This window comes from Strongylocentrotus purpuratus, unplaced genomic scaffold, assembly GCF_000002235.5.
Source record: "Strongylocentrotus purpuratus isolate Spur 01 unplaced genomic scaffold, Spur_5.0 spur5_scaffold_15, whole genome shotgun sequence".
Classification (NCBI taxonomy): domain Eukaryota; kingdom Metazoa; phylum Echinodermata; class Echinoidea; order Camarodonta; family Strongylocentrotidae; genus Strongylocentrotus; species Strongylocentrotus purpuratus.
Window position 1 is genome coordinate 32,836,825 of NW_022145600.1, and position 144,179 is coordinate 32,981,003.

The window sequence follows — 144,179 nt, forward strand, 5'->3', positions numbered from 1 at the left end:
AAGATACAATTTTTCAAACCGGAGTGAAAATCATCCAAAATCAAAGGAGACTTTTATGTCATTCTTGATTGTAAAGAACTTATCACTTTTGGTGGTTGTGCGCTGAACGTGGACACCTCAGGTCAATTTCAGAAAATGATGAATATCGTCATTTTTTTGCCATCAGCGAGACTCGCGGCATGCAGTATCAAATACTACGTGTGACTTAAAGGCATTAAATGTATTTCAAAACAGTACAGTGATGTTTGATGTGGGTTCCAAGGCCATGTATGACAAAGAGTTGATACATATCAATCGCAACTTATTTACGATTGATATCAATCACAACCATGTACATAAGAGATAGGAGATTGCAAACTTGCGATTGATTGGAGGACTTGCGATTGATTTAGATCAATCGCATCTATTTGTAAGATGGGGCCCAGAAGGATGATGTCTAGTACAGAGATCGCATTTGGATTTTAACAAGGGACTTGTCCAGTATGTTACGATGAAGTAGAGGTGATTGAAGAAAGAACATGAAAGCTTAAAGTCCATCCATGTGATCAGTCCGTTCGGTCAACATAGTAGAGGCGCTCGAGCGCCATGATCACGATGTCTATATTAATGTCCTGAAGCCGTTTAAAAATAGAATCTCTTGCCAAGCTTTAATCCTGTATTTCAAATTTGTAATACATTTATATTTCGGTAATTTGATAATACTGCATTGACAACATGAAATATCAGAGTCAGATTGTATTGTACGGTCATTTCATCCTGTAATTAAATTTACGAATGAAATGTTCATTATAATCTAAGTCGCGCGATAACAACAGAATGCCAGTCTCTTAAATCAGTCTCCCAATTGAATGTTTGTACGTCTGAGCAAAACCGCATCTTAAGTCATATACCGTTAGGCTGTAAGGTGTAACATTTTCATCACTCGGCAAGTCCGGTCGCTGCCATCAGTTCGTCTGTTCGGAGTATTTACTTCCGTTTTCGCTAGGGAATATTTGATGTTTAGTCAATATTGTAGGGTGGGCCAAGACAAATCTTATCCAGACAATGGTAACATTTTGAGTCTAAATTTGCAATTTCTCAAATTATGGAGTATTTTCTAATTACTTCGTAAAATCTCATATCCACATGATATTGGTAAAAAACGTCCCAAAACATTATATTTTTTTAAAAACTAAAATTGTTTAAATTGAAAAAGTTTGAAAACGTAAATGCCAGTCTTAAGTCTTTGGTATAGGTGAGGAATTCGTTTACATGGTTACAACTCAAAATTAATCATTGATTTCAGGCAACCTGAGTACAATCACAATACAATCAAAGCCATGTTTCGGCTTTTTACTGTTTAAGTTGCAGTTTAACTGAGATATACCATGTTTACATTTCATTTCAGCTACAAAATTTGTGACCGTGAATTTCATTGGTATCGCCATCTGTAGCATATTCTTAGCCTAATATATGAACCTAACATAGCAACATGAATGGGCGTTAACAGCACCCTGAGGCGAAAGATGACATGGACGATCGAAAATAGCTTACATATTAGAACTCGGCATAGATTTCTAAAGAGATTGGTAAAACACAATGACTTTATTTTAAGGAGAATGTTTCATGGATTATAAACTGCATATGGGGGATACTAAAACTGACACATATAAAATGGACAATTTTTGTTAAATGAAGGGCCCCGGCAAAATGGCCAAGCCTTAACAGTTTCTGGCTTAAAATACGCTTTTCAAACGTTTAAGCGTTTCAGGGTCAATTTTTAAACTTTTAATTACATTTGACATCCCGGACAATTCTAGAGGCTGAAAGACTTTTTGACGCTAAATAGGACAACAATCTTAAATGAACGTAATTTTTAAACGATATTTCATGAATGTCTTAGGCTTGATCGGAACGTTGGCGTTTCGTTGTTGCGGAAAGAATGGCGACGCTTCTTGCTACAACATATTATTCTGATGAATGCTCTCCTATATTCTTTGTTAAAGCACGTGTATATACAAGGGTTAAACGCCGAGGACACGTAACCCAGCCACGTAAAGGCGATGAAGAGTTCGTCAGGTATCTGGCAAGTTGTGCAGAAACCATTGGCGAGATGCATGACAAAGAAAGGCAGCCAGAGAATTATAAAACACGCGAAGACTACCACAAGAGTCTTGGCCGCCCTCTTTTCACGTTTGTTCGATAGCATTTTCTGCCGCGTATCCGGAACGGCTTCCACCACGGTGCTTCCGTACCCAAGTTTTTGTCCTGACTTACGATTCATATGGAAGCTGATTCGAAGCGGACGTCTGCGATAGTCGTTCCCCGGCGAAGGGGGCGCTCCATTACCCTGCACCGTAAGGTACGTCTTGTCCGGTGATGGCGGTGGTGGTGGAGTGGAAGATCGTGATCGTGAGACACACTCGCGCGTCGGTGACGGCTGTGGTGGCGGCGTCTGTCCCACAGAACGTTGTGCCGCTAAACCTTTGCGTCTGCGTAATTTGCGCACAGCGCGAACGTCCACAACGATCATCACCGCCAAAGGCACATAGAAGGAACCCATCGAGGAATAGATGATGAATGTCTTATCGAAGAAACCGCAAGCCTGGCCATCCTCGCTTAATGTCTTCTCAGGGTTGATGAATCCCTGGATGAATAGAGGTGCACAGATTGCTATGGATACCACCCAGACGGGGATGATGGTGCCCAAGATTCGCTTCTGGGAGTTGACGCGCTCACGGGAGTACATCAACGGGAAGGTAACGGCAAGGTAACGGTTGACTGCGATGGCGCAGAGGTGGAGAATGGAAGCCGTACATAGAAGAACATCGAGAGATAGGTGTGTGACACAGAGAGCAAGGCCGAATCCCCAACCTCCTCGAACCTGAAAATTACAAAGAGAAAGACAAGAAAGGGACAATTAGAATATGTATATTACCTGTAAAATAGGTACTTCTTCAATAAAAGATGCTATTTAACGCTAGTTTTAAAGAGACAGGCTTTTCTTCCCCACAATTAGAATAATTTTATTTAGGTCTTTCATTTCCGTTTTAAAGTTGCGTTACATCACAACTTTCTAAGCAAGATGCACGCACGATCAGACTTAAAACGCGGTGTGATAAAAAAAAAAAACGATAAAAATTGAACTTTGAACACCTTGCGAAAGTCTATAATAAAGCATTTGAGCACAAAAATGTTAAGACGAAATCTTTATAGATACAAGTATTTATAACCTTTGTAAATTACGAAAACGATAGAGACATAACAAATAATAAGGAGCCTATTAACCTTGTGCTTTAAGTTTTAAAGAAAATTGCATTCTCTTGTTGGCTGGTAGCACAGCCTACAAACCTTCAACATACCCATCAACAATCAGTATCCTATTTTTACAACTAATGGAGTGATTATAAATCGTCATCACAAGCGCAAGTGGCGTATATAATGTCATGATTGATTTGGTGACACGTGTGCAAATAGACTAGGAGGAGACCACTGAGACGCTGATGTAGCTGAAGTTACAGACCATCGTACATGTATTCAATAGGTATGGTGGTCTTGAACAAACAACCAGTAAATGTCTTGTAAATCTTGCACAAACACCATGCTTGCGCAGTATATGATTTGGGGTTTTCAGAATGATGAATAAGAAGAAGATTGCGAAATGGTTTCAAAATCTTTATTGGCTTGCAATAATTCACATCTAATAATAGAAGTATGGGCGATAACAGTTAAGTAGGTCATGTTCTGCGTCTGTTGGGTACCATGTTACAGAATGATTCAGAATGGTTTTTGAATATAGATATGAGTTTTTATGATACACCATTTAATAAATTATCAAATTATTTCGTTGATATTGATTTAGGAACAGATTGTTAAAGTTTCTGTGGACTCGATCGAGAGGAATAAATTGTTGTCGGAACATTTTCAAAAAGTTACAGGAAGATGATGGACCGCGATTTAATTTGAGTAAGAGATTGGTGTATGATGTTCCAGGATGGATAGATGACTCTTCACGTATCCAAGTAGAACGTGGCAGACCAAGAAAACTACAAAAGTCTTTGGCTATATGAATGGAATAACAGAGACTTGAAAATGAAACCGATACGGAAAAGTTCATTCCATTTCAAGATATAGTTTCAGGTGACCAGACACATAGTCCTTCGTTAATCTATTCTGGTAGGTATTACTGACTCTAAGGCGACCCATCTCGGGCAGCGTACTTTCACAAGTCAACTCAGAGGTTCTCCAAACGCTCGTTCCCATGCCCAAAATGATGTTTCATTCCAGCATCGCGTACTTACATCATTCATGTGTCTGAGTATCAGATGTGAGCGGAAAGGGATGTACAGCACGCAAGGGATAAACTTCTGCTTACATGATAACACGTAGGTGGGACTGTGGGAATATTCCTGTCTGGACTTTTTTTTCGCATGGCTAACTTGTAAGGATCAGCTTATTTAGAATGTGGTCTAATCATCATGAACTAATCGTATATCTCACTCTCCGCTGTTGGTTCAGCTGCAAAGTCCTATGAAATTGAATGCATCGAATTGCATTGGGCAGGGCTCCCGGCAAGATTCATTCACTCCGCCACTTTAACTAATCTAACCAAGTTGAAAAATTAAGCAAACATCGAGAGAGGGAGGGATGGAAGGAGGGAAAGAGATCCGGTGGAGCGCATGGTCTAAAAGAAGACGCCGATGGAGTCATAGAACTTGAAGAAGCACCACCGCGGAAATGTTTAAAGGGCAGGGTATCAAACGCCATCTATATTCGTCCTTCACCACATTTTCGAAGCATATGGAAAACCTCAAGCTGGTGTATTTTACTCAATAAAATGACTTCCTGATGATCTCTTCATTCCCATGCCTTTGTTTTTTAAAAGAGCAGAGAGTCTGTTTTTCTCAAGCGATGATCTTCGTGTCACCTTGGAACGTCAGACATGATCTTAACATTCAATCTCAGGCTAGACGAAGCTTGGAGCGGTTTCCTTTGAAACCAAAACTTTGTATAGCTTTTTCTGTTTTCCCGCTTGCGAAAGATGAAGTTATATATTTATATGATAAACATTAAGAGACAGAGAGAGAGAGAGAGAGAGAGAGAGAAAGATGGAGAGAGCGACAGATGCAGACATAAAAACAAGAGACAATACATGAACAGAGACAGAGACCGACGGACATTACGGAAAGAGCGAGACAGATAAATAGACAAATAGGGGCAGAGAGAGAGAGAGAGAGAGTGAGAGAAAGAAAGAAAGACAGACACAAACACTCAAACACACACACACATACACGCGCGCACAGATAGTCAGACAGACGATGAGAAAAGAGACGGAGAGAGAGAGAGACAGACAGAGGTAGGCAGGCAGACGGACAAGGGACAAGACATGGACAGAGACAGTCGACCAGACAGACGATAAGAGAAAGAGGCAGGCAGACAGACAAGGGACAAGACATGGACAGAGACAGTCGACCAGACAGACGATAAGAGAAGGAGGCAGACAGAAAGACAAGGGACAAGACATACAGAGAGAGAGAGAGAGAGAGAGACCGACTTATAGTACGGAAAGAGCGAAAAAGATAAATAAACGGATGGAGGCAGAAAGAAAGATGGATTGGAAGACGGATGAGGGAGAGACAAAGAGTGTGTGCATTACTTACTAGGTATAGATCACTTATGTCTTTAATTTGAAAAGCAATTACGGAGAAGATGAAGAAAACTTCGTGATAGATCACTAATGTCTTTAATTTGAAAAACAATTACGGAGAAGATAAAGAAAACTTTGTCTTGAACAATAATTGAGAGGTAATTAATATATTTACAATAATGTGTAATTTAGAAATTAAGCCTTGCACATCATTGAACTAATAAGGCATGTCATGTAAATTAGCACTTGATTGAAAACAATTAATTAATCTAGACAGAATACAAGGAGCTATGTCGATTGTCATTTACGTTTTGTTTTCATGGCCATTCTATCAGAAACAACATCTCTTCAAACACGTTCATATCTACAGGAGATATACTATTATAGATAGATTGAAAGAATACCGCTCAAAATACACACACGCACCCATACACGCACACGCGCACACATACGCACAATCATACCCACACACACAAACACATATATTTATATATATGAATATACCTAAAATGTATATATATAATTATGTGAGGATGAGCACATTAATTATGAGCCATGAACATAAACGTTGGGGGAATATTCTCTGCGACTAGAGGATGAAAAAGAAAAAAACTCTTGCTATTTCTGGAAGCAGTTTAAATGCCCCGGTAATCTTGAGGTGTAAGTAATGTCAAATAAATCCGTTATTGAACTAAGAATGACGTCACGACATACCTGGATTCTATACACCATGTACTCAAATTGGCAACATATGGTCGGTTTGGCAGCAGTTTTAAAAAGCCAGAGCAGAAAACCAGGGTAGGGAATATTAAGACAATGCAATAATACTAATGACTATTTTCATCTATATCTTCCATCTATATGCCAACTCTTCATCCCATTTAAACGGGTAGAGAGGGAAGGAGAGAGAGAGAGAGAGAGAGAGAGAGAGAGAGGGAGAGAGAGAAAGAGGAAGTTAAAGAGAGGGAAAGAGAAAGAAAAGGAAGAGGAATAGAGAAATATATAGAGGGAGAGAGACAGAGACAGAGAGGGAGATAGAGAGAGAGAGAGAGAAGGAGAGCACACGAAGGGCGGTGGAAGGGAGAAGCAAACTTGTTCACCACAATTACCCAAGCGGTCGTCAAACAAAACACATAACCACTGCGTGCTGATGGATGACAAAGTAATTCCAAAAGTAAACCCGGGACGTATATAGGTGGGGTAACCGAGCAAGGCATTCGAGGTACGCAATACACTCTACCATCCATCTAAATCTATTATTTGAGCATTCACTGATGTTGTCCAGGGCGGTGATTGATTAGTTACAAGCATCTGGCCTGAGCTGTGCAAGTCAACATTACGATCGCCCTATAGAGCTGTCATTTCAACCAATCAGGGACCATCGTCAGCGTTGCTTCTTATCACGTGACATCAAACGAGATTGGGCGGAGTACACGTAAGGAATAGCGTGTGGTGGTAGAACGTAGTAACCAGCCATCATTCCCAAAACGAATATGTGTATTCAAAGAGTCATGTAAAAATATTGATCATTCAAGAGACAAACGTTCACTCTACATACAAATAGATTATTCTGTTAAAGATATGTTATGCTGGTCTTTTCCTTGCATAATTAACGTTCTTTTGCTAGAAGAAGACTAAAGGAAACAGAACAAAATATCGGGAAATAAATAAAAGAGAGAGTGAACGATTTATATAATTATATAGACAAATACATAAACAGAGAGAAAGAAAGAGAGAGGGGGAGGGAGAGAGGGTGGGATGTGGGAGGGAGGGGTGTAACCAGGGGCGTACGCAGGGGGGGGGGGGGGGGGGTTGGGGGTTCAAACCCCCCCCCCTTTGGTATTTTTATGTGTGTAAACCCCCCTAAAAAAAACTAAAACCCCCCCCTTTGTTTTTTTTTTTTTTTTTTTTTTAAATTAAAAAAAAAAAAAAAAAATTATGCCCACGGCTAACGTTAAGTGACCTTACCCCCCCCCCCCCCCCAAAAAAAGTCAAATTTTCAAATTTCGAGACCAAAAAAAAAAAGTGTCCGCTTACCCCCCCCCCCACTGAGCGACTTTTCGGCCGGCGCGATTTTCAAATTTTCGGGAGCAAAATATTTGGGCCAGATTTTAAAAACCCCCCTTGAAAAAGTCCTGCGTTCGCCCCTGGGTGTAACACATGTATACGAGTAGCGTATAAGTTGAGATTACTTAAATAGCTTAAATACGTTAATAATGTATTCTGACTGTCGAGAACTTTATAAGAAGAAGTTGAGTGGTTTATTAATAGTCACTTACATCACACTCAATACGCCATTCTCCCAATTCGCCCCTCCCTCACTTCAAACGCTCTTGCGTACACATCGATCCATGCTAGCAGGCAATATAGGCTTTCAGTATAAACGTCTGTAAGTAGAACGTTGGTATTGTATAATTTAGTTTGTAAAGTTAGGTGTCAAAATGTTTTCATCCTCTACCTCAAATGTAGTTGTGAGGAGGTCGGGAGGGCTATTATATTCCATGTGGATACTTCTGCCTGACATGTCTCTGGCAGAATCTTAATCTCAAGGATATTTTTTTATTTTTGTTTTTGTTGAGCTTGTGCTCGGACTTTCCTCACCTTTTTCAAAATTTTCCCCTTGAAATATTCTCCTCTTTCAAAAGGGATCAGTGACACCCATGCCCTCTAATATTTATGGAGACACACCCAAACGCATTGAGAGTATTACCTTACTGGAACAAGATAACAAAAAACTGATCCTTACACACCGGATAACGAACATGGAAAAACATTTGATAAATATTCCTTCCAATTATAAGGATCATCCACAAGAAATCCCATTCGCAATTCCCGCTAGGATATAAATACTAAAAAGGTTAAAAAATGTTCTGTATGTAAAGTTCTTAAGCTGTCACAAAGCCTCCAGGAGACAAGTTAGAATATACAATGCTTCTGCAAACCTATATTTTTGAACTTTCCTTATTTTCTAGATGCAATCCAGGTGTCATAAGTTTCCTGCAGAGATATTGGAACATTCAATTTTCCTGCCACACTTTTTACCAAAGGTCTCTATTACATGCGTTATTCTTTCTGCATATTAATATATTATAACTAGTATTTGCTTTCGAGTATTTTGTTTTTCTAGAAGCACGGTATCATGGAATAACTGAGATACTGGTATTATTGGTATGTCCGAATTGAAGGGACATTTCTCTATACTGTTGGAATCATTTGAAATGATTTGCGCCTAGTACTATACAATTATTAATATATTATACATTTTCACCACAAAAATAACATGCTGCAAACAGTTGATATTTGACACTACAATAATAAACAGTATTAAACTACAGTATTTCCATCGAACGTTCATAATGGCTCGGTTGCCTATCTTCTACAGAAAAAAAGCTTTAAAGGGCTATGAAAAGATAAATATTTTCATGAGATCATTTCGTCACATTATTTATTTGGGTACTCTAGTTAACAGATGAAATCAATAAAGTTGTGAGATCACGGAATCAGGTTAAAGTCCTGATCCATGTCACTCTTTTATGCCCTGTATTATGTATATACCTTCATAATATGTACTAAAAAATATGAATTCCAACCACTATACGACTTCTTAATGCTCGTGTTATCATATGTGGCATTCTGTCCATTATGACGTCAGAATTCGTCTCGAACGCTTTAACGCTCCGTCTTTACACACGACCCTCGTTTCCGCTGAAGGCATGACGATAGGGTAGTATACTTTAGCAGAAATGTCATGAAAACATATGTATGTTTATACAAAGCAGAGACGAGGTACAGGTCGAGACGGAATATTTGAGAATCCTCCTTTTTTTATGTTTGTGTCGCATATTTGATCTCTAACTCCTTGCCCTCATTTGTTTTTCGTTTTTCGCATGCAATAACTGCCCTCTTTTAACTCGTGAGGTATGATTGATTTCATACTATCTGAATTACTAGAGAATAGGAAAACTGTAGTATTATTGTAGAAGATAAATGAAGTGAGTCTAAGAAAAGAGAGATAGAGAGAGGGAGATGGAGAAATTGAAATATTTGGAAACAATAGAGGGAAATTAAGATTTTAAAAGGAAATGCAAATGATGAAGGATTGTGAACAAATATATAAACAGACAAAATGGTCGTTACAGTGAAAAAGCTGGGTAATGAAAAGAAGAAGAGAATTGGAGATGAAGCAAGACCCAAAGTATTCTATGCAAAGAATTATGATATGAATGAAAAGAAATAGATTGAGAAAGAAAGGAAGAAAGAAAGAAAGAGGGAAAGAGAGAGAGAGAGAGAGAGAGAAGGAAGATAAATAAGAGGATAAATAATTGCTATTTTATAAAAAATAAATATTACAGTATAAAGGAATTAATAGAAGGACAATGTAAAAGACAAGAAAATTTATGAAATACAGAAGGAACAATATATGATATGATGTTATTATATGAGATAATATTGAAAGAAAATAAAGGGGTTGAGGATATGTCTGAGTTTCTAAGATAAACACCTTCTCATGCCAATATTGCCTAGGAATGACTTACTGATATTAAATTTTCTCTTTTCCCGTAATAAAGAGGAAAGAGTAATATAAACGTGTAATAGAAAACAATAATCTTTCGCTCATGATTTCTTGCCGTGATGTTGCTTGAGGTACAATAAATTCGTGATACCCTACAGGCTTCTGCTAATGAAATCAAATAATATCATCACCGCACCGCTATTTTTCTTTCATATGAAACCAATAAAACGCCAATTTGTGTTGCCCTCCATATTTATCGGGACAATAAACAATAATGCTGGGATGTTGATACGTATATTGATGGCATGGTGCGCAGTAGACGTATAACATTAAGACTATAACCAACTATTCTACCTTTATAACTTGTGATTAAGTTATTATGGATTATTTCAATAACGATTAGAAAGTGGTGTTTGAAACATTAGCGGATCCAAGGGAATCGGGGGCACGTATGATCCCGAGACAAAGATCAATCTGGCATTACTAAAGTACACATTAAGTACATAAAAATGTGCCCCTACTTACATCTGAAAGCGTGTCGCCACCTAAGCAATACCTTCCCTTTTCTAATCACATTTACCTATGAAACTAAATCCTCCATGCTAAAAGTTAACCCAGGCTCACTATAAGTATCGGTAACAGCCCTACCAGGTTTTGTCGACCTTCGATACGCCCTAGAGAATATTTAGTGGTTTTAGTACCTAACTTTTCGTCGGCCAACATCAGTTGTATCGGCTATTCTAATTCCAATCAAGAATCGATAGGTACTGTCGAATTAAACATTCAGGGGAACAGAGACTTCCTTTCCAGTGTTAATAATTGATCAGCATAGCCAGTGGCTTTAATCTCAATCGCTTTTATTAGTTTAACGTGTCTTTCATTGTAAACTCTTTGCAAAGCCTGCTAAAAAGTAGAGACGATATAAAACGTCTCCACTTTCTTTCTTTCCCAAAGCCGGTTTGGCTTCTTTTCTGGGTCAACCTACATGCTAGAGGTACGAGTCTAAACTTTCATCTGAAAATCCTTGCACACAATTCTTTTTTTTTGTTGAATACTTAGAATATTGGCAATCTTCGTGAAAACTGACGGTGATCATCGTGTTAAAAGAGGAAAACTTCAATTTGGAACGCTTAATATACGTTTCTAAGCGTATCTATTGTTGAAAATGCTCCACTCTGTTGCTTTTCACACACGTTGGGTTGAGTCCGTGTTCCCTTTTGTTGGGGGGGGGGGGGAGTTGTGCCTATATCCCTAGTATTTAATAAGAAGTATATTCGATTAAATTTTCTTCCTGCTATCTACTGAGAGCCAGAAGGTCGTAGCTCGTTACCATTTGGGCTTTCAGCAGACGATCTATCTATGTCATAGTGAAGGCTGATGCATTCACAGGCAGGCATTACTGAACACCTCTTCATTTTACGACTTTAGAGTTTGGAAGTGGAAACAGGAATCGAATTCTGAAACACTAACCGTCTTGACTTTCCAAGTCATCGATATTGGGACCATTGAGGGACAGGTGTACGAGCAATCCGAGTCGAATCTCTTTCTTTTCTTTCTCACATTCTCTCCGCCTCTGTCTCTCTGTCAGTCCCTTTCTGTCTACTTTTCTCTCCCTCTCTCTCTCTCTCTCTCTCTCTCTCTCTCTATCTATCTCCCTCTTACTCACTCATTTCTCTTTCGCTGTCTGCCTGTCTGTTTCTTTCTTTTTCTCTCTCTCTTGCTGCGCCTCATCCATTATCTCGTTCTGTTCCTACTTCTATATGTTCCAAAGTATACCTATGATCAATATATGTCTATGTCTCTGTTTCTCCTCCTTTCGCTGTCTTTAAATACTCTCTTTTCTCCCTCTCTCTCTCTCTCTCTCTCTCTCTCTCTCTCTCTCTCTCATTCCTTCTCTCATTATTTTTCTAAAATAATTGCTCTCGCATTACTGGCTCTCTAATCTCATTTACACCTTATGATTGTTAATTGTTAAGTCCCGCGAGTCATTCAACAGATTAAATTAATCCTTTCGTTTTAAGATTGTTTCTGCTTATTAATGTAGTAGAAAGTCCGACATTGTGAGCTTGGTAATAATCATCCTGTATGAAAAACATGGTCTAAAATATTCCCTATCATTTTACACGACCTTAAGAAATATGACTTTTAACGAATAATAATTTGATCAACGAGGACTTATCATTAATGTTACGCTACATGGAGCAACATACGCTACATAAAGCGACGGGATGGATCCATAAAAAAAAGAAAAAAAGAATAATTCCAACCTCAGATTTTATTGTATGCAGCCAGAAAATGGTCTGCTGGTATCCAAAACGGTATAATTCATTACGATATATGTTTTAATGTTGATATTTTTCTTCTAGTCACAATATATAACAGTAATGACTACTTTGCTCCATGGAGCATAAATGATAGTTCCACATAAACCCTGCCATTTTAGCCATCTCTCGTGTTTACGGCATTCGAAAGGGCGGGGTATTATTTCTGAAAGCTGCTCAACTAAGCAGTGGAAATACCAACGAGACGGAAGGGTACAAAAACAAACAAATAAGGAAAAAATATAGATTTTTAATCCCACATGCTCTAAAAAAAAAAGAGACCGGTTTGAGAACGCTCATGACATTTGCGGGCTAAATGAGCCGTGGGTTGTTTGCTTGCAGTCAGAAATCTTGGCCCAAATCCTCCAGTCAAAATATCCTCAATCCCATTCGCATCCAAATCCACTTATCATGTCTGGACTTATTTTTTTCTCTCTCCCTTCATCCTTCCTTCCTTCCTTCTTATCTTTCTTTCCTGCTTTTCGAGGTCACGGGGTGCACTATGCCATAATAGTGAAGGACATATTGGTTGGTGGAATCCCATAAAACAAAAATAGCGCCACTTACTTGAGGCCGATTGAGGAGGCGCGATAGCTCAGTCGGTAGAGCAGTGGTCTCGTAATCCGGTGACCCGGGTTCGAAACCAAGGCGATGCGCTAATGCCCTTTGGTAAGGCATTAATTCTCATTACCAGGTCCCTCGGAGAGGACCTAAAGCCGTCGGCCGTCTGGTTGCTTACTTACAAGCATTAATGCTTTCTTAGCAGTCAGGTAAAATAACCACCACCATTCCAATGTTGAGGTTTCTTATTTGCTTTGTCCACCAAAAATAGGGAAAGATGGTTTTGTATTACGGTGTTGATATGAAACAGAGCAAAAGGGGACAGAAATCGAATGAAAGAGAAATAGGGAGGGAGGGAGAGAAATAGAGAGAGAGAGAGAGAGAGAGAGAGAGATCACGCAAGAAATAGAATGATGGAAAGATTGGACAGATTAATGATGATATTTCGGCAGTGTTCTTAAACTTCTTATGTGTGTCAGCAGGAAAATTCCCACTAGGTTCCCACTTACTGCACCTGAGTCGAGAGTGGCAAACGTAGATCCATTTCCTGCCAAACCAGGTTAATGCATTGGTAGGGACATGGAGTCCGGTGGCTCAACCTACTAAACCACAACACTTCCACAATTGGATTTGGTTATTGTCAGACTGTCAGTCGTAAAATCAAAGTTCTTAGCCATGATGGTTGAACGAAATTTTGATGCGTTCATCCTTGTAGAAGTTCATTTTAATCAAAATAGGTTTCACTGTTGATTCCTACATCTCGGAAAAGCAAACTCTAACGAACTGCAAGGTGGAAATATAGGGCACTGATTTGGTTACCCTAGAATGTTTCCCAATCTGATTCGATCAAATCACATCGTGTGACTAATGTCATATATAAACCATATACCGTGAAATTAGGACCAGAACGGAAAGCTCCAAATGTGTCTGGACTTGCACATCGAGAAATTGGCTTTCTGGAGAATGATTGCACGCCCTTTGCACGTCATGTCTGCAACAAACTTTGATGAATCGTTTATTATCTAGCAATCAGGGTAGATGCAAGCCGTTCTTTGATTGGCGTGTCTGACAAAATGTGACAAGTTAGCTAAAAAAAGGGCAAACAAGCAAACTAGAGAGAGAGAGAGAGAGAGAGAGAGAGGATTGAAAGAGAGAAATGAAAGGGGAAAAAAGAGCCTCAGCATTTCATATTTACAAACACTGGTTATTTCAAATTTGTCGACAGACAGAGGGATGTTTGATTCCCCCACGCTTTCCTTTAGTGACGCCCTGATGTGAAATTCCATGCTTTCAGCACATGGGAAGGGAATGAGTGATAGCTGGAAGTGTATACTAGAAAGCTAGACAGATGGATACAATAAAATACAGCGTGGTAGTTGATGTATTATCATAATTCACGCTTTATCCAAGATGAATTTGAGACTACGAAAACGAGATCCCTCCATCAGGAACAAGCACCGTATCACATATTTAAGGTCAAAAGGCACTTTGACAGATATAGAAGCCTGGGTAATGGGACGATTCAGCCATAAAAAATAATCATAAAATGTATCGCCGTGACGCCAACATGAGACATGAAACATATCAGGAAAGCATGAATCGATTTGAAAAAAACAAATAACTTTTATGCACGTCCTTGCAACGAAATGTTATTTGTAAAAATTTGAGAAATGAAGACGATGACATACGCCCTGACCTTTATTTGTTTTGGTTTCCCAAAAAATATTACAACTTGCATAGATGACAATTATTGACGCATATTTTCATATTGCTGCCCGCAAAGACAGTACTTGCAGCAAAATGAAAATATAACATCTTGATTTAGGGTCAGTACCTGGCAATGGCGTACCCAAACAACTTTTTGCACGATATTGCACGTCATGGTCCTCAAGAACATTTTGAAGTGTTTTACTTATTGTAGTATTAGAACAAGTATAGGTATTAGTATAAGTATATTAAAGTATAAGTATAAGTATAAGTATAAGTATAAGTATAAGTATTAGTATAAGTATAAGTATATTAAAGTATAAGTAAAGTATAAGTATTAGTATAAGAAAAGTATAGTATAAGTATAAGTATAAGTATGGGTAAAAGTAAAAGTAAAAGTAAAAGTAAAAATGAAAGTATAAGTATAAGTATGATTAATAGTGTAAGCATAAGTTTCATAAGCATAGGTATAAGTACAAGTATAGGCATAGTTATAAGAGTTGGTATATACTGGTGCTACACTATACGCTAGTGTCTTAGAATCAAACCCTACTTAAATACATGACGTTGTACAAGGCGAGAACATGAGGGGTGAACAAGTCATTCTTAATCGATGTTTTGATGGCATCCAAGCGTGTTTAATGCATTGCACCGGGGGCGAATGCAACGTCATTATAAGTGGGCCAAATAGAATGTTTTATTTTCCGCTCAAGAAAATATCTAACCACGCTGCATGCGCTAATGTTAGACTGGTTCTTTTGAGTCCTTTGCGTTACCGAAAGAGTCCGGATGCTGGGGGTCGGTAGTAAGATTTAGAAGGGCGTTAACTTTTATTGATTCAGATATAATTACTGCCAGTGGCGTACCTGGGGTACTCCGTCAGGGGGGGCAAGCGACCGAAACAAACAAAAAAGGCGGTGCTAATTTTCACTTCTGGCGAGCGAGCGAGCGAGCGAGCAAAAAAAAATCTTTAAGTAACGTTTGGTATATAAACTGGTATTGTTGCAAGTTGGGGGTGGGAACATTCACTTGTTAGCGACGTTAATTTCATTTTTTTGCAAACTAGTGTAGCGAGCAAGAAAAAAAATCACTTCTTTTTTAATAATTGCCACTTAAACTTGGTTCAATTGTCCCATGCAGGGCGCGGGAACAATATTGTGTTTAGGGTGATTTTATACCCATTTTAGCTAGCGAGCGAAAATACATCTTTCTCTCAATGAATTGCTATATAAAATTTGTTTCATTGTTGCAGGTAGGGGGCGGGCACAATCGTGTTTAAGGCAATGTCAATCCCATTTTGGCGGGCAGGCAACCCCCTACATTTCTCTTTTTAATGATATTGTAGCAGGTTAGTGGTGGGCACATAATTCCACGAGCTAGCGAGCGTAGCGAGCGAAAAAAAAAATCACTTTTCTTTTATAGGGAAAATATGGTACATAAAACTTGGGTTCATTGTTCCATGTCAGGGACGTGATTATTAAAAGCGGTGTTAATTCTATTTTGGCGAGCGAGCGTAGCGAGCGAGCAAAAAAAAAATCACTTCTCTTTATAGGGAAAATATGGTATATAAACTTGGTTTAATTGTTCCATGTCAGGGACGTGATTATTAGAAGCGGTGTTATTTTTATTTTGGCGAGCGAGCGTAGCGAGCGAGCAAAATTTTTGTAATGATAATTGGTTCATAAATTTCAGATTTTTTTGTTGCAGGGCAGGGCTTACACAATCATGTCTAAGGTGATGTTAATTCCGTTTTGGCGAGCACGAGCACACCAAAACTTCTTTGAATAACGTTTCGTTCATAATTATTAACTGGTTGTTGCAGGTTTGGGCGGGCACGTTAGCGGTGTCAATTCCATTTTGGCGAGCGAGCATAGCGAGCAAGCAAAAAAAAAAAATTCTCTTTTAATAGAAATTAATAAATAAACTTGTTTTTATTGGTGCAGGTCAGGATGGACGCAATCGCGTTTAACGCGATTCAATTCCTTTTTGGCGAGAGGGCGAAAAAACTCTTCCATTTTTAATGATATTGTTGCAGGTCAAGGGTGGGCACAATTGTTTCCAAAGCAATGTCTATTCATTTTATTCGCGAGCGAGTGTAGCGAGCGAGAAAAATGAATTAGTCTCTTTTAGTAACATTTGGTACATATATTGTGTGTTATTGTTGCCATGGTTGCAGGTCGGGGCCCGTCGGGGCAGGCACAATTGTATTCTAGGCAATACTAATCCTTTTCTTTTTTCAGGGGGACGAGGAAGTGAAAACATTTAATACAAAATAGGCTAGCAAGCAGTTCGCGCCAGCGAAGAGTTTCAAATTTGTTATATCACTTATATTTTCCTATTTTCATTTGTTTTAATTTTTCAGGGCCGTATGCGGAATATTTTTCTGATGGGAGAAGGGGGAAAGATGCGTTAAAAGTTTTCGAAGAATCTCAAACGCAAAAGGAGTGAAGGGAGTTCGAGCGACCGAACTGGTCATGAGGGTACTTTTGCATTTTCAAAAGTAGAATTGAAGGATTTGGTATAGGCCTACACTACATTTTCAGGAAAAAAACTGTACGATTTCAAAATATCTGGGGTCAACTGCCCCCCCCCCCCCCCTGGTGCTTACGGCCATGTTCTTTATTTTTTTTCCTGAAAATGTAGTGTAGGCCTATACCAAATCCTTCAATTCTACTTTTGAAAATGCAAAAGTACCCTCATGACCAGTTCGGTCGCTCGAACTCCCTTCACTCCTTTTGCTTTTGAGATTCTTCGAAAACTTTTAACGCATCTTTCCCCCTTCCCCCATCAGAAAAATATTCCGCATACGGCCCTGAAAAATTAAAACAAATGAAAATAGGAAAATATAAGTGATATAACAAATTTGAAACTCTTCGCTGGCGCGAACTGCTTGCTAGCCTATTTTGTATTAAATGTTTTCACTTCCTCGTCCCCCTGAAATTCCTTTCCTTTTCTTTTCCCTTTTTCTTCCTTTTCTCTTCTTCTTCCTTTTTTCTTTCCTTTTTTTCCTTTTTTCTCTTTCTTTCCTTTTTTCTTTCCTTTTCCTTTTTTCTTTTTCTTTCCTTTCCCTTTCTTTTCTTTTCTTTCCCCTTTTTCTTTTTTTCCCCTGGAGCCCGTCAGGGGGGGCACTCTGCCCCCCCTGCCCCCCCCATAGGTACGCCAGTGATTACTGCCCTTTTGGCTCTCAGCAGACGTTTATGATGTTTGACAGGCCTAATAGCCCGGCATCGATAAAAATGACATCACGGCTCTCTCTCCAGGGGGTCTGAAATCGGAAGCTAAATTTATCTGGAGGCCACGTGGATGTCTCCCCTTGAAATCATGATGTGATAGTGTGTTCACATATTTCAGAGTATATTTCATACCCCAGTCATATTGTCAAACCGACCACTATGCGACGGATTCTGTAGGTCTACCATGTTTTCCCCCATGTATTGGTTTTTGAGTCGCTATTGATGCTGTGACAGGAGTATTGCATTTTAATGTTTGTATAAATGTTGAGCATGTACCTTTCTTGCAAAAGATTTTCTGCGGCGAAGGACACATTTGATTTTAGAACCATACTGCAATTAAAATCTTGTGCCAGGACATTTGGTTCGGCAACAACAGCTCTGGGCTTTATTCGTGAAAAATACAGTTTTGGATTTAGGATTGCAGTTGGGTTTCAAAGTTAAGGTTATTGTACAGTTTGATCCAGAGTTGAATTTAGTATTCGGTTGGTGTAGGATATTGACGCAGCATTGACGCATGAGCATGCGTCGTACAACCAATGTCTAGGCACAGACGCAACTTCTATAGGGAGCTTAAGCGCGAGGTTCGGATTGGTTCGAAAAACGACGATCATGATGGAACGTTGTCATTGCAATTATATCAAAAACGTTCTTTATGATGTTGGCGGATATTCGGTTAAAAAAGTATTTTGATTATAATTTCTTTTGGACCAACAAACCCTCTGTCTAGAGTACATTCAATCTATCGCTGACATTATAACTTCAACAGCTCTATATCAACCTTCAGTTGTCACGGCGTGTTTGAGCAATCAATGTTTGTTTGATATTAAAGTGGAGAGTTTGAGTCGAGAGATCATGATGAGAGCTAGCAGACGACACTATTACCTCACATCTTCCCGCCTAAATACATTCCATGATGGTTAATTATAAATCAACACGTAGAGAACAGCATGAGTTTCATGTCATCCAAACAAAAGTATCCATCAATAAGGTCATTCCCTATTCTCGTCAATCGAACACGACAAAAAAGTACGAGGGTGAAAGGGAGGGAGAAGGATAGAGGGATATAGAAGTGAGAGGTCATATAGATAGATCGAAAGAGAGAGAGAGAGGGGGGGGGGGAGAGACGGACATACGGAGAGGAATACAAAAAAGGAAGTGTCGAAACAAACAAAAGCAGTAAAAAAGACATCTCTTATATTGTCTGAAATACATGTTGAAACTAGGATCCAAATTCGAGTTCATTTGTTACAACTCAGCATTTTGATTCATGAATTATCCATGTCATTCTTCTAATGCTTTCATTTTAGAGAGATCGAATAATCTATTTGGGTACCACCTTCGGTTATATTTGTTGCTATTTATTCCAATATGGCAAACGAGGAAAAACAATCTCTACAAAACGTTGGCCATCAATATGGCCAACTATGCATCCATTAAATATAAATCCCCTAAATTGTATCAAATGTTAATGGCATTGGCATTAATATGAATTTAATGAATTTTCAATGAGAAAAGACCTTGATCCTCAAACATTGTCGATGAGAAGACTTCCTTGCCAATTAACTTGGATTTTTCCGAGTTATTTACCAAGATGCAGAGTGCAGAGGAACCCCAATATTTGGAATTCAATGTCAGATAGCGAAGGCTATCCGAGCTATTCTTTCTCGGCGATATGGAGTGAAATGGAAAACTCAACGAATAAGTCCACTGTCAATGAAATGTTTATGTCTTCATGAAAATAAGGATCTAGATATTAATATTGATTAAAAAATAGTTGCATTTATATAACGTAGCTAAAGTACAAAATTAAGAAAGTTGTTTTAGATCATATTATTATTTGTATTACCGCGGAATTAGCTGAGCTACCATTATAAGGCGTTCTGACATTCTGTGTACCCTTCCCCTGGGTGGAGAATACCAAATACAGATTAATGCCTAGTGATCCAATTTGAAGACTTAACCATCAGACCACGGCAGCTTCTATACTGCATTTCGTAGAACTATACACTAACAACTGGCAGGACTGATGCAATATTCCAAAGTCCTATTTGGAATTCCTCTGCGTTTAATCTTCTTATGTCCTCAATTTTCAATATGATATTGATTACAGAAGCAAGGCCATATGACTTTCTTTTATCATCACATGAATATCACTTTCTTTATTCGCTACATGAAAAAGGTGATAGAATGTGCCCCGAGAAGTATGGAGTCTCACAAGTATCGTATATCATTGAAAACAGGAAAACCCTGAAACGATGAACCAAAGAGAGACGACAGTGCAATAATGGAAAAAGACAAATGTAACGTATGAAGGAGGCTATAAAATGTTGGTGAGGAATTTCACTATTTGAACGAGTCTAGTAATAGTAATATGCATAGCTTAAAGAGAAAGTCACAGTGAGAAAATAGTTGCAGGACTCTGATTATGCATTCATAATCATGGGAGAGAGAGAGAGAGAGAGATAGAGAGAGATAGGGAGAGAGAGAGAAAAAGAGAGAGAGAGAGAGAGAGAGAGAGAGAGAGAAAGATGGATGTGATTATGACGATGTAGAAAGAAAGGGATATAATATAGGAATGTACACATTAATTTTATGCGTAAAAAAAATAAAGATGGATAGTTATTGCGAGAGAGTGAGACAGAGAGAGACAGAGAGACAGACAGACAAAGTGATAGATAGAGAGAGAGAGAGAGAGAGTAATATCCTACCTGTCTATTCAATATTACTATATTCATGACAATAAATAGAGAATAGGTATAGGCGACTCTTATAGAAAGAAAATATGAAGAGATCTACACACACACACACACACACACACACATACACACTGTAGTCGGGAAGTATTATAGTGTCCATCGCGATCCTATTACCCCATTATTATGAATGGTATTGAAATGACTATAGAGGTTGACGATGATTAGATTGTACAGTCAAAACAATCTTGAAATTAAGCTTCACTTAACCCCATCATTATTCAGAGTAAGGGCACAATCGTCTTGCGCCGTTCACAGCAGGCATGAAGATGAATATTGAGTCAGCGATATTTCATTGGCTATCCTACGTGGGAGAAAATAAGGAAAACATATTCTCTATAAAGACCTTTTAAAATTCAAGCATTGTAAGAAACAGAGTAAGATTATTTAATGAGGTCACTGACCTAGTTCTTAAAGGTACAGAATACATTTTTTAAACATTTGATGGACAAAATGTACAAAATTATTACCACCTTGACTTTGGAGTGTTCCTTGGGTATGACTAAGCGATTATAACCTTTGAGTATTCATACATCATCAGAGCATTAGTATCATCTGACCTGATGAATGTTCTGCATTTAATGTGAGTTACCCCATTTAATATTTTGTATTTTTCCCCCTTATTTTTAGGCGCTTTGGTACTTTTAGCGCCCGTAAATGTCGATATCATTGAATTATGAATCGATGAGAACTTTACGTCAATATTTACCAACTTAAATCATGGCCGACATGACATGTCATTATCATGTAGTATCAGGTCTGTTACAGATATCGGCGGCCATGGTCCTCCCATTACTTTCTATTATTGAAAAGCTATTCTTAAATTGCTGGTATAGCTGATTTCATTTGTAAATTACTATTTGTTCAGGCTTTGGTAAATATTTAAGGCGTTGCTTTCCTCGGCTTCTGTTGTAAATAATCTTCCATGCTAATGTTTCTTTTTTCCCGATTCAGATCATGTATACCTCCATTTTTGCTCATGTGATTCGTCCACATTCGAACACCCCTCTCTATCTTGCATCATCGCAACTGAAGCTTCGCGACATAAACCAGCATGTGTGAACGTACCCTACAAATGATTGAAAGTAGGATGAGATGGGACCCCCTTCCTCTACACCCACACGCTTATTCGTTCAAGGACAGGAGGAACCCTAAAGGTCAGGGGGAAAAGAGAATGGAGATGCGTTTATCTGTTTATCTTGGTAATGACCATAATATACTTCATGATGGGGGTTCCAAAGTCATTTGTTTTAAGGGTGTGTGCAAGATTGCAGATAATGCTATCCTGCTATTAGGATGGTTAGAGTGATGGAAGTAGTATAGTGTTATGTCTTGTCTGGACTTGTACATTATGCTTGTGTCCGTAATCGATCATTTAATTTATTCGATTTAGTTGTAAAAGCAGTGTAATTATCATTTTCAAAAGAGATTTTCCTTCTTCCTACGGTGTTAACATTGTAAGCGCTACGTTACTTTTCGTGTATAACGCAGTATAGAATAAGAAGAAGGAAGAAAGTAACGTTAGTAGAAGTTGCATCAATTGTATTAAAAGCAGCAGTAGGAGTAGTAGTAGTAGTAGTAGTAGTAGTAGTAGTAGGTAGTAGTAATAGTAGTATTAGTAGCAGTAACAGTAGTAGTAGTAGTAGGTAGTACGTAGTAGTAGTAGCTGTGGTAGTAGAAGTAGTAGTAGTAGTCGTAGTCGTAGTAGTAGTCGTAGTAGTAATAGTGGTAGTAGTGGATGAACACTATATGCCCTAGTTTTACAAGTGTTAATGATATACCTCATGTAAGAAGTAGAACTTTTTTTTTAAAATAGTATGTTAACATCTACTGTAGATCGCATACACTTTCCACTTTATATTTGATTCTTTGAAATAAAAGTCATTGCTACTTGTTTTTCTGGTTCAGTTCTGCTTTCGGTGAATTATGTTACTTCTCGCCATGTCTTAACAGATTATGCCAGTTCTTATTTTCTTTGCGTTGTGCCCAAACCCTTTTGTCTTCTGCGCCAACAAAATGCGGTATGTTATAAAGTGTTCAGCCTGCGTGCTTGGATGAAATGAGAGTGTGAACACTCTTAACAACGCAAGATTTTATTGCACGAGTATCGCGCTGTGTGAACATAACTCTTAACTCTAAGCATTTCCGTATGTTTTGAAAACCGAGACACTTGTGGGTAAGGGCCAAGGGGTGTATTGACGATTTTGTAAAACCGACCACTAAGTGATTAGCACTTGTTTTCTTCTTAAATCGTTAGCACTTGATTGTAACAAACTAAATAAAGAGAAATAAAACACCTCGGTCACGGCCACGGTCATTCACATTCTTTGTCTCCGTAAACAAAAATTCTACAGTTTGTTTAAGAATTCAACATATTGATTTGTTATTTTCGAACAAAAAACATAAAAAGTGCAATTTGTTGATCGAATTAAAATGACATCTCATATCGGCCCTCATTCAATGTAACTGTGACAATATTGTACTGTAAAATACACAGAGGAAACATTGGATTGTTATTACACGATGTGACTGTCCAGAGACGGACACTCCCTAGTTAAATAGGTTTATACGAATTAATAACAAATAGAGTATACCTGGGAGAAATTTGAGACAGAAGGATGAAGCGAGAGGGGTGGAGATTGAGTCAAAAGAAAGAAAGAGTAAGAGTAAATATGAACATGCAACAGAAAGGATAGAAAGAATGATAGAAACATCGAGAGCGAAAGAGACGGGGAGGAGTAAAAACGAAGACTGACGTATCAAACCGGAAGAGAGAGACAGAGAACATTATGATAAAAATTCTAGACAAAAAAAGAGAGAGAAAGAGAGAGAGAGAGAGAGAGAGAGAGAGAGATGCAGAGGTATAAAGAAAGAGAAGAGATTTAGAACCAATATCCACAGAGTCAAACGAACAGAGAAAGAGAGATAAATATACGAGGGAGGGGGACTCCGCGACTACAAACAAATACCGCCTTCAGGGCATTTTTTCCAACAGTATCAAGACAAGGCGGAAGAAAACAGAGCCGACGGTTTCCATTTCGACTCCCTCTTCATTTCCTAACCTAATATCTGCGAGGCGAACACGAACGCTCTCTTTCTCTTTCTCATCAGCTCCATTTCAAAACGCAGTTGTCTTTATTTCTCTTGGTTTGTCTCTTACTCCGAGCCCGAATAAGAAAATTCCCAATATAATTTGGGAAGATAAGAAGAGGATAATGGTTGTTGCTTTTGAATGACTGATTTATCTTCTTGGTGTAGAACTGGTTTCATGGGATGGTATTAGAAATAGTGTTATAATAACGCGGTATCACTGGTGCGCCATCGTTCTGATTGAAAACTTCATCAACCCTTTATTTTGCCAATTAACATCAATGAGAGTGCGTTAAAGTAGACTTAAGTATTAATTATTTAAAAAATACAATATTATTGTATAACGATCGATTCTTATCGTCTTATATCATATTCTATCATATTCCTATGATATAAGAATCACAATTTTGATGAAAAACAAATCAGCAAACGATGTAAAGAGACGCTGATGATCAAAATCCAAAAACATTTCTATTTCAATTACTCTTTTATCACAACGATCATCCATTTCCCTGCTATTCTCATAGAATAATGGCATCATATGCCAAAGCCCTGTTTGGCCCATTTCGTAAAACAGTTTCATAGTTAATGACACAGATATATCATTTTGCAGAAGAACACATTTATTTAATGCATTTACCATTACTGTTTTTATTGTCCTGTTACTGCCAGTAGAGGAAGTAGCAAACGTAAGAGAAAATATGAAGATGCTATTAAACCGGATAAGATTTATTTTGTTGAGAAATCAATTTTGAAAACATGACAGAATGATAGAATGACACGGAGAGAGAGAGAGAGAGAGAGAGAGAGATAGGGAGAGAAAAGAGCACTCATTTGTCATAGTTTTTAACTACTTTATCATCTTCATCTTCTTACAATCAATAAATGGGCTTCAATTTGATGCGATGGGTATAAAATGACATTTTTGAGGCAAGAGCAAGAGGTTGTTGACTCTTAAAAGCTGCAAGATTCTTGGATAATATACCATGGGGGCAAAACTGTCAACAATACATGAAGACAAAGAGCAAGAGAAAATCAAGGAGGGGGCTATGAGGGGTGATGCATATAGATATAACAAATAATGCAGATAAAGTTACAGTCAAGGAGAAAAGGAAAAAGAAAATTTGAAAATTTGAAAGACAAGGCGTGGATTTCATCACCTTCTAATCCTCTTCACGAATTGACAAATCCGAAACCTTAGACAGTCGAATAAAAAGCTTGTGAAAAAATGGGGTTTCAGTTTACACCTCCGTAGGTTAAATATCGTTTACTGAGCATCTTAAGAAAGGGACAGTAGGCATTTTTTAGCACATCACTTTTTAAGCAACGACTGATGATTGGAATACGATATGATGTTCCTTGGTGAGGGAATGATTTACCGACAAGGTAGATATTAAGCAAGAGACATTGAGATCACGGTAGAGGAGAATGACCGCTCCTTGCTAAAGGGAGGGTTATTAGGTTACATCTCTAAAAACAAGCATATTTTCATCTTTCTTAAGCCAAACGTGAACGTTCAAATCATGTATTTAATATCATGGCGTTTTATATTGAACAGATTGTGACCTTGAAGTAGCACACATTAAATACAATTCATTAATCGCTTGAACGTTCGGTAGAATACGAGTTACAGAGCTATAAACTATAACAGAAAAAAGGTCCTCTAAACATTCATTAATACATAAAAAATATACAACAGAACTATAAAAATGCATGAAACAATCGTATCTTTATCTCATCGAAATTCGATTAGAAGAAGAAAAATAGCAGACTAACGTTTTTTTTTCCCTTTATTCGATTTTCACACAATATCAGGTTTTATAGTAATAGTGAAAATGGTAGATCTGATTCAGATAGTGTGATTCGAATCGTGAAATATTCTGAATAATGAATTACCATCTCTCCTATGATCATCCATATCAGACACTGTATTATATTCCCGGGTTTAGTTGAAATCCAAGAAGTTCAATGACTCTGTGTCTGTCACTGTCTCTCTCCCTTCTCTCCCTTCTCTCTCTCTCTCTCTCTCTCTCTCTCTCTCTCTCTCTCTTTCTCTCTCAAACACACACATCTCTTCTCTCTCTGAAATGATCTCGATATGAGTAATGTTCTCGATATGTTTTGTGCGGAGAAGCTACAATACTGTCTCATATACATGTATCTGATATGCCTAGTGTACACTTAGTAAAATAAGACGAAGAACGTGAAATTCAAAGTTTCTGCAACATTTCGTTTCACATTGAAGCAATGTGAAAGTATCATTTCAAAATATGTAAATCGAAAAATAAAGATCTTAGTCGAGAAACGAGGAAGAATCATCAACGTGAGTCAACTAAATAATGGTTAAGAGGAGAGCTAAAATACACGGGAGAGTAATAAAGAGATATAGTGTTAGGATTTACGATCCGTCCATGTAAATTAAACATCATTATGATCATAGCCTAAAGGGTACATTAGTTTTTACACATCCGTTCTGGGGCGTATCCAGACCTTTTATCAGGAGGGGGGGGGGGGGAACATTGTAGCTTACTGTGACCCATAATATATTTCAGCAAGGAAACCATTATTTAAGTGGCATGGTCTGCATTACGGAAGGGTGAAGGGGGGGGGGGAGTGTCATCCAAAATATATTTCGGAAAGTAAAGGTAAACATTTGATTGAATGAATTGAAAGCGTCAATCCCTTTACAACATTTTATTTCATGCGAGCGAGCAAAACGAGAGATAGTTTGTGACATTTCGTTTTAAGCGGGCCTTTTAAGCAGCTTCCCGTGGTTAAACAAAAATCTACTCAAACATGTGCCTGTAAACAATTATTGATTTGATAGTTTGCTATATCTTCCCATTTGATTTTGATTCTTAATAGCCGACAGTCACTCAATATAGCATTGTTTTATTGATTCATATATATATATATATATACATGAATCAAGAGCCTCAAAATTCCCAGTTGTCCTTAACGTTCAAATATAGGATAAAAACCTTTTTTCATTACTTTCCGATCTAACGAAGCGACCGAGCAGTTGGTCTCTTGAGAATTAATTTGTGCGTTTCCCAGAGAATCTTATAAGTATTGACTCATTAACGAATCTATAGCCTGATAACTACTTGTATATACAGTGTACCAATGTGACTGCTCCTTTTCTTTTCTTGGTCGGAAATCTCTCCCCTCGCGCCTACCCTCAAATACGCTTTTGTATTGTATACATAGTATGTTGCCTTTGCATATTTTAGTTGAGATTCAGGTTGCTATCTATCATCTAAATTGAAGAGTATAATAACGAGATCGTATCGAGAGTAATCGTGTTTCACTAAGCATGCATCGCCTTTATTTTGATCGGCTTGATTTATCCCGAATTACAACCCAGGGAATCTATTGAACATATTTATCCAAGCAATCACTTTTATCCAGGGAATATATTTTTGATACTCTTGGGTATAAAGAACTGGTTCATGAGCAAAATGTAATAAGCTCGACTACTTGTTTTTTTGAGGAATCTCTTCAGTTGCAATCACATGACAAAATGTGTAATTTTCTCTTTAGTAAAGACAAGTGATAGTGAAAATGATTTATTTCAAAGAAATTCAGAAACTGAACAACCAGACCAGGCGATCTATTGGCTTTGGCTTATATCATGCGCAATGTACAATAATAATAATCTTTTAAATTCCACTCCAAATTTTATTAAGTTAAACCGAAAATTGAAATTCTTTTTGTCCAATTGATCGTGAGCCCGGCAGCCACTGAGCAGCGTCAGATCGATGTTGCTCTATCCCTTATTGTTGAACGCCAAACAAGGTAGCAGCAACTCCCGTCTTTTAACGTCTTAATGTCTCCAATTGTGATAAATGAGCAGTATTATAGATGATACAATAAGGAATGAGACCCAATATAGTGATTCTGTCATACGAGTTGCACACGAGGCGTCATTCTCTGACGTAGGACTGTGTCATTCTCTGACGTAGCACTGCGTCAGCGACTGGCGCAGTCTTTGACGCACCATACGAGAGTGACAACGTACACAAAGTGAATGCAAAATTTGCAAAGTGAACAATTCTTTGAATTACTTGCGTAGGGGCTAATATCTTGAACAGGCTTGATTAGCGCAAGTACTGACGCAACAGGCGTTGCATCAGCCGACTCCCGACCGTCAAAAGACCCAAAACACACTCAATACTGTAGTTAAGTAGACCTTTATACGACTTCATTGTTTGGTATTATCGAGAAGCTGGGGGAAGTATGAGAAGTGACAATGCTAAAGCTGGTCACCCTGGCCACTACAGTTCTGTTGATTTGTAACATGAATGTCTTTGACATATCTAGGGATGTAGACGGGTTTGATATGTGCAGGACAAGAGACAATATTATTTGGGTGTGTAGATTTTGATCAGGGTCCAGTTTTGGCATTTCTGAGTTCAGTGTACCGCTCTGCCACTCTTGGTAGGCTTTTCTCCAACTTTCTTGCTCCTTCTCTCTCTCTCTCTCTCTCTCTCTCTCTCTATATATATATACTTTCTCACTGTATTCCCACATGTTTTTTCTCCTTTCTTTTTTCTATCTGTATTCTCTCTGCCCCCTTCTCTCTCTATTCTTTCCCTCTATCCCCTCTTTGTTTCACCTTCCCCTTTTGTCTCCTTTTCACGCTCCATCTCTTCTAGTTTCCTCTACTTCCATGTTTCTCTCATCTCCTCTTGTATGTTTGCACTTAAACCTATTAAATGTACGTTAAAGCTTAACGTGCACTTATAAATGCATTAAAAAAATTCACCCAGTAAGAGCGACGCCCCTTCCTATTTTGCCAGCGCCCCCCTCAAGGTATGGACCCATGTTGCGCCATACCCTCACCTTAAACATGGGACAACTTTCCGCCCAAAGCATTATTGAGAAAACATTGTCAGTGGAAGCACGAGTTGTAGTGATAACAGGCTTGTATTGACACTCTTCCACATCGGCATTACCAGCGCTACTAATTTTGATCTCAACTTCAAGCTATCGAAGTAACCATTGGACGCCTTCATTTCGCTGAGGGGCTGTAGATCAATCAGCAACTCGCAGGCGCTGGCAACAAGGATTATCTTTTCATGTACTCGGGTAAACAACTCCAATTTTCAGGGGGGAAACTAGACAAAAGCACTGGCAATACAGACACAGCCCTCGAGACGATTATATCTACTTTCAAGCTTATTAAGACGATCTAGTTTCAACAATTGCTATTGATACACAAAAGTAGACCAATTAATTAGCATGTCAGTCTAGCTTTCATTATCGCCTCAGTGCACGGTAGCGATCATTGCGCGGAGCGGGGAGCGGGTCGGGGAAGGATAACCGCCCACGCGATGAAAATAATTCGGTGCAATTTTTGCTGCTTCATGAAAGACAAATAGTTGTGGACTATTCGAATGACATTTTCACAAGGCATTTGTTCCACTAATGATTAATCATTAGCTTTCATGTCGGACTGTGTAGTGATTCAATCGTATGAGGGAGAAAGGAGGGTAGCAACGAAATTGTGGCATTAAGAATTTAGCATTTAGGAAGTTTCATGCTCCTTCGTTGTACTGCTAAGAAAAAAACCACCCGGCGCCTCACAATTTATTTTGTGCTGATGCATCATCAGTACACATTAAGATTTTTGCTTTCAGGTTGAATCGAGTTACTACGCATGTCAATGACCCTTCAATTTCACAGCTTAATTGTACCAATTTAAATGACATGGGTGAAATTCACGTTTTAAATTGGGTAGTGTAATGTTAGTTAATTGATTAATTTGAAAAAATGAGATATCATTGATGTGGATGTCAGTGCACCAGAGTTGATAAATCCCAGCGTTTTTGCACTTTATTTTTTTGTTTACTACTTCATCTAAATTCCCTACTTTTGCCATGTTTACAGACCAAATATTCTATATCAAAATGTTTTGATACAATTTTTGCTCGGACATATGCTGCCTTAATCAAACTGTAAACAAAATAATGGTTTCCACATCGTATAATCATGTGTGTACAATTTTGTTTTCAGAATAACTAATAATATTTAAGATCGGAATTTAGTCAGCACAGAGAGAGAGAGAGAGAGATGAGAAAGCAAAATTATTTTTGGCCCTTTTCTTGTCACTTTTGATTAAAAAGAATTACTTTATGTTGTTCCTTCTTAAAAAAATAACTTTATTTGCACTTGGCTTTTTGGCGTGTTTTTTGCATCAACATCCGGTATTGACAACCAGCAAATGTACAAGGGAAAGCCAATCTCCTTTCAAAATATAATGAAATTCTTTCATTCTTTATAACGTATTTCTGTTAAGCTTTTATTCCAAATGCTGGAGTGAAAATAAATGGGTTAAAACTCCTTTTTAAACAAAAGGAGCAATTATCTCGACTCTCTCGGTTACGAGGAGAGAACCACTTAACATCCTCACATCCCATTAAATATCAATCTGATGATCATCGAGATAGTTCGAAGGGAATAAATATTCTCTACCTTACTCGCTTTCATTCTGTCTATATCCCTCCCTCCCTCTCATTCTCTTGCTCCTAATATCTCTATCCCACATCTCACCGCCTCTCTATTTATGAACCCCTTTTCTTCGTTTCTCATAATTACGTTTGCATTCTTCCTGTTCCAATTGCTCCTTTGCTCTTAATGTTAATGTCCTCTGAGTCCCCTCTATCCTTTTTTCTCTCTCTCTCTTCGTTCCTCTATCTCAGTAACTTTGTCACTGTCTTCCCGTTTTCCCCTCTCTCCCCCATCTATTTCCCCTCTCTTTCTCCCACCCCATATCTCTCTCTCGAATTCTCTCGAATTCTCTCCCATCCCCAAGTCTCTCTTACATTTCTCCCTTCTTCTCTCTCTCTCTCTCTCTCTCTCTCTCTCTCTTAGATTCTTTACCATCTCCACTTTTTCCCACCTCTCTCTCTCCCACTCTCTTTTTACTTTTCCCATCTATATATCTCCATCTCTTCCTTCCCTCTACTTCAATCTCTCTCCCTTGTTATCCATATCGCTCTCTTGTTCTCATATCCTACCCTTATCTCGCTACACGTTTCCTCTCAGTACTCATTTACCATTTACCTTGCTGAATGCCTTCTAGATGGGCTGAATTCAAGCCCGTGTTGTTTGATAAATGGGTCAATAACTTAAAAGATTTTCATCGGAGAATGAGACAAATTTAGAGCAATCGTTTCAGATATACAGGTCAAGCACAATCGGGAGACGGGCCTGACAAGTCATGTTTACACGCATAAGTATGACGTGGTCTTTAGGCATGTCTGTTCTACGACAATTGCTATGATGATGATTGGAGACAATTCAGGAGACAATTAACACTAAAAGAATTCTCAACTGTAACCCTGGACCCAACACTACGCCTAATCCTAAACCTAAACCTAGCCCCAAGCCTAATCGCAACCCTAACCATATATGTTGAAGCCCTGCGCAATTGTCGTTGAAGCAAAATGTAGGATCATCTATATGTTGAGTCCAAGTAGACATCCTGAATAAAACTGTTCTGTATTAACTAGCTGCATTTGGTATTGAATTCATGAATTATATATTACTATATGATAAATCCCGTTCTGTATTGTCTCACGCGCCAATTATTCAGTGAAATGAACCGAGTGATGATGTCGGACAGGCCAACCTGTCCACACTTCAACGGAACATCGCCTCAAACATTGCCTTTTTGCTGTACCCACTCCTAAATATGTTTACGCCTTGTTGTGCCATGCTTGTCATTCACCGGTCATTTGCTATTTATTGCGGTACAATAACCCGGCCTTATAAAGCAATGTCCCAATTTGTTATCGAAATAGGCCAGAAGAAAAGCGTAAGTATCAAGTGACAATATTTATGCGAAGAGATGGCAGCGAAAATTAACATCACTGCAAATAACAGAAAAAGTTTAATATTGAATTATTCCTTGCATGTTTTTTCCCCATAACATTTTGGTCGGGGACAATATTAATGTATTTAATGCTATGCATGTTGGGATTCAGCACTGAAATATATAGGTCAGTTTATTTATTATAACATTATCACTATTTAAGAAACTGGAAAGTCAGTTACTAGAGAAAAAATATAAACCAACGATGTTGATTTTCTTAATTCGTGCCTCTTGGTTTCTGGAAAGATGGTAAATAAACAATAAAACAAAGTACAGCAACAACGACGGCAAAAAAAATATCTTGGTAAAAGAGAATAGACGTAGTGTGGTTGTTTCTAGATTCAATCCATGGAACTACTAGATGAATTATTCAAGAAAACAACTTTACCATAGTGCCTCCATATAACATGGTAAGGACTGGTTTTCTTTCTAGGGAATAGAGAACTACAGATTGAGAGAGGGGGGGGGAAAGAAAATCTAAAATTAAATCTGTGTTTCCAACGTAAGTTTTTTTTAAACGAAAAGCAGCATCACTATCATGGCTTTGCATACGCGTACAATACACGATCTTTTCGGCCACAGGAGACAGTCCAGTACTAAAACAAAAGAAACGCGTAGGCGATCGCCTCGAACAGAAATAAACCACTTATATTCATGGTATTACATCAAGTTACGGGATTGGTTGGGGCTAGTATGATCTTTCTGGCGGACATCGTTCTGGTTGCGTAATTACGAGCCCTTCGTCATGACAGATTTCACGTCGCGCAGTAATTTGACAATCAAATCTACAGGTCGTTCATCAAGACTGAATGTGAAAAGGGTATTCCTGTCCGGAAACCCCAGATATCTGCTGCCCTCGTGTTTTTTCTCCTGTATTCCCTTATGCTTTAGAAGCAGGTTGTGATAGATGGCTCGTCGAGCTGGCTATTACCGGTCATGTTGCCTCGGCAGAGCCCTGGGCATTCCCAGGCCTCGTGATACGCATCTAGATCACAACGATCAAAGATACATGGACGCGCTTGGCTCAAATGAAACTTCCCTTGTTTTGGAAAGTAGGGAAGAGTCATGATGGGACTTTCCCAGAATTTTTAATAGCTGGGAGGCAAACTTTTCAAATAATTTCGTTTATGCCGAAAGGGACCGTTATACGATAATCATCGAATCCCTTGTTTTGAAGATTTTTTATTCTTATCGAAATTTGGTAATTCTACATAGGAGATAATTATACCACCTGCGGCTACGTTCAGCGCCACATGCCCAATGGCTCGCTGGACAGGCCTAAGGCGGTTTTCAACCATGTTGACAACAATCCTGGATTCACCTCCATTAATCCACCATTTTGATCTGATATACGATAACAACCGATTTCGAAGAAATAACAGTTATATTGGTTACGGAAATCTTAGCAAACACCATCTTCCTGATTTAGGTTCTAAATCATAAGAATACAAAAAAAAATGAATATGTAACAACACACTCCTTCATGTCCCAATAATGAACCTGATCATCAGGAAACGGGATAGAAGATAATTTTGATTCTGGAAATGGTGGGGATGATCAGGTGATTAAAAAAAACCTATAGATTTTTGTTCAAATCAAACATTCAGCGATTGAACATTGTGAGGGCGAAAAAGGAATTTAGATCGAGAACAACGAGTCGCCTCCCTCAAACGAGTACAATCACTAGTTCTTGTGGATTTCAACCATTCGGTGTACATTCTTCAATAAGAAAATTGTCAGAAAATAACTGTTTTGTTGTTTCAATACTTCCAAGATAAGCCCCATTCCTTTCCGAGAATGCATTCATTTCAATAAATTATCACTGAGAAAACATTATCCACGCATTTAGAAAGAAAACAAATAATGTCGTTTTTTGGCGGGAGAGAATAGGCCAGTTTCGTAATGTAACCAAATTTAATGCATACGTCTTTGTGAAGTGCCTCAATACAAATTACTTCATTCACCTGATAGGAATAATAGTGTTTCAATAGTCAGAATGCAACGGCATATATTAAGTGTTGCTAGGTAGGTCAAGCCATAATGTTTGTCCAACCTGGCAACAACTAATGTATGCAGTTCGGATTCTGTCTATTGAAATACTATTATTCTTATCAGGTGAATAAAATAATTTGTATTGAGGCACTCTACAAAGACTTATGCATTATATTTGGTTACATTACGAAAATGGCCTATTCGACAGAGGAATACAGTGATGGAATTCCAAAAGGTCCTGAACCTTCCACATGGCGGATTCCGCTCCGCAGACGACGGAGCACGAAAGCCGTAACGCCGACAGCACAAATGAATTCCGACAATATAAGAATTTATGTAAATCTCAATCGCCTGTTTCTCCTATTTCAAAGCTTTCGCACCTCTTCGAGGGGTGCGAGTTTAACGGGTGATTTCCGCGACACATCTCTAGGATTACCTCACTGCAACCCCTCTCTGGTTTCAGGCCGGACCTGTCAGATATTGGAAATGGGATCAATAGTCGATGTGGCGAGGATTACCTGACCAAGCCCAAAGCTACAGTCAAGGTCACACATGCCCTCTATCACATATTAAAGTGTAGTGAACCTTTGAAAGCATACCATCAAAGAATGATATCGTGATGGGGATATAGAGAATAAGAGCGAAAGCATAATCGGATGTGGTACTGTCATCACTGTGTCACCGAGATTACAAGCATGACTGTATCACCAGTATAGGATGTCATGAAACACTTCAATGATTACAATTGAAGACAAAGAGAAACATATTAGCATGGCTTTATAAAATAAGATAATGCAGTTTATGCTATAAGTTAACATGATACATTCACGTTAGACAAATTTATACAGAGACATCTGAATTAAGTTTCCAATCAATCATTTGAGTTCTAGTTCTCCGAAGTTTTGTAAAAATGAAAAACTACAACAACTTTTACAATTCCATATCTGCCTTTACGATTTCCTCGAAATATCGGCTCTCTTTGAGATCGTTAAGTCTGCGGTTGTGTCTAAACACATTTTGATATTAGCCTCCAATTTCAAAATGAGTCATAACGTCTTTTAAAGATAGCAAGAAACCTTAACGAGACATTTAGAATATACACTATATATACACAATTGAAGCAAGATGCTTCAATATATATATACAAGAAACCTCCTATATAAGCTTCTTACAACACTTCGGAGAAAGGAAAATGATGAGGTATCAAAATGACCCACTAAATTCTACCTTACGAGGGGTTTCCATGAAATCGTGTGGGTTGGTGACTGATTAAGGGTACTTTTGGAACAACATTGGAATGAGCAGCCTCAACAAATCCGAATTCTCATCTCATCCTCCGCTTCAAGGCTAAAAAATAAAACCACTGTCGGCTACGTTTTATCGTTCAATCTGACTTTGTTTTAGTGAAACAAAGAGAATGCTGACCGCAAATCTTGGTAACAGTTGTTTCATATCTAAGTTTGATCGCTAATGCTCGTCTCGAATTACAAGTACAACTTGCATTGCGTTTAAAGTGTAGCAAATAAATAGAATCATTTATGCAACGCTAGAATGTATAAGATCAACCTTCCCATTCTATGGGACCACAGATAAGGAGTATGAAGAAGAAAAAAAAATAATGACACATACTGTATTTCAGACATTGGTTCCGTGCGAGCTGTATTTAACGAGAGCGCATACGGGTGCGTCACGTAATCTCTTTACAATTCGAATTTGTGTTGGTCAATTTGGAGTGAATAAAACTTGCAGTATCTCTTTAAAAAAAAGTATTTAAAGCTCAAATTATATATATAGCCAAATTGAACACTTTACATTCAGAGCATTTTTTTTGTAGGGGAAGGGGGGGGGGATTGGTTCAGTTTAAAGCTAGCGTATGGATTATACCGTCCAGCGCTTTACACGAACTCTTGAATATATAATTAACATCTATTGCTTATTCAAGAGTAAATGGTCTGGAATAAAGATGGCATGGTCGATTTGCAATATGACAAATGGCGCGTGTGACCTGCATACATGTCCATCTTTAAATCTGAGCTGACGTGGGTCACGTGACATGCTGTGAAGTGGGCAAGCTGAATTCAATGCATAACGATTGTAGTGGTCTATTACCTAGAGTAGGTTTTAACTTTCAGAGAGATTGTTTTGAGGCCCGGGAAAGTGGAGGAGAAATTGGCGGGAAGCATACACAAGTAGCCGCCAAGAGCACGTACGAAGTGGCGGGAGATGACATGTTTGTTTTTCTGGACAGACGACCTGTGGAAAGTGGTTTTCTGTGATTTATTTTCATCTCATCCTCACAACTCTCATAACAATATTCATTTATTCATTCTTTCATTAGGTAATTCAGTTCAAGAAATTACATCGTATTTGTATTATCGATACAGTAACATTAACTACACGATGATATATTATATTAATGTGTTATACATGATATAAATAAATTGTTATGAAATGTAAATTCGCTCGTAAGAGACAACATAATGAACTTCTGACGCTTTTACAAATATACGAGTACATTTTCATGGTGTCATTTTCTTGTATTGCCTGCTTATTAATTTCGTTTCTATTATTTCATAATTAATCTCATTTATCAAATTGTTTGTATTTCTTAATGAATATAATCAACCATACAAATGAGAACTGATGCCTGACCAAGCTCAATCAGATGCATATTATGTTTATTACTAATATTTGATGAGTAGAATATCGACATTTACGACGAATTAGAATAGAATTGCCATGCCTACACTAATTTATTAAAGGATTACCACTAGCATTCAATTTCTCACATTATGTCTTTCTTTGATTAACGGTAGATGCATTCTTTCATCCAGTCTAACCAGATTATCTTGGTAATTCCTTTTAAATGAGGGCATTCAGAGACCCGTATTCAGTAATAGAAAGAATAACTCTGGTTTCGGTGAGAAAATATTGTTACTGTGGGCTGCAGCTATGGAATTAGTCGTGCGTATTATTAAAGCCGAAACCATATGAAACCGACTTCATGCATAAAACAATCATAGTCTTAATGACCGATAATGTAAGTGCAATGACCTGTTATTTTTGTAAAGTAGAATAATGTTAATGTACGTAATACAAAAAAAGAAACACGGAAAGAAGAAAAGGACAAGGGACAAGGAGGGAATTTTTATATATTGAAATGCCATACGACTACAAATATATATTACTTAAATTAGTGCCAATGTTGTTATATTTTTGTCTTCATTCAAGTATAAATGGGGCAAATAAAGGTGCGTCAGGTCATCTGGCATTAGCAACAGCAATGACCTTTGACTTAGATCAGAAAATAATCGTTAGTAATGTTTAAGAGGAATTTTAATCAACAAGTGGAAAAATGCAAAATGCTCCATGAACTATCGACGTGCACCTCTCACCCGTAACGATATCAGGCAGTGTTCAAATTCAAGATACAATTGACAGCACTTAGGAGAAGGGCACAGCTATCTACTAAGATCTCTTCACAGCTAAATATAAGAAAGAGGGTGGAGGGAAGACGATGGAAAAGAGGTTGGTGACAACTATGAGAGAGAGAGAGAGAGACTAAAGTGGTAGCTGTTAAAACAGAGAAAAAGAGAGGGAGAGAATGAGAAAAGAGATAAGAAAGAGGGAGAGAGAGAAAGAGAAGAGAACGGGAGAAGAGAGAAAGAGAGAAAGGTAGAAAGATAGAAAGAGAGAAGAGAAAATAGATATGAAAGAATGAATAGAGAAAGAAAGAGGAGAGAAATAGTAATATAAATATAAATAGAGAAAGAGAGAGAGAGAGAGAGAGAGCGCGCGCAACTACGTGACAACTATGAGAAAAGGAAAAATACAGAAAAAGGGAACAAGAGATAGAGAGAGAGAGAGAGAGAGAGAGTTAAGGACGGAGGGAAAGAGAGAGAGAGAGAGAGAGAGAGAGAGAGAGGAAGAGAGTGAGACAGGTGAAGGAGCGAAGCCATTAAAGGTGAAGAAGAGTAGATAAGTATCTCTCAAGGAGTATTCTCGTGTTTCAATGGTCGGGGTGACTGAACGATCTTACACCTTTGGTTACAGGGACAGGTTCCTGATAAGAAAAGGGATATCTGCCTTCAGCCGCGAGGTTGAGATGAAGTTCAAGGGAATAAAACGACACGCAGATGCTGATGTATTGATGGTGGTGGTGGTGGGGTTGTAGGTGTGGCGGGGATGATGATGATGACGGTGATGATGATGATGATGATGGTGGTGGTGATGGTAAAGGGATATCTTCCTTCAGCGGGGTCAAGATGTATTTCAAGGGAGAAGATGACGATAGTGATGTAATGATGGTGGAGGTGGGTGTGGTGGGGGTGATGATGATGATGGTGATGATGATGATGATGATGATGATGATGGTGGTGGTGATGGTATAGGGATATCTTCCTTCAGCGGGGTCAAGATGTATTTCAAGGGAGAAGATGACGATAGTGATGTAATGGTGGTGGTGGTGGGTGTGGTGGTGATGATGATGTGAAATGCACTTGTCCGAAAAAAACAATTTCATCATAACTGTAATTAAATCATCATCTTCAATGATAAGATAACAAACAATTACCTTGTAAGTGCTGTAATGTGGTGAATGAAACCTTTCGGAGCCAATGACAAAGACCTTATTGGAACTGTACGATGTTATATATTCATAAAAAGAGAACTGTTATTGAACCAGGAGCTCTGTCGTGGCATGTGCATGGGCAGAACGGCAAGAATCCCCACTTGAAAAGAAAAGAAAATAAAAGAAGAGAGAGAGAGAGACAAAAAGAGAGAGAGAGAGACAAACAGAGAGAAAGAGAGAGAGAGAGATAAAGAAATGGAGAGTTGCGAGTCAACGTGAAAAATTAAACGACCCTCAACACTAAACACAGTTACATACATTCCTTCTACTCTATATTCTCTCGCATTTCACCCATTTAGTAAGACAATTTGCCCCTTTGAAACCATTGACCTCCCCCCCCCCCCCCCCAATACATCATGGGTTAGCTACATATCATTTTTAAATGACTTCCGTGTACCGAAATGAGTCGCTCAAATCGTCACCGAAGCCAAATTCTATTCAAGGAGAGGGTATTGATGGCGCTGACAATGACTATTGTGGTAATGGTTACGTTGTAACAACTCAAGCGAACTAAACAACAATTACTGTGATGCATACAGGATACGAAGAAAATTCTCTTTGTGGATTGTCTTCGTGACAACGACAGTCGGGTTGAGACATAATGTCAACGGCGGTTTAATTACTGAATGCTAACATAGATCAAGGTTGCCTGCTTCTAAAGGTTTCTCATTTGCCTCATAATTATGTGTATTTAATAATACATTAAACTAATATTACGTCGGAGATGATAGCCGTTGTAACATTTTAGTGAATTTGATTAGTGTGTTGTTCATATCGAATACAAAAGGGTTACAGTGATGTACATAGCGTATAGTAAAGTTCAATTTAAATAGAGCATAAACGCTTTCAATATCGAATAGATCCACAACATATTACATGTAGATCGATCACTGTGAATGACATTCAAATCGCGTAAAACCGGAGGCTCATTATAAATGACGTGAAAAGATATCCCCGTTTTTTAATAGTATGATGTTTAGGGTATACAGTTTTTTAGATTTTTTAAAAAACGGTGATAAAAACTTCAAGTTAAATAGTAGTGCAATTTTTCTTCAAATACCTTAAGACAATATAACACGTTGGTGATGAATGTTTGCTTTTACCCAAATATTACAGTGAGTTGTCCATCCCCAACGATGAAAAAAGAAAAGTAGCACATTTGAAATAAAAAGGCTAACACTTATTTTATTCAATGAGAGCTAAATTTGGTAAACTTTCAAATAAGCAGAATAAATAAAACAGTGCAAAAAATATTCCTTTTATAACATAAAGCACTGTCAATGCATGGTTATTCAACTATCAATAAGCTATTAAAATTTGTCTCCGATCAGTCTGGTTTGATCTCGAATAAGATCTTTAGATCGAACAGTTATGAATTACTTGACTGCCTCGAAAGAAATACTGGCATCAAGATTTTCTTTTGTATGATAGCACGAGATTCCATCTTGATGAATACGAATCTAAATGTATGTTGACAACTGTGAGTGGAGAACTGGGCAAATAGCCAAACATTTCTCCTCTGTTTCACCCCCTTACTTGATACATTATGATGAAAGCTCGAGATAATGGCAGCCAAGTTTAAAGCCCCACTGTCCTACTTGTAGCTACTTGCACCCTCTATATAGAAAACTTCCCCAATCGGTGCCTGTTGGTCCCCCATGATCCTCTTTTTCTTATGTTAGTTGAGAGCTGAGTTAATGAGATAGCCACCTGTCAGTGACCTCGCTGTGTGGTCTAATCCCTTCTGGCCTAGTAGTATTGACGGTCTTTAAAGCTCAGGCAAAAATGCAAAAATGCAAAAATATTCGAGACAGAACGAAATTTAAAGCCTTGTTCCTACAATTCATGACAAAGTCTGTTTCTCTTTAAAAAGCATTTTCTTTATTTGGGTGATTTATGCTATGGCTCTGCGTATTAAAAAATATATCTTGATATAGCTTTTGGCGCTAATTTCCCGCAAGCATGATAGTAAAACCATGGTAAAATCAAATTTGCTCGTAGTTCATGGTCTCACTAAACAAGCTTTACCTCGCAAAAATCTATCATATTCATTCTCGTTTTCAAGATAAAATCAACGCTACACGGATTGAGAGGTAAAGAGATGGAGGGAGGACAGATGGAGAGGAATAGAGAGAGAGAGAGAGAGAGAGAGAGAGAGAGAGAGAGGGTTTAAGGGAAGGAGGTGACATACAAGTCTGCTGATGGATCACCCATTCCAGGGGTATACGATTACTATTATGATGCCATGTATACAGCCATTAGTATCGGTGCTTTTCATTGTGGAACGCACGAGCGTGAAGATGGAGTAGATGATGAGAAACGATTCAGCTCTGATCTAGATCCTCCTACTCGTCTTAAGCCACCATCTCGTGTGTCTTCTAAGCGATGGAAGCATCCATTAATGGCTTAATGGTATGGGTGCTTACTACAGATTATATAGTGGGATGTAAAGACCATCCCTATTTTTAGTATGAAATCGTTAAGCTGTTCGTGTGAAATGACAAATACAGCTTTATACAGAAAAATGCTCGCATGTTGCACGTTTGGCTATAAAAGGGAATTTTCGAAGGCGGTTTCACTAAACTTATTCCATGCGTCTCTATTAAGTAGTGGATAAACCATACAGCTTTGTAACGCTTGTTGCATGTATAATACATGATGCGTCATTGCTACTGCGTTATTAGATGCGCTTATCAAGACCGAGATGGCAATTAGCCCATGCGTCAATATTAAACACAGTGTTAGCACTGCTGGCTTTGGATTTGCATTCACTTTTAGTACGATTTCCCTCATCAAGGACCGAGTCAGTCATTAGGGACTTTTAGATTTGCACGACGAGAACGTGGACTGCCACGTGTGACATCCTTTTAAGGCAATGTGACGTCATTTTATAGCACTGGCAGTGCCTTAAAAGGACGTCACACATAGCAGTCCACATTCTCGTCGTGCAAATCTAAAAGTCCCTATTGGCGCAGTGCTGACGGTTCGTGTACAACAGAAGATGAGACTAAGCGGGTTCCATAAAGACGAACCATTTTCTTTCAACCTCTGGTGTATCCTGATCCAAAGAAAGACAAGGGAGTTTAATGCAGTTATCCTAATTATTCTGCAACATTAGACATTGAATCGAATATAACAAGAAAAATTGGAGTGATTAAAGCAAGAGAAATGCGCGTATAGGAATAGCGAGGAATGCAATTGCTTTCAACAATCATCAAAATAATTGAAAGTAACATCCTTGCACAACAGTTCCTGTCTTAATATTATTACCATAATTCTCAATGCATGCTTGAATTCACAGACAAACAAGTAATGGAAGTACAGCATAGAAATGTAGATATTAAGTCGCAAATCATTTCATGGTTTACAGCACTCTTTTAGTATTTTACACGACCCTTGACGTAAATCTATCCAACCAAATAAATAACGTACATAAGTTGTTTTTACTGTACAAAGTAGACATAAGGAACAACTGCTAGTTACGCTTGAATGGAAAAAGCAAGAGCACATTACTGACGTCAATACACGTGTTTGTTTTGCTTACATTACAGAGGGAAGAAGGTGAGAGGGGTGAAAAGGTGAGGGGCCATTTTGTTCATCAGCGCCTTTAGATTTCATCCAAAATAGGAACATGAAAACGCAAAAGATTTAGAGAATCTCATTCGGAAATACCGCCAAGTCCAGTACTATTGGCGTTTTGTTGGTGACAGCAGTAGTTTGCAAGCACAAATCCTTTCAGGCGTAGTGCATACTTGCTCCAAAATGTATTTAAAAAAAGGATTAAAATAAAAATAGTCATGAAAGGCCCGACGAAAATATCCAGATAATTTTGTAAACAGAGTTAAAACAAAGTGGGGGGGAGCGAACCTTCGCTCATGCTAGGCCTTCATTATGGAATACTCTCCCTCAATGGATTAAGAATAGCAGTTCTGCTGAAGTGTTAAAAAACAATTTTAAGAAATATCTGTTTAATTTAGCTTATAATTGATTACCATAACCTTTCATGTCTGTACCTTTCCTATCGCACTTTGTATAAATGTATCATGTACGTATTTCATCTCTTGCACAAGCTGCGCCTTGAGCATTTGACTGTCAAGTGGATTTGGCGCCTTATAAATCATATGTATTATTATTATTAATATTAATGTGAAATGGCTTGTCATTTAGCTTTTTCTCACGAGTTTCTGTAAACTAAGTTATTCTGGGCAGTGGTACAGGTCGAAGAATAAAAAAAAAAGAAAGATTTTATGCGTGATATAGGTTACATGTATATCCCATTCCATTGGACTATTGATTTATAGTTAACACATGATTTATTAAAGCATTCACAATCCCAGAAACATGCAGAAGATGTGGTCTTCGGAGATCTAAAGCGGATCATGGTTGCAGGTGCAAGATCGCTATCTTAAAGAGAAGGTTGAGTTTTGGTAAAAGCTGCGAATTAATTTGTGAGCTTTCTCGTCCGATTTCAATTTTGAAGAATATCATAGTAGAAATGTCAATTGTAAACAGGTGGTAAAGAATTTATCTTCGAATACGCCTATAACTTACAATGTGGTGAGAAGACGGTGACTGAAAAAAAAACTTTAATGCCACTGGTTTGTAAATGTGTAGTCCCATATACCAATTGCATACCAGTGCATGCGATTTTAAGCATACCATGATGATCATCTAACAGTACACGTACTTCATAATAACCTTTCCCAAGTACTTCTACTTCATTTTTTTTCCACTGCGTGACCAGTATGACTCTATATTTACTTTCTTATTTCACTTTACCTTTAAAACCAGACTGTATACTTTGCACTCTTTCTGCGGATGATGTGGTTAGAGCTAGATACCCCTCTCCTATCGGCCCATTGAACCTCTAGATGCATAATACATCCGTAATAATGCGAGGCATCAGTAAGCGCATTAGAAACCCAAGTCACACCGACAAGACCGAGACCGAAATAATGTCCGAGAACAGACCGAACAACAATCGTAATATTTGTCTGTTTAGACGGATTAGGAATAGGTGAGGTAGCGTGACTGATACACCACGCAAACGAACCATACCGAAACGAAAAACCGCGCGCACACATGACACACACAAGGCACACCCACGCTCACGCACACACATACGCACACAATTATTATTACCGGGAATCGCTCAGCTTTTGTGGATATTGGTCGGTTTGGAGTCGGTTGGCGGTTTGACAGAGGTCTCAGTAAGCACACTATACCTCAGTAAAAACCGATTAGTCAGACACTAGTTAGCCAACAGACCGAACATCAATATCATTACCGCAAAAGGCTAAGAATTTTGTTCGTCATTGGTCGGTTCAGGATTGATGTGTTAGTGTGGCTGAGGTAATCCATGTCTATCCACAATCGAGCAAAATAAGCCGCGACTGCTTCGGCAGGTTTTCCATGTTAGGATAGGAAACAATACGTCGTCTATTTAAGGTTGTATACATAAATCTAGGCTATTTATTCACATCTTTTAAAAGGAAGAGATAGAGTCATGCGTACTTCCCACTTATGTTACGTGAAACCTAGGGTAGAATGATTAGGGAGGAAGGCAGAACAACAACTATACAAAAACAAACAAGAGAGAGAGGGAGAGAGAGAGAGGCTTAATGCATGAACTATACATATCACGAATGGTTCATTGACATACTTGATATAAAATGCGATTTCTTCCAACACAACATAACGTTAAAAAATAATGTATTTGTTTGTTTTCGTTAATTGGATAGTGATTATCATAGAACAAAGGAAACGGCCTTCATAGGTTTATTTTGGAACTCTTCGCTTCGCCTTCCGCGATTGTATAGGTCCCCATAGACAACATATACACTCTTGCTCGCGTCTTCTCGACACGATTTTCTGAATATGATCATCACAAATGCAATTTCCACTGTGATAATATGATGATGATGAAATAAAACTATTTCCGTTTGTAAAGATATCTATGAAACCTAACGTACCGTGATTCTGGTGAGCGTTTCGTTTTATGCAGGAACTTGTTCATTCTTGAAATGTCTTTCGATGTTTTGTTTTGCCGAATCTTGTGCAAAAAATACACCTTTTATTGATGTTCTCTCACGCTCTATCAGCGTTGTCATAGCAACACTTGGCGCTTGACTTGAAGATGCGAAGGTCGAGGGTTCGAATCCCGACACGGCACTAATATCCTTTGGCAAGATATTAACCTGCACTTGCTACTCTCAGGTGTTAAATGGGTACCCCGTAAGATGCGACCGTCATTGTTGGTCAAACAGTATTGTTTTTGAGCGTCATGTAACGCCTGGCTGGAATGATCCCCAGGGAGTGGAGATTGTGCACACATTGTGTGCGGGCAAGCACTGAATCCAATGACCGGGGTAATAGTAAATTTGTAAAGCGCTTAGAGACATTTTGTTTTAAGCGCGATATAAAAATTAAATATTATTATTATTATTAACACAAATATCCACCTACCCGATCACTGAGTTATCAGTAAGATCATGCATCATCTCTACAAGCCCTTAACGCAAACATGGCGGCCAACAAGTGGCCAATTTGCAGAAGTGATACAATTTCGTCATTGGTGGGACGATTTCTTCGTCTTCATCATCGGAAATCAGACCACAGGGATGATGAATTGGATGGTGGATGGTGGAATGAGGAAGAGGATGCGATCCGTTATGTTTGGGGATGAAACATGAGCCTGTAGCTTGAGCAAATAGCGATTACTATGCTTCCGTTTAAACTGGATCAAGTGTATAATGATAACCTGACTCGTGATTATAGAGGATGTGGAATTGATTAGACACAAGAAACCGCAGTCAAAATGGATGGCGGCGTGGGAGATTTAAAGTTTACCAATCATCAAATCATATCATATTTTGTTTTGTATGCTAGGGAGTCCATTCTGGTGTACTCTATTAAAAAATATGAGCTTTATAAATAAGAATCCATAAAACCCATTGCAAGTTTAAATACTTTCTCAACTAACATTAAAACGACCTGTCACTAAATTACTCGACGCACGCTTACGTGCTCTCATAGAATAAGACGTTGTGTTTTTCATACTCCGTATCCGTTAACCCTTAGAATGTCAGATTTTGTTGTTGGTTGACCGTATACACTCGACCTGTAAATACAATTATTTGTTAGGTGGTTGGTGTACTTGTTTTAAAGTCATAGCCAAACAGATGGTGTAATAGTATGAAACATTTTTTCCTTGTTTTTAGAAATTAAGAGGCCGACATTCATAAAGTGGACTCACTGCAGATTAGGTTTAATGTGTTTAAATGAAAGATTCTCAGAATTCTAACATTTTCATTTACACAATTTACCAATCTAAGAGGTTTGTTTGCGTACAAATGTAACATGTTTGAAGGAAGCGGTCGAGATTGATTCCTATAAATTGCTTGTATTTCTTACCTCGAGTGTAATCACTCACCATTTACGAACAGGAAAGTTTTCATTACAGGGGCAAGTGGTCGTTGAGCGGGAGATTGAAATGAACGTGGATGAATGAGGGGATGGGACGGAGTGTGTGTGTGTGTGTGAGAGAGAGAGAGAGAGAGAGAGAGAGAGAGAGAATGAAAGAGAGAGAGAAAGAGAGAGTGAATGAGAGAGAAAGAGGGAGAGAGAGAGAGATAAAGAGAGAGAGAGAGATACAAAGGGGTGGAGGCAGGATGCTGAGATTGCCTATTTAAAACCAATATTAACAGAAAGACGGTTAGAAGAGACACGAAGATGCCTCTCTGAACACTTGTTATACCTCTTTAAAGATTGGAGGTAGCAGAATTAAAATAACTAGAGAAAGATGAAGGAGTACTTAACGACAGAAACATGAAGGCACATAAAAACACGATTGTGGTTTTAAGGAAAGAGGGAAAAGGGATATATACATGCTAGATAATGTGAGAGATAGGGAAAGCTAAGGGAGATAAATGGGAGGGGGCGGGGAAAGAGGGAGAATGAGGCAGAAAATACTTAGATAAAGACAGAATTTCCGTGTCCGCTGTATGAGGAGGGGAAGAGGCAGAATCGAGTCAAGGAGAAGAGCGAATCACAGGAAAGGGAGAAAGGAGATAAAGGAGGGGACGGGTATGACACAATGAATTTGCTCCCTCCAAATTAGATTGATTGTTATTGTACGGATGACGACAAGCCAAGTGACGTTTATTGGACCGCGCTACAAACAAGCAATAAACACACCTTGTCGATTGAGTGTACTAGACGACGCCATCTTGTTTCATGATCAATCTTAGGAGCTTTCGAGGGGGTAACGTCCTCTAATTCGCACTGTAATGGATGTATATGATGGTTACCTGTAATTTTATACTAATCCTATACAGGACGCTTTCCTCTCCGAGCTCATTGTCGAATGAGTTTGGCAGATTTGTAGGTAAAGCTTACAGAATTACACCATGTCATTTTTTTTAATACAAGACGCTTTCCTCTCGGAGCCCATTGTAGAACGAGTTTGACAAATTAGTAGGTAAAGCTTACAGAATTACACAGTGTAATTCCTTCAAAGGAATTATAAACCTGAAACCAGCTGGTGGGCTCCGCTGAGAAATCTTGGTTTCTCGTCGTTTCGATCAGTGTGCTCTGATCGTCTTCCAGGGAATGAATGGAGATTTTGAAAGAAATACCTATCGATATCATAATTATAGTTGGAAAGCCCTGGAAGCCAGAGTAAGTTAAAGAATGTAGCTGGCACTCGAGGCTGGGTATACACGGCTTGGGCAATTCCAATTGAACTATGCGTTTCATAACAATTAAGGAACATCTAAAAGAGCAGAAACTGCATCGATTTTTTAATGTTTAGCACGCATCTGTCAAGACTTCTGTTTCATAACTACATGATGAATGATATAAGATAACAAGTTCAAATTCATGAATAAAGAATTTTAGATAAAATATTCAATAGGTTCATGAAAAGGGCGTCATTGCTCAACCCTTTATTAGTACGCGTATTTAGGTATTAAACGTTCTCACTATTAAAACGAAAACAAATTTAAACACAAGGCCTTGAGGGTATTCTGTTGACTGAACACATACTCATTTCACTTCCTGGTAATCAAATAATGCATCGATCAAAAACTTTTTTTTTCTTCGTGTCTAAATATCCACAGGGCCTTGCTTTTTATACGCGTCAACAAGGTTTTAATTCGATCACCATTTTTCTATTTCTGTCATTTTTTTATTAAACATGTATCATAAATAATATAAACGCTTAATGGAGAATGAAAAGTATATCATAAACTTTCCAAACGTACTGGGTAAGACTTAAATGTGTTTTCTTCCTAGATGATGTCTTTAAAAATTTATAATGATTTATTTGAGCATATAAAATTAATCTTTTATGAAAGTAACATTATTTTGCATTGCCCGTTGTTCCAAAATCCTTATGAGGATGTACGAAAAGGGGGTGATTTATGTCTTTGTTGAGTATAGTTTAATGGGACAGATTATTGTTTGGATTTTGTAAATAGCTTAGTCATTACCAATGTAAGTATATCATATTTTGGTAAGTTTAATTTCTTAGAGCGTCGGTACTCTTTTAAATGCTTTCTACGTATGGCTGCGTATTTCCGTTTCCCATCTCGGGTTTCATAGAACATTCGACTAATGTATTCTCATTTTGAAGATAATTTTTTTGAACAGAACTTTCTCGGAAGCCCTACAGATTATTGGCTTACATAGCACCATGTATATGGCAGGAGGATTCGCACTGTACTCAATCAGAAGATATATATTTCTTTTTACAACGCACGAGTATTCATCTATTTTATTCAAGGCAGCTTCTAACAATTATGACATCTATAAGAAATTTAACAAATCATAATAAACATACCCATCTTTAACATTGTAAATAACATTTTCAGATGATAGATCACCGTGAATAACTATAAAAAAACAAATAAAGAAGAAGCTGAAAAAAGAAAAAGAAGGAGAAAAAGAAGAAGGGAAGCAAAGAAAAAAAAGAAAAGAAAAAGAAGAAAAGAAAAAGAAGAAAAGAATAAGTAAGACAGGAAGAAACTATAACGTACAAAAGGGAGTTAAAGAATAGTATGAGCTTGAGACCACAATTAGTGCCTCTCTCCTTCATTTATAATACTGAGTAAATGCTTCATTCTTGTTTACTGCTGGGTTGAGAAGTTGAAATTGCATTTCGTATTCCTTTTAGAAAAGATGCATCTATATACGTTTGTTTTCTACGTTCTTATTCTTCAAGGGCACTTATTTTCATTATCTCAACCCCAAATCTTTCCATCAGTCTATTGGCCCTTCATCGGACCATCTATATTTCTAGAACCTCCAATAGTCGGCGAGTCACCTCATATATTGCACTCACTATTCAAAATTAATTTGACTGACCTCTTTTTCCTGCCATAATTGAAAGATAGTCACTTTCCTTTCCCAGTTTCTACATTGAGAAGTAGGATAGCATATAAATGACGTCATGATGCCGTCACGCTTCCATGGAAATTGGCTTTTTTACAGCCATGAAACCGAGGGTATACAATTAGGTGACATTTTATTGAAAGTGGATTTGTAAAGAGGATGGTGCATATCCGGAATTTGATTGTATCATGCCATTTAAAAGAAAGAATAAGAAGCCTAATGATAAAGTTCTTGAGATATATGGTAAAACTGTCGTTTTCTTTGGCGAAACAACGGTTGTTATCTCAACAATATTTTGTTATTCATGTGATTATTTATGAGAATGGGTAGATGGAGAGAACATTGTATCCGACAGGAAAAGCTTCTTCTATTAAATGTTGAATACATTTCCTTCATGGAAGAGCAATATGCAGGAAGAGGTATACCAGAAAAATTAAAATGTGAGCATTTAAAGCTCGAGTTAGAGAAAAGGATTCTCTTGCGGAAAGCGTATCGTTGACAGAATTTTCCCGTTGTGAACCCAAGTTTCTTGAAACATATTCAAAGGTAAAATTATGCATGTACACTCAATAAAAGAGACCTTCAAACTGTTTTTAAGACAGTTCAGCAAGGTTCGCAAGTATCTGTTTAAAACACAGGTCGATTCAATGGCACTTTATATCACAGGGAATCTTTATTTGGCATTTCCAACGAGAGGACCTTCGCAATAACATTTACCAAGAGACGGATACTCATTGCCTTGTGTTATTTCAGTAGCTAAGAGTGGTAGTCTCTGGAGAGAATGGGGCAAAGGCCACTACCGCTTGACATACTTTTCAAAGAGCTACACCATTTCATCAACTGTCTGTTTTGTCAGGGAAACTGCACGTTGACCATTTAGAGAAGAATTGCTTGAGGATTTGTTTTTAAAACACAGCTAAGTTGAGCATAAACGAGTCAAAGGGTATAAGGCACGCTGTATTGGAATGCTTATTGTAATTCGAGGTCAGGTTTACTACTTTTTGGTTTTTCCTAAATAGAATCACCTAAAACTTTAGTTTAATCTATAACCTGTAGCAACTCGAAGAAAAGTATATTCGGAGGTGACCTGATGTTTTTTATGTACAGAAAATGCGTGTTCCACTAATATTTCTGACGATAAGCCTATAGGTAATGACGAAGTAGGACAATTCAATTTTAAAGGGTGTTGTCCGATCAGACCTAATCCAAGAAATGTTATTTCTTTTATGATTTAATGCTTCAAATAGCATTATGTTTGATATATATCATTTAAAAAGATCAAATGTAATGCATTTTCTTTTTTTTTTAATAAATAGCATAGCAAATAGATTGGGAAGTCATCTAGAAACAACCCTCAGAAAATACATACACAAACAAATAAACAAGCTACAACACGCAAACAATTTGGACATGACAGAGAAAACTACATAATGTCCCTTCGAAACTATTTCCTGTATCCTTCAAGTAATAGATATATAGTTACAATTCGAGTTTAAGTACAGAAACTGCAGTCAAAACAATTGCCCAGCCATTTGTCTGGCGCTGCCGTAATCCGTCAATCTTGAAATCACTGCAAGGTAGTTCGTCTCAATACGTGTACATAAAAGAGTCTTTTAGACAACAACTAAATGAACACTTAGACTTGCCGTAATAGTTTTACGCAAGAAAACCAAATTGGATTGGCTTTCCTCTCGAAACGAGTTCAATCACCGAACTTGTTCTCGTTTATACGGCCATTGCACTTTCTTCCCGTAGCGTTCAATTTTAGGATATAATTCACGCTTTCCAAGTCTTTAAACACCACCGGCATTGAGAATTAGATTTGTAAACAGCAGTAGTGTTACTAAATGTAGATTGTGTTGTACACCATGGAATTTCCTTGTCTTACATTAACTGAGTAGTCAAAATGAAATTAGCTGGTGACGACTGCATGATTCATGAAATGCCATTTGATACATAGGCCTAAACCCCGCTCTACAAGCATGTGTCTATGTGACCCATAGAAACCGTACAACCACCAACCAATAACGCTATCAATGGTGACTGTAGATGTATGATAAACGCATTAAGCTTTCTTAAAGGTATAAACCAGTTTTGGAAACGCCCCCCTCTCAAAAAATGAAATGGAAGCTCTTATTGCCAATCATGTGAAAGAATATGTTTTGACTAATACGTGATGATACAAATCCGGACTGGATAGATATCGCGTAGTCACATATACATCTGCCTGTGTACAGTGCCCGTAACTTTACCAAGACTGGGCCAAATTTCTTATCATTTTGATGATTCCAGAACCTTGCAGTACACACCAATACTAATAGGCCTATGCTAGATGATCAACCTTTTCTGATCGATTCCACAATGTTTCTTTCACAATGCAATCGCATGACCAGAACTGGTCTATACCTTTAACGACATTATTAAAAACAAGAAATCGACAATCAAAGTATGTAGTTATTCTCTCTTCTCATCGGTATTATACATTAAATTATTGTTAACATTAGAATCCTAAAATGGTGTATGTTTGTAATTAAGTAAAGGGAAACGGGTGTCACACGTAAGCGGTAAAACGGCGACAAAACAGCGGCAACGCAGTGTTATTAATACTAAGAGGGTTCAAAATAGATTCCCCCATCTTACTATCTTATTCTTGCATACGCCTTTGAGGGTTGAACTCAGCACTGAAAAGTAAATGCTGAAACGCCTGCATTACCCCCAAATCACATGTCGTTAATTACATGTCTCGAACTGATTTCAAGATTTATCTATAATCAATAAATATCCGGTCTTACGAACTCTTCAGCTCATAAACATAAAATGGTATATAAATCTTAGAATTTACAGAGTAGCTTTTCTCGTTAACCCTAACACTAACCCTACAGAGCCAAGGAGTGATATGAAGAGGTGATTATATGCCCAAAGATAGGCCTACTGTGACCCTTAATCCACATGATTCATGTGTTAAATATTATCCGTCGACATTGAAGCAATCAAAACTCAATTATTTCGGCTGACTCTACTGCCAAGGCTAATAATAATATCTGCATTTATTAATCCCTTATTTTTCTTCCACTAGTATTCATCTAACCGATACAGTCAATTTATTAGACGATAATGCGGGGAATTCAACCGAAAATTGATTAAAAAGGGGAAGTAATTTGGCTGGATTTGTGTTTGTGTAGCAACCAGACCGTGCACTATTGCCATACATCGCTTAAAATAGGATAAGTACTTACACACATTTGACTTTAGGATTTATTACCGATGAAGGTTATGGGTTTAATATACCAATTAACTGGTTATTACGGTAATTATGATCATTATACCTCCGTGTTGATGCAAGGTCTCATAAATTTATCTCTCTTGAAGGTCGGCTGGTATGAAACAAACTTGTCGCAGGTCGAGAAGTGGAATGGATGTGATTTTATGAAATAACAAACAGAATGTTGATTGGATGATTATCTGATCTTTGACATGAGTTGAGAGACGACCATGAAAACGATTGGGGTGAAGGCAGTCTTTACAAATTGAGGAGCTCTTGTGCAGACCTCATTCCCAGTGGAGATGAATACGGTAAAAGGAATATTGTTGGTACTCATTAAAACACTACAAAAGTGTATTTGCTACTTTCGGCTAATATGTTCGGTGCATAATGCTGAATATGATGGTGCAGAAAAATACAATTCCTCAGCTTGCAAAAGGAAAATATTTGGATAATGTGACATAATTATTTGTAATTCAATTGCTGATTTCCTTTAAATATTCATGATTTCATGGCCAAACGTGTCTCATGTTTCCGTGGTGTATAATTCTTATTCCGTTTACATTATGTAACAATATCCCTACTTTTAAAGCAATAGACTAAGCGTTCAATTAGGCGTGTAATACCTGATTTGCTTTCATTACATGTCATACCTATCATTCTTCTCTGTGCATGAGACTTGTTAGTAGGACAGTAGCAGGACATTGCGTCGCGTGTAAACGCACTGGCCTCTCAAAATGGTTTTTAGAGTAACTATCTACAGGCATAATTTCCGTGCAAATGCCGCTGATGAGAGCAGATCGCCTGATCAAATATTATTGTTTGAAATGCTTGTAAACTGCGAAAGTTGTTGCTAGCTGACCTGAAATTGTGCTCTTTTGGCTGGATGGCGAGCTACCCAGCGGCGAACCAGGCAGTGAGCGGTAATAAGAACCCGATTTCCCCCGGTTCGTAGGGGGCGATCGATGGTGATATACCGTTGATAATCAACTTAACAGCACCGAGCCTCGGGGTCATGGTGAGATACAAGAGCGAGGGGAGAGAGAAGAAAATAGCAGAAAACTAAGAAAGAGAAAGAGTGTAAGAGAGAGATAGAGAGATATATAGATAGATAGAGAGAGATAGAAAGAGAGAGAGAGAGAGGGGGTGAAATAGAGAGGAGAAAGAGACAGAGACAGACGGAGGAGGAGATGAGAGAGAGAGAGAGAGAGAGGAAGAGAAAGAGAGAGAAAAGGGGAGGTGGTCAGGTAGATTAAGAGATAGAAAGTCAACAGAGGAAAATCGAAAGATAAATGGAAATAGAGAGAGAGAGAGAGAGAGAGAGATAGAGCCAGACAGAGAAACAGAGGAAAGTGCATTCACATTTAATTGTTATCTACCTTAGATGTTAAAACATTTCAAAATAATAATGATGAAACTTCAAAGCAAGCTATGGTTGCCACAAATGAGTCAAGGTGGGGAAATTGAAATGAAAGAGGAGGAATATTCTTTTTTAAATCAACTACAAAATGAAATTTAATACCGCATGTTTTTAAATATAACTCTAAACCCATCGTCAAATAACACAAGTTTCCATGCAGTGTCATGTAACGAAATCTCAAGGTAGGAAATAAGTGCTAAAAGGCAGGAAATAAGTGCTAATCGGTGCAAGGTAGATTTTTTCTTTCTTTTTTCTTTAATTTTTTACTACAACAATGACGCATGTAATTTTCTCATTTGTGTTGTAAACTAGGTGTTATGCTGCAATGTTTTATTGGGGAACCTTTAGAGGGAATGAATAACTTCATGCTCTCATGTTCATTGAAAATTTGTATATTGGATCCAAACTCCTTAGGGTGTGATCATGAAATTCCCCCGTCTCCAGTCTACCCAGTATCTTCAGAATGTTGATCCTGTCTTCTAAAAAGTCTCCCACTGGCTCTGTGGAAGCTTTTGAAATGAATGGGAAAAGATTACCCAAACATTGGCTGTCGGCAGCTAGTACTGTGCCGATTGACATTACTGTGTCATTTGTTCCAGTGGGGCGTGATCCTCTGGAGGTATGAGGGAAACAGGGGGAGTGACGAAAAGACATTTAACAAAATACCTCGGCGTTTGCAAATGCTATTGATACACTCTTCTGAGAAATAGACGCCAGGCTTATGATGGAGTACTGTACGCTTAAACAAGTAAAATGGACTTTAAATGAAATGAGAAAAATGTGGCATTAGATTATAGAACTAAAAATGGATGATGTGCCGAGCTATGTGGGGATGTGCACCAGTGTGGTTGAGCATGTGGGTGGCGAGCGTGTGTGTATGAAGAGAGGGAGCCTTTAAGGGTCTTTTTCTTGATAAAAATTACACCTTTTAAAATCTGAGGTTTGCTTCAATTTATAACTTTAAGGGTGATTTAACAATTTAGTTGAACAAAAACCCTGTCTGGACAGTTGATAACTAAGCCTTACTGCCATCAAAGTTACTTAATGTTTCATTTTAACAGTTCAGTATGATTTGTAGAAATGAGAACAATTACAACAATAAAGCAAGTAATACATTTCATCCAAAAATGCAATTCATTGTACTTTGTGCGATTTATCTCCTGATGATTCTTGAATGTCATTGCAGTATTTGAAACGAAGAGTAGTCCTCTAGGGGCAAACCAAAGAAGTAGAACAAAAGAATTGTAAGTAAATTTCCCTGGAGGGAAGGTTACATATTAATATATTCAAATATTTGAAGCACTAGAGAAAAGATGGGTTTGATAACTCTTAAGAGGAATTGAAGGAGATAGGAAAAGGGCCATTAACGTCAATCAGATTACGATATAGAAAAAAACCTTTCCACCACAGGATTTTACAGTTGGATGAAGTCTTCTGTTTTTGACAGAGTGATTTCCATGAGTTAAAGTGTATTATCAAATTACGGTTGGCCTTTGGTCTTTCATAATAGCCTTCTTGAAAGATCAGAAGAGCATTGAGTATCAAGTGTTATTTAAAGTTCTTTCGAGAATATGGAAAATCTTGAATTCATTTCACTCAGTAGTTTTACATCAAGATCCAAAATGTTATCAACAAAATTACTTTTTAGCATACCTAAATCTATTTAACGATTAGAATGCCATAAAGATTTACTCGGTTTCTTGGTCCTATTTGTTGTATTTTTAGGTAAAATGCAGATTTTTGTTGGGACAGCGTTTTTAAATTATCTCATTGATTATTGGCGTATATTTAGAAATCCTAAATATGGAATTTAAGACGGACAGAAACTATTTATTGACATCTATATCGATAATTCAGTAACGTTTAATAGCAAATTGGTGCATTAAAAAGATACTTCATTCAAAATAATTCGATCATAATGTTTTTGTGATTTATAAAAAAGTAAGAACAATTGTGCTTAATACATCCTCAAACTTTATTTCTTTTAAATTCACCCAAAAAGTTTACTTATTCACTCTCAAAACGCAGCAAACAAGGTCATTTGGATAAAGTAAAAGGGAATACACATATTATTACTCGTACTTATGTATTTTAGCAAATTGCTCTTCTCAAATTTTACATGTGTTAAGATTACTCTAAAAAGTTATTTTCAGGTACTTAAGCAGAATAAACGCACCTTAATACTTCTAAAGCCCCTCTTATAAAACTGTCGAAGACTGAATAATTTTTGAGCTGCTGAAAGGATTAGGCAAACTCTAAAGCCACCATTATGTTTAAAGTAAGAGGTACTTAATATTCAATCCTAAGGCAGGTCTTTCCGAATCACTGAATTGAAATGGTTTGAATAGTAATCATCCTTCATTTGAGATTAAACAAAGGGATACATTCAAGGATGTAAGGCCTAAGAATAGACCTGCCTATCTCATTGATAATGGAGCAAAAAGCTGGAATTTATATTAACATGTGACAGGTGTTGTGAAGGAACAAAATAATCTGATTTACATGACACCAGATATTTTTCAACTTTTATTTTGAAATCCTTTTCTCCAAGATTTATTGGCCGATTTGCGTATTTCCACTAACATTGTTGTATTTGGAGCTTCTCCATGTTTTCACATTGACGATTTAAACACACCTTAGGCTCGTAACGACCTTGAGGCATCCGTCTTCATGCCTCACTCTCTGTCACGACTAACATGCATCAAAACACTTCACCAAAACACATTGCTGTTCAATGTTGTCCTTGAACTTGATTATAAAACATTCCCTACGAACGTAAGCAAGAGTATCACTCTCTTCACCATGTACCAACATGACTATAACACCTGTCAATGTGCTCACTCCAGAGTTTCTTCTCAACCACTTTTGACGTTTTCACAGCAAAGAGCCACAATGCTTACTTTCGAAACATGTGCCTTGATAAACATTAGCCTGTCAGCTTCGAAATAACTTGATATTGAAGAGAAATAGAATCCAGGGGGGTGTTTCACAAAAATCCTAAGTAGAACTTAACACTAAGTTGGACTTAAACATTATGGACAGCCTTTGGAGCCTTTAAATAAAATATATTCAAAAGCAAAAATTCAAGTATTTTAGACTTTTTTTTTATAAATTCAACATCAAGAACATGAAATCTCCTTGATGATAGAAAATATGAATGATTTGAATTAACATTTTATGCCTTTCAAAATAACTTTTACAAAATATTTTCAAAGATGCTAATGGCTTTCCATAAATTTTAAGTCCAACTTAGAGATAAGTTCAACTTCGAATCTTTGTGAAACACCCCCAAGATGTCCTACTTAAAGTTTTGTGGTGAATCAGTAACCCTCCTGCAAATCAGGATTAGAGTAAGGAAAATGACACGCGACCATGGCGTAACTAATTCCTTCCTTTTTAAGGTAATGACCATTATTCTTCGACTGAAGGCATTTAGCTAGAGTACTGGGATACATCAGAAGGTCACCTTGAGAAGAAGAGCATTAGGTAAATCTATAAGTGGTGTCCCGTTACCTGTTTACAGGTGTAAGATGTTGCGGAAGTAAGGTGAACTTGAAGCTCAAATCCTTAGTCAAGATTCGATTAATTTTTGCAGATGAATCGTTCTGAATGAATGTAAGTCAACTAAATATTTTGGGTCAAAATTCGTTCCGAAAACGCATAGGCTACAAAAAAAGTCTATAAAAAATATTATGTCATTCATCTTTTAATGACTTCTTTTGAAAGTTTTGAACTAATGGTGTTCCATTGAATGTGAAAGAATGGCAAAGTTACAGGTCATTGGGATATATTTATTTATCATTAAAGTAATTATATCAGAATTATTACAACTTAAACAAATGGGTGGTTGAGAGCAGCAAAGCAGGGATTGTTAATAGCTATTAATAAATTCTAACACAATGTTCGAATTCTAATCGCTGTAACTCTCTTGTTTAAATGTTTTAACGGCTTTAAATTCACCAACATGAACAACATCAGCTAAGAACACCCCGGACAAAACTTAATTCTTCAAAGTCGATGAGCTGATTAGTCCTCTCACCTATATCCGGACCCTAACCTCGCACTACAAAAGAAGGAACACACCGATGTCGTCAGCCAGATGCCAAAGATGGAAACCCAACTCATGAAGTATTCAGGAAAGCAGACACCAATATGTCATGCTGAAATGCGGGTAATAGCAGGCCATGCTGATCAATATTTAAAGGTAATGTGACCTCCATGGTACATCGTGATTTCCTTCATGTTTTAATGGTAGGCGGTGTGATCTTACCCCATGATGCCGTCACAGGGGAACCAGTAAGTTTACGAATTCGTTGATACAATTTCCGCGTAATGAAAGATGCCGTCCCCGGGGCACGGTGTAACACAGGTTTTCAGAATACTAGCCAAATATAATCAAATGACTTCTAAATTTACACATGTTTTGAGGGTAACAGACGGGAGGCCAACAGAGGAGCCCAGAAGGTAAAATCTTTCGGGGTCAATAGTTTAGTGGAACAAAATTATACAATTTGTGAAGAAATCACTTGAATTATTTGTACCTCTACTTCTTGGTGTGAAAATGCCGTGTAATTGATGTTTGAACAAGTAAAATGAACAATCTCTATATTGATTTGAAAAAAATATAGGTTTTTCCTGATACATATCTGTCAATCAGCATCAAATTTGCTTTACAGCAAAAACATATATAAAGTTTGCTTCATATAGATGAGGTGCCTTTTATTTATTGCATTCACAGGAATTTTTTCTCACTTCCTTAAAGTTGACAAAATTATGGTGTCTTTTTTTGTTACATACCGAACTGCAGTTGATCAATTCAATTCCATGAAATAATCATGTATGCAGGGATAATACCCCCAATGATTTTATATTTTGTATCTTTAAAATGTCAGCTTCATAGTTTTACCTTTTAAAATGTATATTATAAAAAGATAGAAATCTCGTTCTAGATGTGTCATATATAAGGAACTAGCGTTGCCTTCTGTGACACTAATTGAGGAACGTTCTGCACACCATCGTACCTAATTTTGGTTTATCATCCACAATTGCACGCTGGATTAGGCGCCACTTAAGAATGTATTTGGTAGCCATCAGCATCTGTTTTTCTTTCGTTCAGATCTACTTATTCCGAGATTAAATGGTAATGGCAGATCGTTGCCAGAAAACATCATGTAAGTGGTCCGATAAACGTTAACTTTAGTTGAGGGAAAGCTTATTGGTATTCTAGCCAAGCAGAGATTTTATGAATTATTCTTTGTAGCCTCCACATCCACTTTGTTTGAAATGGCTGTACCAGGCCATCTGCTACCAAACCATTTTGTTTGCATATATGTTTATTTTTAAATTTCAAAATCCTTTTTTATGTTTACACCAACAAATAAATCTTGATTTCGTAATCGTAGAATTCGTTCTAATTAACTCTTACAATTACATACACTTTTTCCATAATGCAGAATGAGCGATCCTTTTAAAATTAATCTTTAATTATTTTCAAAGATGAACATTATCAGAAAATAGGAACAAACATCAAATCCGAAGGAATGACAGCTATTCATTTTCAAAATAAACCTGAAATGAGCCATTCATAAAAATGTCATGGCCCCTCCTTAAAAGAATATGAAGAAAGAAACTACCATTTTGTTTACAGATTTCATCTTCACTGAACTTTTGAGAGTGAAATTGTTTCTAGTTCTAACTTCCTTTGTCTGCCCTCCTTCTGGTGCTCATATTTTGGATAATTTCCAGATCATTATACTGCTATCTTTTAATTCCAAGTTCGTGGGATGATGAGACCTTACTGGAAGTCACAAGGAATCAATCTCGTGAGACATGAAGGATGCAATCGAAAGTCCAAAATCCTCATTATTTCAACCCTCCTTCTTCCAACAGTTTCAATGGGTGTCTGAGTGAAAATAAAATAGACTCTGTCAGTGAAAAGGGGGGTTATGTACAATCCGTCTGTTTGAGGAATGGCTTCACGTCGTCTGGGCTTGTTCGATCAGTATTCATCGTGTGAAGTGGTATGCTAGAACCTTCTTCATGTATTACCATACTTAGTTTTCCGTTCTGTGAAACAGTGACTATGTAGAACACAATATCATAGTCCTGGGGCTCCATCAAATGGCGGCGTACACCAAACCACAGTGGAAAAGGTTTGAAAACTAAAGAAAATCATGTCTTCTGCTCGTAAAATCGGCTACTGGCAACATTTAGACATTTATTTAACTAACAAAGATCACATGATGTTGATCTTGGCAAATTTAGATGGACAGAGCACTCGTAATCCTCTACATTTTTACAAAAACTGGATTTGCTCCCTTCTGGTCGTGAGCTTACGCTGTATTGATCGGTGTCGTAAGAGAAGTAGAAAGGCAATCACAGAAGCACCTGTCGTTTCTTTGCCTCATCTTGCTTCTGACGAAAGAAGAAAAAAGAAGAAGAAACACTTATGAAGTGAGTGTCGGGCTGAATGTGAGACATATCAATTAATAGAGTTATGGGGATATGAGTTATTGGTGAACGTAATGCGTACGAGACGAAGTCATGAAATGCACCGTATATACATCATGTTAACGGTTCACATATTCTCATGAAAAAGGAACCTAAGAACAGGATGATGATTTCTAAGTGTTGCAGACAGGCATCATTATAATGGAAAAACAGTCATCAAAAAGCAAGTGAAGGCAATATTGTCATGGAGATAAAATGTAACATCGCGGAAGTCATTACTGGTAAATGGAAGATGGAATTTATCATACCACTATCCAAAATTACCTACAGAGTATTGGAGTAAACAAGAACGAGAGATAAAGAATTCGAAAATAGAGATGTTTAAATCTCGAAACAACTGAATGATGAGAAAAATTGTTTACTTGTGAGGGTTTTTCATACATGAATATGTAATTGATTAGGTTTTCGACTTTGATTTCAAAAATAATCTGCATAAGCTTGATAAGTGAATTCGAACCATGAGTGTGTAATACAGACTAAGGAAGAATCAAGTAAATGTAACATTAAAATTGAGACAAATAGATGTAATGTTAGACGATGGGAAACTTGAAAACCAATAAGGAAACTGCGCAGTGATCTACGACCACGCCGCGAATGAAACCACCATGCCGTATCCTGTATCGCAGCCAAGCTTCACCATACCTTGAATGTGCACGGGTGGTGTCGCCTGCGGGAACTGAAAACCTGAGAAGTATCGGGTGTCCATCTTAGAGACGTGGGCATAGTGCGGGGATAGTACGTATTCTGCGATCACTTACCCCAAACTTATCAATTCTAATACTTTCTAGTCTAGACAGAAGAGCCCTTCCATTTTGTTTCAGCTTTCTTTTCTAAAACCCTGTATTACATCAAACAAAATCATAATAAATCATTGGCTTGATTATATTAATCACCACGCCAAGTAGAAATATTATTTTTATTTCATGAATCACGAGGAATCTGTAATTTTGTGTCTTCCTTCGTTCATTGCAGGGTCTTTCGGGTGAAACTGTCGTCTTTTCTTTACCAATTCATTTCAATTTCAATTTCAACTGCAATTAGTCCATTTTTGTTGCGTCTATGCTTTTAACACAGATTGATGCAAACGAACGTCTCAAATGAACGTTTGTTTTAAAGCGTAGAATGGACTTTTCTCAATGGAATACTCTTTCAGTCTACTCAAGCACAGGTATGTAATCTTCATCGTCAAAACCTGTTGAGTACATGTCCATTGTTATCCACAGCGTAAGGATTACAGAAGTTCTTCAGGTTTCTCGAACCGTAAGAGCGCTAAACGTTAGGGTAATTTAATCAAGATGAAACTTACACCCCTTTGACAAAATTTGGTTCACGAAGAAAAGGCCACGACGAGCTTGTCTTTTCAAACCACCTCTTCTCCTTTCATCCTTTGAAACTGAGAACCCTCTTCGCATAATTCCAGGCCCGTTTCCACAGTGCGTTGTTGCATGGGTCTCAAGAAATTTCGCTATACCTGGTCAAATGCACGATTCTTATCATAACATTCGACGATACCACTTAAGTTAAAAATCACGACATAATTTACAGTGTGGCTGAAATGATTCACCCGACTGTCCTTTTGTTGTCTTTACGGCATCTCTTCCTCGACCTAGTTAAGCACTTTTTCAATTTATCTTTCAATAAGCCTTCCCTGGAGCTGGGTTTTCTTCCTCCAGTGTCACTACAGTTCACGGACAAGGAGATCTTCTGTGACTGTACATACGTACTGTGTGACCATCCGCATGTCTCGTACGGAACTTCATCAAATCGCTTACAAACCATGAACATCCCGATTTTTGAACTCCTTCTCAGCTTATCTCTTTGCCCCCACACCAAACATGGACAGATTCAAGAAAGATTTCAATACGTTATATTTAATTTTCTTTTTTTAATCAAACTGAAATGAAAAGGAACATTGCTCTTCAATAGCTTTGATGGCAACATCAGGTCCTGCAATCTATTGTTTAAAAAAAGCTTTGCCAATGAAATTCGGTACTCCGAGCCTATAATCTTAATTGTGAACCTTTGGTCAGCGGGGAAGTCCGCAGATGTCTTTTTTTTCATGAAAACAACTTCCGATCGACGATGTAAACAGGTTATTCTTGACATCTAAATCTCTGGCAAATAAAGTTTAATTAAAAACAAGAGAAGGTGTAAGAAGAAAAGCGCACGTACCCAGCATGTGACCGTGCCGTTTTGAAGAGCGCAATTTGCTCGCAACTTTTATGGTTTCGAACTGGTAAATGTGCACTTCTGGCGTGCAGACGGTAGACCAGAGAAGGTTCGTCGAGATACAGGCGCAATGTGTATACACCCTCGTGGTTGAAGAATTTGATGTCATCTGACAGGAAAGCCATATAACGATCACCACGGCGAGACATTTATTGCTTTCAAAGGCAGACTCCAAAATAGGTCGTGCCACTATGATTTACGGGTAATGGATACACCCGACATTTTCAAGGTAGGTACCGTCCTTTACATGACGGACAATAGTTGACATTCAATTTGAACCTCGTAAAATGAAGGAAGAAGAGAGAAATGAGAAACGGAACAAAACGACAAAGACAGGCGTAACCGCCAAAAGAGAATTACATACTTCAGGTACAGTGTAACAACCGTGCGAGGGTCGAGATATCTTGGGTTTTGAAATACATTTTTAGGAGCTGTTGACATAAAACGGTTTCAGATATGAAAATGAGCAATATTCAAATTATATCCGCCTGTCTTCAAAAGATTTAAATGTCTGAATCGAAATCCTGTTAATAAATAAAAGAAATGAAAATCGAATGTCATGTGCAGCAGCGACTTGACGCTTGATGCTGTCAGGGGAATCTTCTCCCCCACAAAACCTCGCTTCACTCCCGTGTGTACTCTACAGATTATAAGGCTATTTTATTCGATTATCTAAAGTTTGAGTCACAACGGACTTGGCTTAACCTTTACCATGATCCTGCACTTTCCTCCTGACGAGTCTTGTCTACTGTCTTGGAGTGAGAGGGATGCAAATTTACTTACAGAGGTGCTAGCCCATTCTTCACACCTTCTTGTTTGACGCGAATTCTGTCTGGCCTTTCATTCGTGCGATCAGGATTAGAGACATGCTGTTCCCACAACCACGGTATCAGAATCAATTTAAAGTGCACAGCCTCTAGTTGAACACAAGACAGCATACACATGTACAAACGCCTGCCAATGAGAACGTAAGGTTGGAAGAAGACTCCAAATCGGACGACTTTTAACACTTGGGAATATCATACGCTTTAACAAGCTCCACACAGCGTATCACGATGAAGGAGGTTGTTAAAGTTAATACGAAAAAAACGAGCAACTTTGCAACTATGATCAAAACTTTAAAGTAGAGTGTCTCCTACTTGCGTGAAGATCAAATTGACTTCACGCCTCTACTTGGGGATTACCATTAAAAAATTAATCAGCTGAAATATCTGTAACCGCCACCTGATGATCGGATCTTTGCAGTGATTTAGAGTGGGTATTCATTGAGCCGAATACAAACGACCAGCATTTTTTCTAGGGCTTTTGCTTCAATTTTCCTATACTTTCAGTATATATACAGTATGCATGTTAAGATCGCCCTGTTATGGCCCCAGTGTCTTCATACTCGAATAATGATAACAACATTCTCATGCAAAATTCAAGAGTCTTTATTCTATACTACTCAGATCGTGCCCAAAGATTGAATGATTTTCAGATCGTCGGAGGCTCATCGCTTTGCCCTGCGACATAGATACTAATCACTGTATAAAGTTCAATATCTTTCAATGATTAAGACATCGTTTTGTAATGATGGTTCTCCAGAGACTCGCTATAAAATCTCGTTATCGGTACCGATTACAAAACGATTTACCGAAACATCAACCTATCTTGTCGATATTATGCCTACCGTCTGCAGAGGTTCATCATGTTGAGTTGCTTGGTGACATTAACGTTATTGGTTTGCCATGCCAGCAAAAACGATTTCATCAGGACACGATATTGATGTCATGATAGTGTGCATTTAATGTATACAACAGGCGAAATGACCTTAATACTTCATAGAATACCCTTAAGAAGACACTTTATTTATTTATTTATTTCTGATCTTTTGACAGGGTAGCCCATTCACCAGCAAGTAGTGGTCTTCCATGGGGCCCTGAATGAACATATTTACATCGTTTATAACATTTATACAGAACAGTTACAAAAATAATACTCGTTTGCAAAATTAACATATATCATTAACCTAGTAAGCAGTAATGTCAATAGGAAAATATTAATTAAGTCGCAATTATGTGAATAAGACATGTAAATATTACAGAACATGCACGTAGTGTATGTACGGCTGAGCCATTCACAAATTACAACTTTGTTTAAACAATCTCTTAAATGAATTGACAGAGGAAGCCGTTCTCAACGAATTATCTAGCTTATTCCATTCAAATATGGAAGAAACAATTGGGCTACACTTATAACAATCAGTGTGAAATCTAGGCACACGTAAACATCCACTGTCTATTTGCCTTGTATGATGCTCATGTACATCATTAGGATTGATTAAGCCTACCTGAAGGTAAGAGGGTGCTAAGTTATGAACGCATTTATATCATCATAACGCGACTTAACTCAAACCGCTTGTCTAGTGTCATCCATTTAAGACTTGTGAACAAATCAGCCGACGGTGTGTCATATGTCTTGTTCAATATTATTCTTGCGGCCCTCTTTTGAATTTTTTGCAGCTTAGTTGTATGAGAATGAAATCGGTTCGACCATACAACAGAGCAGTAATCTAATCGTGGCAACACTAGACTGTTATGTCATGCATTGCAATGATTATATCGTAGATCAGTTAAGGTTGTAGTAAACAAAGGGTAACACATAAATATTCCATACGTAGTAAGAATGACTTTAATGTAAATTACTTTGACACTGCTTTGGTACCAATGTTGGGAGTGACTATAAAACAAGTATTCAGTATAAGGAAAAGGAGGCATTAACGCTTAAAGTGTAATTGGATTTAATGATTTAACAAAAAGTCGTTCAGATACCCAAAGCATGTCCACATTAATACCTCAGTCACATCGAATTACTGACTCCAAACCTATCGATTCTTGGCCATTAGGGGTAAATGTTCGGTATGTGGTCGGTGTAGTGTCGGTCTCATTGGTGTTCCAGGGGTATAACCGAGCCCCATCCCCAAAGTCCTTAGCTTTCAAGACATCCAAACGCTTGCAGAATAGCATCCGCAAGTTTTATGGTAAATAGGTACCACAAGCACGTCCTCTCCCGAAGACTCAACCACCCCGAAGGCAGATTTCAGTTTTGCGCGTCGTTAAGAGGCATTCTAATATCTTTATTCTGCTCGATAATCTAGTTAAGATGCGTTGCAGTGTCATCTCCCCGCTCGACCCAATTAAAAAAGATGTTTGCGAGGCGGGAGAGATGGCTCCGAGATATGAATTGCTAAGATGGCTTCTTAAGTTATACCCTGTTCTTCAAAGAGCCCTTTTAAAGAGCTCCCAACTGTCAATCTCTCCAATGGCCTGAGAATGACCGTTATCAAGTTGTCTTTTATCCTGAAATTGTTAATCTCTCTATCGGTCATTGCCACTTGGAAAGTTGATTTTAAAAGACAAACGATATCATTTGAAGAAAAAAAAGTGGAAAGAGAAAAATACCAAACAGTAAAATTTATGCAAACTTAAAAAACAAATTAAATGTATCAAGGTACTGAATTTTATGTTACATATGGAAATATAAGTGTGACAAATTATCAGCTCTTCTTTGAGCATCAACGCAAGACAAGACATAACATTTTTAATAATCAAATATGGTGAGGAATAAAACCATTAGTTTTTTCTAAACTGCAAATTCATTCACGAAACTTGAATTAAGAATTCCAAACAAATGGTTCTTAGAAGTTCAGCTAGACGATCAATGTTGCATAAATATGTAATGATAAGCCAAAACTAGAATCAATCAAACGACAGTTAACTGATCACCTTCCAGTTTCATGTGATTTTTTTTCGAATTGGTCATCCATCAAAGGTGTAACACAAGCCTAAAAGCAAAGTGGAGAGTATTCTACATATATCGAAAGGAAAAAGAAGAAGAGGAGGAGGAAGAAGTAGACGATGAAAGAAGAAGAAGAAGAAGGAGAAGAGGATAAAAGAACAAGAAGAAAGAACGAGACTAACTTCACATCTACCGAAGACAGAACAAGAAGGTGAAAATTGAAATAAACATATAAATGTATGGACTAAATGGATAATTTTAATAAATGCATTAGTGGATTAACTCATAAAAGAGATATGGCCCATATTAACATAATGGCTTTTTATAAAGCGCATGTTATATAACCAATTGGGCAAATACAGGTTCGAAAGCTAGTGCAGTCACAAGATATTGGATACAACCTAAGCTTTTTCAAACAGAAATCAAATCGTTGATGACCTATTCCGTCCCATCATTAAGTCATCTGATTAATAAAATATAACTTGTATATCAATAACAATGTCTGCAAAGTATTCAGTACATGCTCCCAATGAGGACATCGAAACACAATCGTACTCCAAATGGCATGAATAGATAAATGGCCGGTGTATAAAGACGCTCCCACTCTGTAAATACTCCGCATATATACATCAATCTCTCTTGTACCGCGCTTTAAACCCGAACGGATGCTATATATTTGTCCAGCTTGTTTGCCGTAAGTCACAACAAGATATAGGTTAATTTGAAATGGGTAATGATTTATTTATATCCGATTATGGAACCTAACTCGATGGCCAGGGGGGATGGAGTACTTGACACCGAGAAGAACAATCTAATTAGCTGATGAGAGGTGTTAATGAATTCGTAATCATCACCTAACACCAGTATTCATATGTATTCGATTTTCGGTTAGCGTAGGAGAGTTTCTAGCTTCTACGGTGTCTGATTATACACCATTCATTTCTGGAAGGGGATTGGGTGTACGTGTCCTCGAATTGAAACTCAATACCCTCATGATATCAAAAGCGCCGCTGTCGAGAAATTGAGACGCCATATTTTCAGTGGTGACCATAACCTCTACTGGCCGCAGAGATTAATTTTTTGGATGATTATTTAAAATCATACAAACATATAACCTTGTTTGAGAAGACGTTTCTTAGTGGGAATGAATAAAACTGGAGTTTTATTTTTAATGTATAACAGCGCCAATAAATAAAAGTGAAATAAAGATCACTGTTTGTATATATGTCTTACCAATTAGCATCCAATGTGTACTCTTCCCCTTTTCTCTGTTTTAAGAACCTATTCGTTTTGTTCACTATAAATTCCAGACTTTCCTATAACTTTTAGCCGTTTAAGGAGAAGATATACGGTAGATTACACATAATGTGCTGCCACTTTTTATATAAGACATTATTGTTGAACTTCCGTAATAATCATGTCGTGGTGCAGTAGGGGGGGGGGGCACGGGCTCTGATCTCTGATGGAGACCGGTGGTCCCAATAATGACAGCACCCCCTATAACTTGGCCCATGCTAAACCACTGTGGTTAGAACGCTCTTACCAATATTACCCCATTGAAAATGATCAAATATCAATGTAATTCAATGATATTGAATATAATATTTAAAACATTGTAAATAATTGTAATTCATTTTTAAACGAAATGTGAGGATCTAGGTTGAGCTCTGAAAATATTCTTTCAATTTCACAAAGAATTCTATTTTTGTTCCATCCGCTTTCTTGACGTCAATGTAACAGCCACTTACGAAGCGTTATCAGATCAAATCCAATGTAATTCATTTACACAACAAACTTTCTTGCTTTCCGGTTTGGAAAAAAAAAATCGTCCAATTCCCTATTGCCGAAAGGTCGCTGCATCCAAACCCGAAATGCTTGAAGATCAGCAAAAGCGATCAGATTTTCTTTGAATGTCCAAATCAAATTAACAGTTAGCCTCTTTCTTCATCTTCGGATAACGCTGTTGCAATCGAGGGAAATCCCGCAGCAAAAAATGGTGAAAGAACAACGACAATGTGAAATGCGTGTATTTGATTAGCAGTAAAGCTTTTAGACATCGTTCCTGATGTTAAAAGGGTTGTAAAAAAGAGCAAAAATGGATGTCCAGGGTATGACCATAATATTTGACAGGGATAATGCTGTTAACGAGCTTCCTGACTAAAATTAAATAAATCAATTTAATCTGGAATGAGTACCATACCTTCATTGGTCAGATATCCTTGAGTACTGACGCAATAAACATACGAGTGTATGAGCACTCCGCCTAAAATAACTCTTTTTCAAATTTTCGATTTATATCTTCAGAAATTTTCAAGATGCACTTCAGGTGTTTTCTAGATCGCGTAACAGCCGTCTAGTATGCAAATTAAGTGGATGGTTTCAAATAGCATTTCATTTCTTGAATATTTTAATGTAGACTCTCGAAAATGATGGAGACAAGTACATGAAGGTCGCCAGGGAAAAGTGCTTCAGGATCATTTACCAATCTATTATGTTTGCTCGCCACGTTCTTAAAGAAAAAAATTAATTTAAAGTTTGAGCTTTTATGCAACATCTCCAATACACACATTTTTGTGTACAGTACAGTGTGACTTTTTGCAAGACTGGGCCAATTTCTAATCATTTTGATAATTCCAAACCCGCAAGTGTACACCAATATGTATGTGCTATATACGAATAACCTTTTTTCCATTTCTTCCACATAGTTTCGTACACACTGCAATCGCATGACCAGAACTTATGTTTAAGGCAAAACCGATTCCTGTGGTATGTGTTATATGAGGCGTCATACGAGTGGGTTGTAAAAGGCAAGGCAAATGTAATCCCATCATCTTTCCCGATACTGTTTGTTCGGTAGATATTGATTCTATGTGACAGCAGCATGTGTTTATTCTGTGAATGTTACAAGTAATCAATAATACGTGGTGAATAGTGCCATTTTTTATTGCCTTTACTATATATAGAATAAATTCAGGATACACACATTAACTTTGTACAAATATTACAAGTGAAATTGACAGTTGAATTAATACCTTTAAAGTGGAAGTAGTTGCTAAGATTTACTTGCGTAACGCTGTTTAAGATAAACTTTAGTCTTACTAGAAAAAAAAAGAACTTGGTGTTTCTTTGGTAGGTGTGTTATTGTGACAGTTTAAAATGGAGACCATATTTCATACTCACAAACAACATCATTTTTTTCCATTCCCCGATATTTTTAAAGAGAGAAGGGGGTCCAAGTTTCATTACTTAATCGACCATTGTTTACCCATCCCATTTAACACAAATTATATTGGGCTTTATTTTTTCCTTTTATACACTTTATTAGAATATGGTTTATTACTCGATTCATTTTTAATCTCTGAAAGTCAAACATGATAATTGAGTGAAAATGAGATAAGTGAGAGAGTAAATAAGCTAAATTCAAGCTCACGGACGAGTCAACATAGATCAAATAAAATATGAAGCCGCAAGGGGGTCAATTCACTGATAATGAATTAATGAAACGTGCTCTGAAATCAAATATTTATAGCTCTGAAATTATTCGCCTGACATTTTCCTTTCTTATAAAAGGAAACCATGTCGCTTCCTGCCACCAAAGTAAGCATTATTATCAAGGACATAGGCTTCGATTTTACATAAAGGAGCCAGTCCGTGGTAGCTAGCTTCTATTGGTAAGATCAGGTCATGTAATTAGGTGCTTTTCCGTTGAATATTGATAGCAGTCCTCGCATTGGTTGTTTACGGGAAAGGAGAAAAAGATTAAAAGAGTGGCCCGCAGTATACCGCGAAAATGACAAGGGTATAGGGAAGGAGTAAGTGGGAGGTAGTCAATATTAAGGAGAAAAGAGAAGGAGAGAGAGAAAGAGAGAGATGGAGGAGGGGGAGGAGAGAATCAATAAGAAAATGAAGAAAGATTTAAATGAAAATTAAGATGACTATTTATAGATTTAACCTTAGTTCAGAATGTTTTTGTTTTTCTATTCCCTTGCCTTTTTTGTAATAAGTTTGAATCTTATTTAATTTTTATTTAATTAAGTTTGAATCTTATTTAATTTTTCCCTGCTTGAATGTAGGAAGGCAACGGATCAACCCAAAATCCAAGAAGTGGTAAATGATCTTGAGAAATGGACCAAAGACAATAGCATGAAACTGAACCCTAGCAAATGTGTCGTCATGAACATTCAGTTCATGAGAAACCAGGCAACCGTCCCAAAACTAAAAATTGGTGACCTGGAAATAAGTGAAGTACAACTAGTTAAGCTTTTGGGTGTGTTTGTACAGGAGGACTTAAAATGGTCATATCATGTCACAGAAATGGTCAAGGCGGCAAGCATGAAGCATGAGGCTACACATGATGCGTATCTTGAAAGGTTTTCGGCTACCTGTTGAGGATCTGAAAGTTGTGTATTGTTCGTACGTGCGCCCGAAAGTCGAATACTGCGCACCTGTTTGGCATTCAGGTTTGACTAGGGCAGACAAGAAACTGATAGAGAGAATTCAGAAACGAGCGTGTCGCCTCATGCTTGGCCAAAGATACACGAGTTATGATGATGCCCTCAATGTTCTTGACCTTCCCACACTGGAGGAGAGGAGGGAAAGGTTAACAAAGAAATTTGCGAGTAGTCTCACAAAGGAAACGTCCCCCTTCTATCACTGGCTCCCCCCTACGCGGGCTTCCCGCACTTCCCGCAACCTGCGCAACGCTAATGACTATTCCGAAATCAAATGCAAAAATGAGCGCTACAGAAAGAGCGCACTCCCCTTCATTGTGAGGTTACTCAATTCAAAACAGGAATAATGTAAAGACATATCGTTTGTTCATAAATGCTGAGCATAAACGTAAATCAAATTGTTATCTTATAGATGTGCTTGAATGAAAACTTATATTGTTTACTGAAGGTTTACTGTTTTGTTTATACGGATTATATTAATTTCAATATTGCATTACCAACCATACGTCCATTTTGTTCTCCATATACATGTACATTGCACCCACATGACAATAGGCCTACTTTGAAGCATGCAAAACAGATAATTTTTCTTACCACTGGTCATAATTTATTCAACTGTTATATTCTTCCTATGAATTTGCATTTAAAGTCCTATCATAAAACACTTATTTTTCCACATCCATTACCCACTTCCGTTATCCCACCATCAATATTCTTTGATCTAAGATGTACCTATAATTGTTTGTTATGAATGTACTATTTTTAATGACTTTGTAATACTATTGTATTTTGTGCAGTATCCGTGTGTTAATATTTATGTAAATTGCACTCAATTCAGTCGAAAGGCTGCCATGTACAATGTTTTTTATACCACAATAAATATAAATAAATAAATAAATATGTTTCTTTTTAATACTTAATCACTTTTCTTTCTATTTTTGCGAGAATCTTATTGTATTTGGGCTTACTTCGAATCATCGGATCATCGCGTTGGGTCGGGTGGTCACGTAACTCGATCTTTAGTGAAAAAATGCCCCTTTATTCACGAAATGTCGGATGTAATGTACTTTGTACAATAAACCCCATTCACCCACAAATAGTCTGGTCCTATTTACCCGACACTTTGTGAACACCCTACGAAAAATGTACGAAAGGTCGCCTCCATAATTTTCATCTTTACAAGTCATGATCTTTCGTTTTCGTTTCACGAAAGGCCGTGTAATGCGACCACCCGACCGCACGCGATCACTCGAAGATTCGGGGTAAGCCATGTACATGTATGTATCCACATTAGGTACAGGCGTATGCATTGCGGTAGAATAATTCATTTTACCCAGTCACGAAGAACAATCCGACAATTCGAGATAATTTTATGACCAAAAAGGTCGTCAAGCGCACAAATTATACAACACCCCATGTAATCATGACATAATAATTATGATGTAATATACAAGGCTGTATTCTCATACAGAGCGTATAAATCATTCACACATTAATTGCGTTAGAATTAGTGTAATTAACGACCTTGCCCTCGTGAAGTGTAGTGAGTGGGAGACTTTTTTAATACGCCACTTGTTCAGAGTAGATCATCTTGTGTACCTATCTCCTGTTCTCAATTTGGATTATACACTTACAATGCTCTCTTGCTGAGCAGAATATATATGTACAAAAGAGACCATGCAGTTTAAAAGATGTATAATAAATGGATACAATAAATAACTAGCTCTATATCTTCAAACCCTTTCTACCATTGGCGGCATTTAAGGCACTCTCTTTAAACATTATGCCCCTTTTCCCGTCTGAAGCTTGTCAGAGTTTTTTCTGACATGTATTCCCCTCCTATCTCCTCTCTAAAGAGAACCCCGGATTCGCCACTGCTCAGAGCGCCGTTCCCTCTAGAACCTGCACGACACATCGTCATGTTCGTGCCCTTGGGACGGGTTGGTTCCACGAAAGTGCGGATGCGATCGCGTCAATGAGCTTCGGACAATGCATGGGCAGTGAAGGGCGCTGCAGCGTAAACTCCGAAAGAAAATAATAATCACATGAAATTTATCTATCAGAGAACTGCTGTTGCTATAGGCTTTGCATTCGTGATTGATTTTTGGTCTGTCCTCGTAATTCTTACTTCCGGTTTTGCAGTCGAAAATGCGTTAGATGTGTATCCATAAATGTATGAATGGGAGGATCCTTCTCAGACCGGGGGAAGGCGGGGGGGGGGGGGGGGGGGGTCGTACGTATATCTCGGAAGATCTGCGAGTCGATATAATGACAGTTGTATTGAATAATCTATATCTGGTACTCAAAACGTGGGTGTGGGGAGGATGTATGTCGACTCTACTCTACGCTGGATATGCCACTGAAATATACTCATGCAAACAGCAAATTCATACGTGGGTAGAGCAATTAATGAATTGTGAATTGAGGCTACTAAGACCTCAAATGAATCTATTTACATCGAGATTATTCAACACGTCATCATAAATGATGGAAATGTATAGATTATAAACCAGGGACCGACGAAGAAAAAAACTACATCAAAAGGACTTGTAATTTTTTTTTTAAACAACTAAAGATGAAGAGAAAGGGAGATGAAAAGAATCATCGTCAAACTTTGTGAAATGGTGATGTGAGAGGAAGAGATGCCTGGAGTATAGCGCAAACAACAAATTCCATTTGGTCTCTATGGGGATGAGGAGGGGACGCGTTGTTGTCTTAAGTTCCGGGAAGAAGCTATTTTGAGCATTTAATCAGTAAGATTACTGTCACGATGACGAATGTACACATTCGCCCGGAATCCCAGGTCAGGTATACGTCTCCCAAAGCGTACAGAAGATAATCAAAAAAGGAAATAAAAGAAAAAGATGGAGAAAAGGAGAGAGAAATAGAGAGAGGGGAGAGTGTTTGTTTGTGTGAAAGAGGAAAAACAGATAAGAGTGTGTTTGTGCGTGTGTGTGTGTGTGTGTGTGTGTGGTACCCTAAAAGCACAAGTAGGGTACAACTACAAGGGAAACAAAAAAGAGATAAAGAGAGTGAGTTTGCGCGCGTGTGTGTGTGAGAGAGAGAGATAGAAATAGGGATAGAGAGAGTGGGTGTGCGCGCGCGCGCGCGCGCGTGTGTGTGTGTGTGTGTGCATGAGAGAGAGAGAGAGATAGAGAGATAGAGAGAGAGAGAGAGAGAGAGAGAGGAGAGAAAAGGGTGGAAAGAAGGGAGAGGAAGGAAACAAAATAACACCTAATTGTAAACATTACTACACCTTGATAAGCAAATGAAATGAATTCTCAATTTGGGAATTCTCCAAAATAGAATTCATTAGATTTATCTCAACGTACCCTAAAGGCATCCCTTCCAAGTGAACAACACCTTTACATAATTACGGTAAGTATACGTCTACCGCGTTAACATGACCACAAAATATGTGCTACGTGTAATTAAACTGTATACATGTATACCATCATCAACTACAAACAGAGTCTGAATTTAGATCGCATAATGCTTAAAGATGAAGTTGAGTTCTGGTCATGCGATTGCATTGTGAAAGAAACGGTGTGGAACCGACCAGAAAAGGTTGATCATCTAGCATACAAGAATTTGTGTGTATTGCAAGGTTCTGGAATTATCAAAATGATAAGAAATGTGGCCAAGTCTTGGTAAAGTTACAAACACTTGCACAGAAAGATGTATATGGGACTACACGAACACGTGGCGTAAAAAGCCGGCCCCCGATTTTTACGACGTTACATGCATATTTAGAATATGAAGGCATTTGAAGAGCCATGCTTTTCAGGGAACATGACTGTCTTAACTGATGTTCTTCCACACTTGCATAAATAGAATGAGTTATGCTCATTTTTCACCTCTTCCCAGAACTCAACCTTCTCTTTAAAATCGACATGAATATAGGTATCAACCAGCTAGTACGTGACCGGGCAAAAAAAAACATCCCGCGATCAACGGCATGACACAGGTCGAAAGGTAGACTGTGACAGTGGACTGTGATGCGGCGCCGGGCTGCATACCAGGATGTGTATGGAGCTGTTCAAAACGGTTGATCAAGATTGGCAAAAGTCAAGTGGGGGCTGACCCTCGCATTTCAAGGCGGAGTGCAAGACGGAAAGGCATTTACTGGCATTAAGGATGGTACAGGTGACAACTTATTTCAAGAGATATTTCTTAGATTAAGTTTTGTAGTAGTTTTTTTCCTCCAAATCCCAATATGCTGAATTCTATTTTTGTTTAGACGATGGTATAATTTATATAGATAGTCATCCAAAGGCAACCCGAATTATCTTATAAATGATGCTTATTGATACGATACAGAATTGCTTTGATTAATGATAAATTATCTTAAAATAACTGAATTAAAAGGACTATCTGCCTAAGACTTAAATTGCTCAGATATTTAATCTAATTTATTTGTTGCAACATATTTACATATTGTATACAGTATAATACTTTCCCTTAATAACCTGCTTTTGAAAAATGGACAAATCATATACCTACACTTGCATACACATCCCTCAACATTCCCCCCGGTTCAGCTTTATTTAAATCACAATAATATATATATTTTTTTTTTTTACAAACTTGAAAAGATAACAAAATCCTAAAATCAGGAGATGGATTAAGGTGAATAACCCACTGATGCTGAGTCACGTGACAATATGGTAGTTGATGCTATTGCACGGCCCATTGGCGCACTTATGTTGGCTTAACGAGAATTCAGTAGTCCATCTAGATCTAGATATTCATACAACACTCAATACAAGGACACCCAAAAGTATACCCCATCATAAAGAGACTATTACCCGCAATATCACCCCTTAATGGAGTATTTGCAGGGAAATTCCAAAAAGAGACTATATCTGCTACGGGAATCAGAAGGAACGAGGATTGTGAGTTGTGGCGGGTAAAAAATAACAGATATGCAAAAAATAAAAGCATCATAGAAATACTATAGCCCACATTACATATATTCGGTTAAAAACGAAGCGAGATCGCGATGTTAACCCATGGAAAAACATAGATCTTAGTATAAAATGTGTCTCACTATTTTATTGTACAAGTTGGAAGTTAGAAGTTACGTAGTTGTGTTTGATAGTGGTTAAGGCAATGAACGTCAACCTTGAGGCAGTATACTGTACTAACTTTGAATGATCAAAATCTTCTGCATCAATATCAAAAACTGAATTCAAATCTAGAGAGTCCGGTAAGAAATTGAAGGACTGTTTTTGATTGTCTATTACCTGAAGGAATTTGTGTTTTCTAAAAACTAAAATTGTTTCCAGATAATTGAAATAACCAAGAAACCTATCAAATGTAAATGGGTTCATATTGAAACGAGAAATAAAGCAGGGATCCTGGAGTGTATTCTCTTCAAACATGTTAACAAATACTAGCCTACATCTCTTAATGATGTGGAACATGTACATTATTATAATGGAACCTATAAACCTATAGAACAGCCTACTGAAAGATTTCTAAACCTTCCACAATAACCTTTCTATATAGGATATCTCTCGCCATCAAAATGTCCTCGTATTACAGTAAGTTGTAATGGAGCCGAGTCCATAATTCATGTAATTGATTGGACGTCCAGTGGTTACCCTATATAAAACAACACAAGCACAGACAAATCCATGAAGTACCGCTAAACCTTCACAAAAATGAGGATCCAGTTTGTATCTATTTATGCAGCTGGTACTGCGTCTTAAGGGAACCGTTGGGTAAACAAAATATATTTTACTGCTCTTTTGATGGTCGCCTCTTAGGTGACGTGACTCAGTTCTCAATCTGCCGTTCCTACATCTATTTCTCTCCCCCTCTATCTCTGTCTCCCCCTCTCTCCCCCTCTCTCGCTCTCTCTCTCTTTCTCTCCAAGCCCCCTGCATGTCTTTCTCTTCCCCTTTCTCTCTCTCAAGTATTCTCACCTCCCTCTCCCCTCTTTATCCAAACGTCAAACTCTCTCTCTCTCTCTCTCTCTCTCGACACACTCTCGCTCAGGCGCGGATCCAGGATTTCTTAGGGGAGGGGGCCCAACTTTTTTTTTTTTGCTCCCGAAAATTTGAAAATCGCGCCGGCCGAAAAGTCGCTCAGTGGGGGGGGGGGGGGGGGGGGTACAGAGCACATTTTTTTTTTTTTTTTTTTTTTTTTTTTTGCTCCCGAAAATTTGAAAAACGCGCCGGCCAAAAATTCGCTCAGTGGGGGGGGGGGGGGGGGGGGGGGGGGGGGGGGGGTAGTGAGCACATTTTTTTTTTTGATCCTCAAAAAAAATTCAATTTGCACCCCCCCCTTGAGCGCCAGGGGGGGGCCCAACCCCCAAAAAAGGTAAAAATCACGTGATATTCATTATTTTTTTTTTCAAGGGGGGGGGGCCCGGGCCCCCCCCCCCCCCCCCCCCCCCCTGGATCCGCCACTGCTCTCGCTCACCTACTTTCTCCCACCCTTCCTGTTCTCTATCTTACCGTCTCGCTGTCATCCTTTTTCGACACCCTCTCCCTACTTTCCTATCCCCTCCCTCTTCTTCGTCTACCGTCTCTTTCTCTCTGTTTCTTTTCTCCCGCCTCTGCCTCTTAATCTACATCTCTCTTTTCTATCCCAGCGTCATTCATCCCCCCCTCTCTCTCTCTCTCCCTCTCTCTCTATCTCTCTCTCTCTCACTCTCTTGCAAACCAACTACCCCCTCCAATATTAAGAGAACTCTCTTCCTTTTCTCTCACTCTCTCGTTCCCTCTCCCTCTCCATTCCCCTGTGTTTCTCAGTCTCCCCTTCATATGCAATACAGTCTGGATGACCATCAAGTGTCTTTTCTTAGCCGATGTGAATAAATGTGAAGTATTGAAGCCCCCCCTCTCTCTCTCTCTCTCTCTCTCTGTCTTTCCATCTCTCTCCCCTTCTCTCATTCTTTATAGATCTATTTTCCCCTCTCTCTATATTTTGTCTCTGTTTCCTCCTTCCACACACTTCATTCTGGATGACCACCGAGTGTCCCTACTAAGCCGCTGTGAATAAATGTTTAGTATTATAGGCCGGTTCAGTCATGCCCAACCTCACACTACTTCCCCTACTACCTGTAAACATGACATCGTTTGCATAGTGTTCTAGACCCAAGAGCGAAGGTTAAAGGGAACTATCAACATTTCCTAGAGGAAAATCAGCATGTCCGAATTGCCTGAATGCTACGCTATAGATCGACGAATATGTGTTCTATCTGGTGGTAATTTCTTTTTAAATATCTCGATCGCTTTTTAAAAAATCCGTCTTTACCTGTCCACATCCATCTGCGCCTCAGGTTATTGTTATGTATCTTTTTCTCTGTCTTGTCTTCCTTTCAATAGCGACAGCAGTAGCAACAACAACTTACACAACAACATCAACAACAAAAAAAACGCGCTCAAACCCATTTTGTACTTGTCCATAATGGAAGGATACATTCCGGGAAAATTCCTTATCATCACAATTGTTTGTTACCAAGAAGCTAGATAATACTTTACGATTATTGCATACCAATTGAGTTTGGTCAGAAGATCAAACCATTGATAACGGAAGTTAATGCACCAATATAATATATACATATCTATACTTTCGTCTATATTTCAAATTAAATGAAGTAATATTGTAGCACCATAATGTATAAGATGATTCATGAAATCCTCAGATGAAAGCTTTACATTGTCTTTTAATCCCCCACCCCAAGCAATATTCATACAAGTTGACTTCATTCGTATTCCTGATCGCCGATGACTGTTCCGTTTGATGTGCTATTGCTGTAGGCCATCAAGTCACAAATTCCCAAGCAAGAAGAGGGGGAAGAAGCAGCCATGAATAGCTTAGTCCTCAAACAGAATGCCTGGGTTTATCCGAAGAGGATTTAGGGATGATTGCATTTGAGTCTGTTCAGGATACGAGCAAGTAATCCCGCTCATCCGTCTCACACTTCTGTCGTAAGACACGATAGTTACTGCTCATACTAGGGGGTCGTTTCCATAAACATATCCCTAGATCTTCCATATGTTTGCTCAGAATAACACGGTTGATAATAATAATGATTATAATAATAACAATTATTATTGTTATAACAATAATATAATAGTAATAATAGATATAATAAAATAAAATAAAAATAATGGTAATAAATACCATATTACTTAAAATGATAATAGTAATAATAATAATGGTAAATAAAAGTATTTACATAGCGTTAACATACGTATCATTCGCAAGCGCTTTACTTAAATGAACAACGTCTAAGGGTAAAAACTTAATAAATAAACATGATATTAAAATCGAGAATATACAAAGAAAACAAACTGTATAATATAACATTCGTTCGGTCTATAGGGGGAGCGTTTCCACACGCCAATTTACCAAAACTTCCATTTTTCATCTGAAATAACCCCTGTAGTTGGGACTTAGGATACAAAAAGGAGAAGAATGGCGTATTAGTTTGAAGGTAAAATGTACACTACGTACGGCGTCATATTATGTTAACATTGGTAGTTTCATATCTCAGTTAGATAACACATATTGACATAGTGACGAACTGACCTATTTACCTTCCTGTCTGTAGGCAGAAAACTCTGTAAAAAGGTGAATTCTTAATTTTGTAATCAATTAATGATTCATGAAAATATAGATATCCTGAAATTGTATTTGATTCATAAATAAATACTCCAACAATTGTCCCCAAGGCCCAAACCGCCATTGGCGGTTACTATAAATAAATTGAGTAAAACATCCTACTTCATAAAATCTCACATGCATTTCAAAGTGTACCCAACGGCCAAGTTATAAATACCAAAACTGCGGGCATGCAAAGAAAGATGAAAGTGACAATTTCATAAAATAAAAATGAGGTTAAAAATACGATTCGACTTAGAATGATATTTTTTGTTAATGTACAAATCGAGCATACTCTGTTTTATCTGAAAATCAATAAGAGTAATAGAATATTTCCGAACGGCAAATTGGACAAGGGAGAAACTACAGATGGTTATCTTATCCATATTTTACCATAACGTAGACCCATTAATATTGGCTATATATAGAATAATTGTGTCCCTATGGACAATTTGGAAAAGGCCGGATAATTTTGTTTCGTTGTAGAAAAAAAGAAACACTATTTTGTTCAGTTGTTTTCAACTGGGGATCGTTCTTTGAGGATCAAAACAACCTCATTTTTCTAATCAAAAAATGCAAAGAGACAAGAAAGGCGGATGGTTTTCCATCCAAAAACAGGCTGGATATATATGTATGGATGGCCATTCGGAATCGTCAAAAGTATATAGCTCGGCTATACTATCATGTATCATTGAGCGAATTGACCTCCGCGATGGGATTATGTAGTAATACATTTTCATTACCAATTTGTTATCGTACATGCTTCGCCCGACTCACTTACACAAACTGTATTATTGGGATGTTGCAAACAAAGTTATATTTATTACAAGGGGCCGATTTGATCTTACGCCGTAATATAAATTTGTTATTGGACGATGTCCGCTCTTGTATATGCCTCGTATACAGCGTCCGATTGTAAACGCGCAATGACTATTGCGTGCTAAGGCCTATTTAGTATACAAGTACTCTTATCAGATTGTGCGACTTTTGCTCATGTTAGGGGCAAAAGAGAGGAATAATCATAAACAGACCTGAAGAGCTCATTCAATTATGGCTAATGTAGAAACCTTGACCTCTAATTTCATATTCCTCATTTGGCCGTGTAAAAGCACTTGTGATTGTATCTCAAGATCGCTTCCTCATCCCATTATCGGTTGGGGTTGTCGTCGGATTTCCGATTATCGTAACGGGCTCAAAATGGAAGTGGGAGGAGAACGAGAGGAAGGGATCAAGAGCTTTATAGGAAGAAGAAGAAGAAGGAGAAGAACAAGTAGAAGAAGGAGAAGAAGAAGGAGAAGAAGAAGAAGAAGAAGAAGAAGGAGAAGAAGAAGAAGAAGGAGAAGAAGAAGAAGAAGAAGGAGAAGAAGTAGAAGAAGAAGAAGAAGAAGAAGAAGAAGAAGGAGAAGAAGAAGAAGAAGTAGAAGTAGAAGATGAAGAAGAAGAAAAAAAAAGAGAGAGAAGGCAAAAGAAAAACAAATAGAAACAGAGAGCATATCCAGAGAGAAAGTGATTGAAAATCTAGACAGGTATGGAGGAGAAGAGATTGAAGGAGATACAAAATAAAAGGAAAGACACACAGAAAGAGAGAAAGGGATAGAAGCGGGGGAGAAAGGGAGAGTTAGTTCGGAACATTGTGATACATACGCACTACACTTTGATTTAACCATATGGGTTATAGAGAGATGAGATCGAGAGAAATAACGCAAAACAATAACTTCTGGCGAGTTACTAGATGCGATGTGACACGGACAAACAAGTGGATAATATGGAGGCAGATACCACATAAATTGCATGGGAAGGACAAAAAGATTTTGGATACAAACGGTAAACAATTTCCAACCGACATTCGAAGAAAGCAATGTCGACAGCTTGTATAGCAGGACGTTTATATTGAACAATAGGAACACAAACCAATTTAGTAGAAACCATTTCTTTGCGAACTACACAAAAACTTATCTTTTCATAATAATGTTGCAGTGATATTTATACATGTATATAACAAAAACCTACCCTGTCAAAATATTCTATAAAATGATGAAGGTAGATATATTTGGGGGATGTTTTCTATTCCCCAGTACAGATTTTAAGAGAGCATGAACGTTAATAAGATTTTCATCAATTTCAATCGTTATTCAAATAGTTGATATTTACTTTCGTTTAATATCGGGAAAGTGATGATAACAAATACATCGTGTCTTCACCCTTTAAGTTCCTTGCCCCCCCCCCCCCAAAAAAAGTGTGAAATCTTTAGGAGAGCAAGTTCTTGATCAATGATGCACCATAATGTGGTAAAAGCGGAGACCCTTAATAGTGCTGCAAATGAAAACCAAGTATTAAAATAAATGTGCCAAGATAGGCGGTTGGATGGTCGAGGGCGCTTCATGTTTTGAATGTGTAAACATGACGTCAATACGTAAGCTATTAATATTTGAGCAGGTCAGAAACGTTTCATCTCACATTAAATTCCTACCAAGACACCTCTTATCGCGGAAGTGACAGTTTGAACCATGTTCTAAATTGGAAACGTCACGCATTAAGGCACGTAGGAGTATTATCCCTGGTATAAAGGTAAGGACTCGCAATAAACAAGGCAATCGTTCATCCCATAAAAGAATCCTCGCACATTTCACGATCATTTTATGACACCTTTGATAGAAATCGACGAACAGTGAATGGAAACCAACGCTTGATAACAACTTAGGAAATAAAAGGTAGAAACTCGCAATAAAAAAAGCAAGCTTTCATTAGAAAAAAGCATTCCTATCTATTTGATAATCACTTTATCAAGCTTTAAATCAATTACAAGCAAGCTCTTTTCGAAGTGTCATGCTTAAACAGAAGAGCCGATAAACATCGGAGCCTTAAAGCTTTGGCCCCTAGATATTATATTTTCGAGAAATATACTTATCGTAAGATGACTCGAGATGGATGATATTGTGAAATGCTGCAGTAACAGGTCACTATCTGAAGTGTGGACATTAATTCCTTTGTAAATAACCCATGCCCATATCATTAAGCGACCCATTTGTCCGTATAAAAGTCGTATGCATCAGAGGGAAGCGATCAAGAGATAATGCTGCGTTTACCGGGCAGTCCGTATCTATGACATCTTGCCTTTAAGATGCATCCTATATACTACGCTAGTGGACACGGGCAGAGAATCCTGACTGATATCTATCTCTGTGGTCTGTGATGTTGCTATTCTCCTTGCTTCGGTCCCTAAGGGGATTTCATACCGCTAGCTGATGACGTAGACGGCGAAGTCAAAGACAGACGAAATGTCAATCACTTGTTATACACAGGTAAGTTGTATTGTGAAGATGTGGGAAGCACTGGGGAATATAATGACCTCGAGGGTCTATATTACCTTGTGTCATTCCTACACGTTGGGGCCGTAATATACAGGAATAAAGACACAACTAAGGCTTAAACCATGCATTTTAACGCTTAAATGCATCTTAACCTTCTGTAAAAAAAATAGAGTTGTTCTATATTTGTACTTATGTTCCACGGCATGACCCAAATGAAAATGTAAACATTGGGACGAAACTAGCCAACTCGAAAATTTTTACATTTCTTGCAGCTGAAAGAAGCAGGGCATGATGAAAATTAAAACACAGAATAAAGCGAGTTTCTCCCTGATAAATGTGGATATGATGACACGATAAATACTTTATTTGTCTATGTTTTGTCAGTGCAGGGTAGCGTGCTAACCATGAATTCATTTCAAGTCCCTGGCGATGAAATTGGCTACATTGGGACGCTAACCACAAGATCTTATCACAATGATGGACAAAATAAGAGAGCAAAAAGAATAAAAGACGAAAGAATAGATAATTTAGAAGACAAAAGACAGAAGAAAGGGGGATGCGGTAACTCATGGGACTGTTTCGCGCTTTTCTACCGCTGCACATCAACGCTCAAGCTACAATTTTAAGGCGCGAAACAAAAAGATTCTGCTGCTTTTCCTGTCTTCTTTTCTCTAGCAAATGGATCATTATTTGAATAAATTACCATTTTTTTTAATATTTCAGCTTCTAACCGCTCAAGTGTTTTATTTAGAATATTTGAGTCATTTATCCTACCCTGGGATTCCTTACAATAATGTAAACATTTCGATAAGCCTTGTGTGGTCATGGAAATGGAGAAAAATCTGTTATTTTGTCTCTCTCTGTCTGTAAAATATATTTAAAAAATGTTATCAGAATAATTTTCAAACCAATGTTTCAATTGTATTTCCCCCGAATTATCTTCCAATTACTTTTTCATGCTTGGAATGATTGGTAAAATTTATTGTAGTTCTACATTTCAACTCAACATGATAAGGTACGAAATATATGAAGAAGAGGACATATGATTTAGACCAATAGAGGCAATTTTACGGATTGATCATTGCTGAGGCTGGTTTTACTTCACATAAAGCATTATTTGCAATCATTCATACATTTCCAGAAATAAACATACCCCACGCATGCCACACGTCACATGATGAACAGACATACGTGTACATTCGTTCTCATTCAACACGATAAATCACCAACATGAGGCAAGTTCACATTTGTATGTACAGTATCTGTTTCTTGTGGATGCATATGAATGTTCCCACCATCACTTTTCAAAATAATTGTCACCATTTTGTTAGGTCCTTCCCGCCAAGTGTCTTGAGAAGCAAGGAACAGAACATTTAGCATTATCAAAGCCAAAAGGATAAACCAACAAATGTTTAAAATTAAGATGAAATGCCCTTACTGTATACGGACAATTGTATATATACAGGGCCGCTAAATGATTAATGAATGTTAGCTACACATATCGATTTAGTATTGATATAATTTGGATAAATACTTGTTCTGAATTCCTTCTAAAAAACAGCTCTACTCTCCGATTATATGAATTTTAACTCTCTAATTTGTTCTATAAAAAATGTTGATCACATATTTCTGATAATTACATGATCATCATCATGTTCACGATGCTTGTGTTTTGATAGACACTTTTTTGGTCAATTAAGACATATGTGAACTTCCCCCATCCATCACGTCAGACACATCTTTGATAAGGCACGTGTACTGAATGCCGAGTATGTTTCCTGATGAGCTGTAAGTTTTTGCTCGGCTTGCAGACTGGCGAACGGAAAATTGTCAATTTTCTCGTCATGTATCATGTAAGAAGAAATTCTCATAAAAACAATTTGCTCTTTTAAAAAAATGATGAGGACTCTGTTTCATAAAAATATTGCAATTACAAAACAATACAACACACTTACCCCTACCACACACACACACCCCTCACAATAATCATACAGTTGTATATTAATTATCAATGTCATATGTGTTAAAACACATTTGATAGAACACTTTCTGTTTGTCGGACAGCATCTCCTAAAAAAGAGGAGTAACATCAGAGATTTACTTTTCCAACTGTTTCCCAATCTCAGTTTCATGCTTTCACACACAATCAGCACGATAGATGTAAAAGGAACAACGGGTCACCGTTTATACAAGGGTTAGTGGGAAGTTGGTTCCTTTAAAATAATTCCGACTGCTGTTCAGATGTCATTAATAGCTGTAAGCCTATCTGTTTTACAAAGTGAATGATAACAAACTAAGAGCCATCTTTTTCTATATTTAGCGCCTGACTGATTCAAATAACGTTCAATAAATTTTAAAAAAGGGACAACCCCAAATGAAATACAAATCGCATCGAATTGCTCAATGAAACTGGCGCCAATATTGCCAAAGTGTCAAATTTCTGCAAAGCTCATGTGAGAAAATTGGCAACAGAATGCAGAACCTGACTAAAAACTAGCTTGTCACTAAATCTTAATGACCAACAGGAAAGCGTCGACAAATTTTGTACATCATACTGTCAGGCTGTTATGAGGTTTTGTCAGATTCGCGGGCACGAACAAAAAAGTATGACGTCATATTGGCCTCTGTACATATCACAGTTTGAATCAAAGAGCTCCTACTGACTTACGTAGCTGGTTATATTAATTTGGTGAAGGTATATGCTTTACTCAAGAAAACTTTATTATACACTGTGAAAAATTTGGGCAAAATTATTTCAACACTTAGCCCAACGTTGTGCCATAGTCAACCCAACCATCTATGGGGCAATATGTGCATAATTTTTTCGTATTTTGCCCAACAGCTGGTCAAGATTTTCCCAAAAAGTGGGCTACCGTAGTCGGGCAGTTGAAGGGTCATATCTTTGCCCAAATTTCGGTAAAAATACGAAACAATTATGCACGTGTGAAGTCGGGTACTTACGTTTACAAATACCACTGGGCAAAATATTGCCCGATAGATGGTTGGGTTGACTTTGGCACAAGATTGGGCAAAGTGTTGAAATAATATTGCCCAAATTTTTCACAGTGTATTTCAGGCAACACGTTTGAAATTGACTGCTACTGGTTTATAACGGTTATACTGGTTTATAAAATGAGTCTTGGTGCACACTTTCTGAAGAATAATGCTGTGTGTTCTCAGGCAAGACCTATTCTAAAAAAATAACAAAACAAAATTCTATCAAAATAAAACACAAGTTTGCTGATGAGAAACGCAAAGGTAAAAAGTAGACCTGCATATAAAAAAAGAGCATCCAATATTAGTGATAACACAAATCACAGGATAACAACCCCAGATTGGACAAAATGTATTGCAAAAACAGTTAGTGCCATAATTTGTTCCCGTCCCTCGTATTTCCACTGGCTTTTCACTATTTCATTCACGCTTTACTTGGTAGAAGAGATGTCAAACACCGTATTAAAGATTGATCAATCAACGTGACAGCTTGTTAAGGTGGCTTCCACAAGGTACGTCACGTTTTGCACGGGAGTCGCGTATCCGCCTTGGTTTTCTTTTCCTCAAAATGGTGAATATGATGAGGCCAAAAAGTCATCAACCGGGATTGTCCACTGACTCTCTGCCTCTCTCTCTCTTTATCTCTCTCTCTCGCTCTCTCTCTTTCTCTCCCTCTGTCTCCTTCTTTCCCCCTCTCTGTCTGTTTTTTTTTGTCTCTCTCCCTCTCTGTACCTCTGTCCCTTCCACTTAATGTATTAATCTGTCTCTCTTTCTCTGTCACTATCTGTCTCTCTTTGTATGTACAAGTTCAAGATATGTCCAATTGCTTTGTTTCTCTCCAGGCTGATTTTTATATCAAGTCGTTGATGCTAGGAGTCCACTGGGCCGCGCCAGTTGGCGCCAGTTTGCGCCAATGCAATTTACTGTGGCGCCTAGTGTCGCCAATAAGGTGCCTAGTGGCGTGAAGTGGCTCAAACTGCCTCCCAACTGGCTCGTGGTGGCCCGTAACGGCACCAAATTTGAATGTGGCGGCAAGAAAATTTCAAAATGTTTGAAATTTTCGTCGCGCCACTTGCATCGAGCAATCAGCGCCAAGTGTCCGCCAAGTGGCACCAAATGGCGCGAACATATCGCCCTTTGGCGCAAACAATCCGCCTATTGGAATCCACTGGAATGTAATGGCGCGCGCTAAGTTGCGCCAATGAGATTTCGCGCCACATGGCGCCACTTGGCGCCAAGGGGCACCTTGTTTGCGCCACTACGCGAGCCAAACGGCACCCGATTGGTGACTACTTCGCGCCAAATGCCACCTGATTGCCCGCCATTCGGCGCCACTTGCCGCCTATAACAGCAGGGCGGCATCGCAGGACTTTCTCACAGTGATGGCGGCAGTTCTCCAAGCTCTAGGGATGAGGTTGTGCTGGGCATCCTCCTGGTCCAACATGCGGATGTCCCATGCCTGATAGTGCTTCCTGATGAGGTTGTGCAGCATGACGGCAGCTTCAATGAGCAGGCGGACTGTGTCTGGTTCCTGTCTCATCTGGCCAAGGAAGCACTGGAACCGCAGAGCCAGAATACCAAAGGCATTTTCAACCACACGCCTTGCCCTGGACAGCCTGTAGTTGAAGATCTTCTGCTGTTGGTCCATGCTACGCCGGCCATAAGGCTTCATCATGTACGTCCTCATGGCGAAGGCATAGTCTACCACGAAGAAGTACGGCATAGCGTGCTCTTCATCATCATGGGGAAGAGGAGCTGGATCTGGGATGCCTAAAGCGCCAGCTTCAATGCACTCCTTCAGTTCACTGTTGTTGTAGATCTGGGCATCAGACTGATGGCCAACCCCACCCACATCGATCCACAGGAACTGGTACTTTGAATCTACCAGAGCCATCTTCTGACAACCGAGAAGAACTGCTTGTAGTTGAAGTAAAGGCTGCCTGATTTGTTGGGCTTCTGGAGACGGATGTGCTTTCCATCATAGCCTCCCAGACAGTGAGGAAGATTCCACCTGGCTTCAAAATTACCTGCAACCTCAAGCCAGCCTTCATTGGTTGTGGTGAGTTAGATGACTTCTGCAGCATACTCATCCACTACCGCTCTGGCTACATCAGGGACAAACTTCTGGATGGTTTCCTTGCCCATTCGGAAGTTGAAAGACAGCTCGGCATAGGTGGCCCCATTGGCGAGATGGCGCAGGAAGACGGACAACTTGAGACCAAGGGAATGGCCTTCCTGATGTGGGTGTCCTTTTTCTGCAAGTGGGGTGTAAGCCTGACCAACAGGTCATCAAACATCTCTGGGGACACCCTGGTGTAGTTCTTGAACTTCCTCCTGTCATTCTCACTCAGCTCTTCCATCAAAGTGTGGTACTGTCCACGTTCGGCCCTCAACTGTGGGTGGAGCATGGGTCTAAACCACCAGTTGTGCTTCCTTTTCTTCTTAGGAGGCTCTTCTTCTTCAGGATTGGCCAGCATAAGTTGATAGGCAGTGGCCACCTCAGCATCTCTCATCATCTTTTGATGGAGCAGCATCATCACTCCAACATTATCAAAAGCCTCAGACATATCAAAATTGTAAATATTTAGTAGAGATGTTGTTCATACAGCAGCTGAGGAGGGTCTGAACCAGGTAGCCAATGGCCGGTATTTATTTAGTCGGCAAGTAGCGCCAAGCGGCGGCAAGTTCAAACCAATTTGGCGACCTTTGGCACAAACTAATCACCAAGTGGCGCAAAGTAGCCGTCTATTGGCGCGAATGGCGCCAACAGGGTGAATTTTGGAATCAAATGGCCGTGTAATGGCGCAAACTGGCGCGAACTGGCGCAACATTTTGGAGCAAGCCGGGTGGCATTTGGCGCACGCCATATGGCACCCAGTTTATTCCACTTGGCGACACATGCCGAGCGGACATTAATTCGGCGCCACAGCGAGCCACTACGCGCCAATCACATAATCTTTGGCGCGAACTGGCACCAACTGGCGCCGGCCCAGTGGACTCCTAGCATAACAGGCTTGGACATTTACAAGGACGGAGCGAGAATGCATAAGATAGGGGAGGGGGCATGCTCCGTTAAAAAGTTCTCTATCAATCAAACACTTCTCTGGTGCATTTGGGGTCTGTCATTTGAAAAGGGTACAAAAGGAAAAACATGGGGCACATTATGTGTACGAATTAGAACTTAAAAGAGGCTCCGGGCAAGCCCCGTTTAAGAGGTTAACCACTGTACGAGGAGCCCAACCCACAAACTCTTACACACACAAACGCACAGACACGCATCGTAAACGTCAGGCGGTCGAAGACTTCTGACAGACAATTAGACCAGACATTATCAAACTTGGTAATGATCTGGAACCTCGCATTAATCAAGGGGCAGAGATACCGATGGAAAAGATATGGATAAGTCAAATTGACTTTTTGCAGAGGGTAAAGGGATAGAGAGAGAGAGAGAGAGAGAGAGAGAAGGGGGAGTAACGGAATAAGACAGACAAACAGAAATGCTTATACGGACGAATAGAGATTCAATAAGAGGGAATGCAAGATAGAGAGAGAGAGAGAGAGGGAGAGAGAGGTGGGGTGGGGTGGTGGGCATGTGGGAAGTACAGACATATGGGAAAGAATGGAAGAGAGAGAAAGATAAATGTGGAGTCAATTAATTGAATAAAACATCCTAAAAAACGGAATAAAGGGTGAAGGTTTAATTTAAAAAAGGGGGAAAGAGAAACACGTGAGTATGAAATTACAGTGGCCAAACGAGGACTGGTCGGGCGGGCCTTAAAGGGCAAACGAGAATGCCATAATGACTCAATCAGGATGCTCATTGGTGGTGTAAACTAGCCTAATTGCTGAGCCGAACGAACCCTGAAAACAGAACTCATTAGACCTGACATTTAAACTTCCCATGTTCTAATTTCAAAGAATGCATTTACTTCTCCGTGAAAACGTATTAACCTTTGCCAATCTACTACCCTGGGATAACTTGGGGGTTGAGGCATCCTTATACATGAATATTATTGTGCTTCCTTACAAAAGCTTCCGATTTAGGCTGAACAACTCTCAAAGAGTCCTTCATAAAGGCCCGGTCCCACTGCACTTACGGATGCAAAGAGGATGTAAAACGTAAAAAAATCTTGCCATCCGTTGGAAAACGCTATGCATCCGTTCCGTACTCTTTGCATACGTGTTTTATACGCTCTATCCATCGAGCATCCGTCCACTGTGATTTCATCCGCGCAAAAAGTTTTGAGCTGCACAAAACTTTTAGAACGGATGAACTTCCGCCGTGTACGATGTAAATCCGCGACAAATACGAGCAACAAACGTTCTATGTCCGTTATCATCCGTTAAACGTCCGCTGTATCCTCTCTGCATCCTCTGGGCATCCTCGCAACTCACATCCGCTGCAGCTGAAAACGGAAAGAGGGAGGAAAGATAAGGTACATGGAACGTCTATACATCGTTAGTAGCACGGAAATAGAAAGGATGTAAGCGTTTTCATCTCGTATATAAAATATTCAAAGCTGTCATCCACTTCCATCCGCTTTTATCCGCTAGGCTTCCGATGAACATCCGTTTAACATCCCCGCTACATACAACCCACATCCGTTATTTTCCGTACTGTTTTCGCAAATTTTCGCAAATTTTGTCCATTTCTGGAGCGGATGAAAACGGATGGAGCCACCCGCGAAATTTTGCTCGTCCGCTGTGTCCTTTATGCAAACGTTTTGTGGCCGTCGGCCAGTGGGACCGGGCCATAACATTGCTAAGGAAGGTCCCACAACCCTCCGATATCCTGCAAAGTACTACGAAATACTACAAAAATACAACAAAAATACTACAAAACCTCTGCAAAATGATCATTATTTTACGAGGAGCTTTGAAAAGGAGAAGGGGGTCCTTGCATAAGTTTGCCTGCCTACATTATTCGCTAAAAAGACCCCTCCCCCTCTCTGTCTCTGTGTCTCTGTGTATGTGTCTCTTTCTCTGTCTCTCTTTCTCTCCCCTCTCTCTCTCTCTCTCTTTATCTCTCTCTCTCTCTCTCTCTCTCTCTCTCTCTCGCAACATGCACCTTGTGCAGTATCTAGCACCATCGATACCATATACATGATACATCAATGTGATTCGGATGACACTAATCGCTTGCTCGTGGACACAATAATTGCTAAGAAACTCACTGCTGATGTTGACGACGAGAGTCATTAAAGTTCAATTTAATTCCTATTTTTCTTCGCTTCTACATTCTACGATATAAATACATTGAAAGGGCCATATACGATTCGCAATCTAACATTAACTGAAATAGGATATCATTCGAATGTATACAATGGTCGTTGACCTATCTACGTGCATTAGATTAGATATACATGAGTCCACCAATAAAGATGTTTTTGCCAATAAGTGTCGCATTTCAGCAAAAATATACTGATTTCTTTTTTTTTTATAAAAGAAGCTACATGTATTTACTGAATTTTCGAAGAACATCACTGGAAGATTTATCTGTCTACTATGTAATATGTAGTATTGTAGTGTGTGGTCAATGTTATGGGTTGATAAGACCTTATAGACGATGAACATAAAGAAAGGGGAGAGATAGAGAGAGAGAGGGGGGAAATAAAGAGAGAGAAAGAGAGAGAGGGAGAAATATAACGTATAGATAGATAGAAAGGGAGAAAGAAAGACACAGAGAGAGAGAGAGAGAGTAACGATTCAAACTGTATCTTTTTTTCGTATGAGGTTATAATATAACCAGAAAGTCAATTAAAAAGCAACCAAAGTTAAAATCTAATTTCATCCCAAGATAAGAGAGAAAAAACTGTTGAATTATCAAGGGACTAGATAACCAAGTATAAAGTGGTGGAATGAATGGAATGAATACTTGGCTGGGTATGTTGATTAGGTCTGGGGAGAAGAAACAAGACAGTGAGTACAGAAGTGAAAGCAAGAGGAAGAAAGAGAATCGGGGGCAGGATGGCGTCCGCGAACTACAAAGTCAGAAGGGAAAAAAAAGTCCGAGATAATGAATCCATGCAGCCCCTATCATGATACTGAAGTCTAGGGCCGGAGATGATGACTGTATTGAGAAACATTAGCCAGGCGTGGAATCCGATCTCACAGCCCAATGAAAACAGAAGATTATTCCCTCAACGAACCGTCGCAGACAGCAAGTATAGGACCACTCTGTCCCAGCCTCCAATTTCAGCACAAATCTTAAATTGGCATAACCATGGATTGGCGCCAAATTGAGGGTGGTATAGAAGGATTGGTGGACAGCCGTAAATGAATCTAGACGGATCGTTCACGGGTCAATATGCAATTAAAACAAAGAGAAATCTGTGTATGTTGACTTTGAAAGAAAATCGAAGTGCCGTTATCACTGTTTTCATAAATGTCATATCAAGTATGTATTTCAGATGAATCATTATTCAAAGCCACATATTCATTGTTTGTCTTACCATAATTAATTGTCAGAATAAAACTGTTGATATATTCTCATCCCAGCACAGGAAGCACATTTATTATTCCTAGTAGTCATGGTATTTACAGGCATGGTATTGTCATCGAAAATGTACTGTTATACTTAAATGACCACTCAAAATATATAACATTACAAAGTGAAAAATATATGCTGGTTAAGACTCGTGTTGTAAGACCTGTACGTAGGTTTTCATTCAAAGTTAATTAGGTTTTATTATTCGATAGATTGAATATCTCATGTGTAATTTCAAAAAAATATGAAAAGCTGATTAATCATCAACAACATTTGATTATTGTTAATGACCATTTTGTCGAACGTTGCTCTATTGATCATGTAATTGTGCATAATAACGATTTCCGCAGCGGTATACCGGAATATTTATGTTTCTTTTATTTGCGGTACTGTACAATTACTTTGTTCAATAATTTGAATGTGATAAATGGATGAAACGTGACTTCTGTGATACAATGACATTTTGGCTTGACGCGGTAATTAAATTCGTTCAATTTCATAGCCCTAATTACATTATACAAGTTTATTAGAGCGAAAGAAACGAGAAAAATATTGAGTTTATAGTAGCAAATGTGTTAATTAGTATGATTAAGTATGGCGAGAGGAAATTAAAACAAGTACTAAACGTACAAAGAAATGACTTCCATGATATGAATTTTCAATGTCTCACAAATGCATACAAATATACAACTTCGAGCAGTGCGTTTGATGGATTTTGGATATTCTGTTTGTGATCTACGTATTAAGGACTCCAGACACTGCAGTAGCCTGTAAGTATAACCCACTGCCTACATTATTGCCCCTTTTCGTGTTCTTACTAAATTCGTCTCCTTTACATTTCCTATAAGATATCTCTTGTGCACCAGAACATGAAATGTTTTCTTATCTTGTCCTGAGGGTACTTTTCTCTCAAATTTGGAAAAACTAGTTTTCTTTCTGGTTAATTTCCCAAAGAATGTTCTCTTTATCCCAACATGTCAAACATTTCCGAAATAAGTGATAAATGCAGAGACCTCGAAAATGTTGAGTATTAAACGCAGATCCTGTCGATTTTAAAAACCAAACGGGTCTACTTTTCGAATTGTATAGCCTTATCGTTTCGAGTCAGAAGGGCGTTAACTCAACTGAGTTCAAGTATACGAGTTAACGCCCTCTTTGCTCCAAACAGACGTATGATCTTACACTGCTCCTGTCCATATCTACATTGTACTAGTTTCTGGTATCACCCTCCTCCTCATCCTTAGAAAAAGTTAATTATCTGAAAGCTAGTGGAATCGATATACCTCTTTTATCCTATGGAGCTAGTACCAGCACATGAAATGATTCATAGAGAGAACAAATCAAGCTTATTGGATCGAAATGAAACGAAAGTAATCCGATAATCGATTCCCGCCATTTTGTACAAAGCGCCTTCCATTTTTGTTCCTTTAAGGAGAGAGAGTCAAGCGTGTATATGACTGAAAATTAAAAATGAAAGTATGAAAGAGCCCGGTCGACTACAAGTGAATTTCTATCTGGGATATAATTTCTAAGCGAATTTAATGCTTTGTTGAGCCCTTTCTTACCGACCCTTTTGCATGATTTCATCTTTAATTCATCCGATTAGAGCAGGCTATACAGAGTTCACGTATACCTCGTTTCCAATGTATTGTGAACACAATAGGTAAACTAGATATATGATATATAATGTATATGTGACCCCCTCCCCCCCCCCCCATTTTTTATTTTATAATTGAAGTCTCAGGCATGTGTGTGTGGGTGTATCTGTGAGGGTGTGTGCGTTTGTGTGTCTGTGTGTGATAATGTTTGTAGTCTTGTTTGTTTAATTTTAATCTTTAACTAATGTTTCACTTTTCAAAGATGTATCATAAAAAATGGATGTATCAGATGTATCAGAAAAAGTAACGCAACCAAGAGAGAATAGTGCAGCATATCTGCAGCTATATGTTTTCATAACGTTTTAAAACAATCTAATCCAACCTATACTTGCATCTCTCCTACTATTGATGACTATGAAATGCAAATTGTTAGTTAGAAATTGGCAAATTATGACGCTTTATAGATTTGTTTCATTCTTTGTTTTTATGAAAATCCCGATTCCATGATATGCCAAAATGAGCTTCTAATCTCTAAGGTGGTGCATGGTGCTGGCGATCAGATGCAAAGATCCATAATTTGTTTTTGGTAAAATCGTTTTATGCTCCGCTTAAAACATTTGACGACAGCCCGCGGCATGGAAAGGTAAACCTGATTGCCGAAACTATTTTCACCCTTCGACAAACGGACAAGGCGTCTATTTTACGGTTTTTAGTTACACCTCTGCTACAAGAACGTGACAAATTATTGATAGCTTCAATCTTCGGAAACGTGTTTTTGCGAAGTATGAATATTTTACTATCCACTTTGAAGGAAACTCGTTTGTTTTTTATTCATTCGAATTGCTTTGAAATCAGCCGAGATCGACGCTGATCGACGTCGAAGGAAATTGTGCCTCCATTTTGATGAATCGACAAACATGATGGACTCATTTTGTGTTAAGAATCTCATCTTTCATCCTCATCCAGCTCTTGTGTGGTGCAAGACGTCATGGAATGAATGCAAGTGAAATCAAACATTGGATTTATTTCACTCGAACAATATATATACTTCTGTGAGTCTAATTGGGAAGTCTGGCTGGGCGGGGAGGGGGATATAATTTATTATAATATATATATAGAATGCATTGTGCAGATCTGGCGTTCACCCCTCACCCCTCCTGTTTGTAGACGCCCTCAATTAATAATACAAAATACATTATTTATAAACATCAGTTGGTGTTTAGTAGGAATCATATTTCAGCAGAGTGACTTCAAATTTACATGACCGTTGGCGTGGTAACGACATTTGCTAGGTAGCCCAGGTATATTTCACCTACCTTATTAATCTATGGTTTCGCCTCTGTCTAAAGATAACGCTTTCTCGGATAAGGCATACTCATAGCACAGCAATTCTTCTGTCTTTCTATTACATTAGAGGAACCCCCGCTTTAAAAAAATAATAATAATCAACCGATAAAAACTATTGAATTTTTTAAAGATTACTACATCGGTTTCAGTCTTCTAAATTTATTATTTTCTTGATAGAAAATATAATGTTTAGCAAAAATATGTACTATTCATTCCGAACACAAAATAACGAGAACATGTAAGGAAGGGAGATAAAATCTCGATTAGCATAAAGGTAATTGAGTATATACTAACATATTAATATTAATATAGGCCTAACATTCTAAAAATCAGAATATAGATTGGTTGAAAATATAAGCATTACAATGAAACTTAGCCTGGGAGAATTGTAATTTAAAGAAATTTGACATATTAGAGTGAGTTAGATATAGAAAGAGTACCTTAGGACATACATGTTTGTCTTGATTCAAGTCAAGCTGAAGGACACAAATAAGATATCAAACAGTATTATTCATCTACGTAAATGACATTTCATTTTTACGGCTTAAATTAGAGGCAGACAAGATATAAAAGTGTCGCGTTTGACAAATCTCGTTCACGAGGGGCCAAACATTTGAAAGGTTTTGACTTCAAACACCCACAAGATGTCCCCAAAAGGATAAAAGGATTACAACGTGACAGTTTGTCTCACGAAGCCATTTCATAAATCTACTTTATATTGCGTGGCACAGCTAATGGTCTTGGGGAGGAGATAAGAAGTATGATCAGACTTCGCAATCATATTGATCATTATCATGATTTTCACACCGCATCAGCGAGATTCTGGCGAGATGATATTTAAGTAACTTTTTTATTTGTCATGTTCGTGCGGAGAACATTCTCTTCTCCTTCTTCTTCGACAACAGTCATCACTCAACACGAAATGAACGGAAGCTATATCAGTGACATAATTTCCTTATCTGATTTAGGAATCTTACATGGTATCCGTTTCGCTATTTAGTATGATGGATCGAAGCATTATCCTTATCGAAAACTGACCCAATATGAAGAGACATTCTTGCTTCTTCATATTTCATCTCAATTCCATTACAGAGAAAGAGAAACATTCATTTGTTTCTTTGTGCACTGATATCTGACAAAATTGTACATGATTGAATGTTCTCTATTCAACACATTGCCATTTAAAAAAAAAATCATTCTATACATTTGTTTTGTTTACATTACCATCATGTAAACACCATGAAAGTTGACATTTAGAAATTATCATCTTGTATACCAGGGCGATGAGAATTACAATAAGAATGTCACCAATTCTCTGTTTTTAGATAATGGGTTTTATTCCCAATCCAAAGCTAAAACGGTGGTTAAACTTAAATCAAAGGCTTACGTTTTTATCACCAAATGCGTCTTTATAGTGTGCAAAAATCTATTGATGGGGCATTATTTTTTATGTTTTGATTCATATATTTACCACAATTACCAGCCATGTTTACTATAATTCATCTTTGCTAGAATTTATCTATGCTTCATATCTTCCAATGTAATATGCATTCAGAATGAATTAAAAATGTTTAATCATTCATACGTAAACTAAATGGATAGTTTCGAGATTAAACGTCATGGGAAAGAGCTTAGCACGGGTATTCATGGTCGACAAAATGGAACCTATACGGTGATTCTACTTTGCTTTTGGACTTTCCAAAACATTTTGAGCGTTATTGGATTATGACTTTAAACACCTTTGCGTTGTGATTAAAGATAAACTCCAGTACTGGTAAAAAAAAAATTAATTCTCACAGAATCAAACGAAACTTACACTGAATGTTCAAGATTACAAATAAATGTTATGTGCCAAACAATTTTGGAAGAAAATGTATACTGGCTGAGTAATGAGCATAGAAAGACAAGGAAATCAAGGTAGTACTAGCCCCGACACCATGTGTGTTGTCCCATATATAGCTTTCTATGTGAGTGCTTGTGAGACTCGGTCAAATTTATTATGATTTTGATGACTTCAGAACCTTGCAGTGCACACCAATACTTACATGCTACATGATCAACTGTTTCTGATCCTTTCACACCTTTTCTTTCACAATGCAATCGCATTACCAGTACTAAAGTTTATCTTTAACAATAGGGGTTTGGCTTATCGCTATTCGCATCCCACAGAGTGTCCCATTAACACCTCTACAAGCGCTGTAATTGCTCCCGTCGTGTTCAACCTTTACCTCACACGTTCCCTCCTAATGGCAAGGTATTAATCACTCCAAATCGCGCGTGATTTTTCGAGTGCGTGTAATTACGGTCGGAAATTGGATCGGATTTGGGAAATTGTGAAAACTGGTAAGATGGGCGTGATCTTAGCTTCGATAAATGCATCCTCTCTGTCACGGCACGGTTATCAGAATACTAAATAGAGCGTGATTGTTTTTCATTGTATATGTCATTGTCCCTCGATGTACATCTAGATCAAGGATGCTTTTAGTACGAATGAGTAGCAAGCTTTTAATAATTTTGGATTACGTAAATTCCTTTTATACAACGTCAGAAAGAAGGAAGGCTGAACATGTCAGAGAACATTCGTATCGTTTTTTTACCGCCAATATAGTCGCATCTTCATACAAACGTATTCCATGTGCATAAATGCGATTTACCTTCATTCCTACTTATTTATATACAACATTTAGGAATTTCACTGCCTCATAAAGAGTCATATATCACATCACGATCCGTTTTGTGGGAGGGAGAGGGGTGGGGGGAATAAAGCGAATTAATAAAAATGAGGTTACCTATTCAAATGACGACTAAAGCTTTTGATTATTACAAAACAGACTCGAAAGGAGAATATCTCCCAACGATTCCGTGACAATTAACCGAGAAGTAAAGTTGTTTAGACGTCATCACCTGTAATGCCACCTATAAAGAGATAAAAAGAGCAGTCATGAAGACAGAATGATTCGAAATGTCTAGGATGTCTCACGTCCTATTATTTATGACGTTGCGGTGTTTTGGTTAACCTTTAAAGAGGGCGCCAAGTACTTGACATTTAATCGACTCCTAAACAAAAAAAAATGTCAGGAAGTTTCCATGACTGAGAGATTTTGCAGGGAATATTTCTAAAATGCTTTCTGAGGTTTTGGATCTTCTTAATATTATCCAAGTGGTTAATTCACAAACAGTGAAAGTATTGAACCAAAGTACACAGCCAAAGCACTGACACAGATATGGGTATATGGGAGTACACAAACAAGTGTTATTCAAAATGTTGGTAATATAAAAAATCAACAAAATCTGCAAGTCTGATACGAACACTTTCCATGATCAAACATATTCATGTGAAATAATCTCTAAGATAAGATTCTAAATGGTAGTGTGAGAAATGAGAACATTCACAAAATATCTTCCACCCTATTACACAACAACTCCCTTTAAGTGCTCTTTTAGAACGTTCTGCAACACCAATTAATATCAGACGTCTGGCCCAAAATACCTCGCCAGATCAACGTACTCGGTCTTCTTGTCTAGAACTAGTATTCGCTTCGTAGTTCAATATCGATGTCAGCAAATTCAGCTCTGTCGGAGAATGAAATGTGGTTACAACAACAGCATGTAATGAGCCAGGCGAGCATAGTTTCTATTTGAGATAGACAGGCAGGCATGTACAAATTATAGATGCTCTATTGGAAAGAATGAGCAATTATGATCTTGTGACATGGGTTATCAAAATGATCAGTTAGAATGCAGTTTGTGCTGCGAGGGGCTTCAGTTAATACATTTCAGGATGTGAGTGGGGATGGGGACACAGTGTTCATTTGGAAATTTGGCGGATGCAGGACGGATTGGAGGGGGGGGGATTACATCACAAGATCAACCCCCCGTATTATTTTACTAAACCTATATCCTGGTTGTATTTAATCATACGGAACGGTACGGAATTTCTTGCTTTTCATGTCCAAAATTAATTGTAAATGAAAACTATGTATCCGTTGCATTATATATATCTTTTGTTGAAGGAATTACATTTATAGATTCATTTTGTTTATTAGTATTTAGTATTTATGTAGATTCTATACACATTATAGCAAAAAATCTTGAAGAACCTGAAATGTGGTTAAGAGGAGAATGTTATCAGCAGTAGAAGTAGAAATACTACTAGAAGCAAATTAAAGTAATTGTTAGAAGATCAGAACCATTACCTGTTACGTTACCAAGTGTTATCAACGATGTGAATTTGCAAGCTTTATCATGTTAATCGCCTTCAGAAAACGTGTGTTTTAATGTACTTTCTTCCACCTTATGTGTATTCGATAACAGCATGTTTATGGATGACGTGTACTCCATAACGTGGCAACATCTTTCTTCATTTGATAAAACCTCACCCTCCCAACCATCACCACCTTCAACAACAAATTCAACGTGTCACCGACCGGGGTTCACCATAAAGAAACTAATGCATTTCAACGCGGGATAAATATGAATGCAATTAAATGAAAACGCAATAAAAATACAAAATGACACCGCTGCGATGAATATATTACTCAAGAAAGTGTCGCCTTCAGCCGTGGGGAATGTCAAGAATTTGAGTTAACATTTGGCATGTGTTACATTTGGAAGATCGAGACTTGGGGGAACATGGTTAAGTAATGTCATTACCTGAGGCATTCCGACGTATATGCAATGGCATAGTGAGAGGTTTCGTTCACACCCGAAAAGTTAGCTCTTATACTAGGACAGGGAGTTTATATCTGAGCGGGTTTTGGAGCAGGGCGATGTGTAATGCACTGTATATTTTAAACATCATTGACACATCGTATTGAAATATTGAAGAAGATATAAACAGAAGGCAGTAAAGCTCATCAAATATTTTTTAATATAACAAAGTATATTATACCGTCATACATACAAAATAATGTAGGAACAATGTGGCCAGATGTGAAAAGGGTTGTTGCTCGATAGAGAATGAACTATCTGCATTTTTTGTAGGGTTAAATATAACATTAAACTTCCCATAACTTCTTAATTCCAAAAGTTATTATTGCCTTTATTTTTTGTCTTCATCCTTACATGTATGTTGAATCATAATGGAGAGTTAATTTTTGAAAGTGCTCATAATGGTGTCGCAGAGGAATGTTTGAGCACTGGAATTGCAAAGGTCGTGGGTTTGATCCCCGACATGGCACTTATGTCCTTTGGCAATACAATATTTCACATACTGTATGCCACTCGATTGCCAAAAGAGAAATGGGGACCTGGTATGATGATGAAAGCCATGGTGATAGACATCACCATATGCCCTCACGGTGACCATATGGTAGGAATACTCCCCAGGGAGTGGAAATGGTGAGCACTGTGTGCGTGAATGAATCTGATGACCGGGATTATACTAATATCTGCAAAGCGCTTAGAAACGGTATTCCGTTAAAGGTTGGGTATAAATTCAGATCCATTGTTAATTTGTTATTATTGGTGTTATTGCATCATTTGTAAGTGAAAGTGATATGCCAATTTGTAAATCAGGAACTTAAAGCTTGTATAATCGGGAGAAAGGCCACCAATTAAAAAAAAATTACGCGAACCTGAATAACCCTGTCTCGTGTGTCCTCCTTCTCTATTCATACATCCACCTTACAGCGACCTTTCAAATAGATTATACTAATCTGTACAATCCAATAATCAAACTGCACTTTTTTGGTTTCCCGTGTGAAATGAAAAGAATCTCCGCGTTCTGTGTACACAAGGATGACAGCAAATCAATACTAATTACACTTTTGAAAGTGTAAACGGTGTGAAGTGAACTATTACCATTAACAGCTGTATAAATATACAGGTATAAACAAAAGCATAGTTTTATAATCGAGAATTTTTCCGAGTAAAGAGGAATTCATATTTGATTTCGACTACACAGAATATGAAATTAGAAATATGAAGGTATTATATAAATGACCAATTAATGAACGCTTTCTCACCTGGCAATGAATGTCATTTTTTCGCGACCCATTTTCACTGCCATCATGTATATCCTTAATACAATTGGCATACGAATATAAACAAATATAGAAATGAGATTCAAACGAGCAAACTCGATGAAGATTATGTTTATACCTAACAAGGCAATACAATGACAAGAAGTGAAAAGGAGGCAATATTCTATTTATGTCTTTTTTCTACCCAGGGACTGACAACTGCAAGCTTATTTTTTTATTTTGTGAATGACTGCATTTTGATTGTCATTTTCAAGTACGTGTCGTCACTGCGATTCAACATACTAACTGCTTACACATTCATAAATTATTCTTTCTTTAAAGATGCACAAACGTTGCCGATCCTCCATTATGGAAGTCAGGCCATAAAACTTATGCTTTAACAAAAATACATTGCCCCATCGTCTTGATATGCAAGTAAACTAAATTTAGCACAGTTTCCAATTCCTTTTTATGTTAACAATGTCAATAATTGTTTACGTCTAAGGGGAAATCTAAAGAAAAAATGAATAGCATTTTCAAGTATCATGCATTCAAACCATTGAAATATGACAGAAAATCTTATGACTTTGCTCGATAAAGTCAACCGATTCAAATGAAGCATCAAAACTACACTTATCAATCCGAAATTATTTACCATAGATTATCATTTTCATTCTTTATTTACATGTAATAACACCCATTTCCCCTAAATGTGTAAACATCAAAGAAAAACACAAAATGCAAAAGTCAACTTAAGCTGACCTTGAAATTCGATGAGGCGACCATGAACCGACGATGACATTTAAAAAGCTTGATTTAATTTGGTAGTTTCCTTTCTTCATTCATGGTTGCCCGATCGAGTCGATATTAAAATGGTGGCTGCTAAATTGACGAACAAACTCGGGTCATCAGTTATGAAATGCAGAGAGAAAGAGAGAAAGAGGGAGAGAGAGAGATAGAGAGAGGGAGAGAGAGAGAGAGAGAGAGAGAGAGAGAGAGAGAGAGAGAGGCAGCGACAGAGACAGAGAGAGAGAGAGAGAGACAGAGACACAGAGAGAGAAAGAGTAAGAGAGAGGCAGCGAAAGAGAGAGATAGAGACGGAGAGAGGGTGGTTGATTCCGGGGAACACCATTTATTACTGGTATATTATGCATGTATGGGCGAGTGGCGAAGAGGAAGTAGATGGAACGTGGATTTATCAATAGAATGTTGGGTTTATCATCTCATTTTACCTCAAAGTATACTGCATGCTCTCATTAAGGTTAGCGGAACAGTTCACCAGGGAACGTTTAAATTTGTTTACAGTATTCCAATCAACGATTGGGCAGTCAACATAATGAAGGAATACCCTTACCCGACTGTTAACGGTATAATGGATCAATCACGGGGATGGGAAAACGTCTTTAAATATTTGAAAAGCCTCCTACCCTCTCAATTTTTCCTTCTCGAATTCGGTCATGAAGACGAGGGGCACACCGCATTCTTTTCTATACGTATTAAAGATATGTCTTGATTGTTTTGGACCAGGAAGGGCAGGGGGAGGGGGGGGGGGGGCATGCCCCTGATCTCTCTTTCCGCATCTGATAGAAGGATCGTGGTGGAAAGCCAAGTGAGATTGGCTTTCAAGCGCAGGGTGGGGCGTTTATACCTAACACTCGGGGATGTGGATGGCACAGACATACAAATAAGCTCTCGTAGTTCTCGCTTATATATCTGGGACAACTCTCGAGTAAGACGGGAAATGACTGTCCTTCTGCGAGACACGAGATGATAACTGCTGCTTTTCTCGAGTGTTGTTTCGAAAATCTCCGAGCAAAATCAAATCACACAAATGGAAAGTGAAGAGTATTGCAATAGATCAAACACTTTCAAGAACACATCCAATTTTCCCCCACTCAATGCGACTCATTCGATTTACAGGAGGCTCTCTGAAAACAAAACAGGTTTCACGGCACGACCAACCACCATGGCGAGCAAACAGGAGATCGTATGCGATGGTAAATAGACATTATCAATTATTTGAACATGCGCCACGACCACGTCCAGGTTCCCGCGATGTAGGTGAGGTCTGCGTGGCGGAAACCGAGAGAGAATCGAGGCTTATTTGCGTCACACTAGGTGAGAAGATCGGAGCTTCACGTAGCGGTTTGTTTAAAGCAATGATTTTCAGGTGAAGTGTAACCAGATTTTGTTAGCCCCTTCTGTGAGGAATTTTGTCGAATTTCAAAACAATCTCAGCGTTGGTTCATTTTGTCGGCAAGAAAATCTTGGACAGGATGCGAAAAATTATTTGAAGCTCAACTCCTTCGTATCGTATATATTCTATACTCGTTTGATTAAGATGTTTCATGTCCCTCAAAAAGAGGATTACATGTAAGTATTTGTAAATAAACAAGGATAACCTCCGTAAGAAACAACAAAAGTTGAACACATCTTCATGTAGGATTATTACATAATGTATCACATACTCGTAGATAATAACAAGGAAATTGCTCAGCTTATAAGTCGACAGTCGATTAGTCATTCAAGATGCAATTTGAGGAGAAAGAATATTAAATAGACAATGATCCTTGCCCCACGGTGAACGCAAAGAAACTTTAATGGCTTCCCAATCGCTATTTATTCGGCTCACTTCACTTTTGTCGTCTCCGTTACTGCCAATGATACGGTTAACCTCCTGAGGATTTGTTTGTGTTGTCTCTGACATTATTATGATCTCTACGGCATTATTATAATTTGTATAGGACAGATAATGCCTATATCTCTTCCTATTGGCGCATCAATAGAACGGCATGCATGGTAAAAATAGATTGCCGCCGTCCAAGCATCACCTTTTAATCGTATCATCCGATGACTGTTTACACAGAGTCGATTGATGCAATTCTGGAAGCCCTTGTAGTGATTCATCATGCAATACACAGCAGACAAGAAGGTTACCCGCTGTACATCGCTTTCTCTAATTAATCTCGAACAATCAATATCTGAGGACGGTGAAAGGGGGAAGTGGGGGGGGGGGGGGGGGCGACCGACGTCTAAACAAAATGTAATCGCAGTGTCACGACATTGGTGATTTGCTGAAAACGAGGCAAATTAATTTGTGGCAATTGCTCCACTCTCGTTGTTAGATTGACAAATTACGGAGCGGGAGGAGATAAACGAGATTGATGCAACCCAAATAAATGCAATTGAAAGAGAGAATTAGTCAGAAACTATTCGTATGGAATTGTGTAATAAATAGACATAGACCGTGTCCAGACTGACATCTTTTTCCCCATTCTAACCATAACATTTTATGAATTACGGGTAGTTAATGGTACGAAAGAGTATGTCTGAACACGGGCCATATAGTTTTACATGCATCTACATGTATACATTATCTTATGTCCGTTTAAATTAAATGATTGACAAACAATAGACACATACCTTGTTCAGACAAACATTTTTTCGTCGCTCTCACCAGAAGTTACTGAATCACAGAATACAAAATGTCTTTACATAGCTGCTATCTAATATTGTGTGTGCTAATGCTTGAATGAGATGAAGTTTCTCTACATTTGCGTACATTCCACAATCAAAAGATGAAGGAAAAATGGGGCATTATTGCTTTGTTTGGCAACACACATACACAAATATATAATCAGAGTATCATAATTATTTGAGTGATGGGCTCAGTACATCAGCTATGAACGCTATAGGAAGTCCTAGCATTTTCCATCAATCGAAATTTTGATTTTGACTTATCTCACTTTTCCCGAGAGATTAATACCCCCTAGGGCTAGGATGAGTATTTCAATTCAAACTGATTACATCATCTTATCTGCTTTATAGTTTTTTCAGTGTCATTTTGTCTTTCCGTGGTACCTTGCTTGTTGATGCTTCGAACTGAGCAGCAATTTTCAAACCAATCTTCCCCTAAAGGATTGTACACATTTGACGCAATGTGACCTAATATATTTTCTTTCCCATATCACTTTCTCTCTCCCTTAAAATCTCTGTCAAAGTATCATGTTCGACCTATGGGGAGATGGTATAGCAGGGAAGCTGTAAAAATTGCGATGTCCTTTTTTCGCAGTTCATATTCAGCGCTCGATTCCACTCTCCGAAGGAAGAAAAAAAATGGTGAAAGCTAAATGTGTAAGTTATATTTACATGGACCAGTTTCTATTCCCTGGGAGCCCTCTCGCGTTTAAAGAGCAAACTTAGAGACTTTTTATCACTTAAGCACCCTCGGCACAGCACGAGAAATCTATATTCAACTCTCCATCAGTCTTATGATGTAGATAAGTTCAACTTTCAAGGAAAGAGGCGAATGTAAGCGTCCTAGCTTAATGTTCGCGCTCCCTTGGTGCAATTGTCGGTTATAACTGTGTAATAGTGATTTGTGATGATCGCTTTCGGGTTCGTTTTGGGACTGGATTGCAGTTACATGGCTAACGGGTGAAAACATATCTCTCCCACACCGATTAGTAGAAGATTAAGAACCGGATCATCTTGGGGTATGTGATGAACAGGGATTGCCGGAAGGGAAATGAAAAACACTTTTGGGCATTTCAGAAAGATGTCATAACGCTTCGAATTCACTTTTAGAACACATGCAGAGACAGAGAGTGGAGAAGAGTGGAAATGAGATGACATGAGAGAGAAAGAGAGAGACACACACACGCGCGCGCACACACACACACACACAGATAGATAGAAAGAAAGAGGAATACAAATGTAAGATAGAGGAATAATAATGGAGACAGAGAGAAAGAAGCAGGTGGGGCGAGAAAGAGAGAGAGAAGAAATTAAGTGAGACCGAGAGAAGAGAGAAAATGATAAAGAAGAGAGAGAGAGAGAGAGAGAGAGAAAGAGAGAGATTTACAGTTAGAGGGTACCCATTTATGCTAAAATGATATTTCGTCACTCGACGAAGGTTGGTGCTGTAAATCTTCGACGTATGATCCACAAGTGCAAAATGGATGATGCATATTCATTTGAAGGGGGAAAATGGGGGGGGGAGGGGAGGGAATCAATATCATTTTGCAAATTAAAAATGATTTCTGAAATGTTTGCTACCTTACTAAGTCATGGTTGTCTTATCCTATAACTTGACAGTGACAAATGAAAGACACATGGTACATTAAGGAAAACATTAAGTCGATAAATGTTCTCTCTCACATTGCCAATTAAATACTAATTGAATAATGTGTTGTTTTTTGGTTTAACAAGGTGGGTCTGAGTGACAACACTGTTGTTTCATCTGTTCATCTGTTAGTTAATCTAATATGTCAGGCCTTGATGATCAGAAGAAAAAAAACATATCTCGAACACGTGTATTTCTGTCAGATTATGAATTCGGCGTACACACTTTATTCTGTGTAGGGGTACAGGAATTAATAATCATCCAGAGGCCTGCGATGCGAGATGTCAAGACAAAATGATAAATGAAAAGGTGTGGGAATTTTGGTGACTTTTTGTTGTTGACATCGGGCATATAAAGAAAAAGTTAGGACAATAACCGGAAGAAAAAAAGGACGTGCTCCAAAACAGCGTAAATGCTAATGTATACGGCTAACATGGTGATGTTACAGGTTACTCACGTCACACACATCCAAACTTCCAATTAATGTTCCGTCCTGCGGCCTCGCTTAACAAACGCTAGACAGAGACTCGATTAGAGAAACAAGAAAATGTCAACACATGACATTATTAGTCAGTTCAGCGCTCGTCTTGACTTCCACTTAATCGAAGAATTATGTCATTCAAACTTAATTCAATCACGTGATCTAGGGTCGGACTAGACATACGTTAGTGTTAATTTGATGACATCGACCGTCGGGCACAGCGGGCCTGCCATGCTCGCCTGTGCCCCGAGGGGGGAAGAGGCGGAAGAGAAATCAAATTGGAGAGAGATAACAAGCAACAAACATACCGTGACATTAATATCGAGTGATGTCACTAGCGTATTTGAAGGAGGGGTGTAAGGGGGCAATATAAGGGGGCATTATTTACCCCTCCTGACATATTTCCGGGAAAAAGGAACCCCCGATTTATATGCTAGGAGTTAGCAAGTTCAGCGAATCATTTTCAATGTACATAGAATCGCACGAAATACAAATAAATTCTCAAAAATTTAAAATTAATTGCATTGGTTCCCCCAACATATCATCTTTAACGATACCCACACCCCCACTATCACAAGCCAGTCCCAAGGAAAAGTGGTGACCTTACTGCAAAATTAGATTTAAAAAATATATATATAAATGTCCTTATTAAAATTTCGATCACAGTAAGCTAAGATTTGTTTGCCCCTCCTGGATACGCCACAGGATAGTGGCAGTGCATGATGGATCATAGCTTGCGTGGCAGCCATTAGGAAGACAAGAATGAAATGAAGATATAATGCACGGTGAAATGTCGGTTTATACTCAGTAAACAGTATGTACAGATTCAATCGATGACCATGTGTAGATCAATACTGTGCGTTACATTTTAGGCAGGGCCCCGCTAAAGGGGGCTGGGAGGGGGGGGGGGCATTGGGAATGCGAACCCCCTATCCAACGTTTCTGTCGACTTTGTACCTCTGTCGGTAAATTATACATTTTGCTTTCTTGTTGGAGTTTTGTTTGTTATCTCTTTCCCTACTGGAGAGTTATAAGTTTTACAAGTCTCGTTTTGGGTTGATGGATAAAGTCCGCTAACTTGTAGACAAATTTCGTTTGGCGATACCCCCATGCAAACATTCTAGTGCTTCCCCTGATCAAAAAGTTTCAAACTGAGATATTTACTCTTACTAGTATTTCGGTACGTTTGTCAACATGACATGCTTTATTTCAAAAACATGAAAAGTAAGCAAGGAAGAAAAAGAGTGTCATAGAATTGTAAGGATTCTTCATTCTATACGCTATAAAGGTTTAAGCAATCTTAAGTTACCACAATTTGTCTCCATCACTTTAAGCTCACGGTACAAAGGTTTTTATGAATTAATGTTTCGGAAGATAACAAGACCCCTATTTCCCCCCCCCCCCCTATTGTCGGTGAATAACAATGACATGCTGCAATTCATTACAGATTGCATACATATTCATACGATTGTATACCGTACATGTATACGGACATTCCATCTGAATGCGTACAGTATTCATTTCAAGTATATTCATCCGATGTGAGGGAAGTAATTTATCTCCCAAAGCTGTTTAAACGAAGGATTTCTGTACAAATTGGTTGAGAGCCAGTAGGGCGTTCACCCTGTGTTAAATAATTGGAATTAACGCCCTTTTGGCTCTCAGCAACCGATAATGTTGCATTTCTGATGAGAAGTCAAACGGACTGTTACGCTCTGTCTTTGATAAAGTGACGTATTTGTCAAGATGCCAGAGTCTTACATGGACAATCAACCATGAATGTATTTCACACGGAAAACATACAAAACACTGCATTGCTATTATTCAAAATTGAGCTCATTCTGACGTGAATAATGCGAATGACTTGTCAAATTAGTCCAATCATTATTGTTTTCGTCCTTCACCGATGCTGTTTTGTTGATGAAAGTGAGGAGATGTCTTGCAACTGCTCACACAATCGCCATGGCTACCGTTTCTTTGTATCACGTCATTCTATCTTGAATAATAGTGTGAGAATAGACTGTAACGTACCGGCAGAAGCAGACATATTAATCAAATTCAACACAGTAATTATTTATGGAATCTAAATTTATAAAGGTAATGTGTGAATGTTGAGGGCGATTTGGAAATAAGGAACGCACTCTAAACACAAAAACAAAATAAAACCAAGGAGGACTGCATGATATAACGCTTATGTCTGGCATATTGCCACTTCTGGCACTCCGTTATCATTACCCTGGCTGCAGCATTTCATTTCATTTCATTTCATTTCAAGGAGCTAATTCCAGCTAATTCACCTGGGTGGAGTGTGGCAATTGATTATTAATGTCTTGCCAAGGGACACTGGTGCTGTGACAGTGATTCGAACCCTGTACCTTGTGGTTCACAGTCCGGAGACTTATCCACTGGACCACAAAACCTCTACACCTCTTCACCTTCCTAAATACCAAACGAAGGTTATTTACCTGACACTATACCATTTTTTGCACTAATAAAAACAAATTATGCTTGTTATATAAAATTAAGTCGGAAAAACGGGCGAGGGAGCAGACAACATTTGTTATATCAGGGAACTAAATTGTAAATATTGCCATTGGCAAAACAGACGTGACAGAAAAACCCCTGAAACAAATCGCTTTTGCTACAATGCTGAAGCTCAAGGGCGCACTAATTTGTTTCACACATTTCGTCAAGAAAGCAGAAAAAGAGTGCAAATATACATTTCTTAATGCTGCAATGGTTTAAAGCAAGATTAGTTTACCTGGCTGGTGACAGAAACGTGACGTTTGGGTGTGAGTGCCATTTTCATTTTTTTCCTTCATTTTGTTGTTGACGTTTACGCTTAATTTTTTTATGACGCACTGCCAATGGTGAATATGCTACTTTTCCACTGCCGCCTCAAAGTTTTCACGTCAGCACAAAGTTATGTGTTATGCTGAAAAACGTGCAAAATTACCAGACAATAATAAATATGAAAACATAATCCACCATAATAAGGTCTAATAGGATATTATTATTAATGCATAAATGTACAGAAATGAAAATTCACTGTTTTTGGATTGAAGTTCTGGATCATTTGGTTCTGGAAGAAGAAAACGACGCTAAAAAAAAAAAGTGGAATCCATTCTAAAAGTAGTGAAATCCCTTCTCAAAAGTCTAATACTAACCACTATTTGGAGTGGATAACACTGTGATTTAGAGTTGATTTCACTTCAAACCCAGTTTATCCCTAACAAGACTCGTACAATAGTACATTTCCACTTCTCTGCATCATGAGAGATAATATTCATTACATGATTGCATGATAAATATTTGTGCTTTATATCATAACACCAATATCCTGTTTCTTGGCGTCTTTATATATATGCAAATTGTGCATACATGGTGACCATTCAGTATTACTTGCTATGCTTCGAGTTTCTAACATGCACGTCAGTGGAAACACACCAACTGGCGCTGCATTACCAAAGGTGGGAAAATGTTAACGTCAACGGAGAGACGGATATATCAAATCTGACGTCTCCCTCCCTCCCTTTTTCTTTTGTCACGGTAACGATCGGGAAAGGGTGTCAGCTCGGCCGCATACAAATCCCGTATTTCGTCAAAGGCACGTGACTCCACACATGGCGGGAAAACTGGTAACGATGCAATGGCATAATACACCACAGTTTAATTGAATGTTTGGTCACTCATTAGAAACATGTACAGTACACGATATTTCTGAAGATATCGCACTATTTCACGCACAACAACTCTTTTAATAAATGAATAATATGAATCTAGTAGTAATACATGTGTACTACTTAAAAAGGGTCATTAAGGTAGATTGGCTAGTCAATTGATTCTGGTAAGATATACAGAATGGGCTCTTGCATGCGGTAGATTGTGATGAAGGGGAGATGACGAGAGAGAGATGGAGATAACATTAGAGAGAGAGAGAGAGAGAGAGAGAGAAGGGGAGAGAGGGAGAGGGAGAGAGAGAGATGGGAGTTACATCAGTAATGACATTCGTTTCCTTCATGTGTTCAATATCAGGTGTTAATTAAGGCTCGACGATGACATTCAGAGTTCAAACATGCCCATCGTTCCCATCAAACTACATAATGAGATTCATTTAATCTTCTTTCCGAATCAAACAAGAATAGGGAAAGGATTGCAGCTACCCCAACTCTGATTCTTCAGCAAGGAGATGTATCTTATTCTATTTGAGTGATCATTCTTTCAAATGTAAAGCATTGCCCTTCTCTTTCGTGGTAAATTCATCCGAATGCATGGCAAAGATTTGATTTTTCTTGTTTCCTTTGTTGGAATATTCTTGAGATGTAAAGATGGATTCTCTTTTCCTCGTAAGTGCATCGGAATGCGTAGAATATAATTTTCACCCACAAGACTTAATTGTAAAAATGCATACCAAGTCTTGGCACTAATACCACCGACCCTAACTCGCTTAGCATCCACGGGGAGTGCGCGGGGGTGACAGTTGTGGAATGCTTCTGTGCGAAATAAACGACCTTCAATCAGCAAAATGATTTTTGAGATATCGAATCACTGCAGAATTCCTAACCCGACCCGAGAAAAACAAAATTTAGATGTGGAAGAAGATTTATCCTTTGATGGATAAAGATGGATAAGGGCCGAGGGATAGTCCGTGATTTATTTGAGACAAAGAGACGCTTCCTTTCCAAAAAGTAAATTCACCAAGAGAGGATGCCTATGCGATGTAACTTTTCGTTGAATAATGAGACCTTTTCAATATGCGTTTAGGAGTTTTATGTTTCTCTTCACATTCTTATATTTTGTGAGAACCATGGTACTTTTCATTTCTATAGCCTCTACACAATCAATATCATTATTATCAAAAATAATATTCTTATCATAACGATAACAATTATTATTATCTATATAAGGCTCCAGGTGGTACAATAAATCGGTGTATTCAATATCTTTAGCGCAGTGCTAGATAACTAATCAATATTGTTTTCGTATTGCTAAGTCATCCGGGAAATTCATCTATCGATATCACACGAAAGCCATATTTATCGAGGTAAATCAAATTATCAAGTTATTTCGCTAATCAGTCCGATATTTAGATAATAATAATATTATATGGCTTTGTTTTCGTGTGATACAAGAATATATTGGTCTCGCTATGAAATTATTGGACTCGTCTCCGACTCGGTCAATATTGTCATACATGTAGCTCGAGCAATATATTCTTGTATCACACTCAAAGCCATTCAATGTTATTATTTCTATCATTATCATTATCATCGCGGACCGAGTGTACCTTCTAATTCTCCCCCGATGGATACGCCCACTGTTCTATGACAATACTACCATGAGATAAGGACTCCGTGATGTTCCGCAAGCGATCCGTGCGATTCGGCGTATTGCACCCGAAATCGAATACTTTAGATCCAATTTACATGCAAATGGCTATCTGTTTCCGTCATATTTGACACGGAGGCATACATTATATATATATATGAGTATTCTCACATGAATACTATGCTCTCGATTGAAAAAAGGTCACATTGGGGGTGGAGATAAGAACGAGAGCAGAATTACCGTCCTGCCTCAAATCTTTCACCTCATATGCCCTTATGAAACTCAATTAGCAAGAACAATTTAATCGTTAGTGACCAATGTAAATCACCCTTCAAATTAATCACGACTTATGTAAACCTATTTATTCATGTAGATCTCTGTATAGTGTTGATGACTTGTGACACAGCCAATCTGATTCTCGTTTTCAAATATGATATATTATCATATATATTTCGAGGACGTTATGATCCTCCACACGATAATTGTGTCCTCACTCTACTCTACGTTTAATGCCTTGTTTAAGTATTCCTACCCATGCACAGTGACGACTATAGAGTGACATTTTACGCCAGGATTCGCCTTTTGAAAGTACCGTCCTCCACAAATCCCGTCCATCGGCTATTTCAAGAATTTTCGGAAGCTGGCTGAAGAGTGTAACTGTCAGCTTGTATGCAGAGACTGTCAGATGTTCGATGCGAATTCAATATTTACCGCCTAATGCAAACTTATGCAAACACATGTGCTTCCCGCCCAAGTATGTAAACTCCACGCCGGACCGTGCAGGGAGATTCCGTAATCGGATGTCAATGGTAGATGTGGACATAGCGTATACTAATGCCCGTGACACACACGGGGCGTACGGTGACGTAGAACTGCGTCATCGACTGACGCAACCTTGGGCACGCTATGTGCATGATTTGAGAGATATCATAGTTACACACAGTGAATACAAATTAAAAGTGCAAACATCACAGCTGGCGCATTCAGTATTTGCATTCACATCATTCATTAGCGCAAATAATAACGCAACGGAAATAACGCCATGTGTGCAAAAGGCATAACGTGCGTCGCTTTGACGGAGGGGCTGGAGTAGCATGGTAACGAGGGGGAATATAATGGGAAACTAAAATCATGAATACCTTGGATAGTACTTTTAAATGTGATACTGAATCATAACAAATCCCATAAAAATGATAGTTTCGCGAAAGTCAAAGATATCCTACAAAGCTTTGTCATGTTATGATTTGTTTTTGTTTTTCTAATGTGAGGTGGAAGACACATCCCATTTTCATTTTAATCACTCCTAAAAAAAAACCATGAATACGGTTTGCGCTCTCAATGTACATCCCTTCTCCCCAATCTAAAACAGGTGGACCTGCCGCTGATAAACAGAAGGCTGCAATGGCTGTAATCATTGCAGAAGATTATGAATGATATCTATACTGATGGATGGAAAATATTGACCTTGCATGCATTCAATGCTGATACATTGTAATCATTTTCCTTCTATCGTCTGCAAAATCCTACGTCACAATGAGACAATTACTTAACGCTACACGAATCTCTTTGCGTTGTAATTCACCTCAGATAAATAGATGTAAGATGTGTGGTTTCGCACGTTTCTCTTTATCGAAGCTTCGCATTTGCCTGCGTAGTCCTCAATAAAGCAGAATGTGATTTTCCTTTTCAACATGGTCTTTTATTTGTTGAGAATGTTCTCTTTATGCCGTCGACCAAGGAGCGAAGGCAGGCGGTGGATTGTAAGCGTTGCCATGGAGCCAGCCGTGACAACATCTTTTGAGCGGGAAACAAGAAAGCTTTACATACCGATACATTGGGGTGGAGCAAGGGAATTATTACTAATGAGTGATGTAATTATGTTCTATTGATGTATTCGTACAAAATAATGTCATCTGTGTTAAACATTGTTGAACCGTTTCAAATGCCAATACGTGTACCCTGGACAATTTAGTTTAATGCAGCGTGTTTGCCTCTAGAAATCTTATGACGTTTGGGGTTGGTTGAATATTGAGCACGTTAAAGTAGTTAATGCACCAGGTGATTTTATAGCATCATAACATCATAGCATTATGCTTGAGTTACATGTTTCACTATATAATATATATATATATATATATATATATATATATATATATATATATATATATATATATATATATATTTGTGGCTGAAAAGCAATATAAAGCTTACAGCATGGTGCAGTCATCAAAACAAAATAACAATAAACCGATGTGCATTTTCATCTATATTTCTTATCAGGCAATCAATTAATTAAAACAAATGCCTAACCCTCTAGACAAGCCCAAGACGACCGATGATTACATTAATTACCATCAATTAAGTATTCTTATCTTGTGTCCATTCTTTAACACAGACGAATCAAACCCTGGTCACACTCTGATGATAACTTCGTCCCCGAATGACAATGATAAGTTAAAATATGTTATGTCCAAAACAGAAAATACTGTACAAACAGACAACAACAACAAAATCATCTCCTCCACGTTTTCTCTTCACCGAGTAAACTTGACTAAAGCAGCATTGATCTGGCATTCATAGAGAAAACCAAGGCGAGAGTACGAATTTGTCAATAGTCATGATTCTTTTATCCCATTCAAAAAAAAATATTTAGTTCTATTAACATTGTCTTAGACATTGTTCATTATCATCTCTATTTGCAGAGGCTACGCTAATTGTGAACATTTCGAAGTTGTCGTCACACCTCCCAATCAAGATGGATACCATTGTGGTCATTATGAAATTGTGGAAATGGCTCACTTTCTTAAGCTAGGAGAGAAGGATATGTGTCAAATGTACCGTACCACATTGTTTTGGTTGTCTTGAATACAGTCACAGTGTGAACGGAGCCGATACATAGTGACGTAATAATAGGCAATTGAGAAAGAAATTACAGACTACCCTCGATTGCAGGCCATTAGTTATCAGTGCAGCGGAAAGTGAACGCCTAATTTGTCTCGGACTGATCAAATAAAGTATGCACTTAAAGAGATAATTAGCAATTTATAAATAAATAACATCCACTCGAAAGAGAAAGATAGTGATGCTTTTAATACAATAAAGATGTATAAGATGTGTTTTCTAAATTTAGTTATGGTTTGACGTTAATGATCTGTATTCTCTGTATGTTTCCATTTTAATAATTTGATCATGTTTGCATTTCGAACACTTTTCATTGTATTGTTTTTAAATGTCGTATAATACATGATTCGTCAGAAAACATGGACAAATTTAGTATCATCACCTCGTACACCCTTTTGTTTACTATAGACACCTAAACAACTTAAAGCTACATATATAGGTCCCAGTGGTTGACATACTACCTCTTATAGCTTATGAAGATTAAATACATTTAACAAAAAACACGCTTCGGATGAGCAATATACAAACACACCTATAAATACTGTACATCAAAAAATGATGGAGGCACTATTAAATGAAACAATATTTTTTTAAACGGTACGATCAAAATACAAATTAATAGAGGTCAAGGCTGATAAATCTATCAGATCTTAATCGAATCAAAGCAAGTTCTTTTAAATTGATTTAGTAACTGATATCGGGTAGATAATGATATTATATTGGTTTGGGGGAAAGGAGTATACTGCGAACACAGGCCGCGCTAAATACGCCATAATTACAACAACACAAATTGGTTTTGCACATTAGTAACAGTGTACGGGATTTGAAAACTGTCGCAGAGGAATACAATAGCACCAGAAAAAGAAAACAAAATAAATTTGAAACAATCTCTATAAAGAAAACACAATGTCAGCGACAGAAGAAAACTTAATGTATTCTTTTGCACGGGTTCTAGGACAATTATCCCCAGGACGATTTCCATTGCCGAATACTGTACAACAATAAAAATGATTCTTTGACCTGTTTCACACGCAATTTTATTTGTTCGAATTGATGCCGCTGAAAGGAATAGATTTGAGTGCCGAAGGCAAGATCTGAGAAAGCGATATAGTTGCATTATGTTCTTAATTCGGAACGACCATTCACATGTCATTACATATAATTAAATCGATTGATCAGTTATTTATACACTTGATATGGGTGTATTATGACTATGCTCAGAATATCTAGTATTTTCGAAATGTTGTGAAAGTTTAAGCTCATTTATGGTACATAAGTCGATAAGCCTTATTTTGTTACCAAAAAAAGAGCTTCTTGAATCACAATTATGTTTTGATGTATATGAACATGTACAATGTAGTAGTAGAACAAGTGAATTTCAAACTGCAATGGATGAAAATAAATGCGAAATCGGAGAGAAAATAGTACTCTGAAATGAAGAAGAAAATGAAGTCGTGAATGGACTTACCACTGATATGAGTGATAGGGGCATGACCAGGACTGCGAGGAGGAGATCGGCTAGGGCTAGGCTGGCAATCACATAGTTCGACATCGACTTCAGCGACCTCTCCCTGTACACGGCAATCAGCACGAGAGCATTACCGAGGAACGTACAGACGATAAGGACCGCCATTGGCAGCATAGCGAGATTCATAGGCGGTCCCTCATCGTCCGGTTCGACGTCCGAACCGTTGAGAAGAAACGACGAGTAATTATGAATGATCCCGTCCGGAGAGTAGGAGGGTAAATATTCCATCTTGGGTCCAGGATAAGGTGGATCCATGCACGTCCGAAGAAAACAAATGGGGTTGTTCACCCACCTTCCTACATCAAAAAGGAAGATTACCTCTCTATAAAGAAAACACCGACAAGCAATCTAAAATATATCGGCAACTGCGACAGTTGCACCCATAAAAAGAATTCCCAACAACGCGAATAAAAAATCTGGTACAATCCACAGCAAATTCTTTGATTGTTATCAGCACCTTCAAGCAAAAAACAAGTACAGTAACCATACATGAACCCTCCTTCGTTGAGAGTTGACTCAGGAATGACAAAAGGTTCAGGATGCAGTGATATACCACTTCCTAACCAATTCTCAGTGACGGAGAAAGAGAAGAGTTTGGCGTACGACGGTACTCGACTCAGTATCGTGAATGATGTATGAGGCTCAAGAGCATGAACGATGGGGAGAGGAGTATTTTTTCGTGTAACCAATGGTTGTTGAAAGCAACGCAGACCACTGAAGAGAAAGCGACGCTCGCGCGCATTGCGCCTCGAAGGCCAGACAGTACACGATTCCCCCCTCATCCTTAAAGATAGGCTGTTGATTTGAAACGTATTTGTTTGGTATAAATATGGGTTAAAATTTGGCTTGATTGATGTTTTATGAATTTATTTGATTTGTGTTGCCTTTACCTTTGGGACATGGCACTTGACTTTATATTTCTAGCTCAATAAACTGCAACGGTGTGGATTTTACAGACACAAATTACATTTTTGTTGTTAATGAAAAGCTTACAACGTGATATTTATATAACATCTTGCTCTCAAAACTATTGCAACCTTTTTAAATCTGTCAGTTTCATAAAATTAGCTCTCTACAAGCTCTCATCTAATTAATTCTGAACTAAATCTTACCCCTGCGTAGGGATGTTAATTTGCAAGGCTTTAAATAATCTTCAAATTGCTTCCTTTCATCTAAACTTTTGGTTCTATATCCATATCATGATCTGTTTGAACAGATAAGATGATCGTGATTTTCATCAGATTTGTACAACATTACGGACATGCTCCTCATGATGTAGCTTAGCTTTCCATTGCGTGACGAAGAGATAATATATTCTGGAATTTGTAATTTTTTTATCTGCATCTTTGATTTCTATTTTTAAACTGGCTGATGAAGATTGAACGGTATATAAACTTTATCCGTCCAGGCAGACCGGGTTCCACATCCTCGCGTCTTCCTTCTCATCAATCTCAGTATTCTCTCTCTCTCTCTCTCTCTCCCTCTCTCTCTCTCTCTTTCTCTTTCTTTCTTTTCTCTTTTTCTCTTTCTGACTTTCTCTTTATCTCTCTCACTTCCTGTATGTACTTAAAAACACCTCTTTTTTTCTCTATCTTCCCCCTCATTTTCCCATCATCTTTCTCTCAACTTCATTCTCCTCTCTTTTTCCATCCTCTATCTTTCTGTCTTAACTCTCTCCATCTCCCTAAAACTAGCTTTCTCCATCTATCTATTTCTCTATATTTCTTCACCCCTTCTCTCTCTCTCTCTCTCTCTCTCTCTCCCCCCTCTCTCTCTCTCTCTCTCTCTCTCCCCCCCTCTCTCTCTCTCTCTCTCTCTCTCTCCGTCTGTATTCTGTCTTTTCTCTTTCTCTGTATCTTTTTCCATAGATCCACATACTACGGTATAATTATCTTCTCTCGCTATATCATGCTTGTCTTTTTCTTTCTCTAATTTCTCGATGTATCTATCCGTCTCTCTTTTCTCGCTATTATCGTGCCCCTCTTTACACACTTTTTTTTATCCCTCTTTCACACTCTCTTCATCCCACAACTCCACATTCTCTCTCTCTCTCTCTCTCTCTCTCTCAGAAGAGCACTCGAACAGAATCGAAACTAATGCATAATCACACTTGGTCGCAGCAGTCAAAGGAGGCAACGACTAAAAACGAGTTGTGTCTTCTATTGTCAAGAGTTATGACCCCTTGCGATTGATGACAAATTTCAGTTATTACTTGAGTCTCTATAATCTGAACGACAAATATCACGTTCGTCCTGGAAACACATTTTCTTGTTTTCAAACCCACGAACAAACTCGATTCCTGCCCCATTTTCTCAATGTCCTGTAACATACACCACCATGGAATGGTCAATACCCTTTGGACTTCGTGGTATATATGCGCACGAGTTCGCAGAATGTAACTCTGACAAAATATCGTACGCTTTCAGAAAAATGGTCTGCGATCTCTTGTGTATTCTCTCATAACAATAACGTTAAACAGTCCAACAAATAAATGTACAATGCACCATGTACTTTACCAATGGCAAACACACAGAGGAATTGAGAACAACGGCAGACGATAGTCGGTATCACACCTGCCTACCCCTTCGGGAAAAGAGGTGTTTCTTTTCGCGCCCTTTTCTCACTTTATCCTTGATCAGGTGCACAGACGGAATGAAAACAAAATATTACAAATTTCGTAAGATTTTTTTCGCATAGGTCGTGATAAAGCTTCAAATTTAACAGAAAGTTCTGATAAAGGATGCAACTAGTTTGTTGACAATTGATGGCGCACACGGTTATTCTTTTAAAGATGAATAATGTGATTGCGTTTTGATGAAACCGCTTTAACTATGGAAATTATAGTTATCAGGTTGTAATGAGTTTTTGCTCAGATTATATCGCATTGTAATCTTTGGTTTTCGTTGACTATGGCATATCTAAATTGACCTGTAAATTGCATTATAAACTATTTGTTCCGTCAACAAGTATTTGTATTTTTTCATGCACTAATTTCTTCCAAAATTCAAGACATACATGTATAAGATTGCTTATACTAAACCAATTTTCATGATGTTAGAGATTGTTTCAAAGCACAGTAATATTTTTATATTGTACAAATTCAATTTCAATTCAATTCAAATGAACATTTATTTTCTTCCATTCAATTTGACAACATATTTGACATCTGTTCAAACAATACAATTTATACGTAGGCACTAATCACGATTTTGACGATTGAGGTAAATCGTGATTTCTATTGATGTTTTTTTTAAATAGGAAAGAGCCGGAAAGTAGGCTTTGTGTTTGAAGCTACCATTGCCTGACGTGTAGGGCTCTTTGACATGAGTATGTCTTGAATCTGACCCACTTTCTATTTTAGGAGTTCTTTTAGACACCTTTGAGCTTTGAAGGTTCCTGATGACATCACTCTTCTCCTGCTTGACTCTTAGTGGTCAATCTATCCGTGACCAAGGCATGCGATGACCGCTTGGTATGGCCAGAATGACCACTTGGGGTCTACTAGTCTAATTGCTTCTAAACCTCTACATTGAATTTCCGCGGAAGATTTCAATCTCGACTAAAAATGTGTCAGGATGATTGCCACTGCATGCCGGCGGTGTACCTAAGGGGGAGGGGGATGGGGTACATGCCCCCAAAATTTACTTGTACCACAATTAGTCCTCTAATGAACCATTTAAAAGTGCAAACATATCATTAGTCATACTAAGTAAAATGCTTTATAAGCGCAGTTGAGTTAATTTCGCAACGGCCCCTTTCAGGTTAATAATCTGCGTTTGATGGAAGTCTTACACTACCTAGACAATTGTCCAGCACCCCGCCAACCTTCTGCTAAAAAATTTCTTTACACACCCATTTGTTCGACTTACAACCAGATGTCAATGAACACATCATCACCTTAACATTTAATTTAATGAGTTGCTGGAGGTCTCATGATACCAATTAATCACGAATTAGGTAGTCAGCTCGTTTGGGGTAGAGGGGAGGGAGCTGTTTATGAAATTTGAATTCTCAATATACCAATGATATTTTTTGTCTTCTTCTTTAAAAAAACTTTTAATTGAAATCGAACAGAGAATAGTGACAGTAAGCCTGACACATAATGTTGATATCAATATTTATAGTAATGATATAATACATGTTCAAGTGATATTATTGTTCAAAGATGTTTACGAATGCTAGTTCTGGTCTCGATCTCGATCTCGACAAAACTATGTCTTTTTCGTCTTACCAAAGTCATTTTACCGAAGACTTCTATATAGGGCACGATGGGACGACCTTATCAATTCTGTTTCAATCGCCTCGATTTCATCCTTGATGACGATACAATAAAATAAAAATGCAAATAAAAAGGGAGAGAGAAAGAAAAGGACAGAGAGGGGCGGGATGCGTCGGGATGGTGGGCATACACATACAGACACAGAGACAAAGAAACAGACACAGAGATACAAACAGAGACAGACATATAGATAGGCAGAGGCAGAGAAAGAGAGGAAGAGCATGACATAGGCTATATGGAGAGAAACAAAAAGGAGGCTTAAAGAAGGATAGAGATGATGGAGACCTCACAATTTCAGAGGGTTTCTGAACGAGACTATACCTACGTGATCATGACAATGGCTTCTGAAGAGGCTATCAACTGTGGGCTGAAATTGGACCCTCAAGTTTGGTAGACGGGGGAGGTTTCCTCGAAGTAGTTTAAATAAGCTTGGTATTGAAGTTACAACAACATGGCCTCAAGTTCATTCTAAATTTAGATGGATTTCACTTTTCACCCCAAACCAACCCTTTTTTCGGTTTGCTTTCGAGTGTTTTACTTGGAAAGAGAAAACCGTGGGTCAATAAATACGGAATATAGATTTAAAGTAGCAGGTCTATTTAATTGCACAATATAGAGGCTTTCATTCATTAAACAAAATACCAATAACAAACTTTTTCCCGCTTTGTCCTTTAGAGTTTACTCCAAATAAGAGTTCGCTTCGATTTAAACATATTATAGATTCATAGAAGTATTATTAGACAATCACCGAAATGAATATTTCGATGACGCTTCTACATGTATTTAAATTTATCTTAACATGTGAAAACATTTTGTGGATCCTTCGTAGGAAAACTGAATAAAAAGAGAAAACTAAGAAAGTAATAACGTAAGTCTTGATAGCATGGATGTTAATCAGTGTTTCATAAATAACATTTATCTAAATTATACAAATATGTAAATTCGACGTTAGCTTTAAGCTAAGCATTTCATCTCGAAAATTGCAATAGTTCATGAAGTGTAGTGAATACCGCAAAGCATTTAATTTTCCAAGAAATATAATCTAGGCTTCCTAATAAAAATAACTACAAATACATGATTTGATTGTCGAAATTTGATTCCCCTCTGATTTCATGGACTCTGTAGAGAGAAAAAAAATGTATACAAAATAAATTCGAGCCGAGGTAAACAAGCAATTAAGGCAGCAATTGTTATTTGAGATTTTAGGGGGAAACCCTTGAGGGCGAGAAAATTTATTATGACCCAAATTTAAGATATCGAAATTTTACGACAACCATTTTATACAGATCAACCAGTCTTATTAATATACAGAGTTGGAGATTCGTCTTAAAGTTAGACCAACTCGGGTCAACGACCGAACGAACGAACAGTTTCTTTGACTGTACTGTATTATACAGCAAGCCAATACATTGAAACGTTAAAACCCAAAATGATGTATGACTTCGACTTGGCCTATTTGACCAATTTATATAGGCCTATATAATTCGTTTGCACCTTTTCGGCCTTTCGAGGCAGATAGTTGTCTCTGTATGTACTCAAAATGTGGACAGCTGAGTATGATAATTTATGTTTTATTACTATGATGCATGAATCATAAACATTATATATTACTGTAGCAAAAATTGTTTTACTGTTCTGACGATCTTCAGTTTCCTGAATATCTTTAGGTGAGGGATATGCGCGGAGGCAATGCTATGATTAGTACAATGTCTTTTTACTTAACATGACATATATGGATACAAACATATCGAATTGAAATATTTGTAGGTTTTGTAAGATTAGGATTCATTTTTTTCTAATACCTTTACAGGTGAAGTCCACTACATGCACTTCTAACTGTAAAAGCTGTGACGTTGCAAAATGATCTCAAAGCCCACAATCCTCTGAATCTAGGAGAGGCACTCGTTTTCTCGAAGGTTCGGTATTCCAAAGGTTCCATAGCAGGGAGTTCTTCATTCTGAAAACTGATAAAAGGTTCTATGAACCCTATTTCATGTCCTGAATTATGAAACCTATCAGTAGCTACTACTACAGCCATGTGTTCGGTTATTTTACTAATGCAATGTCGGTGGTGATGTAAGATTTGTCTGAAAAATTGTTGGTATTTGCATAGGTTTACAAGCAATAAGTAAATTCATACCAATCAGGGTTCGAAATATGATCCAACATAAAACTGCCCTTTCTCTAATGAGGAAAGTTCACAAGATGATGTATTCGATCGTTCGAAATGCAGTGACCGTGAAACGAGCAGATGTAATTATAGACGACAAAGTAAACAAGATATTGCGACCACTGGTTGGAACGAGAAGGAGCTTATATCATTATGAACATGCGAGCCGAATTGTGTAATGAAATTCTGACCGTTTATTGGCAGATGATATCCACAAAATCTGTTTATTTCTTTGCGAGTGACCGGACGCTTGTAACCGAAGAATTAAAGCAGCGACGCAGGTATTCCGCATGCAGGCAAACAAATCCAATTGGATGTTGTTATGGCAACTCTTTTATTAAATCAAATATCAATCGTAAATGATATAACCCGATATTGATGTTGGTCAAAAGATGTAGATTTGTTATCATTTCAGATAGTGATGATGTTGGTTTATTATTTTCTCAAACCGTGCAATTTTTTTGTCAGCAAATTATGAATCTACCGGCAACTTGTGCAAGCATCATTTATTGAAGCTGTTGATAAACATTAATTCGCTGACGATTTTGACATTCAAGAGAAATCCAATGCAGAAAAAAAAGCCGAGATGAAATACAGAAAAGAGCTAGAAACTTACGTGGTTGTCGGCATGACCCCTGCGTTATAACAAGAAATCTCGGCTTGTAAGCAGAGAAGGGGTGCATGGACCGTTGCATTCACCACTGTGCTCACCCACATAAACACACCCAACGCGCACACACTCCCCATCCTACACTTCTCTCTCACATACAAACCCTGTATAGAGATATTCCAATAAGCAAACATATAGCGTCCCCTATTCAATTGGAAGGAATGAGCATTGTTCACATAATTGTGGAGGGTTACACGTGGCAAATTAATGAAACATCGAACCGGGAAAGGAGGTGGTAATTATCTTATAAAAAATCAATAAAATGTATTCAAGAAATTATGCTGTAATAAAGTACTTCTTTCATTGCGAGCTGAGTCATAATGCTACCACCTGTCACACAATGGGGCATTTCACCAATATTAACAAGTTATCTGATATGGGTGCTTCCTCCGCCCATTCTTTACCCCCATTATTCCATTCTAACGTTTGAATATAAATTGACGTCATCCTTTTAAGTATGAAATATATATGATAACGCAGGTGATAACCTAGATGATTTTGTGAATGAAGATGAATACAAGGTATCTCTGAGTTTGACGTGGATACCTGTGGTAGTAGAGTCGGATCCATGCATGAGAGAGAACGGGGGGCCGGGGGGGGGGCACGTCTCCCCTTCCGGTCAAAAAGGATGAATGGGGAGGAAGAAGAAGATAAACAGATTTAAACCAAATAGTATGAGCACATGCTTTGTTTTCTTCCTTTTGTTAGGGCGGGGGGAGGGGTGTCAGAATTTTTTAGGACTTGTGCCCTCCCCCTCCTTCTAGAGTCCCCTTGATCCGCCACATGGTATATGGATTCGTAATAATAGTAACAAATCTTTGTAATCCTGTATTATCATATGGTCATCATCTCTGAATAAAATAGATAAATGTACATGATGAGTTTTTTAGTCGAATGGCGGTTGTCTATTTAAAATATATATATATATATATGTGTTGAATTTGTCAGATAGCTGCAAAAAACGGGTTTTCCCCTGCATTGATGAAAACAAAATGAGAGGATATTTTTTCATTCTTCTTTTCATTTATTTTGGTATAGAAAGGCAGTCATATTTATTCACTAGATCAAATGAAGCCTGTATTGTTCTACTTTTCATCGCCATAACAACCTTGTTTAGCCAAGGTTGCAGAAAATACGATTTTTGTAAATTATATTCTTTTTGAAATTCTTATATCTTCCTACATTCAAATTCTCCGTCTGCTTTTATCAATCTATATTTTCGTCGAAATTGATTTCCCTCTTTTTTCAATCCGCTGTATCAAAATATTCTTTACTTATTTGTGTCTGTTTATCTAGTAAATCAGTCGTCTTTCCCCTATTTAATGTTTCCTGCTGTTTTATAATCATCAGCGTGTTTCCTTCCATCGTTGAATAATTTTCATTACCATTCTCTGTTGCTATATATGTTCCTGTTTACCAGTTCCCCATATGACATATTATCTTCATTTAACAAATTCTATACGTGGTTTGTATCACTGCATCTGGGCTAATACTGACAAAGTTTCCAAGAAAACATCTAATTGGGGATATTCCAGAAGCCTGAGCCTTCCATATCACCTGATTTTATGATAATATTCAACTAATCATGAATAATTTGACAAAGCGCATAAAGTTGGTCCAAACATAAATTTAAATTGACAAGCGGCTTTGATGTGCTGACTATGCAAACTGTAGCTATCCCTAATTAAAAACAAATATCAGAGGGCGTTTTACGCAGCTCTCGAAACACACGTTTCCAGTTTTTTAGGTTAAAATAAAATTAATCAGATGGAGTATTAAAGAAAATACAAAGGATGTGTTGGAAAAGTTGAGCGACTAAGATAATAGATTTGTTCACATTTTTTTCCTCGAAGGTAGGCTCGACAAGTTTACTCGCTGATACTTTGACGTCAAAGAAATCGCTAATTTAGTGTTATTTTAAAACTATTCATCCTGCAACCGAAAGCAACGAATAATTCGCTTCATTACGAATATCCATGGGTATAAATTGTTCCTGACATTTTAACACTAAAATATAAGGATATGTTCATATTAATTGGAATGATTTAGTATGGAACATTTTAGAATTCACCAGAGAGAACACTCACTCAATCTTAAAAGGGAAAACTTGTATTTACACGAAATGTGTTTATTAATTCTGTTATGGTCAAAGTTTTTCTTCATGTAAAAGACTTTTTGTGTGTTTATGTGTGCGTATGTGTTTGTGAAAGAGTGATAAAGAGAGAGTGACAGAGAGGCAAATATAGAGAGAAAGAGAAAGAAAGAAAGAGAGAGAGAGAGGAATAGAGAGAAAGAAAAAGAGAGAAAGAGAGAGAGAGAGAGAGAGAGAGAGAGAGGAGTGTTTTACGAACTCATCTGGTATAATCATGGTATAAATAGCCAAGTATTGGCTTAATTGAAAGTCATTATAATTCCAGTGATGGATCAGTGAGCATTAGATAGCTTTGCCCAATACATTCCGCCTTAAAGTTCGCGATAAATCTTTTGAAGCTTCTGAAGTCGTACACAATTATAAATACGATCGAGATGAGAAAGTTGGAAGGGTCGAGGGAAATGATGATACCTCCGCCTCCCAATTCTCAAACAAGTCACCCGGTGGATTTAGTTTTACAAAAATAATCCTGAAAACACTTTTATTATGCAGTTGTTTTCCACCACCCAAAATAATACATGTTTTTGATTATTCCTTCTTCTATATATAACTCGTTTCTGTTTGTAAGTTCTAAATAGTTAATTCCTGAAGAAGAAAACAATTAGCTTTGACACGGGTGCGTTCTGTTTAATAAAAACAAAACGATCTCCCTATTCAATAAACAAGTCAGATGTTGATTTGTATAAGGAGCTCTAAGCTTCTATATATGAGAATCAACTGAGATAGTTTCGTTTAGTTTAGTGTATTTCTTTATTTAAAAAAATCACACCCGTCATTAGACGGCTGGCCTGAGAAGGCCTACGTGTGTGAGTGATACATCAAGCAATCACATACTGTAGTCATCAACAATTTGACGTCATCAACAATTTGACATGGTTACATAGTTTGAGATACGCAAAATAAGAATAAGATATTCCTGATAAAAATTAACTTTGTCAGTATTGGACATGTAATGCAAATATTTAAAGATACAAAAATCAAATTTCAACAAAATGCTTCAATAGGGATTGTTATTTTTGTTGTATAAAAAGACGACAATTTTCCCCATTTGAAAGTGTCGTAAACAAGAACCTATCTGTCTAGGGTCCAGTAGTTACAAATGGTACAACAATACATGCTTTTGTTTGGGGCTGCATTTTACTGTCCACAAACCTCACGAGAGAAACGAGTAGCTAGGACCGATATCTCGACTTCTTGCTTGCTGGCTTTATACAAACATGCCCACATACAGCACATTTGAAGATAAGTCATGCTAATGATAATGCGGACGAAACATCATGTGTTTCAACTAAATTTATATTTTCTTCAGCAAGTAAGAAGAGAACTATCCTCCTCCGCACCAAGTCATGCATTTACATCCATCAGGAAAGCTGGATAAGCATACAAGATATTGAGCTTAAGGTAAAGGTCAAACGCTCGCAAAAGGAAAGGAAAATATTGAAAACGGGTTATCATCGCTGTCACTGAAAATACAAGTCTATCTTTATTGGTTCTTAATTAGAGAGAAGGTCATGAGAATGGAAACTTGACATTTAAATCGGCAATATTTGTTATTATCATTGTTTGTTTGTGTTCTGCAGACTGAGCATCGGCCTCTGGTGACCAACAAAATGTGGAATTCAATATCAGATAGGAGGTACGTGAACAAGGGATGAAATTCTTCTTGAAATTTTACTTAAAAAAACAGGAATAGTTTAATCTGTTATTTTTTGCATTAAAGGGCCAGTCTAACCCAACTAATATTGTCTTTCAAAACATGAATACACCTCTACCTATTAATATTTCAGCCTCTGATTTTTCAGAAAATCTCTAAATTGACAAAAAAATGATATCAACCATCCATTTTTCACAGTTCTCACGCTTGCTGGGCTACGCCCCTCGAAAAAAGGTAATACGCTCACGTAGCTTGATAACGCATTTGACGTCATTGCGGGCATGTCCGATTTGATAATTTCATAATTAGGAGTGACAAAATTGCCAGAAATGTACTGGAATTATTAAGTGCATATAATTTATCAGATAAATGTCTTTTTTGTTCTCAATTAATATCATAGTTTGCCTTTTTAATGACATTTTAATGCCTAAATCACCCTCCTTTTCACCGGAGAGGCGCCTGCAGTGACGTCAAATGCGTCATCACCGAAACTGGGCATTTTTCTGAGCGTTCTGAGTCGTCATTTTCCAGATTTATTGATGATTTCTAAGAAAATTCATTGGCATGTTCGGAATCTCCGTCAAAAATTATTCTACATGTATTAAAAAAGAAATTGTTAACCTGTTTTGGTTAGAATGGCCCTTTAATCACTCATTCATTTATAATCCGCCATAATACTTCGTAAAAAAATGTACTACACATGCATCAATAAATTTGATGCGCATTTCTTTATAAAGTCAAATGCTGTTAGATCACAAATTTTTGTAAAAGTACATATCTGTATTTTTATCACACTTTACATATTACTGGTGGTATAGACAAATCAAAACCGGTGTACATTGCAAGAAAAGAATCAATTTTTATGACTGGTAAAAAGAAATCATTATTGTGATCATGCCTGGTAAAAAATTGAATGTATTTTGAGAGAACAATATTTTGATTGGAATAAAGTATCTATTTTTCATAACATGTTGTTTCTAAAAGCACAATGGGCCAGACATGCGATATGACAATATGACTTAGGCTCGTTCAGGTACATATTAAAGCGGCAAAACCGCGGCGTTTTGTTTTTTTAATGATGACGTAAAGCGTACTACACTTCAGATTTCTGTATCTTATAAAACATGCAGAGCTCAGTGAAAACGGGCAAGTCTTTTGTTGCGCGCAATTGCCATACATTTACACGAAGAAGAAAAGAAAAAACACTGCGGCTTTTTTTGAGGCGGTTAATATAAGGCGCCATAGCTGAACAAGAATTTAGTGTGATCGTGAATTTGGTTCTTGTTGTCAAGGAAAAAGATTAGATGCTGAGTTTTCTGTTCTTAATGATCAGAGTACGTATAATCAGTAACATTCGGTATTATTAGGGAACAAAATCTATTCTAAGACCGTTGTCAGCTTAGATAAACAAGTAACACGAGACATTGGAAGGTTTGGTTCCCGTTTGTTAAGCAAGAAGGGTAAGAAGGGAAGGATGATATTACGACTCGATGTCTGTTGTCAAAAGTAAACCGGGTTCGTAGACATACTACGTGATATCGAAATCGTACGAGGGGTGGTATTTGTTGAGTGTTTTGGATTAAAGCTTATCTTGAGCTCTGGTATGGGGATCATTTGTCGAGAGAACATGGCTATACTTCATTCTACAGTATCCTGCAGTGGATTGATCGTTTGAACCGGTAAAATCGAGACTAAACTCACAACATCTTGCTGGAAATCATCTTCAATTAAAACCACAACTCTCATTTGCACATAGTGACCTGTGTTAGGCGCATGGTATCAGGCCTACTTAGCCTACCTTGATTTCCATATATTTCTATGCTCATTCCTCAACCCCTATACATTTTCTACCAAAATCGTTAGGCATGTGTCATATATTTGAATCTAGAACATTCAGTGTAACATTTGTTGGATTCTGTCAGAATTATTTTCTATCGTTACCATAACTCAAGCTTATCTTTAAAGATAAACTTGAGTTCTGGTAAAAAAAAGAAAATGAATTCTCACAGAATCTAACGAAACTTACACTGAATGTTCAAGATTACAAATAAATATCATGTGCCAAACAATTTTGGAAGAAAATGTATACTGGCTGAGTAATGAGCATAGAAAGTTAAGGAAATCAGGGTAGTACTAGCCCCGACACCATGTGTGTTTTCCCATATACATCTTTCTGTGTAAGTAATTGTTACTTTACCAAGACTCTGCCAAATTTATGATGAGTTTGATGACTCCAGAACCTTCATTACGCACCATTACTTACATGCTATATGATCTGATCTATACTTTTCTGATCCATTCCACACCTTTTCTTTCACAATGCAATCGCATTACCAGAACTCAAGTTTATCTTTAAGCTTGAAGAACGACAGGATATTTTAAGATAATTCATAGTGAAGACAAGGAAATATGATACACATGACTTTTCGGGGGGTTGTCGAATAACAGCTCTGAATTTCATACGTATGTGTAAATATTAGTCATTTATAATGGGAATTCGTTATAGTGAAAGACAGACAATATGATACCTAATACTTTTCAGGGAGTTTGTTGAATAACAGTTCTGAATGTCATACGTGCAACTGTATATGTAAATATTAGTCCTTTCTAATGGGACATTTTTTGTTTCCAACTTTGAAATTAGAACTTTAAATATGTGCCAAATTTAGAAGCACCTGAGCCCCATTTTACACAACTTGTCGTCAATGACAAATGAAAGTTTTTGTTGTTATAAGCTAGTGAAATATTTGCTTCTGATTGATTATCAGCAGATCTATCACTGGTGTTTGTCATTTGTCATTGAAAAAAGGTTTTGTGAACCGGGTCCCTGGACTCTATTTTTGTTTCTTACGTCGATCTAAAGTAGATGTGGACACACACAGTGGTTGTCATCTTTGTTTAATCGGTTTTCGTGGGTCATTTACTGGACAGAACTTATAAATATACAGAAACAAAGTTTCATATGTGATTTACATACAGAGCAAGAACAGTCACCCAGCTTAGACGACATTATAACTAAACTAATAAGTAACCATTACATACAGAAAGCCGGAGAGAAGGATTTGTCGGTGGGCAGGTATAAAATAAAAAAATGAAATTGGATTGTCACGGAATAGATCATTGTCTTTAATATTGTGGTTTATGCATGAGTTGTACCTTTGATATATTGATCATGTATGATAGATGATTATGTGGGATAGCATGACAGCATGGATAAGGTAGGAATTAAGGTAATGGTGTGTAAGATTGAACCCGTTAAAATGTCAGAGTTACTGAGTGTTGGTTGTAATGTTCAGTTGATGGGAGAGTGGGAGTGAGAAAGTGACCTGGAGAGAGAGAGAGAGAGAGAGAGAGAGAGAGAGAGAGAGAGAGAGAGAGAGAGAGAGAGAAGGGGAACGAGCGTGTGGATGTATGTTTAGAGGTGTGTGTTTGAAAGTAACTGATATCATATAGGGAGGGAGAGGAGTGAGCAAAGAGTATAAAATATAGTTGAATAAAGAAATAGAGAAACGAAGAGAGGGAGTGAGGAAGGGGGATGAGAGAGAGGGATTTAGGGAGCATATGAATGTGGATGTATTCGTGAAGGTGTGTCTTTCAAACTAAATGATGTAATAGGTATATATAGGAATATGAGTGAATAAAGAAATTAGAAGGAGCTATAGAGAGAGAGACAGAGAGACAGAGAGACAGAGAGAGACAGAGAGAGACAGAGAGAGAGGGGGGAGAGAGGGAAAGAGAGAAAGAGGGAGGGAGAGAGAGAGAGAGAGGGAGAGAGAGAAGGTGTGTGAACATAATTATGATTACTGAAAGATATAGTATAAACAGAAAAGGCAGAACTTAAAAAGATAATGTTTTGTATTTTATCATACTTGATAAAGCTGCAAGTTTCAAACTCTCAAAGAACAATGGCATTTAGAAAAACACACGGAGGATTACAGATGTGACATTTTATCCACCATGCAGAGGAAAAAATAGAGAAAACCAGTGTTGCGCTAATTAAAAAAACCTGAACAAACATACAAAGCCAAACAAAATAGCGTAAACGATGAGGTGAGTTATTATGATAGAATGAAAAGAGAAGTTGATTGATCGAGAGTGAGAAAATGGGCACAACGTCAGAAAGCGAATTTCCCAGCTAATTTACATATCGTTGTATGTCTAATATGATATCCAGGGTTACACCAATCCTGTTAATGGACAAAGAAAACACGACAAGTGGAAACGAACCTCAATCGGACAGTGACAGATCATTATCGATGGTGTTACTTTGCTCAGCTTGAAATTCATCCATCTTATGAAAGCAATGACGTTCAAGACATTGTTAAAATTCGGGCTCAGATTCTCTCCTTGACAACAAGATAATGCAGATTCTTGGAAAAGAGTTGAATTAGTCCATTTAGACGGTTCGAACATCGTGATTACACTAACAATCGCGATGTAACGACGGAAGCTGTTTTTCATCCATGCCAAATGGCGTGACATCGCGGTGTCGGTAAAAATGCGATGTTTTGGATTGCGATATATATGGGTTTAATGGTTCTTAGAATTCATAAATACAAATACAAGATGACCTCGGATATTTCGTTTATCGGTGAAAATGAAGGGTGCGTGTGTACAGCCACGACTAGGGTAGGATGGGGGGGGGGGGAGTATTTGATAAGAAATGAAGGAATGGCACGGTCGAGTTAGGACACAGGAAGGTCTAGCAGTTCCTTCAGGCTTTACGCCTATACTTTGAACACCAATGTCCTACTGTAGATCCAGGATTCAGATATTAAGGGGGCGCCGTTGCCATGGGGGGGGGGGGGGAGAGGAGCGATGGTCTCGTTAAATGGATGAAGTGCAAACGGTCGGTACAAGGCTGTAAAGTGAGGGGGTGTTAAACACAATCCTTACACATTACCCCTCTACTTAACCCTTAAATCCTGTAGAGGGGGGGGGGGGGGGGTGCAGGGAAGAAACCAAAGTGTCCTCCCGAAGCTTCGCCACGATTAAGCATCCCTACTTCTTGAACTGTTCACGGTCGAGTGTGGACGTAACAGCTCGAAATATGATCTCTTGAAAGTCACTTATTAGGCCGGAGGCGAATGATAAAGAGGGCTGTGGGCGATCATTGTTTTAATGGCGAGTTGTCTAGATGACGATCAAGACCTTAGAAAGAGATGGGAAAGAAGACGTTAAGAAAAGAAGAAGCAATTTAATACGGGGGCTTTTTGCTGATAGATCGTGTTTTTATGATGTTATGTGTTGTTCATCTGATGAGGAGGATGCACATTAAGATGTCACTGTCTAGGCGGGGTAATTCTTTTCAAGGTCTCGTAGATAAGCACGGCTAGGGATATCAGATGAAGAGGAAAATGGAACAAACCAACAAGGAAATTGCACGGAGACGAGCGAATGAATAAGTGGTGCTGGGGAATTAATTTAATGGAACAATGTTGGAAAAACAAGGATCGAGAAAATATGGCATTGAGTGTTGGAAACTATTAAGATACTTATCAGAGAGAGAGAGAGAGAGAGAGAGATGTTTGAAATATCGGTTATAGGATGATCAAAACATATAAACCTCCTTTTGGTACATGACCATGAAATTGTTTGTTCTAATAGACGTGAAATATGTCGGGTTGTGACTACAACAGGGATTAATAGCTGGTTATCTCGAATTTCGAGATTATAAAGAAAAAAATAAAATAATTGTGTCAAAAACTTTTCATACTCTTCTCGGCCTATGATAGTGATCGTCATCTAGTGTTTATTCTTTCTCCCTTAATAAATTTGTATGTAAATGCCATTCATTTTATCCTTGTTCTTTTGCGCAATGGTGTCTAATCTACAATGCATTAAAAGGCAATCCAATCTTTGTAAAAAGTTTGTTTGTATGAACACTGAAAAATAAAGGAAACTGATAACATATTTTGAAGAAAAAACATTTATTGTAAATTTGTGAGTTTGGAAATTTATCCGGCACAATAATGACTACTTCGTTCTTTTGTTATTTCAATGTAACAAAATAAAAAATCTAGCGCCATTAAGAAAGTGACTGTGATAGCTCTGCGTAAACATTACACAGACAATTTGAGTTATTTGGGGGTTTTAATTTAGCATTTCTGATTGAGAAGAAAAAATGATCAGTATTAAATAAGATATACAATAACATTTGTAAAAGAATGATCTCACATTATATGAATGAAGGCGATATTTGCGAAACTGTGATGTAACGTTAGACATCAATAATCCTTTTTCAATATATTATAATTTCGTTGACTGAAATCATCTTCTACCTATCCTCCTATACACAGCATGCCCCCAAAGTTACAAAGTATATGGATTCGTTATATTATGTTTTTCTTTCTTCAAATCAAGCGGAGAAAAAAGATGTACCTCTCCTCCTTGTTTTCGTGTTAAATGGTCAACCATGCCTATATGATGCTCCCGGTGTATAATGATCAACGGGGATCAGAAATTCCTGTACCAAAATACGGCTCCTTCTCCATCCCGTGTACTAGTCGTATCCTTATCATACATCCTCATGCTTGGAACCTGATATACGATGATTCGGTATAATGGGCGTAATAGAAACACCCCCAGGTGATATTACGACTCGGGGAAAATCTCCAACGTAAGGTTCTGTTTTCATTCTAAATTAAAATATGTATCCTATTTCAATGGGGGACTGTTTGTTTATGAGATGATTGTAGACCCAGGTCCCTAGATCCTCCGCGACCCGTCTCCAACACGCGTTGCATTGTTAAAGAGTGATTGGTATTCGGAAAAGACGACCGATGAATGATGGAGAATATATTATCATCCCTGCATACGGAAAATTATGATATTATTATACTGATTTTTTACCATTGAGGAAGCTGAGGAGTGATGATGTGTATGAATACGGAATCGGTTAGGTGCATTTTAACGAAGTTAACGTATATATTATGGAACTTTGAATCAAAAGATAATGTCTGTGACCTTAGATAATTGAGAAATGGCGTCTACTGATCAAATAGTTATGTGACCTTTTCATATTTTCAGTCACTGTTTTTGTACTGTAATGAAGTAATGGATTTAATAATGTATACGCCTGATGCATGTGTTTCATTTCTCTATTTGTATCGTAATAATTTAACTACAAAATAGATGTAGGATAAGAGATGGATGTTTAGAGTGAATGAATGATGAAACAATAGAGGTAGCGATAACGTGAGAGAGAAAGATAGAAATGACGTGGCAAAAAGAAGCCAGAGGGAAATAAAGAGAGAGAGAGAGAGAGAGAGAGAGAGAGAGAGAGAGGGGGGGGGGGAGGGGGTGGGGGGGGGGTGTGAGAAGAGAATTACGGTATATAGCACCAAAGGGAAGAAAAACTATACCGAAATATCCTTATTGCATCAATTACGTAATTATTGTCGTGTACCTGCATGAGGGTAGAAAGTCTACAACAATTCTGCATGACAGTGACCATGCCGTAGAGATTGATTTTTACGATCATCATCATTATCAACCTCATCAATATTATCTTCCTCCTCCTCATAATTTTCACCACTCTTCATTCCCATCGTCATCATCACCAGTGATAATCATCATCATAATCATCATCATCATCATAATCATCATCATCATCATCATCATCATCATCGTCGTCGTCATCATCATCATCATCATCACCAACACCATCGTCATCACCATTACCATCACTGTCGTAATCATGTTCGTCCTCAGTATTACCATGGTGATCAACATCATTATGTCATCATTAATCATCGCGGCACTAGTAATTATGCTTACAAGAGCGAAGTCGGAGACACATAGCCTACAATCCAATTGTAAACATTCTTATTATCTACAGTATCAACAAGTCTTTCTTCCAAAGTGGATGGAAAGAAGTCGAAATGGAAAGAAATTAGTAAAAAATTTCACCATTTTAAGAACTGTCATGAGTTATAAACTTCGATCCCAGAAGAAAAAATTGATTGATTTGCCCTTGGGTATGTTCAACGAGACATGAAAATTTGAAAGGAACGATGACCGAGTTGCAGACTACTTGATCAGATCCAATCGGTAGAAATCGCGGAGGAATATCACGCCATTCCTAGAGTAAATAGTGAAAGCGCCCTGAACCTGAAGCGAAAACGGGGCTAATTCATAGCGAGGCTTACGTCAGTATGCAAGGTCACTAAACCTCTTTGCTTTGCAGTAGATGAACGGAGTGTTAACTTATACACTTCAACGCAAGATTGACGCCGTTTCGGCTCTCAAGCGCCAATTTGAACAACTCCTGAGTGAGTCCCATAATTAAAATGGCCTTTAAACTTCGATGAAAAATAGTTCGGTAAGAGGCATTGTTTAGATCAACTATTCTTCAAAAGTCAACTTCTGGATTCGGTTACTAGTTCATTGACATCAAATGAAGTTCACGTAATCAGAACTCAAAACGCATGGCGCCCCCACGGTGAATGAACATCCCCAATAATAAAGGAGCATGCGGTGCTTTAGAGCAATATAGAGTTATCACCTTTTCCCTCGGGCAGGCGGACTCGGCTGGGTTCGTGTGAGCGACTGACATAATTACAGAAAGAATGTGTCCTTTTTTGCCAAAGCGACATCCTTATTTAGAACGTGCAGTGCACTTGCCCTTTGCCATATGATTGTACTTTGTTAAATGTAATGTTGGTAGAGAAAGTAATGCAAAAGGAAAGGGTGGAGGATGACGGAATGATGGCATAAAGTCTGTAACATGACAGGTGGTATTTTTCGATATACTCGTAGTAAAGTGAACATTTTAATTTTTAATTTAAAAAAGAAAAAGTTGGCAGAAAGCGTATGCAAATGAAGAAAAGATACTATATTTACGTCCCACGACACGACATGATCTGATTGAACGATCTTTGTATAGCAGTTATCGTGGTTACTGGAATGAATAAGAGAAGCCAAGTACAACATTTTGATTTCCCTCATGAATAATAAAACTAAAATTTCTTTCCTCTTGCTATCTAGATGTTGGTTGATTGCGTTGTTTGTTTTACTTGACTGCTAAGAATTATGTATGCTTGTAAGCAAGCAACCAGGGGAGCTCCGATGGAATTGGTAATGAAGATTAATGCCTCATCCAAGGGTACTAGCGCATCGAATTGGTTTTGAACCCCGGACCTCCCGGCTACGAGACCCCTGCTCTACCACTGAGCCATCGCGCCTAAGATCTTTCTAAATACAACAATAATAGACATATCATAATACACGTAATACTTTATACATATATATATATATAATACGTTTTTTGATTGAGAGGTTCTATTTTGGAATTTCTACTTTTGTTTTTCTCTTCCTGAATTCCTCTGTCATCATAATTCCTTCTTCACTCATCGTTCCTCTTTCATCTTTTTAAAACTATTCCTTGCTCTTCCTGTACCGAAGTTCCATATTTCCCCCGTAATGCATCAAACTTCGCTTTTTATTTCTTATGTTATTCCCTATTTTTGTATCTCTCATTCTCTGCTCTCTATATATCCCACTCTATATCTCTCCACACAACCCCAGTATCACAGCGTTTCAGTTTCCAAACAAGTAGTTGATCGATTGTTGGTCATTCGTTTAGTAGCCTAAGTAAAAGCACGTTAGGTTCGACTAATGGATGTCCTGTAAATATTGATATATCTAACAGAACAATCTAGAGGCCCCTTCCTTTTATCGTTTGAATGGCGCCATTAATGTGTATAAATTATCATAGCTATTTATTATCGACATGAAATAACAATATTATTGATCCGTAGATCCCCCCCCCCCCCATCATTCTCTTGTAGACCAATTGAAGTATAAACAAGAGGGAGAAAGGAGGAAAGTGAAAGAAAGAGAAAAGGCTAGAGAAAGAATTGAGTGAGCGTGGGAGAGAGAGAGAGATAAATGAAGAAGAAGAAGAAGAGAGAAAGAGAGAAAGAAAGGGAGTGAGAGAGAGAGAGAGAGAGAGTGAGAGAGAGAGTGAGAGAGTGAGAGAGTGAGAGAGTGAGAGAGAGAGAGAGAGAGAGAGATAGAGAGGGAGAGAAAGGATGCCGAATTTTCGTTCTTTCTATCAATTTACACTCCTCATTTTTCAAACTTAAATCACTTTTTTTTGAGAAGTTGACGAATTAGGGAAAATTGGCGCCAGTATTCTGGAGATACAGGTATTCCCCTGTGGTTACAGCCCTAATTAAACTACTTCGCACGTTTCTCTGTCTGTCTGTCACTCTCTCTCTCACTCTCTCTCTCACTCTCTCTCTCTCTCTCTCTCTCCCTCTAACTCTCTCTGCCTCCACCTCCCCAGTCTATTCCCCCACTCTCTTCTCTCTCCTCTCTCTTTCAACCTATCTTTACAGTCGATCCAACTTGTAGTTCAATGCTATTAAGATTCATGCTAAGATTCAAGTTTTAAATCGTGCGCAGAGGGCATTCCCATCTAGTTATTCACCATTTTAAAGTTTTTTGAGGTGTAAAATGGTTGATAAAGTGACTTATATTGACTCGCCACTAGGTAGCGTCAATAGAACTTGTTTGATGCTTCAATTATCGCCAGGTTTCCCTTTCTGAATCGACTTTATGGTAGGCCTACAGTTTACCAGTGGTGTAGCGTGGATCCACACATTGAGGGGGCGCCAAAGCCGCCAATCTTACACTCTGCATCAATGGATGTTGCAGGAAGGTCTCTGGTGGCTGTTCAAAAACCTGACACCTCTCCTACCTCCCCTATCCCAGTCTTTCCTCCAATCTCTCTCTATTTTCCCCCGCAACTTAATCAGGATCGATAGCGATAATAATACATATTATGCAAATCAAACAGTAAATTTGTTCAGAAAAGAATGGATGACATTTGGCGCTTCATCAAAATCAGTAGACTCGATGGGAGGGGCAAAGGGGTTTTCAAGGTCATAAAGCTGCCTGGCAGAAGCAGTTTGGCACAGTTCTCCAGGCATCTCCTCTCCGGGTTCTTACTGTCATTATTTGTTCACGGCCTCTTTCTAAACAGTGCCTGGAAACTAAGCTTTTAACTCACGACCTTTGCCTTCTATCCACCGCTTTCCTCAACTTATTATCTCACCGCAGTGGAAGGGGCCTCCCCTCTTTTGCGTCACCCCCAGGAAAACTGACGTTGCCGCTTCAAAGAGCAATGGTCAAAACACTAGAAGAGAGAGGAAGTTATGAAGTGCCTTCGCATCAAAACGTGAAATTCCCGAGTGGCAGCTGATAGAATTTCACTCGCTTTCATTTCAAGGAATGTCCTTTACTTTGTTTTAACCTCCACTCGATAATCAAAAGTGCGTAAAAGCATGGAATTGAGAAATCATTGAATAAGACGAAATATTGAGAAAATTTGTGATTGCGAATGAAGGACATATAGTGATTTTACAAGCCAAGATTGTCAAGTGTCATACATTACGTCAGTACCCCTCCAAATTATTATCGGGTGGAAGAAAGAAAAGGATGATAACACACACATAGTATCCTTTTGAGAATTAGAATAATCGAAAGGGTGACATTTTGTCTAAATATTTTGTTAAGATGTCCTAGTGATTATTGTCTATTTCTAAGTGTTTTGGGAACGCTGCTAGTTGTCTTTGAAGAGTGATTGTACAAGCCCTTTAGAGTATTTTTCAATTTTGAAATCAAAATGCATTAGGGCCTACACGCTGATGAAATGGCTACACTCTATTCGTGTTATTAATTTCTGGGTCCAAGCGAGGTTATTATCCTGGCGGTTTTTACCCTTAAACATGAATGTAAAGGGGGAATTTATTTGGCGGTCTGTCACCAATTCTTTTAGTTTTAATGAACCACAGTGGCTTTGGGATTTTTCATAGATGTTGTTTCATAATTTAGACATACCAACATGAATTATTAAATTTAGTTCAAAGAAACATTTCAGTTTTTATATTTAATTAATTTGTTTAAGGGGGTTGGGATGGGGAGGGGTTCACATTTTACAAACTATTAGAATAATATGTTAAAAGAATAGGCTGCGTTTGGTTCAAAGGATTTGCGAAACAACGAAGAATTCGTGCAAGGCATAAAATATCTTTTCGTCTCGCAAGTAAAAGACTACTTACTTATTTTACTTAGTATATTATTCTATTTAAGTATGATAGATAACGATTATCATGCTCGAACGGGGGTAAGAATAATACTGTAAGCGCATTGGTCGAATACAATCATTATTATCATAGTTGTAATCTATTAATCTTCTTAGATATTATTATTTCTTTTTACGGCTACAAATCATTCTCGTGTGTTCGTTTACATTCGTAAATGTTTAGTTCATGTTTACAGGTCAATATCCTGACGACTCTCAAGCCGACCTACGAATCCTCAAATCATCCATGATAATGGTGTGGGTTGGGGGAGGTAATCCAATGAATCCAATCTCAGTGAGGTTGTCTCCAGAAATACTTCGTGCATCCACTTACCAACCGAGGCCATAAATTGTTCCTTATGAAAATGAGCTGTCAGAGGAGCTCACCCCTCTCCCCAATTACAAACACCCTGATTCTTTGATCTCTTCCGAACCTCCCACTTCAAAATGAAAATCCAATATGCGGCCCATCTTTTTACGTAGCATATATATTTATATATACGATATCCCGAGGTGGATCTGGTAGTTTAAATTAATGTTTATGATCCGACTGTCGGATGGATTTTATGAGCCTCCAAGATTATTTTTGCCGGGAACTTTTGCTCTCTACACCTAAATTAAGTACACAAAATATTATTATATCTAAGGATGGACGTTTTGCTACACGCTTTTATTATTTCATCGAAGCAATAACTTTTGATAATCAAGGAGCGTAAGAGTGTAGGATATGCATAAATAGAATAAAAGATCAAACGAAAGTTTGGGTTACTAAAGTGACAAGAGAAAAAAAATCGATATATAAATATACACAAATAGTAGCCTATTCATTTGTAGAACCCTTTTATGCATGCTATTAATCCGTTTAATAACACACGAGTAAATTAGATTTGGTATTGTCAAGATTTAACGAAGTATTAATATGACTCGCCTTTTGTTTTCGTCATATTTCATTATATATTTTTACCGTTTACCGTTATTTTTTTCCTTGATGAAAACCATTAGTTGACTTGATAGTTTCGTTCATTCACGAATCACGACAATAGCTTTAAGGAAGGGTTATTTCACGGTTTGTTCGTCAACAAATGTTGAGCATCATCACCACTTTCACGTTCCACCTTTCATCTTTGCTGAATCCTTCCAAGGCTACGTGGCGGACACCTTCTGAAGACCACCAGTCACGTTTACATACTGGTCCAGTGGCGTATAGGGTGTGTTTAGGTATTGAAGGGGCATGGGTAACATTGGAAAGGCGGGGGCGGGCTTGCACTGTTTATTTATTTATTTTGCATCTTTAGACAGAGTTACATGTTCAGCTACATAATCATTACGGAAAATTATTAAAAACATTAAAATAGGCTCTGTTAATATGAATGAAATGCGAAGCAAAAAGCTCATCGATTAGGGTGCAGGGCTGGGTCCTGTCATCTTCTTTCCTTTTTGTCATTCGATTTATGGAGGCACGTCTTTCACTTTGGTTCAAGCCAAAACAGACCGATGAGAAGAAATGCAGATGAACATTTATAGACAATACTGGATTGATTGCATATGCATGAGTAATTTGGGTGAAATAGTTTCAGAGACTGGAAAACATCAAGGGCTTGAATCATGATATGCCTCTGGTTAACCAATGAAAATATTGTGCATTATAACATTTCATAGTTGTTTCTGATTGCATATGCATATAAGACAGTAACGCCGCACCAACTTGACTTATTTTTGTCATGAAAAAGACGGATAATTCACTTGCTATGTTTAGGCCTAGGCCCTATATCATTTGAAATTTACGTCAATTTGAATATATATTCAACGTTTTCTTCACTATCCATTTAATTATCATCCTTCTGCCTTTTCCCGCTTCCTCCCTCACAATACTCTACAATTTCTGTCTGTCTGTCCCTATCTGTTTCTGAATTTCTCTGACTTTCTTTCTTTCGCTCCTTTCTTTTCTCATCTCTCCGGCTTTTATATTCGTTCGACTCTCACTTTCTAACCCCAAATATCTCCTTGTTTCTTTCATTCTCACTCCCTTTTTTTTCGCACTCTTCTCCCCCTCCCACTTTCTGTCTCTCTTACTCTCCTCCCCTCTCTCTTTCTCTCTTACTCCCCTCCCCCTCCCACTCTATCTGTCTCTCTCTCTACCTACCCCCTTCTCTCTCTCTATCTCCACCCCTCGTCACCCATACTGTCTCCTAATCACAACCTACGACACCAAAGTGAAACTCGTAGGCAGATGTTTGCTAGATCCATCCTGAACAGGAAGGCGCGGAAATTCGTCGGAGGCAGTCGTCTGCTCATGGTCACAACTTAGTCTGCCGAAATAGACACCGTCATTATGTAACATTTGTCTGTAAGGGCCACCACGTAGACAGACAGACACAGACAGACAAACCGAACTAGATTTTGAAAAATGCTGAAATACAAATGGATTTTAGAATTAAATGTTTACAAATTCTTCCCGGTTGAGGTGCAGAAAATCTTAAAAATCAATATCGATTAGCGGGGTAATTTAATCACGATCTTAAAGACTTTCAAAAATCCACCTTTTAAGGCCATTTCAATAGCCTTGTTTATCACCTTTTGAAATGTGCAAACATTCCAGTGATATTATTAAAACATAATCAAAACATGATTTCCATCGGTTATACAAAAGGTACTGAATTTGCCTGTAGTAAAGGCCCTATCTCATCGAGCGGTGAATGCTTGCGAACGTAGCGAATTTGGGGTTTCGCCAGGGTTCGTAAAAGGTTGTAAAAGGTTGCAAGCAAGTTTGCAAAAATTGTTCATTGTCGTAAACAGCTTTTCTTGTTCAAACTTTCTTTGCAAATTTATTTTTTCCGCAAACAGTTGCAAGCGTTTGCAAACAGTCGTAAGCGTTTTCAAACAGTTGTTTGTATTTCGTAGACCAAGTTCATTGAAGTTTAGTATCAGGGAAAGGCGTTGGAGGGGTCGCATGACCTTGTTTAAATCTCTAATTTTCTAGAAATTGTGCCAGTGATTAGGTGGGGTCTTGTGCCCCCACACTCCATATCTTCGCCCCTGTATTTCATATCTTCAACACAATTGAATTGAGTGCACTTACTTGTGCCGAACTGGCATGCTCGAGGCGTCCAAGTCCAAGTGCTATTGAAGCGCAAAATACAGGCATAAAAGTTAGGGGAAAAAAAAACGATTTGGAGGATTCAATTTTATTTTTGTATGTATAATGTTCTTGTTATCGTATTCAACTCTTCCTCATCGTCTTAGTTTGTATTTCTTTTGTCTATCCTCCCTTCTATCTCCCTCTGCTTTAATTCCCGAATCGTTTCTCCATCTATTTATCACGATCTCATATTTCATTAAGCATGAATCGTCTCTTTCTCTCTCTTTCATCTCTTCTTTCCCATTTTCATTCAAACCTCAACTTGAGATGTTTTCCAGCCTGCTGCGTTTTTCCCGCCTCACTTTTTTTTCTTCTGACGTCAGTGGCTGTTAACCGAGCACTGTCGTCTGACCCTGGTTCAACACGCATCCCAGCCCCGTGCTGAGCGAGCAGACTACCCCAAACCCGGAGGTGAAACAACAGGATAAGAAGATGATAAAAAAAAAGAGCGCGAAGCAAACAAGGTCACGGCCTACTCATGCGAGGATCCGCCCCAACATGAGTGATCAATACGAGCATGCAATCGATGTCAAAATGTGCTAGTATTGGAGCCGCCGATGGGGCATTTCTCTGGCAGAAATCAATACGATGTGTAATCTACTGTTACGCGACGTGTGTGGCGATGTCTGCATGGTATGCCTCAGGTTGTAAGCGACGGTACTCCAACATTAATGGTCACGAGAAGTTCAACATAGTCGTGTATGATTAATATTTAATGACCATAGAATGGTTATGTTTATTAAGATGGGTTGTGTATGCAGGTATGGGGGAATCATGACACTACACGATTTCCTCAATGGCGAGCTGTCATATTTAAGTGGTTATTGAAAAAACTGACATAATGAGTGGTATACATCAACTATCTAAAAAATAATAGTATATGATAAAGATTAAAGGTGTCGTTATAAAATTATAACATTTCCAGATAATCTAAAAAGTAAATGACGAAGTTACTTGAAATGTAGACGTATATCAGATTTTCAGGCTTATGATTTATATGTAAAGAGTGCATTATTTTCTTAGGATTTTTTTCTTCTCATGACACCAACCTGAAAGATCGGGGGCTGGGGTTGGGCGTCCACCGGTCTCTCAAGGCGGATGAAATGAGAAAAATGTGTCTTTACCCCTTTCCCTCCATCTCTCTCTTTGTTTCTTTTTCTCTTCATACAATTTTTCTGGCACACGGGGGTTGGGGAGGGGTCGCACTCCCCCTGTACCCCCATATTCGTTGCTAAGCCCCAGTGCAGGCGGCAAATGTTAAGATAAAGACCTGAATACATTGCTTTAATTTAGGAGAAGGTACTTGTACCGGTAGCCATTGATTAAGAACTAACATAGTTGTTATCTATAGTAGATGTAGACTTATTAGCATACATTCTACCTTCCCTAATAGAGATGGAAAAGTAGTGACGCAGATTTCGTCATATTGACATTATTGGTGTTATCAGAGTCGGTCCCTTTTTTTTACCAGGGGTATGTTTGCATAGGCAGATCCAGAAGTTTGGGCGGGGGGGGGGGGACCGCACCCATTTTCCGAATAAACGCCAGCTTATCTTGTAAAATGTCTTCTGTTCAATTCGGATCAATGCCAATTTTCCACTCTAACCAAAAAAAGCATTTTGCCGCCAGTTCAATTCGGATCAATGCCAATTTTCCACTCTAACCTAAAAAAGCATTTTGTCGCCATTGTTTAAAAACTACCGGCTGGGGGCGCATACACCACGTGTTGCAGCAATGGATATTTACTGATGATTAAACATAATCGGCTTTTTGAAGGAATGTTATAGACCTAAAGAGAATTTATTAAAAAATTACAGACTTGATGATGACTAGATAAACAGGCGACATGAGGTTTATTGGAATAATCTAACAACAACGAAGCATTTGTTGACTAATTATCCTGGTAATATTTAAGAAAGACCATTTTCCGTCATTTTTTTTTCTGACAGAACTTGTCTTCGTTTCTATGGATTCAAATTCAATCATCTGTTCCTAG

General features: G+C 38.0%; 1 protein-coding gene across 1 annotated transcript; it reads right to left on the reverse strand.

The window, feature by feature from the left end:
• Positions 1-515: 515 nt before the first annotated feature.
• LOC100888305 (D(2) dopamine receptor B-like) lies at positions 516-87,164 on the reverse strand. The gene is made up of 3 exons (XM_030986078.1): positions 87,123-87,164; positions 86,649-86,825; positions 516-2,863 (listed from the first exon to the last, which is right to left on the reverse strand). The coding sequence occupies exons 1-3, from the start codon at positions 87,162-87,164 to the stop codon at positions 1,868-1,870; spliced, it is 1,215 nt and encodes a 404-aa protein (XP_030841938.1). The 3' UTR covers positions 516-1,867.
• Between the last annotated feature and the right edge of the window lie 57,015 nt (positions 87,165-144,179).

What these genes read in the sequence shown, in the direction of transcription:
- LOC100888305 (XM_030986078.1), bottom strand. Translation starts at nt 87,164, where the DNA reads ATGGCTCTGGTAGATTCAAAGTACCAGTTCCTGTGGATCGAT. An exon ending in ACCAGTTCCTGTGGATCGAT is followed by an intron (nt 86,826 to 87,122) that starts GTGGGTGGGGTT and finishes CTGCGGTTCCAG; the next exon opens with TGCTTCCTTGGCCAGATGAG. An exon ending in GGAGAACTGCCGCCATCACT is followed by an intron (nt 2,864 to 86,648) that starts GTGAGAAAGTCC and finishes TGTAATTTTCAG; the next exon opens with GTTCGAGGAGGTTGGGGATT.